The sequence below is a fragment of the Trachurus japonicus genome, chromosome 12 (assembly GCF_045865225.1).
Source record: "Trachurus japonicus isolate A0001 chromosome 12, Traja_1.0".
NCBI lineage: Eukaryota > Metazoa > Chordata > Actinopteri > Carangiformes > Carangidae > Trachurus > Trachurus japonicus.
Window position 1 is genome coordinate 8,962,683 of NC_140918.1, and position 117,815 is coordinate 9,080,497.

The 117,815-nt window shown below is 41.1% G+C and overlaps 8 protein-coding genes and 1 long non-coding RNA gene across 21 annotated transcripts; 3 read left to right on the forward strand and 6 right to left on the reverse strand.

The window, feature by feature from the left end:
• Nucleotides 1–3,899: 3,899 nt before the first annotated feature.
• Nucleotides 3,900–10,552, reverse strand: dolpp1 (dolichyldiphosphatase 1). The gene is made up of 8 exons (XM_085793009.1): nucleotides 10,371–10,552; nucleotides 8,925–9,025; nucleotides 8,644–8,728; nucleotides 7,692–7,791; nucleotides 7,262–7,360; nucleotides 6,542–6,670; nucleotides 6,323–6,412; nucleotides 3,900–5,411 (listed from the first exon to the last, which is right to left on the reverse strand). Exons 1-8 carry the CDS (start codon nucleotides 10,444–10,446, stop codon nucleotides 5,375–5,377), a joined length of 717 nt encoding a protein of 238 aa, XP_085649135.1. The 5' UTR covers nucleotides 10,447–10,552; the 3' UTR covers nucleotides 3,900–5,374.
• A 1,292-nt stretch (nucleotides 10,553–11,844) lies between these two features.
• Nucleotides 11,845–17,958, reverse strand: mat2al (methionine adenosyltransferase II, alpha-like). Its single transcript, XM_085793010.1, has 9 exons — nucleotides 17,592–17,958; nucleotides 16,793–16,870; nucleotides 16,375–16,497; nucleotides 16,134–16,246; nucleotides 15,717–15,860; nucleotides 13,887–14,105; nucleotides 13,408–13,590; nucleotides 12,036–12,169; nucleotides 11,845–11,955 (listed from the first exon to the last, which is right to left on the reverse strand). Exons 1-9 carry the CDS (start codon nucleotides 17,665–17,667, stop codon nucleotides 11,853–11,855), a joined length of 1,173 nt encoding a protein of 390 aa, XP_085649136.1. The 5' UTR covers nucleotides 17,668–17,958; the 3' UTR covers nucleotides 11,845–11,852.
• Nucleotides 17,959–20,250: 2,292 nt separating this feature from the next.
• On the forward strand, nucleotides 20,251–22,639 carry LOC146977074 (vesicle-associated membrane protein 1). The gene is made up of 3 exons (XM_085793024.1): nucleotides 20,251–20,376; nucleotides 20,825–20,998; nucleotides 22,023–22,639. The coding sequence occupies exons 1-3, from the start codon at nucleotides 20,374–20,376 to the stop codon at nucleotides 22,158–22,160; spliced, it is 315 nt and encodes a 104-aa protein (XP_085649150.1). The 5' UTR covers nucleotides 20,251–20,373; the 3' UTR covers nucleotides 22,161–22,639.
• Nucleotides 22,498–28,069, reverse strand: hnrnpd (heterogeneous nuclear ribonucleoprotein D). 12 transcript variants are annotated; one of them, XR_015037266.1, is made up of 9 exons: nucleotides 27,490–28,069; nucleotides 26,116–26,284; nucleotides 25,324–25,485; nucleotides 25,029–25,160; nucleotides 24,798–24,897; nucleotides 24,502–24,657; nucleotides 24,259–24,352; nucleotides 23,811–23,912; nucleotides 22,498–23,013 (listed from the first exon to the last, which is right to left on the reverse strand). XR_015037266.1 is itself a non-coding variant. In XM_085793020.1 (8 exons), the coding sequence occupies exons 1-7, from the start codon at nucleotides 27,654–27,656 to the stop codon at nucleotides 24,285–24,287; spliced, it is 954 nt and encodes a 317-aa protein (XP_085649146.1). In that variant the 5' UTR covers nucleotides 27,657–28,069; the 3' UTR covers nucleotides 22,498–23,013; nucleotides 24,259–24,284. The 12 variants fall into 12 exon arrangements, 9 of the variants coding, with proteins under 9 accessions (XP_085649146.1, XP_085649145.1, XP_085649147.1 ...); XR_015037264.1 differs by having other exon boundaries at nucleotides 24,259–24,357; nucleotides 24,501–24,657; nucleotides 27,490–28,063; XR_015037265.1 differs by having other exon boundaries at nucleotides 22,839–23,013; nucleotides 24,263–24,357; nucleotides 24,501–24,657; nucleotides 27,490–28,063.
• A 3,380-nt stretch (nucleotides 28,070–31,449) lies between these two features.
• On the forward strand, nucleotides 31,450–38,353 carry enoph1 (enolase-phosphatase 1). Its single transcript, XM_085793023.1, has 6 exons — nucleotides 31,450–31,822; nucleotides 33,019–33,120; nucleotides 33,592–33,794; nucleotides 34,711–34,843; nucleotides 36,512–36,635; nucleotides 37,424–38,353. Exons 1-6 carry the CDS (start codon nucleotides 31,739–31,741, stop codon nucleotides 37,561–37,563), a joined length of 786 nt encoding a protein of 261 aa, XP_085649149.1. The 5' UTR covers nucleotides 31,450–31,738; the 3' UTR covers nucleotides 37,564–38,353.
• Nucleotides 38,354–39,259: 906 nt separating this feature from the next.
• Nucleotides 39,260–43,775, reverse strand: tmem150c (transmembrane protein 150C). Its single transcript, XM_085792393.1, has 7 exons — nucleotides 43,694–43,775; nucleotides 43,208–43,261; nucleotides 43,087–43,122; nucleotides 42,927–42,994; nucleotides 41,632–41,759; nucleotides 40,620–40,797; nucleotides 39,260–39,608 (listed from the first exon to the last, which is right to left on the reverse strand). Exons 1-7 carry the CDS (start codon nucleotides 43,765–43,767, stop codon nucleotides 39,418–39,420), a joined length of 729 nt encoding a protein of 242 aa, XP_085648519.1. The 5' UTR covers nucleotides 43,768–43,775; the 3' UTR covers nucleotides 39,260–39,417.
• A 2,725-nt stretch (nucleotides 43,776–46,500) lies between these two features.
• On the reverse strand, nucleotides 46,501–78,392 carry sec31a (SEC31 homolog A, COPII coat complex component). Of its 2 annotated transcripts, none has more exons than XM_085793013.1 (28): nucleotides 78,348–78,392; nucleotides 77,015–77,094; nucleotides 75,998–76,121; nucleotides 75,581–75,779; nucleotides 74,549–74,644; nucleotides 74,297–74,437; nucleotides 74,018–74,160; nucleotides 73,569–73,668; nucleotides 73,316–73,477; nucleotides 72,384–72,539; nucleotides 70,761–70,982; nucleotides 70,573–70,647; nucleotides 70,012–70,053; nucleotides 67,719–68,117; nucleotides 66,925–67,096; nucleotides 66,596–66,774; nucleotides 66,353–66,479; nucleotides 66,067–66,212; nucleotides 64,680–64,853; nucleotides 63,673–63,963; nucleotides 61,691–61,792; nucleotides 61,069–61,171; nucleotides 59,442–59,858; nucleotides 58,111–58,166; nucleotides 57,751–58,011; nucleotides 49,383–49,502; nucleotides 49,202–49,273; nucleotides 46,501–48,209 (listed from the first exon to the last, which is right to left on the reverse strand). In XM_085793013.1, exons 2-28 carry the CDS (start codon nucleotides 77,091–77,093, stop codon nucleotides 48,030–48,032), a joined length of 4,338 nt encoding a protein of 1,445 aa, XP_085649139.1. In that variant the 5' UTR covers nucleotide 77,094; nucleotides 78,348–78,392; the 3' UTR covers nucleotides 46,501–48,029. The 2 variants fall into 2 exon arrangements, with proteins under 2 accessions (XP_085649139.1, XP_085649138.1); XM_085793012.1 differs by having other exon boundaries at nucleotides 59,388–59,858.
• Nucleotides 78,393–80,511: 2,119 nt separating this feature from the next.
• LOC146977079 (uncharacterized) lies at nucleotides 80,512–81,442 on the reverse strand. The gene is made up of 3 exons (XR_015037196.1): nucleotides 81,302–81,442; nucleotides 80,854–80,895; nucleotides 80,512–80,637 (listed from the first exon to the last, which is right to left on the reverse strand). It is a non-coding gene; the product is annotated as an uncharacterized LOC146977079 (long non-coding RNA).
• A 3,020-nt stretch (nucleotides 81,443–84,462) lies between these two features.
• Nucleotides 84,463–98,596, forward strand: enc1 (ectodermal-neural cortex 1). The gene is made up of 3 exons (XM_085793011.1): nucleotides 84,463–84,784; nucleotides 90,625–92,440; nucleotides 95,736–98,596. Exon 2 carries the CDS (start codon nucleotides 90,631–90,633, stop codon nucleotides 92,404–92,406), a length of 1,776 nt encoding a protein of 591 aa, XP_085649137.1. The 5' UTR covers nucleotides 84,463–84,784; nucleotides 90,625–90,630; the 3' UTR covers nucleotides 92,407–92,440; nucleotides 95,736–98,596.
• The last annotated feature ends 19,219 nt before the right edge of the window (nucleotides 98,597–117,815 follow it).

A 117,815-nucleotide genomic window follows, 5' to 3' on the forward strand; every position in this document is an offset into this window, starting at 1 on the left:
AAAAGCCGGGTCCGTCACCTCTGTTGTGTTGTGAGCTTTTGCAAACACACTTTCTGAATGTGTTGCACGTTCGTGTGTTTGAATGGATTTTCTTAAGTTGCAATGACCTCTCCGGGCCACCGTACACCACTCTACCGAAAGGACAATGCTACCATCACCAGGACTGAAGGCTTTTTGCAGTCCCTGGATTTCAACACAATCATTAAAGCAGCAGATAAGGTAAAATCTTTTGTTCTTCCCTCCAGTAGAGGCCCAGAGGCCTTACACATTTTTAAATTTTAGAAATGATTTTCAAACACATAAGAGGCTCTTTTATTTACAAACCATTCTGATTAAAGCACCAGAAAACCCTTAGAAATTACAATAATTGTGTCTCAAAGATGCTCCAGTTCTGTTTTGAATTGCACTGCTGGGTGCTGCTGTGCTTTCGGTTGCGACTTTAAAGCCCATTTGTAGTATTTTTCTATAACATTAAATATTCATGACCAAACAAAATAACAATCAAAGTTCAAGTTCGGGGGAAAACATCTTTAGGTTTTATTTACTACAAGTTTAACAATCAAAAACTATGTGGGTGTTGTCTGTGGCCCAGTAACACAAGCATAACATGTTCGAATATGGTTGTGCAGCATATGTTGTTTGTTTGGTATTTACACCACAATAGTAAAATATCCATATTCCACAATAACAGCCCATTATTTAACTTATTCGACTTTGCTCTCTTTCTATTAATTCAGTGATGCAATATACTCATCACTGCGGATTACTGAGGACAGGATGTGCTTTATTTTCTCCATAACTGGCTGGGTTACAAGTTACGATTGCATAAAACCATGTTGTTATGAAAATTGCAAAAGATAACTGGGAATTCTCCATGTCATCACTCACTATAGAAAATATAGTGTATCTGTGTGGGGCCACTGCTGCTGCTGCTCCACGTCTCCTCGTCCGTACGGCACATCTGTAATATTTATTGCCAGTAGTTACATATTTATTATCTCTTACTTGTTACAGATTTCACTCCACTGAGTCTGCGGGCTGATATTATTATGTATTAAAACCATGTTCTCTGCTTACTGTATGATGAATAAGATTATTAAGGATTTATAAATGGTCTTCAATTTGGTTGCTTACACTTATAAATCATAAATAAACAGGAAAAACTACTTATTATACAATTTTCACACATTGATGCTGGCTCAGTATTTGGCAAAAGTCAGATTAATGCTTACTAATGAGTTTCTACCCTTTATAATAGGGAGCATTATTGATAAACCCATTAGCATTCATACATGATTTACCAGTATTTATGACTGGTGATAGAGAGTGTTATAGTAACTCATTAATAAAGGATGATGATGGGATTTTACACTTAACAATAATGCCCCCTTTTATCTATTATGAATAACAGTAACTGATGCAGACAGAGGTTAATTACTATGACTTAACAAATTTGTCAGGAAGCAGACGGAAACTAATGCATTATGATGGAGAAAAGGAAATGTAATGAGACATGAGGCTAACCAGCACACACATGAGGGCTCACTATTTGGCAAGCAATAGCCCGTTGTTTCCCATTGACCTAATGTGTTAAACTGCTGATGAATGACTTAAAAGGATAATAACCTAGTGGTAAACCAACGGTACACATCCATTATAAGGGAAGTCCAATTAGATAGTGCTATCCAATAAGTTTTTATCCATTAGATGCAAGTCCTTCTATTTAAAAAAACTTTTTTTTTTTCCTCTGAGCTCTGGACAGCTTGCAGCACCTCTGTTTGAACCGAGGTGTGTAATATATCTACATGTATAATATCCATGAGAGACCAGAATTAAACATCTGCTCAGTGCAGCACTGTCAGCCTGGGTTTAGTCGAGACATATCTGGAAAGGGGGGAGGACGGGGGAAAAGAGGGGGAAGAGGAGGGAGGGAGGGAGGGAGGTGACCACCAGCTCTACTAAACCATCCCGCTCTGACTCACATCCAAAAAAGGTTTCCACTGAAGTGCTCACTGCTCATCCAAACAGTGCAGGTCAGAGAAAAGAGCTTAGAGAAAGAGAAATAGGTCGAGGTCTTCATCATGTTTTATCTAGGCTATACGCCCGTTCCCGACGGGTGTTTGGGGATAGCCTGAGGTTAGACCTGAGAAGCGAATCAAAAATGGAATGGGTCGATTAAATAGGGCAGATGTTTCTTTTTGCTCTGTGCGAGTCAGGAGGATACAGGCCTGAAGTATTTTCTCAAGCTGTGTTCAGCAGCAGCCACATTGGGGAATAAAAGAGTGCAGGGAGAGAAATGCATGACAAGACAAGGAGCCTGTTCATTATTTGAACTGAAGACAGCTAGGGCTATTTTTCATTTGTCACCGACACAGACACATATAGTCTCTGAATATATAACTTAAACATTTCTCTGTCTCAGGCAAATGAAGCAACTGTATTTGATTTTTCTTTGTTACACATTTTGCATGATCTCTTTGGGGGGAAAAGGGTTGTGCTGTTTAACAAACTATTATTGCCAACTATATTATCATTGTCCACCAATTATCATATTGAATCAGTGCAAAAAATGCAGTTTGTTTGTAGTTTCGACATGTAGCCAATTATTAAATGCTGTACTGTCCACCTTACATGGACTTGGACATGGACAACTTCACTACAAATGCCACTACATATGAGCAACTGACATTTGTTGTTTTGGATATTCATGGAGTTTCCTGTCACATAGTATCAGCTTTTTGTGATCTCCAAACTTTTCACTGCAAACACAGGGCGAGGGTGGGGTACAACACCTATTCACACCTAGAGCCGCCAATCAACCTTGTGTCTTGGACATGCAAACGCTACAACAGAGTTTGAACCCATAACGCTCTTGCTGTAATGTCAGTGCGCTATCCTCTAAACCAGTGGTTCTCAAGCTTTTTTACATCAAGGACCCCTAAAGTGACACAAATTAGACCACGGACCCTCATTGGACAACATTTTGAATCAAACACTAGAAATACACAAATATTTGTTCTGAGACTGAAGAACATTACTTTTTTTTAGTGAATGTACATTCAAATTAGGGCCAATGGTGTGAATTTTTGGAAATATTGTAGAGAAATTTCTGGGGAAACGTGTTACAATTTCTCCAAAAACATTTAAACATTTCTAGAAAACCCCCACTTTGAGAACCATTGCTCTAAACCACCGTGTCTAAACATCAATTTGTCTTGTATCTTGTATTGTCTTGCAGGTACCTGCAGAACTCAAGACATTAGGGGGTTAAACCATAAACCTGACCAGCATAGAAATACCCCAGAAATAACAGTCAATGGCAAGGACTTGGTATAGAAAAATTCTGGACTTTCCCTCCCAAAAATTCAAAGCATGTGTGTAGCCTTTTGCCTTTATGAAAAACACCACATTACTAAGACATTGGCCATTATTTCCATGCTATTTCTTGACATTACTACGCAGTTACTTGTTATTTCCTGACATTATCATGTAATTAGCAGCCTATGAATTAAAGGGTTACCGAAAATGCTTGCATGTCAATTTCTGAACAAAGTCCTAGTGGACATGGTTGACATTTTAATCCCCCGAGAATCAGCAAGTTAATGTGATGATGTCGGTGTTCAGCTCAAACCGCCACTGAACCACATTTGTAAAAAATAAAGTGCTTTTCAATTTCAAAGTGGCTTACATGAGGCTTTACGATATCATCAGTGCTTTTTTTCTCTTTTCCTCATCACATTTTCTCTCGCTCCTCTTTTTTTTTGAAGTCAGTGATTCACCGGGACAAACGGACAAACAGACTGAGGCAGTTTGTGTGTCCGACTGCACAGACAACTTCACTGATGGATGCACATCAGTGAGCCGAGTAGACGATCAGTAAATCACACTGGAAGCATCTGTTTGTACATAAACACATTTTTATTCAGCCTGATATAGGTTACACATGGAAAAAAAATTAAATTCTAAGAGAACTACTTCCCTTTGTGGAGCTAATGATATGACAGTTTTAAATCAGCTTCAGATCCCCACTTGACAGCTTTCAACATGAGCTGCCGTGGGCTGTGAGGAATTAAGCATAATCACATGCTACGACTGACCTGAGGCTTTTTTTTTTTTCCTTTCTTGAAAAAAAAAAATTACAAAAAGAAAACATATCCCCTCAGCAAACATTATATATGTTTTCTCACTAAATGATATGGAATGTTATCTTGGAAATGCAGGTAAGAAGAAAACTGTTCTCTGCAGCTCCAGAAAACAAGATAAGAAACTGAATTAAAACAAACAAACAAAAAAAAAACTTGATTCCCAGAATCTGTTCCCAGGCTGCTACTGTGTGTGAGGCATTAAGAAAAACACCACCTCAGTCCAAAGTGTGTTCAACAACAAAAAAAAACAACTGAAACCTGCCGCTGCTGCTGCGATTCAGTCTCATTATCCTCAACCGTGGATATGAACAGGAACCACAAGCTCGATGCTCAATAGTACAGAAGGTACATTAAGTTTACACTGCTCGCAGATCAGCTTTGGAGTCTAATATGTTAGGACTGACAGTCAAAGACACAAAGCAAAGACTGATGAGGGAAAAGAGGGAGAGGGTCTTAACATTTAACTAGTGTTAGTCGTTTTTTTTATGTGTGTGTGTTCGTTTTTTTTTTTTTTTTTGACTTGTAAATTTCACAAAGTGCAAATTTTCATTTATATTACATCATAACCAATTTTTTTTTCTTTTTTTTTTTAAGAAATTGTTCATTTTCTATTATATAACAATGAAAAATGGTTAATTCCACATACCCGCCCAAAACCTAGCCATAACCAACCCCCACCCACCCACCCGCCCGCCGTGTCCCACCAGCTATTCATCAGAATATAAAAAAAAAAAGAAAAAGAAAAGAAAAAAGGAATCACTAAATACATGCTGCAATGACGCCCACCAATTTGTTTGAAACTTAACCAAAGCCTCCTTTTTTGGCTCCTTGAATCTCTTACAGTACACTGTTACTGTCAGCGTGCGTTTATAGTTAAAATCTATATATTAATCTATCATTAAATAGTATGCCTCTTGCACAGTCTTGCATGCACAGAAGAGCATTTTGGGCAAGCTGTACAAGAAGGAGAGGCGTGTGGACGGACTTGCTCAGGCTGTAGGCTCCGGGCCAGGTCCAGGCACTCTTTCGCCACCTGTAAACGGTTTTTGCCCTTTACTCCTTGCAACCATGTCAGTCCAAAAAAAGATGGTTCTCCAGTGTGTTTTTGTCGAGTGAGCATTTGTCTGTCTGTGTGTGTGTGTGAATGTGAATGTGAATGTGTGTGTGTATGTGTGTGTCTGTATGTGTGTGTGGTCCTAAACTCAGCAAAAACAAAAGAGCTGTGTAGATCACTGAAGTTTTGTTCCGAGCTTTCGTTGTCTGTTCCTAAAAAATAAAAAAAATAAAAAACAGAGAAAACCTGAGTCACGCAAACAGTTTCCTGGTCAGTCACACCTGCTTTTAAAAACATAATCAAGTCATTTCAGTGGAAACAAGAGGATTCACCAAAGTATCAGGAAAGGCGCTGGTGTTTTGAGTTAATTAACTGATTAAAGTGTGACACCATTAGGTTACAATAGTGAAATCTTATCACTATATTTGAATTATTTGGTTTACTGAATTGTGGGTTTTCATGAAATAAAGTAAAATACAGTAAAGTAATGAGATATTTCAGTATAATATGAGTTTCACTATTTGAATTGAACTACTGAAATAAATTGACTTTTCCATGATATTCTAATTTATTCAGATGCGCCTATATGTATATCTGAAAGGGGGAGGTCGTCCTATATTTGGGATCTAAACTTTTAAAAGATGCTATACATCCACAACAGCAAGTCAGGCCCAATGCCAGTGACCTGAATGTGCTCTTCATGACTGGAGCCATCAAAGGCCGTCTTAAACCCTGCTGTTTCCAATGTGTTTTATTATGTTTAATAAAATCATTTCCATTTTTTAAAACAAGATTCAAGCCAAGGAAAATCTTTTTCCCAAACGATGGGTCTTGAAAGGCTCGGTCGTCCTATACTCAGGGCCCTCTTATATTCAGGTCAAGACAGTATTTAACCTCCTCTGTCGGAGTGTAAACTTCTCTATAACAGAGGTATAACTCGTGAAGAGAAAATGGGAAAAATGAAGCAGTGTTGTGAATATCTCATTAGAAAACAACCTAACGTGCACTTGGCAGCCATAACAGCTCTGATAATAGTTAATTTCACCACCTGCTGGTGTAACTGGACTTTAATGGTAACAGATGTGGTTTAGTGGGTGATTGTATCTCTGAATCATTTCCTTACCTTGCCTCTGATCTGGTCACTGTATACTCAAACCATAGGATGTTGGGGATCAGGCTTGTGTCTCGCACGAGGAAGTACTCTGATATTGGCCTACGAGACGGAGCGAGGAGGACATTAGAGACAGAAAATTAGGGAAAATTAGAGACAACCATAACAGTCCAGTTTGATTCATTTCAGACTGAGGATGAAGTCATCAAAGAAGGAAACAGAGAAACTTACCACGCTGCTATTTTGGGGAATAACGGTGTCAGCACCTCTTGTGTGATAAAGAACCAGAATATGCCGATGGAACTACCTGCCACTCCACCATAGAAAACCTGGCTCCAGGTGTGATACAACAGGTAGACTCTGAGAAAGAGAAGAGAGAAAGAAGACAATGTTAGAAGAAAAAAAAAAACAGCAACCTCTGAGGGCTCTCGGCTAAATTAGGTCCTTCTTTGAGCACTTAAAAATAGAACCAAACTTGACGTGCTCGCAAAGGAAACTGTACAATGTGGTTTCCTGTGAACAGACTCGTCAGTCAAACATTATTAAAATATTTTCTCGTTCACCTGCAGCTCTCAGTTGGGCTTCACAGTGAAAAGTGAACACAACTGCATCAGGAGTATTAATATTGTTAGAACCGACATTTCAAGTGTGTCAGTGTTCGTCTGCTGGCTGATTGTCAACTGACTGCAGTGCTGCTTTTCGGTGAGATGATCGGAAAATACTGACATGATGATGGATCCAAAAATACTGACAGAAGAAAACACAACACTTGAACGACAGGAGGTGCAACTAAAAAAGCATCGTCACGGTATCGCACAGGCCACCGAGGCTGACAGAGGTTATAGACTAGTTCAGCTCTGAATACAGCGGCACTCTGTCCTCTCTTTTTTTACTATTATTAACACTGATGAGGGTACAAAACATCCAGGAAGAAACAGGTGAGTCCATTACCTGCTGTATGAGACTGATAAGGCTATGCCCAACAGGATGATGGACAGTATGTGTCTCCACAGCAGGTCCACACATCGAGCATTGTTCGTTTGATGCATTCTGAAAAGAGAAGATGAGCTAATGAGCGATTATCAAAAACATCTGTATAATTAATGCATGAACTGTAATAAACCTGGTAGATAGTAGATAACACTCTATGCTTATTAAACATGAATATAAACACAGATACAAAGTATGTATGCAATTAATTATTCAACACTATTGGAAGTTGTATAGTAAAATGAAAAAGCTATTTACAATCACCACCTTAAAAATGAACAAAAACTGTATCTGATTAGTTTGTGCACATTTAATTTTAGCTCTTTAAAGAACTTCACAACCGTGTGTTTCCACTGCTACAACTCCTGAAGGCAAGAAGACAGAAGCTCACCTTAAATAAAGGAAAAGAAAGAAGTAAACAACAAAGAACCAGATAAGCTGGGAATGACTGGAGGGCATCCCATACTCTGTGTGCAGGGTTGTGTGAGCCCCTGCAGAGAGAAAACAGAAGCCAGAGTTAAATATTTATTCACAATATGGAGTTCATCTTGCTTATTAGTATTAACTCAAGTGTTTTGGTCAGGATTATCAACCAAACCAAAGTTTATAACCGAGTGATGGGCTGTAAATACTTAGACTCTATATAAACATCTGGCTAGGGTTGGGTGCTACGACAGTGTAGTCTATTTGAACAACATATTTTTAAAATCTTAGGGCAATTAAAATTTTGATATAAGTTTTAAATCAGTGTGATAAAGCCGCCTGATTTGTCAGGTACTGAATGCAGACAAGTCAAGAGATATTTAAGAGCTGCAAACTGTAGTCAAGCACAACCAAAATAACCAGTCGCTGTGTAAATATTAGGTCAATATTTAAACAAAACGCCTCTACACAGTAAAGACGAAACACTTTCCTCTCATTTAATGTTAACTGAACGTATCAAGGGAAGGGAACATTTTTGACTATATCATGTCAACCGACATTGCAATGAATTAGTGCTGCACAATTAATAAAAATGTAATGTAATATGGCTAAAAACAGTATCCAAATTGCAAAAGCACAAATGACCATTCAAAATTTAATTACATATGGCAGTGACAATTTCTGCTCATATAACCGCAATATGATATGTTGTTTTTTTTGTTTTTTTATCTGCAATTAAAATCTCAAGGGCAACAGAAAGATTAATTAAAACATATTAATCATCAGTTGAAGTGCTATTATTTGTGGCACAATTTGTATTTGAGTGTGTAGTGTATAGGAATGCAAGCCACTGATAACACTAAAAAAACAACCACAAATAGCCTTTGGTGATGCTTGTGACATCTTGCTCCTTGACTCACCTGCACATGGGCGCGGCTCTCTGAGAATGTGCTTCAGCACCCAGTTCACCCCTTCATTCAGGATGAGCCCACCGAAGAAGGAAATCTGTAAAAAAAAAAACAGGGTTGACACCATGATGAGCGTTTTGCAAACTTGTTGCGGCCTTCCTGGCAGCTCTGCTACATACTCTTCTGAAACAACTTCACACCTTTTCACCTTAACACAATTGTTTTCAAAGTGTGATGATGCTCTGTGTGTGTGAAAAACAGCTGTACAGTAAGTTGCACGTGCAGGAACTCACCGTGTGCAGCTCCCGTTTAAACACTATGAGTGTGACGAACCCCACGAGGATCGCTATCGGCAGGAGACTGATGTAGGCCAGTGCTTGTCCCGTCAGATCATCTGTAAAACACAATAGTACAGACACAGTGAGTCTTGATGTGAAGACATAAGACAAATAAAGTCTCTAATAGTCAATAATTGACTATGCCGATACGATATACCAAAACACTTCAGAGAAATAACTGCCCTCTCTTGATGTTGCTTTCATTAGTATCTGCAGATTTGTTTTAAGATGCCCATACTGAACCCACCACTGTATTATGCGTCAGACTCTTGATTGGCTGCAGCTATGAAATAATCGTGTATTGAAATCACTCCGCCCAGCAGCAGTCGTGCAGCATTTGCCTCGAAAACAACTCCATCTCGTAATGTTACATTATTATTTCAGAGCATGGTGAATGTGCAGGTCACAACTTGTTTTGGAGTTGTTGGATTGTATATTTGATGAGGGACAGGGCACCTGTACCATTTACCTTCATTGTTTTCACCGAGCAGCTCGCGTCTCTGCCCCGCAGATCTCAAAACAACATGCACGGATTAAAAGTAATGAACCTCCTACTATGACTATAGGGATTATGGCAATAGGCACATTTGCCCAAATGTTGAACCATTCCTTTAAGTGTATGTTTTGTGTTGTGTTTATGTGATTGCATTTGTACCTGCGTGTATGCGTTTGCGTGTCTTGGACCCCCTGGAAGACGAGATGATACATCTCAAGGGGTTATCTATCCTAGTCTAATAAAATTTGTTCAAAAGTCACCTAGTGGGAGTGACACTTTCAGATACTCAGTGAACTCGTCTGACTGAAATGTTTAATCTGTGAACACTTCGGGGGGAAGCAGCCGTATGCCGTGATCTAATTAACACTGCACGTTGTTTATTTTGGTTAATTAGGACAGCTCGGTGCAACGAGGGTTATTATAGTTTTCACTAATCAGCACCAGGCCAAAGAGCTAGCTACTGCGTTAGCATCAGTCCTGGCTACAAAGCTGTTAGGTGGAACAGCTGGATACTTCCGCTACATTTATAAATAATATTAATCAGTTTCTAACGTCTGACATTTGTCGAGTAGTTCAAACAGGACACGGTGTATTCACTAACTCCTGAGATATTATACCAAAGTCGATATTAAGACAACTTAGCATGCTAGCTAGCCCTTCATTGTGGACACTGGCCCCGACTGCGCATGCGCCGTTGGTCTCACAATTTGGCAGCACGGTCCGCGTTCCCCGCTGCGCTCGGGGTTTTTTAAACAGCGTCTCACTATTTGGCAGCGTCACCGACGGCCGTGCTCCATTCAGTAGCAGAGAAAACAGGACGCGCCGCTCGAAAAAAGAAAAATGCACCGCGGCTAAAATGTTTCACGGAGCCTCGGCGGTTAGAGGAAGAGGTTTAGTGTACGTACCCTCCGGGAACTCTACGTGTGTCAGAGATATGGACCGCCATCGAGGTGGTGCCGAGCACTGCTCTTCCAACGCCATCTTACCCGGACACAACCGGGCAAGTCCCAGTGAAACGCCCCCAGACACGTGTCCGACCAATGGTGAACGGAGCTCCGTGTTCAAACGGGCCCCGGCAGCGGAGCAGCCGTCCAATCCCGGCCGCTCACCGCAGATGAGATATTCTGCCCATAGAGAAGAATTATTGAATGAACAAAAAAACACAAAAGTCCAGCACTCCACATTAAAGCAGCGAAGTGTAGGCCTACTCATTCAAAAAAAATAATAAAAAGAAAAGAAACAAACAAGAGATTTAAATGGTGAATGAAGGCTGCAGATCAATTAGGACATAATATCATGATTACACTTATGTAAAATAGTATATATTTATTTATGTAGCTATGTTTATGTTTGTCCCCATTAGCATCTGCTATTCTTCCATGGAGTGATGGAGACAATAAAAGAATACACATTCACACTGGACAATATAGACATAGACATGAGACAATACATACACTAACAAATAAATATTAGATTAGATTAGATTATTTTAGATAAACTTTATGGGGAAATTTGCATAGCCATATAGCAACAATACAATAAGTACAGTGACAGACATACAATAGACATACGTACAGTGACAGATATACAGGCATAGATATAGACAGACATGAAACAATACAGACACTAACATTATACATTTTAAACAATATATCCCTATATCAAGGACAACATCTTAATTACCATAGTGAACGTTCTTCTTTACATAGCCTAATGTTATTATGAATGTTGTTATTCATATGCTAATTGTTGATGTGCATATTACATGTCTATATTTGTAGAGCAGACGTAGTGTGAGTGGTGATAATTATTTAATTTCACTGACATTAGACCTGCAATTAGTTATATGAAATTTTTCATGTTTTTACCTTAAAATCAAAATCGTGCATTAATTGAAGACAGAAACACATTTCAGATAGTTGTTTCAATTATTTATTTAGACTTTTATATCAAAGACTGTATCAAAGTGTGAATTGTATGCACCTTTTAATCCCCAAATATCGATTACAAGTGTCTAAAAGGTATTCTAAGAAAAATACATATTTATTGTGTGATTATCATCCAGCATTAACTACTACAATACTGTGATCCTTGTCTAAAAATAAAAAAAAATTCAGTTAATCAGATTCGAAAATACATGGCAGTGTGCACACACATACAAGCTGCAACAGTTCAGCAAGTTATCCATTAAGTAGTTGTGCTGGTTAAAGGTCAGAGGTCATAAAGACCCTCAGGCCACTAGGAAATCCCTCAAAAGTTCCTTTGCCACTGATCAAGGGTCAGAAATTTCATACGGAAAAAAACACTGATGTTTCCAGCAACACGGTCGAATTTGATTGAGTATTAAGATATCACTTTATCACTTTCGAGTGTGTTCAATGCCAGACTCAAAACACCAGAGGCTTTGGCTTTTCCCACGGAAACTCCTCTCTGCCAAAGTGACCGTAGCAGGCAGTGGCTTGGTATATTGGCCGCTTCAAACCCAGCTCTCTGTGAAAAGAAACACGATCAATAAGAAAAAAAATAAGAGGACAAGATCAAAGGTTTCAGCAGTTAAGAGCTACACATACTTCACAATGACTCCAGGCCTCAGGTCGAAGTTCTTCTGTACAATCTGCAGCAGCTCGTCTTCGTCCCTGCTCGACGTGCCGTAGTGAAACACGGAGATGGAGAGCGGATGGCTCACAGCGATGGCGTAGGAGATCTGAAACCAAGAGGCATGACATCACTGCTGTCAGTCAGTCAGTCAGGACAGCAACAGGTTTGAATTCAATCTGTCGGCATCCAGCAACATTGTCCGGCTGTCTTGTGTTAAAGGGACAACGAGGAGTTTCTATTCGGTTATAAAAAAGTCTCACGTTAATGTGGATGAATCTCCGCTACCCACACTGGGCCCATTTTCGATATATCGTTCTGTCTCTATTGTTATTTTGTTATTATTAGTGGTGGCGGAAATGCTGGTCGAGCCGACCAGTGTTTCCTTCGTGGCGAGTAATGAGAATAACGCAGCCAAATCGCCGTTTATGGTCGGAACTACGACGGTATGTGATCGTCTTTGAACCTCTGACTTTAATTATTGATGAATGAAAACATGAGTCCGTCTTGCGCCGGTCAAAGAATTTTACGGTGTGCGCGCGGAGGCTCATAAATGTAGTGTGAAAACGCTTCGCTTTTCCAAAACTCCTCGTTGTCCCTTTAAAGGGATAGTTCACCCAAAATTCAAATTTCACTCATTATCCACTCACCCTCATGTCGACTTAGGGCTGGGAGAAGTTTCAGAGTCCTCCGTGGCTTCTCGGAGTTACAGCGGGGCTCGGTGCAGCACTGCATGTCCATATGACGGTTGCGAACGGAGCTCACTTTTCTTCATCCAAAAAGACACACCAAAAAACATCCAAATACCTCCATAGTGCTCGTCTGTAATGTCCCTCTTGTATTGAAGCCCCAACATGAGAAATTGTTCCAAAAAAAATTAAATAAGTCTATGTTTTAAGCTTAAGCTTGATTTGCATTGACACCCAGTTCACGGCTCCGCAAATCGCGCGAGATTCCGGCAGAGCAACACTGGGAGCTTCCACTACAAACAAGCTTAAAACATACAGTATACTGTACTTATTTAATTTTTTTCAGAACAATTTCTCATGTTGGGGCTTCAATACAAGAGGGACATTACAGACGAGCACTATGGAGGTATTTGGATGTTTTTTGGTGTCTTTTTGGATGAAGAAAAGCGAGGCCCATTCGCAACCGTCGTATGGACATGCAGTGCTGCACGGAGCCCCGCTGTAACTCAGAGAAGGCACGGAGGACTCTGAAACTTCTCCCAGCCCTTAGTCGACATGAGGGTGAGTAAATAATGAGTGAAATTTGAATTTTGGGTGAACTATCCCTTTAACACCGACCAGAGGAGAGTCTTTGAGCTCCTTTAGTAAAGTTCCTCACCTGGACAAGAGCTCTCCTGCACAGTCCGGCTTTGACCAGAGACTTGGCGACCCAGCGTGCTGCATAAGCCCCAGACCGGTCCACTTTGGAGTAATCCTTCCCAGAGAAGGCCCCACCTCCATGGCCGCCCCATCCTCCGTAGGTGTCCACTATGATTTTACGTCCTGTGAGTCCTGCATCCCCCTGGTGACATAATAAAAACATCATCTACTGTCCGTCCTGGGTGAGGGATCCCTCCTCTGTTGCTCACCCTGAGGTTTCTCCGATTTTTCCCTGTCAAAAGGGTTTTCCATGGAGTTTTTCCTCAGTCGATGTGATGGTCTAAGGACAGAGGATGTTGTTACGATGCCATGTAAAGCCCTTTGAGACAAACTGTTTGTAAAAACGGGCTATACAAATAAAATTGCCTTGCCTTGCCTTGCCTTGCCTACTGCATTCCTGCATACAACAAATACAACACAGTAGCTTTAGTTTCCAACCTGTGGGCCTCCAATGAGGAATTTCCCACTCGGCAGCAGGTGGTAGATGGTGTTGTCGTCCAGGTACTTCGCAGGAATGACGACCTTCAGCACCTTTTCCAACAGATTGCGTCTGATCTCCTCCAGGGTGATGTTAGGACTGTGCTGGACTGAGATGACCACAGTGTGAACACGCAGTGGCTCCATGGCTCCCATGTTGTCTTTATACTCCACCGTGACCTGCAGAAGAAACACCACCAAGTTATAAGCAAAACTTAAAGAGGAACTATGTAGGATTTGTATCTTAACTATGCTACATTTTTACCTGAATTAAACAGCTTTGGCGTAATTGTGATGGTTTTCCCTTGGGATTAATAATAGTATCAATAGTTCAACATTTTGGCAAATTGGCCCATTGCCATAATCCCTATAGTTTTAGCAGTAGGTTCGTTACCTTTAATTGTCAGTGCAAGCTATTTTTAGAACAGCGGAGCAGAGCCGCTCAGAGCTACACTACGGAGACTGATAGGATTTCTTGGTTTTCCGCATCAAACTCATCAAATACACAATCTAACAACTCCAAAACGCTCTCATGGACAAGCTCTGATGGACAAGCAAATGCAGAGACTGCTCGCCGAAAAACTGCCCCTGACAGGAACGTGCACCAGCGGTTTCGCATGAATTTACCTCGAAACCAACTGTGTCTCATAACGTTCTGTGATGATCTCATAGCGTGGTGAATGTGCAGGTCACAACTTGTCCACAAGAGCGTTTTGGAGTTGTTGGATTGTGTATTTGATGAGTTTGATGAGGGAAACCAAGAAATCCCATTATACAGCTCTGAGCAGCTCGCAGCTCTGCTCCGCCGTTTAAAAATAGCTTGCATCGACAATTAAAGGTACAAACCTACTCCTAAAACTATAGGGATTATGGCAATGGGCCAATTTGCCAAAATGTTGAACTATCCCTTTAATTTATTACAGGGATAATGGAGGCTCTCTGCCTTTCACATGTGTCTCTTTGCTGAAAAACAACTTTGTCCCAGCTCTCATCTCTGTGCATTGCAACACAAACGTGCCCCCTAACCCGTAATCTCCCGTAATGTTTATGTTTTTTTTTTTTTTTAATTGTATCTTTATTTGGAATGGACAGAAAAATACATTCACATGGCATCAACAGTAAAGCAGATATAAATACCATTCCAGTTTTTGTTTTATATACAGAAATTGTGCAACATCAGTCAAACAGGGCTTACAAGTCCAAAATTTTTCAGAAACAAGTCAGAAACTAAATGAGCAAATTACAAAGCAACAAGCCCAGTGAGATCAGAGAAAGTCTGCTCTTGTGGGGGCAATGAATGAAATCCAGTTGTTCCAGATTTGGTAAAATTTATCCTTTTGAAGTCTTATTTGGTAGGTCAATTTTTTTATGTTTTAGAGATTAATCATTAAACTACACAAATATAGGCTACATGTCGTAACATCGGAAGTGATATATAACGTTATCTACCGCTCTATTGATTGCTTCCTTGCCAGCTTCATTGTAAACAAATGCACGGACGAGGGTTCACAAAACAGCGGAAAAGCGACCAGACTTACATCGTTCCCCTTTAAGATGAACATTACAACTGATAATACAGGGCTGAGAGGAAATGAGGTAAGAGATATACAAGGGATAAAACACAACAAAAGCCTGACTCGAGACATTTTTATAAAGCATGTTTTGGATATGACTTTATTAGACAGGAAATTATGATGTGCATGAATGCTACAATTCATAGTTGGCGCTTTTGATCTCTAGCAGCTTGCTCTTCAATAGACGCTGATATTTAATAACTCTGCAGTGACTCACCTGTGACTTGGAGTCTGGTCCAATCCACGGACATTCTCCGCTGAGTGACAGCTGCTTCATCCTGTAGTTGAGTTTGTGGGCCAGAAGGATGGTTAGGGGCATACACTCCTCTGTCTCGTCGGTGGCGTAGCCAAACATCAAACCCTGAAGAGACAAGCAGTCCAAGTAAAGACAGAAACCCAGTCCGATGCTCGGCTCTGATACTGAATGAATGATTTGCACACATTTGTGGTTTCCAGAGGATTAACTTTTGGCACTTTCTCTCATCTGTTAATGTTTATGTCTCTTCCAAATTTTTTAAGTTCCAGGTAACAATAACATTTGAAAAGATGTTCATTTTAATGTTTGTTTGCTGCATGGGTTGCATAAAATTTCTTCTTTTACATCTGCAGCTTAGATAAAGGTGGAATACTGAACCTGGTCTCCTGCACCGATATCCTCCTGGTCCTTGCCTTCAAACACACAGTCCGATATCTCAGCACACTGCGGCTCCAGAGCCAGCAGCACGTTGCAGGTCTTGTAGTCGAAACCTGCAGATCACAGGCAGCAGCAGCAACAGTTTTTTTTAACCCATCTGCTTCATTTCCCACACAAATTCTTCTCAAACTCAACTAAAAACTAACTGCAGTGCCAGTAACTAAATCCCAGCATGCTGAACCTTTTGAAGAGTCATCGTAGCCGATCCTCTTCACAGTATTTCTGACCACTTCCTGGAGATCCACGACGGCCTTAGACGTCACCTCTCCCACCAGTAGGATCATTCCCGTCTTGGCCACACACTCTGCAAAAAGAAAAATTAGTTTGGAAACGGTTTTGCATATAAAAAGTTGTCACAAAAACATGTTTGACCCTCGGCTACCCAACTGTAATTTGTTCATCTTCGTCTCAATTCGGTTCATGAGATATCAGGCAGCTTGAAGACATAAGAACACCCTCTAATAGTTGCATACTATAGCAGTGCATGCAAATATTAATCAATTTGCATTTTTCTCATGCATACTTTCTGGAATTTGTGCCACAAGCCTGACAAATGGGAATAAAAAGACAACATACATATCATGAGATACAAAACTCACCACAGGCCACTTTGGAGTCGGGGTCTTGACTCAGGTACGCATCGAGGACAGCATCGCTGATCTGATCACACATTTTATCTGTGAATACACAGTCAGAGTGAGATCTCAATGAAAAACAGAAGCAGGGGGGTTAAACACAGGAAGAGGAAACCACAGCCCTATGTTCCCTCAGCCCTATGTTCCCTCAGCCCTATGTTCCCACTGGACTCTCTCTACCTATCTGGACTCTATCTGTCTGGCCTGTCTAGCCTCTACCTGGTCTTTTTACTAAACTTAACCAACTCTTTTCTTCATTGCCTAAACCCAACCAATGGTGGGACCAAAGGGCTGAGGGAACATAGGGCCTAATTTTCAGTGACAACAAAAGTTAGAAATGTGGGAACATAGGGCTGAGGGAACATGCTGTGGGAACATAGGAATGACCCCCATCATATCATCATCACCATGTGGTTGAACTACTTTTATTGAAGGAGCATGTCCAGGTCTTAAACTGTTCAGTTTATTTTGATTATTGGTTAACCTTTGGATCATTTTATCAATAAATCCATTTAGTGTTTAGGCTAATCTAAAAAAAAAATAACAATCACAATGTCACCTTTATCTGCAGGAACCCAAAATTATGATTCAAAACAGCTGCTGCAGCTAATCGATTCATTATCTAAATCATTTGCAGCTGTGATTCAGATCAACTTCTTTGCACCATGTTATGATTATGAGCATGTATGTAGTTTGTGCATGTCCAGACATGTCCACACTGTGGACCGAGACAGAGTAGGCTAAGACACGAGTAGTACAGTACCGGAGTGTCCTTCTCCGACAGACTCGGATGTGAAGAGGAAAGTCTTCCCGCTGCGGGCTCCACTGCTCGGGTTCATCTTCAGCTCGGAGGTCGGTGCAGCAGAAAAACACGTTGAACTGAACTGATTTGCGATCAGACGGAAGCTGAACTGATCAGACAGGGTCGCACTACTTCAGAGATATTATCCTCTCTGATGTGACCGACACCAATTAGGTTAGCCTATATGAAGCAAATAATTAACTCGGCAGGAAAATGTGAGTCAGGAATGGATAATCATGGCGGACATAGAGAGTGAAAAACAACTTTTCATTGGCAGCCGAGGGAAGAGGACTAAGCTGTAAATCAATATAAAGTGGTCGTTTCCTTTTTTTTTTCTTTTCTTTCTGGGCTCTCTGTGGGCTAAAGGGAGGATGCACTAAATGAAGCAGCCACAAGATGTTGCTATTGCAGCACTTCTTCATAATAGTCTGCAATATTTCCATTGTAAATGGGTAAAATATAATCCCTGTGGGAAAGCCACAAAATAAACAAAAAATATAAATAAACTGACTTTAAATGATAACATTAACAATTATTCATTATAGTCAGGGTATATTTTATATTTTGAATATGGGGCTTTATATGATTACATTAATGTGGAATGAATCACTGTTACTGTTTGCTGGGAAATAATGAATTATCCTGATTATGATTTTGATAAAAGGAAAAAAAAGCGAAGCGTATCACTGTAAATCTAAATTTGTACAGAACTTTGTCTACATGCTGTCACCCCCCCCCCCCCCCTGGCTCCACTGGCCCCTGTAAGGATCACACATCAAACCTCAACACTGAAGAAGTAGAAATCAGTAGGTTTTCCTAACCTCTGGTTCAGATAAATACCCAGGAAGTCTGAAATAACAAGTGGTAAGACAACTCTGGGTCGCTGCTATCGCTGATTTTTTGAAATTCTACAATAATTTATTTATTTTTATCAAATTTTTCTGTAATGACTTGAAATGTAAACTCCCACCATTATTTATAGCTTAGTCCTTTGCACTTATGAGCAAACCATTTAGGTATTGTCCATTATCTTTAACAATGTGCCATTTTACCATTACACATTTAAGGTGCATTACAACACAGATTTTAATTTAGCGTTTGCTTATGTCTTACGTAATCTCCTTAGGTGAGGAGTGACTTGACATGAGTTAGTGTCTTGACTGTACAAAGTCCATAATCACTGAGTTTACTTACATAAAGGCCCATATGAGCAGCAGGGTGATGCCAGGCTCCCATACTGCACTCTCACACAGTCTGTCTTTACTATGTAACATACATCATGTGTGTATTTTATGTAGAAGGCTGGTTTTGTAAATGTTTATTTGACTTGAATCAATCATACGCCTCCGCTGTTTCCTCAGTGTCTGCCAAGCATTTACTGTACCAACGTGCACCACCCAGTGTTCAGTCTGAGTGACTCATGCCCAGATCCTCTTCATCAGGGAGGCTCATCTTGAGCTCAGGGAAGCTGAACAGACATTTCTTAACACCTATACGAGTCTATTAATGAAATAATTAATTATTTCGTCACTTATTCTGTGTGGGACTGGTGATAGAAACACATATTTTGGTGTATGTGGAGAGCTGAGTGAGCTGCACAAAAAAAAAGGCAGGTTCAACATTACATTATGATCTTATTTTGAACTTAGGGTTATGAATGAAGCTTTATGTGTTGCACTGCAGATGGAAAACCAGGTGGAACATACACAACTGTCAAAAGCACTTAAAATATCAGGTGTAATAAGTGTCCACAGCCATGCCAGTAGCTCTATGAGAACAGTATCCCAGTGTAAACACACTCACATGCTCATTTGAACAATGCTAACATGCTGCTGTATATCAATGGTTTTATTTTTGGATCCACCACTGTCAGTTTTATTAACCTAGATTACAAACTAATGGGTGGGGGTGATGCATCTCTTTATCTATGTATGAGATAAGGTTCTCCTAAATCTTACATGTGATCTAGTCAGTCAAAAACAAACAAAACAAAACAAAACAAAAAACACAACACACAGCTCAGTGACATAAAAAAAACTCAAGTTGAACTCTTGCCTTGACTTGCTTGAATGAGGCACGTTCACAAGCACAAACTGTTACACTGTGGCTCAGGACTGAACAACGCAGAACGAGGAAATGACATGATGAAGCAACTTCACCCCTTTATTGCCTTGCAAATATCTCTGTGTTGAAAACACAGAGCCCTTTGCTCAGTCATATCTGTTCCCGGCAGGCCTGCACCCGTCACTCTCCGACAGCTCAGCTCAGCTCAGCTCAGCTCATGGTATGTAAATGGCACAACTACAAGGGTTTTTTCTTTTTAGAGGTTTAGTCGGTTAAAGTTCCTAAATGAGTCGAGATGACTAAACCTATAGTCGTAGAGTGTGGGTGATATTTCTGCTCTTCTTTCTTTTGTGTGGTTGAATGTCACACACGGTGGGGTTGGTGGAGAGAGGGGAGGAAGTGAAAGTAGTGCATGTTCATGATTTGACTACATTTATTCCTCCGTGGTGATGACGGCCGGCTCTGGTTGAACCAATGAGGCTTTGATTGAGGCACCAGGTAGTTAATGTGTAACAGGGCAGAGGTGCAACCTTCAGCAGACATTTGTTCAGCTCTCACTGTGTGACTCATGTAGTCACAAGAAGCACGGGCCTCTGTTTGTTTATTACACTGGATAACAGGACCTTGTGGAGGATTTAGTTGTAGTGTATGAGGCTGAGTCGTTCTGTCGGTTGCTGCTATGGTAAGTTGTTTGTTTTGTGTTTTTCATATTTAAATTTCCGCCTAGTTACCTTTTTAAATTATCGCTTTGTTCGATCTGACTGAGGCAGATTTTTTTTTTTTATGTTGATATCATATGAAAATATACTCTCTACCGGTTTGTTTGACAAGCTTTGTGAAGCTGGTTTACTTAGTAACTATACATGCTTGAGCTTTTCATGTGACAATCACACAGGCCTTAGCCAACTGACTCACAACTGATAGCACGGTTTCCTGTTAACTCCATTGCAGGAAGTGAGGTTTGGCCTTTACAAAATAGTGATTACAGTATGTATGTGTGTGTGTTGGGGAAAGGGGGGTTGTTGCTCCTACATTTAGCTGATAGACTCTCAGTGGAGTTTTTATGGTATTGTAACTTTTGGCAATTGTTGCTGACAGTGATAAAAATAAAATAAAAAATGTTTTGACAGGCTGACCCAAGCTCTCAGGCGCCGGCCTCTGGCACGTCGTCGGCCAAGCTTGACCAAGTGCAAGGTCAGGTCAACGAGGTGAAAGTTATACTGAAAGACAACATCAACAAAGTGCTGGAGAGAGGCGACAGACTAGACGACCTGATCGGGAAGACGGACGACCTGCAGGCCTCTGTGAGTATTATCAGGTCATCATCATCATCATCGTGACGGTTTTTATGGGTTTACTGTGTCACAACAACACGTCTTCATATCCACATGCACTTCACACCACAAAGCTGTTCAGTTAGAAAGACGTGTTTTACAGTGGTGGAGTTAAAAGTACTTTACACTTTTATGTGTCATTAGAGTAGAGTTTCAGCTGTACTAGTGAGTATTTAGAATACACAACGTTTGTTAAAGATTAAATCAGTGGTGCTCAAACTTTCTTTGCCAGACACACAAACAACATTTTGAAATCTCTTATCAGGTTTTAAATGAGCTAATCAAACAGAGGAATGTCCCCTCCAAACTGCTTCAACTCATTTAAAGTCTAAACAGGTGAAAGATTAAAGATGTTTCATGAAAAAGAAGCAAATTTTATAGGAGAAGCCATTTGTTCACCCATTAGGCCACTGGACCAAACTAACTGGATCTATATTTATTCCATTGGATACTGTCACATTTAGAAACATTTATCCCCCAAATTTAATTTTTTTTTTTTACTTGACTGATTTTTAAATATATTGCAAAACAACTTATTAGAAAAAGTAACAAAAAGGTGTAATGTGTGTGTTTCCTCTTATTTATTCTCCCATTCATCATCACAAATTTCTTAAGCGACCTGTAGGAAAGGTCGTTTAATCCAGTAGATTAAAGGCACCACTGGAATAAACCAGCTAACTCTGTGAACCAGTTAAAACCAGCGCCATATTAAGATTTTGAATACAAGGGTTAAATTGTACTTTGACTTACAGGAACTAAAAAAATCTAGCTTTGGTTTGTGTTAAATGCAACATGAACTCAGGGATTCCTCTTGTTATGACATTGTTGTATCGCTACACTTCACTTATTCAGTCCTGCAGTTCTGTAACAGCCAGCTTCCTCTACTTCAATACATGGTTTAAATAATACTGAAACAAGACTGATGTGTTAAATCTGAGCTCTACTTCCTCTGTCACCAGTGTTTTATTAGAGTTTCTGTTATATTTTTTTTCAGGCTGACTCGTTCCAAAGAACATCCACGCGGGTCGCCAGGAAATACTGGTGGAAAAACATTAAAATGATGATTTTAATCGGCGTAGTCGTGCTGATCATCGTCATCCTCATCATCCTCGCTGCCACAAATGTTATATAAATCCTATATTTTTCAACCAGCTCGGGACTGAAAGCAATGAAAATCGTGGATAAACTCACGTAGAGACAACTTCTTTTTGAATAGTTAAGCCTTTAATTTCTTCAGAGCGATCATTTCATCTCTTCATTTGAGTTGGAATAATCACTATTTCAAGATTAAAATGTAAAATATGTAAATTATTTCTTTACATTTGAAAGGTTTTTGATTAATTTCATTGACATCTTGATGTGATGTGAAGATAAATTTAAATTTGGCTGAAATCCTCCTTGAACACTCCAAGTCATGAACATGTGACGTTATACCACTATTAACATTTCAAACAGGCTCACAAAGCCAATTAAGTGTTTATTATTTTTTATTTTATCGCTTTTCTTTATGTCCAATACACTGTGTATATATACTGTATGTTTATGACTGCCAATCTCTGTAATAACATATGTATTATATGACCGATGACCATGATAAAGAGGATAAAATGTAACCACACACTTTGTTATCTTTGCTGCCACAGTACTTAGTAAATATATGCGTGATCTGTTCCAACCAAGCTAACGTTTAAGAATAACGCAAACGATTCACAAAAAGCATATGAGAACATTTAACACATAAAAAAAACAAGAAGGGATGAGGAAGTGCTAAAGCTTTGCAGCAATCTAAATAAATGCAAAACATCAAAACCCAAAACTTTTAAGATACAACAAATACTATGGTAAATATATCGAGGAAATGTACTGTAGGTCATAGTGTTCTTCGTTTACTTTCTTACAATCAGCTAAGTGTTCTTTGCTGGATACCATCATCTCTTTGGCCAATGCTCCACCAGCGCACTGCAGTCTTTCCATCACTCTGTCACCTATGGGAAACAAACAAGAAAAAATCAGCTATAAACGAACACAAATCAATCAAATCCCAATAAAATAGGAATCCCCCGTGTTTATAATGTCCAATGTAAAAGAAAAAACAAACTGAGAACAATTATTTTAAGAAATTACAGTTAAAAAAAGTTAGTCCATAAGCTAGAAATCCTGAAGTGCAATAAATTGAAGAGGTCAATAACCAAAATACTAAATGGAAGAAACCTTCGACTGGTCAAAAAAATACACATTAAAGAAAGCATTACATGCAAATTTCTGGAAATGTAGTGACACTTTGATTCTCCTTGTTTTAAAAAAGGTTATAAGAGGAAAATTTGTTACAGGAAAATTAACAAAAGAGGAGTCTTTTCCATCGCTGTCAGTAACACAAAACAGAACAATACATGTACACAAAGTAAAGCACTTTATCCCCCAACACAGTAGAGTCCAAATACGAACCAGGTTTTAGCTCATGGACTACTGGTTACAAGAGCTAAATAAAGAAACAAGCATTTTAGATAAAGATTAGAAATGCATATATTAACAATAGGAACTGGAAAGTCCAGAGAATGCTGTACATATCCTTTGAAAAGCAAATAGTTAATTTTTCATAATTATAATCATTACTTGTGGGGGAGTAAGGGCCTGTAAAAAATGACAATTACATGTGTATATTTTAAGTTTTACATTACAAACAGTTGCAAAGAAATTAAAATGGAAAGAAAGATGACAAAGCTGGACGTGTCCCATATTGTTTAGTTTAGAAATGCTGATACAGGATGTTGTAAGACCATACCAAATGGCAGCATTCGAGAGCGTATGCTTCTCGTACCCGGTCCGCATTGAGCGGGCCCTGAGAGTATCTGGGAGTCAGCTCATGGCCTGCAAGGAAGCTCCGCTGGCAGGTACAAACAAGGTATGTCAGAGTTAGGAGACAACATACTTCCTTTTCTGTTTTTCCTTGCACATCCTTAACTTTGGCATCCATTTACTGTAGTAGCAGTACTTTACCTGTTAACTTTACAGTTAAAAAAAAAAGAAGGTGCAAAAGAGGCAGCAGAAGGCCGGCTGTTAAAATAATCGCCACAAGACTGTAGCCTCTATGTTACCACTACTGTAAAGCACTTGAGGGTGCTGAGAAAAAGAAATTTATAAGAGGAAATTATTCATAATGTTACCAAACAACAAAGTAAATATAACTACTTTAAGTTTAAAGTAAGAAGTGTATTTTTGTTGCTACATACCTACTTGAAGAGGAAGGTTGCCCTCATTAATACGGCTTGTAGCTGTTGGTGTGACCACCACGCCGTGGCGACTTGCCATATCCGCCCGATTGATCTGCGCATATTGTACAAAATCAGATAACACACGTTAAAATCTTCTTTTTTTTTCTTTTTTTTTTTTTAAAAAGCAAATGGACAATGAATGGAAAAAGCTTGACAAGAAAGCAAAGCTCATCAGGAAGCTTCACAGATGGGCGTACTTACTGTCATAGTCACCATATCCATAATAGTTGTTGTAACCAGAGTAATCATAGCCACCGTATCCTCCATATCCTTGATTACCGTAACCATAATTGCCATAATTGCCATAGCCTTGATTCCAATAGTTGCCATAACCTTGGTTCCAGTTTTGGTTGGGACCTGCCATTCAATGAAATTATATGAAAAAGTAACAATTAAGACACAAGACAAACATGAAAAGCATGAAAAGATCTGTGTTTTCTTATTCCAGAGATAATTTAGTGTTTAGCAGGCTTTAACTCCTTCACTCCTTCACTCACCACCACCTCTTCCTCGAGACCTGGATAAGTATCCACCTCTGCCTCCCCAGTACTGCTGCTGCTGGTACTGCTCCTTAGACATTGCCACCTTTATTTCACACTAAAACAAAAGACCAATAAAGTGAATTCATTCTATCTCCTGTAAAAGAAAACCATAATAGTATGTCAGAGTGAATTACATGATGGGAATAAAGTTTTCTCAGAGAGGAAGAAAAACAAAGAAGCCTGTACCTTACTCAGTCCGATGTTGTGGTACTTTTTCTCCATGATCTTCTTCACTGGTTCCTCCTCTTTGAATGTGATGAAGCAGAAGCCTCTCCTTTTGTTTGTTTTGTTTTCCATTGGGAGTTCAATTGACTCCACCTGTTCACAATTTAAATTATTTATGAAATACTGCTTACCAGTGTCCATGAAAGCTGTTTAAATTGATATAAATGAATGAAATGAAACTGAAATGAGAGGACTTGATCCCCATGAGCCACTGAACAACGAAAAACGATGTCAGTGAATGCAGAGAGACACAAACCTCTCCAAAGGCACCAAAGTATTCTCTGACTTTCTCCTCAGGAGTGTCTGGAGAGAGACCGCCCACAAAGATCTTCTTCACAGGCTCCTTGCTCTTCATGGCCTTGGCTTTTTTGGGGTCGATGACCTTTCCATTGAGTTTGTGTTCCTTTTGTGAGGCAACCTTGATAACAAAAATGACATTCAACAAAAAAGAGCACAGATAAAAACAAATTTTAATTTATATCTGCTCATGTGTGTTTCTATTAAGAACACTGAGCCAATGCATAGGATGTTGATTTTTGTTATTAACTATTTGAATTATCACTGAATCTTGCGTTTTCCTTCTCAATTAAATGACCAGAGAAATTACAAAGAGAACCATGTGACATATTCAAATTCCTACTTACTAATGTGCTTGTTTCTATCTTGGTTCATTGTTTACTCTATTAAATTGTGAAAGTTTTTGGGAGATGGTATTCCACCTGTTGGTGTAATGACTCAGATGATTCACTCCCAGCTACATTAAAATAGTTAAAGAAGTGTTCACATATATGTACTTATTATGGTGCTGCAAACTCTTTCAGTCCTAAATTATTTATCTATCTGATCAGAGAAGCATGTGGTGGTGCCACATTTCCTTTGCAGCACAGACAATCACCCAGAGTCATTAAGAGCAATGATCTCCGTAGAGCCCTGAACTCAGCACTTTGAAAGGAAGCATCGTCAATTTACTCTCAATGCCAACAACCTTAGGACAAGACAATAAAATTCAAATACCACGTTTGTCAGCAGGACTACTACTATACTATACCTTATCTACACTTTCAGGCTCTTTGAAGAGGACAAAGCCAAAACCTCTTGAACGTCCAGTCATGGGGTCCAGTTTTAATGTGCAGTCCACAACCTCCCCAAACTTGGAGAAGTAATCTTTCAGATCCTTCTTAGTCGTGTCCCAGCTGAGCCCCCCAACAAACATCTTCCTGTGGACACAAAACACATATAACTCATGATCAATAACAAACCGTGTGTGGACGAGACAAGAGAACAAGAGGGGACATTTTGCCCCTAAAATTTGAGACAGTGCAAGTAAATTTGTCATCTACTTGCACATGCGGACGCAGATTTTGTATGCCCAGATGTAGGACAAGCAGATTCAAAAAGTATACATTTTAAGGTGGATTGCACACTGTGGTCACTTTACCTCCTTCTGTAAAATTACTATTTATTGTTATTCTCTATTGTACTTTTTTGATTGCCAATTTTCAACTGCTGTCCCATGTCATTGCTGTGTATTTCGATTGTTTGTTTTTGTATTTGCTGCTGGCTGCACCACAAATTGCCAGTACAGTAGAGATATCTTTAAACTTCTTTTCTTTTCTTTTTCTTTTTTTTTTTACACTGGTGAAATGTGGAAGGGGTGACTCAAAGACTCTGGTATCTGTCATTACAGGTGGCAGGCCAATGTGTGTGAGGATTTTTAAAGGAAATGTGAATATTTGCTTCGCAAGTCGATAGATACCAATATTAAAAAGACAAATAAATCTGATTGACAAGAGCTGTGACACTGTTTACGCAGAGAAGGTGGTAAACTTTTCAAGAATTTATATGTCTTGTGTTCTTAACTGAATTTATTGTATGTAAAGTGTCTTTGAGCTTTTGGAAAAGCGCTTATAAATAAAATCTATTATTATTATTATTGTTATTATTATTAAGTAAAGGCATGGACTGTTCTTCCACCTCAAGGTGCAACTAACTGTCCGTCTTTACAGCTTGAGCACTTGGTGTGGAAGTTTTAGTAGCCTATGCACAGACTATTCTCAGTGGATTTAACTCTTTCAGTGCAGTACAGTGCATGTGTCGACCTGTCTCTTTTTCTTTAAGACAAAATATACCCAAAAAAGATAAAGGAAAAGGAGGGAATGACCTCATCATTACACAAAATACTTTGAATAAGTACGTTAGGGCCAGGGGAAGATGGCTAATATAAGTGCTGAGGTGTGCGCCCCTAAATGTTTTGCTTGTGCTCCTAAAATGTTATGCAAGGGGCCACTGTAACTGTAACTAACCTAGTCTGGAGGCAGCCCTGCAGAGTAGTGACCTTATCTATGCGTGCATACATTGCTGTTGCTATCCTCACAGTGTCTAATTTTGCAGTAAGGTGGGTTTAAGTTAAGTGTAAACAAACCCTTCGTCCTCCTCGTTTTTACTGGCGTCGATCCGGGATCCCTCGGCCTCGCCCCCCATCAGGCCACAGTCCCCGGCCGTGGACATCGGGTCGTCGCTGTTCGCCTCCCCGTCCTCCTCCATCCTCATCATGGTCGTGTCGTCGCTGAATTCATAATCATCCGACATGTTTGTTTCGTTTGTTTGTTTCGTTTCGGGTTTTTTTTGGAGGGGGGCGGCTGTTTTGAAAGTGACAGCTGCTGCCGTCGAAACTGTCGTCGTCTTCGTCTTCGTCGGAGTTGAAGTTTTGCTGCTGCGAGCTAGTGACAGCTAAAGGCTAAAGGCTAAAGGCTAACGCAGCTAATATTTTGATATCATATATCGTAAAGCTAAAAATACTACGCGCTGATAACAGCAAGCAAAAACAGGTTTATCTGAATTTATCTAATGATACTAGGTTGTGATTTTAAAAAAAATGAGGCCAATTAGGTTTTCGATAAGGCAAAAAATAGTTTCCTTCGCTACAATTTGAAGGTTTGTTATTTATTTATTTTTTCTAGAGCCGTTTTATTTTCATCGTAGCCTGGGTCTTCTTCTCCGGCTGTTTAAAGGCAGCAGCAGCTGGTCTGGTCTGGAAACAGCGACGGCGCTCTGCTGCCCCCAACAGGCCGTGTGGTGGAACTGCACCCACTGACCCAAATACAGTACAACACAGACCATCAGTTTCTCTGGTTTTACCGTTTATGTGTTTGAGTAAAATAAACACAGTAGATTGTGATATCTATTGTATATTTTCTTTCTTTTATGTGATATACTCTTTGTTTGTAATGTTTTATTAAAGTGCAAACAATAAACAAACAAATGATTAACACCACATAGAGTCTTATTAAAATGATGTGATGAAAAATTAGGGGCATTTGAGAGAAAAACAGAAAAGAAAAAAGATAATAATAATATGATAAAGATACAAATTTTTATCATTATTATTATCTTTTTTCTTTTCTGTTTTTCTCTCAAATACCCCTAATTTTTCATCATATAGCCTAGTAATTTAATAAGACTCCACTATGTGGTGTTAATCATTTGTTTGTTTATTGTTTGCACTTTAATAAAACATTACAAACAAAGAGTATATCACATAAAAGAAAGAAAATATACAATAGATGATATATGATGAACTACAATGAATCAGTGCTGGAGAGGTTAGAAACCCTGCAAGGGCTTATCGAGAACCTAACCAATGAATCAAGAGATATTAGGACAATCCCATATGATCTTTTAATTTCCTTTTATAGACAGGTCATCTGTACTGGTTGGTGTTCTCTGTGTGATTATTTTGTTTTATGTCATGTTTTCTTCAGGCAGCTAACTTAACCTGACATGTTGCAGAAATGTCAAAGACTGTATTTCTTTTCGCTGCTTAAAATTCACATAAAGATATTGTGGGGAACACAATTAATTCTATAAACTATTGGCAACATTTCTCCCAAATTTGAGATAAAAAATGTTGTGATTTAGAGCAGTTATTTGCAGAAAATGGCAACTGGTCAATATAACAAGTTCAAGTGTTTTCAGACCTCGAGTAATGCAAAAGATTCTGTCTGTGTCCAGAGAGAGAGATACACAAAAATTAGAGCAAATGGTGACCACAAAGATCCAGAGACTCTTAAAAGAGATGCAAATGAATGCAAAACAAATGCGGAGTCACAAACCAGATGCAAAAGACTACACATGTATTCAAACCAACCTGAGAGAGGTAAGAGAGATAAGAAATGAACAAAAAATACAAGATTATGGAGACCAACAAAACTAAGAAAAGATTAAGTAAAACAAACGTAGCCTACTAATGTTTCAGTATGAGAACAAACTCCATTGTTTTATGTTGACAAGTGTTCCTATTATTCTGTCCATCCCATTCAAATTAATGAGACACACCTTCTTGTAAAATGCATCAATGTTCAGCAGCACCCACTGTAGTTTATTATGTATTACCACTCCTAATTCTGTTGGGCTGTCTATTCTATTCTATTATTATGTCTGAATATAATTTTTTCTGGTCCCTTGGTCAGTTGATTATTGTTATTGATTATTATTTCAACTGGTAACCTTTTGTAAATTTATTTATATTGTACAGCACAGAATAAAAAATATATATATATATATATTATTATTAATACTTCCATGCATTATAAGTAAAGTTGCTTTAACCCTCATGTTGTCCTCCTGGGTCAAGGAAGGAAGGAAGGCAGGAAGGAAGGACGAAGGGAAAGAAGGAAGGAAGGACAAAGTAAAAGATGGGAGGAAAGAAGGAAGGGGAAAAGGAAGGAAAGATAGATGGAGGGAGGGAACAGATTAATTCAAGGAAGGAAGAAGTAGGGAAAGAAAGAAGGAAGGAAGGGAAAAGGGAAGGAAGGAAAGATGGAGGGAGGGAACAGATTCATTCAAGGAAGGAAAAAGAAGGGAAAGAAGGAAGGGGAAAGGAAGGAAAGATAGATGGAGGGAGGGAACAGATTCATTCAAGGAAGGAAGAAGAAGGAAGGGAAAAGGATGGAAAGAAAGATGGAGGGAGGGAACAGATTCATTCAAGGAAGGAAGAAGGAGGAAGGAAGAAGGGAAAGAAGGAAGGGGAACGGAAGGAAAGAAAAATGGATGGAGGGAACAGATTCATTCAAGGAAGGAAGGAGGAAGGAGGAAGGGGAAAGGAAGGAAAGAAAAATGGAGGGAGGGAACAGATTCATTCAAGGAAGGAAGAAGGAGGAAGGAAGAAGGGAAAGAAGGAAGGGAAAAGGAAGGAAAGAAAGATGGAGGGAGGGAACAGATTCATTCAAGGAAGGAAGAAGGAAGGGAAAAGGAAGGAAAGAAAGATGGAGGGAGGGAACAGATTCATTCAAGGAAGGAAGAAGGGAAAAGGAAGGAAAGAAAGATGAAGGGAGGGGACAGATTCATTCAAGGAAGGAAGAAGAAGGAAGGGAAAAGGAAGGAAAGAAAGATGGAGGGAGGGAACAGATTCATTCAAGGAAGGAAGAAGAAGGAAGGGAAAAGGAAGGAAAGAAAGATGGAGGGAGGGAACAGATTCATTCAAGGAAGGAAGAAGGAGGAAGGAAGAAGGGAAAGAAGGAAGGGAAAAGGAAGGAAAGAAAGATTATGGGAGGGAACAGATTTATTCAAGGAAGGAAGAAGGAGGGAAAGAAAGAATTAAGGAAGAGAAAAGGGAAAGAAGGAAAGAATGAGGGAGGGAACAGATTCATTCAAGGAAGGAAAAAGAAGGGAACGAAGGAAGGGGAAAGGAAGGAAAGATAGATGGAGGGAGGGAACAGATTCATTCAAGGAAGGAAGACGAAGGAAGGAAGAAGGGAAAGAAGGAAGGGAAAAGGAAGGAAAGAAAGATGGAGGGAGGGAACAGATTCATTCAAGGAAGGAAGGGAAAAGGGAGGAAAGAAAGATGGAGGGAGGGAACAGATTCATTCAAGGAAGGAAGAAGGGAAAGAAGGAAGGGGAAAGGAAGGAAAGAAAATGCAGGGAGGGAACAGATTCATTCAAGGAAGGAAGAAGGAGGAAGGAGGAAGGGAAAAGGAAGGAAAGAAAGGTGGAGGGAGGGAACAGATTAGGACAACTGGATCAAAAGATGAAGGAAGAAGAAGTAGGACGAAGGGAAGGAAGGAAGGAAGGAAGGAAGGAAGGAAGGAAGGAAGGAAGGAAGGAAGGAAGGAAGGAAGGAAGGAAGGAAGGAAGGAAGGAAGGAAGGAAGGAAGGGAACAGATTGGGTCAATTTGACCCAGAAGGACAACAGGAGAGTTAAATAAAGCTACAATAAAGCTGACAGCTGACTGTTGACAGCTGACTGTCCTGTCCTGTCCTCCTGCTCCTCATCACTCCGGGCCAGACGGGGGCGGTACCGCGCCGACGTCGCTGCGTTGTTCGCCTTCGCCGCCGCCGCCGCCGCCGCTGCGCCGTAGCGGTCAGTGCCGCCTCCCTGCGAGCCGGAGGCTGAACAACCGACACCTGAACATGTGGGGCTGCCCACCACTACTGCGCTTTCAGCCGAGTCAGAGCTCCAGCTGCGAGGTGATGGGAAAGGACAGGTAGCCAGCCAGTAAGTCAGTCACCAACAACCAACCAGGCTGTCTGTCTGTCTCGCTTGTTTATCTCCGAGGTCGCCACCATCGCTGCTCCAGCTCGTCTTCACCGGTCGAAGCAGCCGCTCACACCGCTGCTAACTCAGCTAACGTCGGCTAACCAACCAGCTGCAGCCCAGGCTCCTCACTAAAAAAATGGCCACTGTTTCAATTCCTGCTGGTACCAGTGCACTGTTACTGGACATTGAAGGCACCACCACACCAATCACGTTTGTTAAGGTAAGTCTTATTAGACAAAAGCGTTGTTTTCCCCCACTATTAAATCCGCGTTAATTTTAAGAAGAAGCTAATTCTGTGTTAGCAGCGCAGTGACGTCTGCTAACAGGCGGCTGTCAACGGCTAAAGCCCGAGCAGCAGCAGCAGCAGCAGCACGACGGTGTTTTATTGTTGTGGACTTCACATTCACTTTAACACGTCTTCTACATGTTTATATGACTGCTGCCCTTTGTCATTAAACGTTTAACGAAACTATCTTGTTTTAAAAATATAATGGTCACCGTGTTTAGTTGTTTTTAGACCGAGTATCTGCAGCTCTGCTCGGGGGAAGGAAGCACTGCTTTTAGTTCCGTAATAGATAAATAGAAAGGGCTGCATGTCAATAAATAAATAAATAAATGCATGCATGACTAAGGAGAAGCTAATTAACGTTTAAAGTCTGTGTCATGAAAGAAAGAAAGAAAGAAAGAAAGAATGAATGAATCAGTAAATAAAACGTGCTTAATTAATGAATTAATGTATGACTTCATGAACAAAGGACAAAGGTTTTATTTAAAAGTCTTATATAAATGAATGAATGACTATCTTAGAAGATTGTAATACATTTTGAATAATTTCTTTCCCCAAAAATACTCTTATCTGTGGGGAAAAAAGCAACATATGAAACGTTTTTACTTAAAAAAGTGACCAAAATGATGATTTGTAACTAATCCTTTCACATTAGAGCAGAAAGCTGCATTCATGTCATATGATAATTATGAGTTTACAAGTCATGATTACAGTTAATTTAACAATTTCCCCTAAGTTAAAATTACCAGTCTCAACTTTGTAGACAAGAACGATGCTTTTCAATGTCTTGTTTTGTCTGAACTAAAGCCCAAAAACCAGAGTTATTCTCTTCATGTTGATATGTGACAAACAGCAAGCAGCAAGCAGCAAACTGTCACATGAGGGAGCTTAGGCTTTGAGGAAATTTCACTATTTTCCCTACAAAATTAGTGAAATGCAGATGGTAGCCTAAAGTGACATGTTCTTGCTCAGTAGGTTGGTGTATGTTGAAATTTTCTCAATATTTTCACACACAATAACACAATTTAACCACGTTTATGAAATTAAGTTGCAACTTCATGTTTGATTTAGATATAGATAAACACAAATTAGCCTACATATTTGTGTCTAACGCACTTTGTGATTTTCAGGATATATTATTTCCGTACATCAGGGAGCATCTTGAGGATCATCTGTCCACTCACTGGGAAGAAGACGAATGCAAACAGGATGTTCATCTGCTAAAGAAACAGGTGGGGGGACTGAGGAGATTTTCTGTGTAAATCATACGGTACTTAAAATATCAGAAAATGGTAAAATGAATAGATACTAATACAGCCCAATTGTACATTGAAATGACCTCAAATGATTCCTGTTTGCTTGCACTTTGCATGAATCATGCTAATGTGGTATTATGAATCTGACATAGCACTGATCGCCAACTAAATTTATTATTATTATAACTAATGTACAAAATGTTTGGGATATGACTTGACACATTTTCCTGCAACTTTTAATTGATTAAAATAGTTGGACGTGTGTGTGTGTGTGTGTGTGTTAAAGTGGGGTGAGTTAGTTCTGCTCAATTTATCGACGCTTCGCTTCAGTACCTTTATTCTCCCCTACTGATCCTTACGATATTTTTTGTCGAAGAAAACACTTAAACAGTCTTTGAAATGCTCCTTTAACCAAAAACGGCTGCCTGCTGTGCTGTGCTGTGACAGATTGAAGAAGACATGAAACAGAACCGGTCGTGTCCCGTCCACGCCGTGGACCAGACCGTCCACACGGACGAGGAGAAGGCCATTAGAGAAGTGGTGGATAATGTGCTGTGGCAGATGGCGGCAGACAGGAAGTCGACGGCACTCAAACAGCTCCAAGGTCACATGTGGAGGGCGGCGTATTCTTCAGGGAGAATCAAAGGCGAGTAAGTACACTGATCGTTTTTTCGTCACTTCCAAATTCATCCATTCACACTCTGACAGAGGCTGGGATTTTTTTTTTAAAAGTGAAGTTAAATGACTGTGAGGCTTCCAGAAACACGAGCAGCGGCGGCCCCACCCACCAGGACCGATCCGCTACATCCATTACCATCGTTATTACATTAGGAGCCAGGAAGTTGGAGGGGGAAAAAAAAACGATGACTCAGATGTTAAGTGTGCTCAGGTCCTGCTTAGAGCGTCTAGGAGAGCAATTACTGTAAATCTGAACAGCTACTTCCACTGCTACAGGCCACAGCGATGTTTGGCCAGTGGAACAGTCTGAAACCTGAAGATGTTCAATTTACTGTCGTGTTTATAGCCGAGAGAACAGTAAATCATGGTAACCCTTTAATCTACAGGCTGTTAATTACAGGATAATGTCAAGAAATAACAATTAGTTGTTTCATAATGTCTGGAAATAGCCTTGAAATAAAGGTCAATTTCATAGTAATGTCGAGAAATGTAGCCAAGAAATAAAGATTGTGTCGACTCGAAATAGCCCAGAAATAACCTTCAATTGCAAGGACTTGGTGGAGAAAAAAAATCTCTCTTTCCCACAAAATTCACAGCATGAAAAGCATGTGTAATCTTCATGAAAAACATGACATTACTGTGAAATTGATGGTTATTTCTGACATTTCAATGCAATTAATTGTTTTTCCTTTGCTATTTCTTGACATTATCACGTAATTAACGGCCTGTAAATTAATAGGTTACCTAAATCTCTCCTAAATTGCTCTACAATTAGTTGTAAATTCATTACGGATACTCGGGGGTTATGAGAATTTTAGGACCTATGACAAACTGTATAAAAGATAAAAAATGATGTACATCCTCTGATGTTGTGCTTGTTGCTAACAGGATCTATCAGGACGTAATCCCATCCATCAAACGATGGAGAGGACAGGGACTGAAAGTCTACATTTACTCATCTGGAAGCGTGGAGGCTCAGAAACTTCTGTTTGGATACTCAGTTGAAGGAGACGTTTTAGATGTGAGTACATTGACCTGTAACTTCATCATTTCAATACAAACACACAGGAAACTGATGTTAATAATTACCCTTTTGTTACCATCTCTGTATTTTTCTATGTTGCTGTTGATGTCACATGTAATGAGATGTTTTCAGGGGTGCAAACTTGTCACCTTTCGGCGAAATTCGCCGTTTTGGATCCCAAATTGGTCATTTGTGTGATTCGTGTAAATCCGCAATAAAAAAAAATTTGAGGGGGGGGGGGGTCCGGCGAGGCGAGGCGAGGCGAGCCGAGCCGAGCCAATGCACCTGTCTCTTTAAGGCGCATGCACCTTATCTGGATGACAACAAGTGGTGGCAGCGCTCCTCTTCTGTCCAGCAATACACACCTGAAGCTTCACTTTTAATACAGACTAACTAACGCGACTTTTTGAGCATGGCGAGTGAAAGAGTCGGAGCTAGAAGATGCGCCAGCAGCGTTGTATAGGTCTGCTCTGCTGTATGGGACCGCGTGTGTGTGATGATCGCGATCGCGGCCAATTAGCGATTAGCGCGTTTAGCTTTATTAGCTCCAGTGTCTCCCTCTTCTCTGGAGGAGGGTCTGGCGAGCGAGACTAGCTCCAGTGCGACCTGTTCAGCAGCAGGAGGAGGAAGAGGAGGAGGAGGTGGACTGACTGTGGCAGGACACCTCTGCCTCTGTTTCACTTTATGTTGCTGGTAAATAATGTGGTTGTAAAAGTAGTAGGCTAAAGTTAAATTATTTAGTATGCACTAATTAAAGGGGCAGAGCTTTAAGAGACATTTTAGCTTTTATATTTTATAAGATACATTTTTGTAAGAACCACAATTATATATTTCAGTGAATATCTAATTGTTCTTAGCATTTTAGAACTTTATTTGCCCAATAAATTAAAACATGTTGGAACTATCGATGTCTCCTCCCTTGAGGCCAGAATCTCACCGACTTTTAACCTCAGACTGTCACAATAATGTATCAGATGTCAGACCGCCTCATTCTTTCAGTTTTAACCTGAATATACAAGACCTGATTGATTTTCCCAACGATCAAAGTATACCAAACCGAACCGAACCGAAAACCATGACCACAAAACCGTGAACCGAACCGTTTACTTGAACATCTTTTAAATACATATTGCCGCTTAATATGTTTTATGTAGCCTATGGCATTTTTAAGCTTCATGTGTGTTATTGGACAGAAAGAGCAGCGCTGCCTCGGAGCATAGCCTACGTAGCCTACAGAAAACACATTTACATCAATAAATAAATGTTTTACAATGAACCAATCAGTCTGTATTAAATTTTATTTAGTTTGAAGGCAAGGTTTGCAAGGTTCATCTGATGGACATCAAGGGACAAATTCTCTAAGTTTTGCACAGCTTTTGCTCATGCTAAACCTGCATAGGCTGAAGACCCCCTTCACATATTTCAAAACCAAACACAGAGAGACAGATTGTGCAGGTTTAACAGGAGCAAAAGCTGTGCAAACCTGAGTAAATCTGGACCCTCGTCTCATGCTAAAATTGACTGTAAATTCACCTTTAAAGTTGGTTTTAAAAAAAATTTCCCCGGGGGAGCATGCCCCCGGACCCCCCTAGGGGGTCGGTATCTTGTCACCTTTTTTACCCCTGATGAGTTTGCACCCCTGTGTTTTGTTTCTGGTCTTTTCAGTTATTTGACGGTCACTTTGACACCAGTATAGGAGTGAAAGTAGATGGAAAAAGCTACACGAGAATTGCGGAGAGGATTGGCTGTCCACCGGAGGAAATCACGTTCTTGACAGACGTCACAAGAGGTAAGTATGTTAGAAATAATACTGTATGTGTACTTTGAAGTTATATCAGGATTTGTCCAGTCTTATGTAATAATCAAGTCCTCTCTGATGCTGCACTGTAATTTCTATTTTATTCAATCGCCCCTAAACTTTATTCAAAACATACTTTAGTGCTACATATCCACATCTTTCCCAGGTGATTTGTCTCTTTATACCTCAGCAACCATTGGATGATTTACATGAAGTTTAGTTCAGACAAACCTCAGTTCTACTTTGTGTTTAGTATAAACAAATGTTCGCATCCTAAATAGATAAACTGAGATGATAAACTTTAATTCCGCCGTAGATCAACATGTCAGTGTTGTCATTGTAAACATCTCAGTATTAACATTTTAGCTCAGGGCTTCAGTGTCCCTCAATACAAACCTCACAGGGCTGCTACAGTAACATGGCTGTTAGTCCTGTTGTATGTTCACTGTGGAGTTAACAAACAAACAAACATTATCATTGTATGCATCCTTGAGCCCTGAAATGCATTAGTTACTATTTACATCCTGCATTGTTTGCATCTAGCTCTGCCTTTGTTGGTGCATTGCAGCGTAGAATAATGCGTAGAAACTACTGGCAGGACTATTGACACGTCGGCAGGCAAACAAAACATGGATCCACTCACGGAAAAAACTGATCCATTTCTCCAGAGAGTATTTTAAAGTTGTCACGTTGCAGCTCTGCTCTGATATAATGTTGAATTTAAGTGTGTATATCTATATTTTTTATATATATATTCGCTCATGTATTTAACATTGCAGAGGCTAAAGCAGCCGAGGAGGCCGGGGTGAACGTGTTGGTGGTGGTGCGGCCTGGAAACATGGAGCTGACGGACGAGGAGCGGGCTCACTATAACCTCATCACATCCTTTAACCAGCTCGAACTGACGGGACGAGTTTAACACAGAGCGCAGAGGAAGACGAGGAGAACTTCTCTGACTTCATGTCATCACGACCTTTTTACTCTTTCTTCTTCACCCCTCCTCCCTTCCCTAAACCCACTCCTCCTACCCAGTTTTTTTTTTTTTTTTTCTTTGGTTTGGTCCATGTTGGCAGTACAAGAGTCAGAACCACCTCTCAAGAAGTCCATATTTCCAGTTTTTTCACATTTCCTTTCACACGTGTGGAAGCACATCCACGGAGCCTAACGGGAGCAGAAAAGGAAAACCACTCACTGGACCTTTTGATCGACTGGGAAGACGACAGACAAGCTGTAGATACAAGTGGCTGCACACAATCTGTGAGGTTACTTTACCTTTTTACCTTTTAGATGAGCTGTATTTGATTGATTGCCAGTCCTAATATGAGTTGTTTGCCACGGTTTTGTACACGTCTTCCACCTGTTCCCTCCCTCTCTTCATGTATACACGACGTGTTGCAGGTGTATGACATTTTATCCAGTAAGTGACCTGTGATGTTTTAGAAAGTAGAATAACAGTATAGTTGCACTCGGCGGCGGTGGTGCCGTCAACAGAAAAGCTCTCATTTCAAACTTTTGTTTGAATGTCTTTGATTAATCTCCTCACAGGTGAACGGTGTCTATTTAAATGTGCCATCCTCGTTGTTCATATGTAACGTGGGTTCTTGGGAAGTTACCTTGAAAAAATTGCAAATTGGTGATTTGTGTGTGAAGCATAATTGGTATTATTCAGGAAAATGACTTCCAATAAAAATGCCTTGTCTCACACAGAAGTTGGTCTCCTCTGAAAATACTGGATACACCTGTAATTCAAACACCTAACGCTAAATGGTTTAATTCACACATTTCTCACTTATGGTACTGTAGTTTTTATAAAGATAGTTTTTGACATTATGGGAAGCACATTAGTTTGGTTTCTTGTTAAGATGAGAAGATTAATACCACATGTCTGTACAGTGTAGTTTTCTAGCTTTAGAGAAGGCTGTGTGCTAAGCTAACTGTAGCGTCATATTTAACAGCAGAGGCTTGACAGTAGCATCGACCCTCTAACGCTCTCCAAGAAAGCAAATATTGTGTATTTTAGAAAATGCTGAACTATTTCTCCTCTAAAGAAATGACTCTGGAAATGAGGCTTTGCTGTTTCAGCTCCCAACTAAAGAAGTCCAGCTATTAGCTCAAGAAAATGACAATGTAATTCTCTCATGAGCAACTGTAGGTAGCCGTTTAAGTCTTTATGTCAAGCTGAGAGATTCCTGGCTCAAGCTCCATATTAAACAAACCAATATGAGAGTAGCTGTCAAAGCAAACCGCTTAGAAATGTCAACTATTCCTTTAAAACGTGACGGTTTAAAGTCATTTTTAACAAAAAATCAATCTTCATTAGAGTAACAATTGACTCTGAAAGATCAAAGACAGTCTGTTTTGACACTATACTACTTTTAACACACAATTTGTATTTTTATTGATACTGATTATTGGTTGTGCAAATGTGTTTCATAGCATGAAAAAGAGTCATACAGCTCCCCAAAACGAAAGCATTTTAAAAAGTGAAAAATATCTCAAGTATAATAATGATATGAAGAAGTGCACAACTAATGTCTCATTTAAAACTTTTCAGGTAAAAAGAAAAACTATCAACTGAGAAAATATTTGATCTTTCTAGCTTTTAAACAAAACACTTTAACAAGCTTGTAGATAAGAAAATACGTAACAGTCAAACATGCATAGATGAGGTAATACCAGAGTAAGCAACAGGCGCAGGAACCAGATGGATGGAGTTCATGATCTCACAGCTGTGACCTGGTGCCGGAGCAGCAGCTGTACAGATGTTTTACAGTCAGTCCTGCTGGTACCTGCACTCTTGTGTGTTTGTTACTGACGGGCCAGAGTTGTCCGTGCACACCACGTGGAAGCAGCTGTGACGAAACTCAACGCCAAAAGTGCCGAGGAAGGCGAGGAAGAACATGACCAGCGCCCACTGGCTTCGAGCTGCGTGCATGTGGAGGCGCTGAGCGATCAGGGAGAAATCTGCACCGGGTGAGTTAAAGGATAAAACCAGAGGTGTGGTCTGTGTGATACTCAGGTACACTCGGTGTACCCACTGAAAATGCATTAATATTTCAGTATACTCACTACAAATTTGGTCTACCAGCAGAACTGAAATCAAACCCAACTCTAAGCATTTTTAAACCCAGGTTAAAAACATTTATGTTTTCATGTGAGCTCTTTTAACAAACTTTAAAGGGATAGTAGCATTTTTTTTAAAGTGGGGTTGTATGATCTACAAATAGCCCCTAATTACATTAATGGACCTAACCAACTCACGTATCCCTCCGCCCAGGGTTAGCGCCCGCCGATCAGCAGTTGGTTAGGTCCAAATAAAAACTGTGTTTTTCCTGCACTTTGAAAGGCTGGAAAAAATGATATTATAGCGAACAATGGAACTGTGTATTTTTTTTTTTCAGGTAAAACCTCTTTTAGGCTGCGAAAATAGGCCGTTTCTTTGGGTCTGTTCACAACAATGTATGTTGTAAATCTCTGGGCAGGGCTATGGGCTGGCGTTGCTAACAGGAGGAGTGCAGAGAGTCTTCTACTGCAATTAAAGTACTTAGGGGCTATTTGTAGATCATACAACCCCACTTTAAAAAAATGCTACTATCCCTTTAAATCCTAAACTTGGATTGGCACTGTATCCTCTTAATTGTTTTTAATACAAATCAATATTCCATGCGGCAAACTCATATTTTATGTTCTATTTTAGTCTAGTTTTTATTATATATATGTTTTGTTTTTTTGTAAAGCACATTGCCACTTGATATGAAATGCGCTGAATAAATAAAGCTGCCTTGCCTTGCCTACAACAAAACTATCTATAGTCCATGTGTTACAGGTATGAACAGTGTACCTACCCACCATAAAAGCAGTATACCCACTGCAACAAATTAGACTACACCACTGGATAAAACGGTACACAAAGAGAGAACAGAGCAAAACAAAAACAATGATTGTGAAAATTTGAAAAATTGTGTAAAAGGATACAGAGAATCATGCTGATAGTGACGGCCCCGGACAACAGGAAGCGAACGATGCTGACGATCTTTCCCTCGTTCTTCAGGTTGACTCTCAGGGTGATGTAGGACTGCAACCAGCAGAAGAGCAGCCCCAGTCCGAACGTCATGAAGGTGCCCAAGTTGTGAATATCCTCCTCAGCGAACAACTAAAAAACCAGAAACAACAAAAGCTTATAGGCGTGTTGGCATTTAAACTGCTGATTGATGTGATGATATAAGACTGTCTATCTATTCCACACATGGGACATTTGGTTGTTGTAGTAGCATACAAGGTATAAAAGTAGAAAAATATGCAGTAACCCTTTAATTTACAGGCCGCTAATTATGTGATAATGTCAAGAAATAGCCAAGAAATAACAATTAATTGCGTAGTAATGTCAAGAAATAACCATGGATTAACAATTATTGTGTAGTAATGTCAGAAATAGCCTAGAAATAACAGTCAATTTCATAGAAATGTCATGTTTTTCATGATTACACATGCTTTTCATGCTTTGAATTCTTTGAGAAAGGCCAGATTTTTTCTCTTTGCAATTGACAAATATTTATGGGCCATTTCTACACAATCAATTGTTATTTCTTGGCTATATATCTCGAAATTACTATGAAATTGATCCTTATTTCTAGACATTATGACACCAGTCTTGTTATTTGAGAGAGATATTCTGTATAGTTATGTGCCAAATAGTTTCAAGAGTACAGTTATTTACAATATATAAAATAAAAATTACATATACAGCGTTGGTAGTTGTAAGGTAGAAGAAACTATTGCACAGATGAATGGGAGTTTGCAGCAGTAAGGTGTGCAGTTTGTACATAAAATGCAACTGTTGGACATAAACAAATATTTAAATAACAACAACTGTAGACTGTGTAAATACAGCTAGGGCGCCTTAATTGGTGCATGACACTTACCGGCAAATGAATATATAAATTCATTCATTCAAATTCATACAGCCACTCCCTTTCTGACGTGTTACCTGGAAGTTTCCTACGAGCGTCATTCCAAAGCAGCCGAGGGAGAAAGCCACCAGACTGACGAAGTTCAGCCACGGTTGGACTGAGGTGTTTCTCAGCTGCAGGTATCTCAGGACGACAACAACGACCCCTAGAAGACAGAGGGAATACCAGAGGAGGAGAGTTTCAGCACCCCTGCTCAAAATGTTCTGTTAATTTCATCTTTCACTTGCTCAACTGTTCACATTATCTCCAAAAGTCATAAAGTTACAGATGACACATTCCCTTTACATTTTAAACAATATCTATATATACATTTAAAGGGACTACGAGGAGTTTCCAGAAAGCGAAGTGATTTCACACTACATTTCCCATGAGCCTCCGCGTGCATGGTGAAATTCTTGGACCGGTGCAAGACGAAAACGAAAGACGAAAGCGAGAGCATTTGCCAAGAATGTTTTCATTGATCAAGAACGAAAGTCGGAGGTTCGAAGACGATCAGATAGTTCCGACCATAAACGATGCCAACTAGCGATCCGGCGGCATTATTCCCATGACCCGCCGGGCAGCATCCAGGAAACCGAAACCAGGAAATGCTGGCCGAGTCGACCACTAAATAATAATATCAGACAAAATGATATATTTATCGAATATGGTCCCATTAACAAGTGTGGGCAACGTAGATTCATCCACATTAATATGAGACTCTTTTATAACCAAAAGCAAACTCCTTGGGGGTCTCTTTAAATCTTTTATATTTTCAAAATGACAGAAAAGGAAAAGGAGCCACAGCAAAGGTTTGGGCCCCCTGCATACTGTAGTTAGTACCTAGTACCTAGTAGCCCCCCCTTTGGAAACTATCTCAGCGTGTAAATAGTAAATATCTTGTCTGATAACTTGGTCAAAGTTATCTGAGGGCTCAAGGCTCCTGGGTTTCCCATTCTTCTGCAGGCTGCTGCTTTGTTTCCCCTTTTCACTCTAAAATTGTAGAAAACAACAACAAAAAAATCCACTCATATTGCTTAAAATATTGCAAAAGAGTGTTTCATGTTTGTTCACATTACAATGTTGTGCATCAAAGGTCTTCTTCGCTCCTGTCTTTGGTCCTGCTGCTGAGAAAAAGAAACATCAAGACTCTCAAAGACGTTGATAAAATCAGAGCTGGCTCGTGGTCGTCTGTCTCGACCTCTCAGACTGATCTCTGGTTTCATCCCTGTCTGAGTTATTACAGTACAGGGTCGTATTTGCCTTATTGTTCTTTCCTGTAACCACATTAACATGATGATCGACACAGGTTGCAATCAATCACGACTCTTACCCACAAACGCTGCCAGGTTCATGACCTCGCTGAAGAGGCAGCTGGCCGGCGGGAAGTTGCCTGCAATACTGACAGACAGGAGAAAAATGGACGATTATTCAATTTGCACCACTAGAATAAACATAAAATCTACACTTTTAATAATGACAAGTGTGTATACCTAATGTATGGAGGATAATGTGTTCCATTTCCTCTCCTGTAAAAAAACAAAACAGAAAGATTATTCAAAAGGTATATATATACATTTTATTTGTTGTAGATAATAATGAATCAGTTCTCACCTGTGATCTGAGGTCAGTGGAGCAATTTTCTCACCATGGATAGCTATAAAGTATCTATTAAAAGACATTAATAGATTTAGTATGTACTGTAATATCACCTGTTTAAATGTCTCTTCATATTTTTCTCGACACACCGTGGAATATAAATGATATTATTATGACGTACTACAGCACACTATATAATAAATATAGGCTACACAGTAGTATTTAGTGACAGAAAGCCTGAGATGCAGGTGCAGGATTTCTTATAGGCTACATTATTATAAGTGATTCAATTTGCTTTACTAACTGTACACTACAGTATCTTCTCCCAGTGTTACAGTAGCGGTGCAGCTGTTACACGAGGGACAATTAATCAAAAAACAAATATTGGATTGTGTTTGTTTGTTTGTGTGGTGGAGCCCCTGGGCCTGTTCAGTGACATCCATCCATGGAAACAGACCCGGTGGTTGAATCAAATTCAGACCTATAATTAGCAGAACTTACACCGCCCACAGTCCGACAGCTGTGCATGCAGAGTAGACGGGAGGCAGAAAAACCCACGGACTGTAATTCCTCATCTTGTCTCCTCTCTTGACACCACAGAAGACCAAGAAAGAAGTTGTGTTAGTTTGCATGGGAGAAACATTTCAACACAGACACAAACACACAAGCTTTATAAACCTTTATACAGCCAGATAATGTTAATAATTCGTTTATACAAATGATTTTTAAATGTTTTCTTTAAAATGTTGTTCTTAAAACTGTGATAATAAAGCATTAATAAATTATAAACCATGATAAATTGTGACACAATGGCGACTGAAAGACACACAAAACAGACACACACACATAATGCAGCTATACTGTATTGTTTGTGGATGCTGTGCCACAGCTGTGTGGTCATTATGAGTCTGTTAAAGGACATTTTGTGTCTTGCAGCGTTTTGTGTGGATGTTTTGTACCTGCAACACCAACTGCATCTCTCTACCATCATTTTTATAAGTCTAAATTAGTCTCTCTCTGTCTTTATCTGTCTTTTTTTTTTACACTCACTTCCTCTTGAACCGGTCGAGGCAGATGGCTCCCCCTTCCTAAGTCTGTTTCTGCCTCTTAACAGGAAGTCTTTTTTCCCTTGTCACTGTTGCGATGTGTTCAATTGCTCTGCTGAGTCGCTGTAAATACTATTATAAAGAGAAAGTCTGGACCGTCTCTGTTTGTAAAGTGCCTTTTAATGTTACTTATGTTGTGAACTGACTTGTTTTGTACCAAATTGCAGTTGTGTTGCACCTGGTTGTGATTATTTTTAACTGCTTGGACTTGTTGTTTGATGTCTCTTTATGGTCATTTTTTAATTAACCTGTTAACTTATCAATTATAAAGTAGACTTATTAACAAATGACACAGCCTATAATAGATATCATAGAGTCTTTATCCATAAACATATAGCCTATGTATATGTCTGTGGATAAAGACTCATACTCTATAAGCTTATTAACTCTTTATGGCGCCTACCAGAGCCCATAATAAACTCATCACACCTAGCGTCTTCCTATTGATAAGTGAGTGAACATCAAAACCAGGCAGGAAATAAGACAATGAGAGAACAACAGCAAAACACAACAGCACTTCATATGTAGTTGGTACACAAAGACTAAAGTCTGTTTGTGTTTCAATGTAAACAGGTGGTATTTAAAGCGACTGTACCTGTCCGGGCCGTCAGATACTATCAAAGCTCCCACCGCAGCAGCTTTTCTCCTGGACCCTTTTACTCTTTTAAAATCCCCTCCAGCGTTTTTCCGTCTATTACTTCCGCTGTGTTTGACATCGGTGACAAACGTCGACTCGACCGTGCTCGTTGTAAATAGTCGCTCGCGGCGCTTTCACTTTCATGTGCGTCTAATAAAAGGTGTAAAATCTATGTCGTCATTCTTGTCATCACGATACACCACAGGTGAGAGCCGGGAAACATCTCGGGAAAGGTAACACTTCCGGAATGGGCGTCTTTCAAACCTTTCAAAATAAAAGCGCGGGTGCAAATGATCACAGTTTACGGGAAGACAGTTTTGTTTTTTGAACTTCCCTTTAAATTAAAGTCATTATAAGACACACACACACTGCATATCCCATTCTGTTTTTTGTCATTTTTGTGCATGGGTGTCTCTTGTTTGTATTTTTGTTTAAATCTCTAGCCTACCTAATTTCAAAATAAATTGAATTACAGTATCAATGTGAAGTCAGACAGTGTGAAAGCTGAAAATAATAGTATAGCCAGTCATAGCAGCATCATAATTACACACTCTCTTTGGTTATTATTATACTAAATCCTGCACTTGAGCATCACACTCAGGGGACATATTATGGAAATATTACTTTTTGAAGGCTCTTTGACATATATTTGGGTGTTCGTCTTGCCTTCCGGCCCCTAAAATGTGAGAATTGACCAAAAAAAATCTGTAATTTTCAGGCTCCCTAGGTTTAAATCCCTGTGGTTTTACGAGCTGTTCCCTCAGTTTTCTTCCAATGATGTAACTAGTTTTCGAATTAGCATAATACCAACTCTATCTGGTACCAGCAGAAGGGGTGGGGCACTGAAACCAGCTGTCCTGAACAGGGCTGTTTATTGAACGGATGAAAAAAGTGCTGTGATGTTTGATCCTTGGGGTATTTTGACCAAAGCATGTCACAGACGTGTCTTTAAGACACCTGGGAACTATTTTAATTTGTGGAAAAGGGGCATAATATGTCTCCTTTAAGTCATCAATACAACTGAGATGTAAACAGAAACTGTATATGGTGGCACAGCAAGATGTTTCAACAAGCCATTCCTTTTTTCTATAATGCAGAAGAGGAATGCTGGTTTGTCCTGTTCTGGCATTTGTATGAAGTTGCACTTTAGCTGGAGGCAACAACGGCTTCAACAGTAAATGCCCCAGGGCCTTTAAACGGGCTAATCTGGCCACAATCAACACAGATAACCACAGTGCATACAACCGTGAAATTACACATCAGTTTGCCCTTTGTTAGTTACAAAACAACCCTATTTATCTTCCCTTACCACATATTTGTAGTGTGTACTACTACTAATGGCCTGAAGACAATGATTGGTATTGACTTGTGGGATTTTTTTTTTTTTATAGCTGCCTTTTTCCAGTTACATACATACATATACTATACATACGTGTCATGACGTTCGTAAATGACTTTCATGTGATGATCCGTTGACCTTTCCTCTGGCTTCATCATCATCAGGTCAAAATTCAAGGTTTGTCCCGCGGTTGTTAAGTAAGATACAGTACATTAGCAACTCAACATCATATTGTAAATAAATACTATTTATTGAAAATATTGCATGTAGTCAATCTAAAACAAAGACTTGTTTTCTTTTATTTAACAACATAAACTGAGGTTGACCACTCAAGACGGCAGCCCTCATCCTAGCTGGAATGAAAATCAAGTACAGGTCTAGTAGTTCCAGTCTCCTTCTGAGGTCTGATCAATTAGCTGATAATTAATTACCTTGAATGCCATAAAAGACGACTGCTCGCGTTGTGTTGAAGCATGCATACTTTAAAATTCCATAAAAGCACTGTCTCTTTTTAAAAAGTCCATTGCACTCTGCTGAGCTTTGTGATTACACAGAGAAAAAGACGAAACAAAAAAACAGAAGAATTAAAAACAAAAATAAAAAACATCATTAAAACATCCTCAACAAAATGGGATTGCATTGCTTTGCATTGACATATCCCACACACTAACAACATCTTGGTCCAATGTGTTGTATGTAGCGACACCAGTGGTGAAAGTAAGTTAATAAAAGCAGATTTAGAGAACTAGTAAATGTCATATTAAGTAAATTACAAAATAACTAACACTCAATTTTGTTTTAAAAACATTGTGAGAGGGGCGACTAGTTTTTAAGTCTAACAGCCAATACGATGCCCTGGTTTTTAAAATGAATCCATATTCTGTCTCCTGCGCTTCCCTCGTTATCTGTAGCCTCTTCTGCAGGTCTACTGCAAAAAGCACGCAGGCAACGCCGCATTTATATGTTTAAAAGAATAATAAAGCATGTTTTTACACAACCTACATATTCATGGATTATAATACATCTGAGCGTCGTTGTAGTGCACAAAGATTCAAAGACTATAAAGATCAAACAAGCTATTATTTCCTTACATGATTGTTGTTTTAGCGATTGTGAGCCAAAAGCATGCTAACAGCAATCTGCTAGTAATACTGAATTCATTAAAAAGGCTTTATTTTCATTTTTATAATTGACTACATTTATTTTGACGATCTTAAAACAAGTTGATAGAAATGCCCTTAAAATTCCTGAATATCCTCGTGCTTTCCTTTTCTCTTGTTTCATTCCTTTGCATCTTTTTCTCTGCATATTAATTTTTGCATCCAAAACACTGAAACACTGAGGTCAGTTTAGAGATTTTTTTTTAGCATATTTCAATTCAAAGATTAGTCTTAGAGTTAAAGAAAAAAGTGATTAGTGTGACTCTCGCCGACGTCTGTAGCCCTTCAACGGTTGTGTTTGCACTGGGCTCAGAATTTTACTTTCACCACTGAGTGCGACTGATATCATGGCTTGTGTTTGCGTTGCTGTGTCTGAAAAACGTGAATGGCACAAAAGAAGAACTTAACGGTATTTTCATACATCTCTGAATTCTTCATCATTTGCACTGCCAGTCAAATGGAGCTCCCTGTGAAACAAGCGACCAACAATATATATTTTTTTTAACGCTGATACTCCGCTCGACCCCTGACAGGTCACCATCTCCGACTCAGAGGAGTTTTTTTTTTTGTGTGTGTGTGTGTTTATTTTGGCTGATCAGACCCCGAGTTTGTTGGCCTGCGTCAGCACCACCTTCAACACGGGCATGAACGCAGACGTCTCGCTGAAGTTGCTGCTGCTGACTATGTGGGTGTGGATGTTGAGGCCCTCCGCGTAGGATCGAGACTCGATGGTCCTGGCGATGTTGTGTAGTCCTCCCACGATGGCGGGAGAGAGCTGGAGAGAAGAAGAGCAGAGGATGTAAGTAAGAGGGAAGTCCGAGGTCAAACTCTCTCAACTACAGTATATAAGCGTTTTGCAGGAAGCAAAGAGATTTTCACTTCACAGTCCAGTGGGGATTGAAAACTGTCTTTGAGCACATGGCTGCAGATTAGCAACCTGCTAAATCTAGTAAAAGCTTCTTTGTTGCTGCTTTTTCACTTATTTTTATTTATTTTAGGGCTGACCCAAAAAATTTGAAGCTTTGAAGCTTCGTTCGTTTCAATGGTAATCGATCATGAAGTCCGTGATCGATTGTTTTTTGGTTTTTTTTCCCTTTTTGACACGGTTCTCATCGGCAATTGCTACATTAAAATGAGTAGGATACTTGGCACCTGCCTGATTTTGGAGATATGCAGTGTTTGTTTGCCATTACTTTCATTATTTTATTAGGATCGCGCACCCCCCCGGCCATTGAAGCTTCGATTTTGATCGATTTTATGTCCGCGAAGCTTCGATTATCAAAATATGATAATCTGGTCAGCCCTAATTTTCATTGACTTATGTATTCTGGGTTTTTTGTTTGTTTGTGTTCTTTTTCTTTTCTCCCCCATTTTTTTTTTTTTTCCCCCCTTTGGGAAATACGGGGAGGGTTGGGATCTGGGTTAAAAAAAAACTGTACAAGTCACTCCATCACTCTTTTTGTGCTAATTAATTGGAAATAATACACACACAAAGTATATATATAAAAAGCATCTTTTCTCTTTGTGTGAGATTTAAATGTCATAAATGAAACCATAACTAATCTTGTGGATGTCCCGTGCTGCTGACTCTGAACTCCGACAACATCACTCAGGTGCAACAACGGCATCAAGACATCTGCATATTTCAGATTCCTAAACATCTACAGGTAGCCTACTTGTTTTTCCCGTTACTTTAGACGACTTCCTTGTGGGGAAAACCAACCGTGTTCTGCTTGTTTACTGTGTGTGACGTGGATGGACACTCACCGTCTGCTCTCGGAGTTTGTCATAAAGTGCTTCCAACCGTTTGTTGGCGTCATCAAGCTTCCTCTTAGTTTGCTGTTAAAAACGATAAAAACATTCGATAGTGAACAACTTGTGATTTGCTTTGTAGGAGCAGAGTTGAACTGTGTTGTTTTTTTTCGTTCTGTTTTTCAGACAGACTCACAGGGTCGGTAGCCACAGCCAAGCACTTCTGGATCAGGCCCTCGAACGTGGTCTTCAGGATCATGTGCTCCTCTGGGATCGGCTTCTTCATGACTTTCTCAGCGGGGATGGAGTGAAGAGGCTGCGAGGGTCAAACAGGGTCAGAACATTTCAATCAACTCTCAAATGTAAACACCATATAATCAATGTAAAGTCAAAAATATCAAAAATGACAGCAATAATGTGTAAAATGAAAGCTATCTTAGATGCTCCCACACATACAGTAAGTTATTGTCTGGAAGTGTAGTGGAAATGTACACCCAATATTTCTACTCCAGAAGAAAGTCATAAGAGTTGTTACTAAAGCAGGACACCTCGTCTCAACAAACCCGAGACTATGAATTAAAAAACTGTAGCTGAATCTTCAAATTAAAAAAAAGTATAAATCCAACATTATTGACAACTATAGAGGGTATGCATGTGATGTCACGGTACTCTGAAGTCGCTGTGGGTCGTCCACTGAGTGGCAAAAAGACGAGTGGCAGAGCCGCCAAAGTTTAAAAACGACGCAAGTAACGAAGCGATTTTCTCCGAGCCCACACAAGTCTGACATGTCTAGCTTTACCAGCATGTAAAGCAGCATGACCTAACAGAGCTGCTAAAAATCTTGAGGATACGTCTCACTTTGACCGAGTTACATTCAAGAACCTGTTCTCAATGACGGAAAGTAAATTCACTGCAGCGGTCATTTTTTTCGATCGATCAGCTGTGTTTCCAGTTTCAGGTGTCGTAGTTATGATGTTTAGACAGATAAATTAGTCCTCTAACACATCCTACAGTTTGACTGGTCAGAGTTTTTCAGAATATAAGCTACTCAGGTCGGGAGTCACTGTCAGGACGACAGTAACAGCTGTAATCTCGTCCCTCTGCACAGTAACAGTCACTTTGCAGGTACCGTGGTCACACTGTGTGTTACAGGAAGTGTCAGTGGAGCAGACGGTTTTGTGGAGCTGGTTGTCGATTCCTTTTGACATCAATTTGTTTTGATATAAGATATTTTATCCAGTTTATGAGTCCACTGCTACCCGCCAGCACGTTGAGGGAGGTTTGTTCAGTCCAAACAAACGGGGCGTTGCCGAGGGCAACGTGATGTAAACGCATACCCTCTATAGGGTAATATCATGACACATTGGAGAACTGGGAAGTCAAGCTTATTCGTTCTTAGTCTTCTCTTTTGTTTTGCAAATATAAGCCATAATATTAATTCTGTCCAGTTTTGTTTTTGTTTTTTTTTGCTCTTCATCTTCAGCTTGTAAATGCATATCGTCGCTGTCCGGTGAAAACCACGTATCTCCACTTTTGACGTTTTTGACATTTTACAGTGTACGGCACTTCCGCACTCCTCCCAACCCAACTAACGTGTCGGGCACCCAAATAGCCAATGGAAAGATGTTTTACTACGCCATCTATGTAAAACGTATCTCCATTGGATGCGTAATGTGTCAATCAAAAAAAGACGTATCTCCCGCCTCTGGTCCTTTCGTCCCGCCCACTGCTTCGGAATAACGTCTGAGGACTAAGGAGAAGTGAAATATCATCTGTATCGTTCATTGTAAAGGTAAAGTATGACCATAAGCTTAATGTTCGACAACTATATTCATGTTTGCACAAGTCGACAGTCATTCACGCTGTCATTTGGATGGTTTAGCTCAAGTAGGTTAACTTATATCGTTCTTTACTACTAGATCCTGATGGCTAACGTTAACCACTAGATAAAGTTTACTTAGCCGACTAGCGGCAGTTGACACGACACACAGACACATTTCTTTCGGGCCAGCAACAAATTCTTGCTGCCGCCACCCCCCCCTAACATTGCCTGTATAATATCAGACGATTTGTCATGTTTGTAAACACAGACTTTATACTGTTAATGTAACGCTATGCCATCGTTATCCTAGCATCGAGGGGGGGCCCTGTATGTTTTTATCACGACAGTGTTTACTTTTCGAGTAAAGCCGATTTCTGACTGAGATGTAACTTATGCATCGACGTCTGATGTGTATGATTTGACTGATGTATGCACTGTTTTCTCCTTTTTCAGGTTAAATATGTCTCTCTCTTTTGAGGAGCTATGTAAACTTGCTAAAGTTAAATGTGATAGGGCTATTGAGGCAGAGGCAGAGGCAGAGACAGAGAGAAGGGACAGCACAAGTGATGATGAAGGTTTGTGGAGGAAAAAAATAGGGTTAAGTCAGCCATTACAAAGGATGCCAACTTTTTTTTTTGCAACATTGAGTTATGTCAATATTGCATTCAGTATAGTAATCTGTTTCTCTTTTTTTTCAGATTCACTTGAAAGTGACAAGGATGTCCCTTATGTCCCCAATGAAACTGAAAATGAAGGTATTATTATGTTTTAAATGTATGGAAACCCACCTACAGAAAACTGTACTTAAAATGATTTTATACATCTAGATTTAAAGCTATGGTGAGTTTTTGCTGCTGTATTGCAAAAGTATCATCCCATCAGTGGGTGTGTTTAAAAACTTTTAAGAGATTTTAGGGAACACTTGCACTTTTTACAACATGGTATTGTGCACATTTGTCATTCAATGTACTATTCCTCTTTGTCTTTTTAAGATTCACTTGAAAGTGAACTGGACGATAATCCCCTTGTTGGCACCAGTAGATCTGAAAATGAAGGTGAGTATTATTAATACTATAATTATTATTGTTGTTGTTGTTATTATTGCTTTTTTTCTTCACAGATCATAGAATAAAACGTGAGAATGATGACAGTACTGAATAGCATAGAGACACGACACACATGAAAGTGTGTATAATAAACTGTAAACTGTTTTCTTGTCTGTAACAACATCTATTGCACGTCTGTCGGTCCTGGGTGAGGGATCCCTCCTCTGTTGCTCACCCTGAGGTTTCTCCGGTTTTTCCCTGTTAAATGGGTTTCCATGGAGTTTTTCCTCAGTGGATGTGAGGGTCTAAGGACAGAGGATGTTGTTACGATGCCATGTAAAGCCCTTTGAGACAAACTGTTTGTAAAAACGGGCTATACAAATAAAATTGCCTTGCCTTGCCTTGCCTATAATATCTCACATGTGTGCACAAGGACACTTTCACATTTCACACATTAATTTTATTTGTTTTTCTTTGAATCAGAGGGAGAAGCAGCTGAAGAGGACTCCTCAGGTGGTGAGGCCCGTGTGGGAAGGCAGAGGAAGAGGCTCAACCCTGACACCTGGAAGAGCAATATTCAAAAAAGAAGGCGAATGAGGGGCCAGTCCTATCTTGGCAGGAAAAAGAAAGAGAATGTTCTGAAGGAGGCGAGACAAATGGGCATACCATGTCATTCCACGGCCTGCCAAAAGTCTTCAAAACTGAACTGCAGACAATTGGATATATCAAAAAGAGAAGAAATATTTAGTTACTTCTGGGACAAATTAGATTGGAGAGAGAGGAAAATTTATGTCAAATCACTAGTGGAGTTGAGTGATGTGAAGCGGCGGCGGACAGGTGCAGAAGAGTCCAGGCGTTCAGTGTCAATTTTGTATCACCTTGTCGTCGATGGCAAGAGGCTTAGGGTGTGTCAGCGCATGTTTATGTCCACGTTAGGGATTAAGCAGTGGTTATGTTTGAGGTGGGTGGGGAGAAGAGGAAAAAGTCCTCAGACTGAGAGAGAGAGAAAGAGAGTGAGAGTGAGGGTGGCCACTGAAGAAAAGGAGTTCCTGAAAAAATTCCTTCTGGACTTACCAAAAGTGCCATCGCACTACTGCAGGTCATCTTCCTCCAAAATGTATCTGGAGCCCGTGTTTACATCAATGAGTCACCTCCACACACAGTATCAGCACTCCTGCACAGAACACGGTGTTCAGGCTCTATCAAGGCAAGTTTTTTCCAACCTCTTCCAAGAGTTAAATCTTTCTCTTTTCCATCCAAAAAAAGACCAGTGCGATACCTGTTGTGCATTTAAGGCCGGTAACATTGATGCTACCACTTGGGAAGAGCACTGCCTAAGAAAAGACAGTGCACGAGCAATGAAACAGAAAGACAAGGAAGAGGCAGGTGAGAACATTTTAGTCGTGTGTATGGATCTGCAGGGACTCCTGCTCTGCCCTAAGCTGGAAGCCTCTGCCCTCTATTATAAAACCAAACTAGGTGTCCACAACTTCACAATGTATGACATGACATCACATGACGCGACTAATTATGTTTGGCACGAGGGCGAAGCGGGTCTTTCTGCCACTGAATTCACATCATGTATAATCGACTACCTTGAAGAACACCAATCATGTAGTGAATACATCATGTGGAGTGACGGCTGTGGATACCAGAATCGAAACATTGTCTTGAGCAACGCTCTGATCAAGTTTGCCACAGAAAAGAAAAAGACTGTGACACAGAAATTCCTTGAGCGAGGTCACACACAAATGGAGTGCGATTCTGTGCATAGCGTGGTTGAAAGAAGACTGAGGCACAGAGACATCCATGTCCCAGCTGATTATGCTGCAGTGATCCGGGGTGCACGTTCAAACCCCAGGCCATACCACGTTAAGTATCTCGACCACACCTTTTTCATGGACTTCAGCCATATCAACCTCTGCAGATCCATCCGACCGGGAAAAACTGCTGGCGATCCGACAGTGCATGATCTGAGAGCCATCAGGTATTTTATCATACACATACATGTTGCTCTCTTTTCCTTATATTTTCAGACATCACATACAAAGTAATGTACCCCTAATACATTAAAGGGATAGTTGTTTTTTTTGTGATCAACATTAAAGGGATAGTTAATTTTTTTGAAGTGAGATTGTATGAGGTACAATGTACAAGTATAATATCTGCAGTAGACAGCTCTCTGCTCTCCCCCAGTTGCCCATACCGGTGCTTAGTGCTTTCCAGATGTGAAACAGTTACATTATGTCCACTGTCTGTCTTGTCCAATTTCTTATACTTATCTGCTAGGTACAACATTGACGGCACAATGGCATACAGGCTGTGCCATTCGGACGACTGGCAACCTTATCCAGCTGCAGCGCTGAGGACGAAGAGGGTGACAACAGTGAGGCCACTGTACAGATCCAGGCCAAAGATAAAGGCATCGAAGTACAGGCACCTGCAGGAGCTTAAGAAAGTTCTACCCACAGACTTTCACTGCTTCTATGACATGCTGGACCATGAGTGATGGCCAGCAGTCGCCATTGTGCATCTCATACACATCACTTGAAGAAGAACTATGTATATGCCTCCCACCTTGACCCCCCTCCTCACTGTGTGAGAATTAGAGGCACCTGGGGAGGATGGTGGGGATTGTTCTGTGTGGGGTGTGTGATCTTTCTTTCTTCTGTCCTCTTTCTTTTTGCCAGACAGCAGCAGTGGACGACAGAAAGAGCAGCAGGAGTGCAGGGGCGCTAACTGACGAGGTGCAGATACCAGAACAAGCAACGTGCCGCAGAACAACGGCGGTGACTGTCATGGAGGATTGCAGTAAGCTGAGGTATGGAAGAGACCAAGCTGAGGGGATCGGTGACAGAGTGTGGCAACGGGGTGCAGCAGCAGAGACGCTAAAGAGACGTAGTGACGGACTGCTGACAGAGAGACCTTGCAGTGAGGGATACGAGAAAGGATGACTTGCTGGACACGGGGAACGGTGAAGCACAAGAGAGGACGCCTTGTCCCCATGTCCTCTCTCGTGAGGGGGAGACGAAAGAGGACGCCTGGTCCCCTTCCTGTGTTGGGCCAGGTGTACTCTCTCGTCTTCCTCTCACAAGAGAGGACGCTTTGTCCCCATGTCCTCTCTCGTAAGATGGAGACGAAAGAGGACGCCTTGTTAGACACAGAGAGGGTTAAAGCTTTACCCCTCTCTGTGTCTAACAAGGCGTCCTCTCTCGTCTCGCCCTCACGAGAGAGGAGATTTGTCCCCATGTCCTCTCTTGTGAGAGGAAGACAAGAGAGCACGCCTGGTCCCCTTCCTGTGTTGGGCCAGGTGTACTCTCTTGTCTTCCTCTCACAAGAGAGGACATGGGGACAAGGTGTCCTCTCTTGTGAGATGGAGACGAGAGAGGACGCCTTGTTAGACACAGAGAGGGGTAAAGCTTTACCCCTCCCTGTGTCTAACAAGGCGTCCTCTTTCGTCTCCCCCTCACGAGAGAGGACATGGGGACAAAGCGTCCTCTCTTGTGAGAGGAAGACGAGAGAGTACACCTGGCCCAACACAGGAAGGGGACCAGGCGTGCTCTCTTGTCTTCCTCTCACAAGAGAGGACATGGGGACAAGGCGTCCTCTCTTGTGCTTCACCGTTCCCCGTGTCCAGCAAGTCATCCTTTCTCGTATCCCTCACTGCAAGGTCTCTCTGTCAGCAGTCCGTCACTACGTCTCTTTAGCGTCTCTGCTGCTGCACCCCGTTGCCACACTCTGTCACCGATCCCCTCAGCTTGGTCTCTTCCATACCTCAGCTTACTGCAATCCTCCATGACAGTCACCGCCGTTGTTCTGCGGCACGTTGCTTGTTCTGGTGTCTGCACCTCGTCAGTTAGCGCCCCTGCACTCCTGCTGCTCTTTATGTCGTCCACTGCTGCTGTCTGGCAAAAAGGAAGAGGACAGAAGAAAGAAAGACCACACACCCCACACAGAACAATCCCCACCATCCTCCCCAGGGACACAGGTGGAGGGGAAGGTGGGAGGCATAGACACACACATACACATACACGCCCTTCTTTAAATGAATAATTCATCCATACATCTGTCTTAATTTTTAATTGTTTAAAATTCTTTAAATGACTAATTCATCCATACATCTCATTTAATTCTTAATTGTTTAAAATCCTTTAAATGAATAATTCATCCATATATCTGTATTTATTCATAGTTGTTTAAAATGTCTTAAATGAATGAATTAATCCATACATCTGTATTTATTTGTAATTGTTTAAAATCCTTTAAATGAATAATTAATCCATACATCTGTATTTATTTGTAATTGTTTAAAATTCCTTAAATGAATAATTAATCCATACATCTTTGTAATTGTTTAAAATTCTTTAAATTAATAATTCATCCATACATCTGTATGTATTCTTAATTAATTGTAATTGTACCAACTTGTGATAGTTGTTGATTCCCTTACTTGTCTTTTTATACTAATTATTTGTGATGTGACTAATTACCTTAATTAATCTAAATTGTGTAAATATGTATTAGTCTGATAAAATGAGTGCCCGATTTACCTGAGTATATAAGTCTGATGTATAGTATTTGTGATATTTATGAGTGTTGATTAAATTAGTTTGACTTTTTTTTGGTTATCATTGTCTACTAACATCATTCACATAGTAAAAGTATAGAATGGCAATTTATCGACATGTTCAATGGCTTATTTATTTGTTTATTTTTAGCTTAGATAGCATCAGAAGGTATGTTGTTGAATAGAGGCAGGTGTAAATAAAAAAAAGCAAAAATGCACCTCGTTAGGGTGCTTTTTCATTCTGCTGGCCAGGTTGTCAGGAAAAGCATCTCCTGCTATCTTCCACTTGTACCTCAGGTCACAAGGTAAGTGCATAGTTATAGGTCGAGTGCAGTGTTAACAGAAATAGAGGAATTATGGCAACAGTCTACAAGGACAACTATGGATAGGCTTATTATGTTGATTGTTAATGGCCGTGATTTCCCTGAATGAACCAAAACAAACTGATGTGCGCACGTAGATATCGGATGATTATTCGCCCCTGAATTATCCTGATTTTAATATAAAATGTCAAAAAAAAAAAACTTTGATGAACGTTATGTGCTAAATGGAAATTAAGAATGAAACTACCAACTGTGGGACACAAAAAGGAGGCTGGAGGCTCGTAGATAACCGGACGTGGAGCGTTGTATTAAAACGAAACAAAACACGTATGTCCGCTACGGCTCACAACAATGCACGTATGTCCATTTAAAATAATTTAAACACGGCACTGATGATTGTGTAAACAAGGTTTCATTTCGGGTCCTTAATATGTCTTATTTATACAGTTTTTGGTTTACTTTATAAGTTACCTCCTGACAAAAACAGTTTTTTCATGCTCCTGGAAAAAACGAATTTTGGAGATACGTTTTTTTCATCAGACAGCGACGATATCTTGATTTACAAAGGGTAGGCACAATAAGCCATCGCTTCAGCCTACACCTTTTGGTCCATGACCAATCAGTGCATTATGTCAGTTGTTTTTAATCGACCAAATAAACTCAACTCAACTCATTACAGCTGATAATCAAAGAGCTTTTTTTTAAATAACAGACAGAAATATACACCAAATTTAAAGTTGTACATCTAAAACAATACATTTACATTAACCTCCATCATGTCTCACACTGTGGATGTGTGTGTGTACCTGTATGAGCTCTCCAGTCGGGGCCCCCGGTGCCCCCTCCATACTGGTCTTGGGCATTGCAGGGTTCATGGGCTGAGGGTTCAGCTGCTGCTGCTGCTGCTGCTGCTGCTGCTGTGGGTGGTGCATGCCTGAGTAGGGGGCCTGGGCGCCGTGCGGACCCTGACCTCCAGAGGGCATCGTCTGGGCCTGAGGGTCAGCGCCCAGTGGAGCCATGATGGGAGCAGTGATGGGGGCAGGGGGGGTGTAGTGCTGTGGCATTTGCTAGAAGATGATAAATACACACACACATTTTGTTTAGGAACCTGTAACATCCTCATCTTGTCTCTGTCTGTGTAGAAGAACAGCTCTGATGGGTCTCACCTTCTTCTTTGGTGCTCTGCTCAGAGCTGGGGGGTCGTTCCAGCCGTTCTGAGGCCCTACGGGAAAAAAAAACCTTCATGATTCTCATTCTCTTGTGAAATGTGTGAAATGTGAGAGTTTGAATTGATTGAGTTGATTTGTTTGAGCCACGTCTTTGATCAAAAGTGTGATCATGTAAAAGTGTATCATTAAATGCAAAATCAAAATCTACTGATTGTTTGCAAGTGTGGCTAACAAAAAAGCTGATAATGATGTAATTCATAATTATTGTTATGATAAAAGCAGTTTTTAGTCAGGCCTTTAAAAATAAATGATTCAAGAAAGTCTGATATATAAAATCATCACTCAGGTTGTTGTTGTTTAACATCTGTCTACATCATCCACACAGTTTCTGGGTTTCTCTATTTTCTGTCATCAGGTCATGATCTGCCCTTTTCACCATCTGCTGCCAGAATAATAATAAACTGTTAGTGTTTGACACTTGGTGTTGAGACAAAGTTGAATTATTAAACAGAATTAATGCCTAAAAAACCATGATGGACTGATCATTGCGTATTAGTGTATTTTCTAACCTGATGAATTTTTACTTTTACACAAGATGCAACACACTTAAAGCAGAAGTAAGCGGAATATTTGTGTTAATATAAGTCTTAAATAGTTATATCTTCCGACAGCAATCACTTATATACAGTGTTTGGTCCGAAACACGGGTCTGTCAGTCACTCTGCTCTGCTGTAAGCCGAGGAGAAAACTTTCCTTGTATCCTACAACCTTTATCCAATGAGGAGAGAGAACGGCATAAAGGGGCGGTCCTCTCTGTGTGTGCAGCCAAGGGATGCGCGTGAATGTGGTGACGTAGGGACGAGGGCGGGGACTGCTGACTCCATCGGCTGACAAGAAGTTAGCCAAAACGACCGGATCGCTTACTTCTGCTTTAAAAAATAATTAATTTAATTTGTTTATGATAAGATTATCTAACATTTCAGTGATATAGCGCAGAGGTTTACTCTGCCAGACTGCAGATTGCATGTTAGTGTTGCAGGTTAAATGAAGGACTGGTCTAGTTTGAGCAGCTTGTTACAAATGATCCAGTACTGATGTAACAGCTGCAGCTTTTTTTTTTAGTAATGAAAGGAATAAAATGAGTGACTGAATAAAAACTATTATTACAGGAGATGATCTGGTCAATGAACAGACTTTAGACACACACACACACAGGCTGAGACGGTTTGTGAGCAGCAGTCAGAGTCAGTGAGGGTGATTGGAGCCATGCAGACCTGTTCTCTGAGAGGCGGGGGTCAGACCGGGGTCAGCGCCAACTGGCTGTGTACCTGAGAATCCGCCGAGTGGAGGAGGAAGAGGCATGTACGACACAGGAGATCCTGGCCCGCCATGCTGGAAAGACCCTCCGGAGGACGGAGGAGCGGAAAAGGCGGAGGCAGAGGAGGAGGAGGAGGAAGTGGGGAAGAAGGGGATGGAGGGGTTAGGGTGAGAGGGGGGAGAGTTGGGCAGGCAGTGGCTGATGGGAGTGGGCTGCCCGGGATAGACCGGAGGCGCCGGCTGAGAGGGGACGGGCTGAGTGTACTGTGAGAGGAAGCCAGGCGGCTCTGCAGGAGGAGGAAGATGATGAGGAGGAGCAGCAGAGGAGGAGGAGGAGGAGGAGGAAGAGGAGGAGAACTGGAGAGGCTGATAGATAGGCGCCCCCCCAGATCCAGGTCCAGGTGGGTACTGGTTGACCTGGGGGTAGGCTGGGGGTCACACAGGAAACAACAGACGCTGTTAGAGGAAGAACTGCTGCTGCATGTTATTCATCTACAACAGGAAACAGTACAACGAAGTACAAACCGATGAAGACTAGTTACAGTAGAGAGCTTCATGCTGACGTGCTTCATGCTTATCTTTGTAGGTTACATAAGAGATTAGCTGGAAAGTTACTCAACTCACTCTGGTTATCTGTTATAGAGACTAAAACTAAAAACAACAGCACGGCACAGAGAAGATCAGATGCTGCAGAGTCAAACATTTTCCAAAACAAAATGTTTGCCAGTGTTTCAAAGACAAGAGAGTAAAAGTGTTGAGTTGTGAAACCCTGCCTCCGATGAACTACAGTAAGGCCACATGGTCAGACTGCTTCAAGATGTCTCGACACGACGGTGGCCAACGTTAAGATATACTGAGTTTAAAGGGATAGTTCAACATTTTGGCCAATTGGCCCATTGCCATAATCCCTATAGTCATAGCAGTAGGTTCGTTACCTTTAATTGTCGGTGCAAGGCCGCAAGCTGCTCAGAGCTACGCTACGGAGGCTAATGGGATTTCTTGGTTTCTCATCAAACTCATCAAATACACAATCCAACAACTCCAAAACACTCTGGTGGACAAGTTGTGACCTGCACATTCACCACGCTGTGAGATAATAACAGAACGTTACGAGACAGAGTTGTTTTAGAGGTAGATGCAGAGACTGCTTGCCGAAAAACTGCCCGACAGGAACGCGCATCAACGGTTTTGCACGAATTTACTTTCGAAAACAACTCTGTCATGTAACGTTCTGTTATTATCTCATAGCGTGGTGAATGTGCAGGTCACAACTTGTCCACCAGAGCGTTTTGGAGTTGTTGAATTGTGTATTTGATGAGTTTGATGAGGGAAACCAACAAATCCCATGAGCCTCCGTAGCGTAGCTCTGAGCAGCTCGCGGCTCTGCTCCGCCATTCTAAAAATAGCTTGCACCGACAATTAAAGGTAACGAACCTACTGCTATGACTATAGGGATTATGGCAATGGGTCTATTTGGCAAAATGTTGAACTATCCCTTTAAATTAACTATATATACTAGATATCACTTTTAGGAGACAGGGTCTTTTGGTGATACTGTGTCTTAGGTCTCAGATCCTGCTCTTCTCATATCAAATTTCATTTTCCTACAGAGATAACAGGTCGGTGTGTCTCACTTACGCTGGTACTGATGGGAGTACATGTACGCAGGAGTGGAGGAAGGTGGAGGAGCAGCAGCGGTGCCGGAGGCTGGGATCCCGTACATGGGGTTTGAAGGCTCCACCTGCCAAAAAAATCAAACAAACAAACAAATCTGAAGCAGTATTTTTTTTAAAAACAACAACAAAAAGACAGAAGTGATCACTGAGCTCTGCATGAGCCGATGAAGCCAGGCTTTTTTTTTTTCACCACTGTGAGGACAAAGTTTAGCGCTGCAAACAAACAGAGGGCAGATTAGTTAAATTTGCCTCTTGTGCTCTGTTGTGAGCGAGAAAATAAATAAAATGTTATGTGTCACGGCTGCAAATCAGTGGGGTTTTTGTTGCGTAGCATGGAACCGCATGCACGTTGGGACCGTGTGAAGAGCCGTGCATTAAATGTGTGCAGGTGAAACAAATGAGAGCGAATGGGGATGCATGCATCATGTGAGACAAAGGGGAAAGAGTATAACCACAGATAACATGACAAGACAGGAGTCAAAAGACAAAGTCTGAGACGTCAAGCACTGGTTCGATTAATGAAAAAACTGTTTGATCCGTGTGCAAGAGCTTCGGCAGAGGTGTGTGTGGGTCAGTATTTGTACCTGCTGGTCTGAGGCGCTGCCTACTTGAAGAGGAGGAGGGACATTGGGGAGGGCTGTGGGAGTTTGGTTACTCCAGGAGGTGACAGTGGAGGCAGCCCTCACCTGAAGCACACAGAGGCAACATACCGAATGATGGCCGACAGCATGGGGGGGGGGGACACCACACGACACCACGACGCCACAATGCGCGAGCATTGGACCAGTGGAGGCGAGAGTAAGAGCCAGGGTTCAAATAACAGCAGGAACTAGGGATGTCACGATTACTTGCTTTCACAATTAATCGCGGTATTAAACGGCCACAATTAATTTATCGCAAAGATTCCTAAATACCGTCACTTACCAAAAAAGATTATGTCAGAACCATCTTGACAAATGTGCGCCAAAGTAAAGGTAAATGCACAGATACTGGTTCAGTTACCTAATGTAACATTGAATCAGTAGGAATTTAAAAGTTTGCATGTCATTTGTAATTAAAAAAAAAAACAAAGATTAAAATAAACTTAAACACTTGGTCAAAATGACAGTTAATTCCCCTGGGGAATATAATTGGTCCTTTATTAATAGATACTTAAAATATTTTATGTAAATAATTAGCTTATGTTTGATTTTACACATACATAGTGTTGGGAAATTAATTAATGCATAATAATCGTGATAATCATAATAACATGATTATTTCTCTGACAATAATTGTACCAAGAAAATCTATAATCGTGACATCCCTAGCAGGAACACAACAGATTTAATTTCTCCCGATCACTGGAGGCATTAACACCCTCCCCTGAAATAAACACATTCATCAGTCAGCGTGTGATTTAAACCCTGGCTGGGATGGAAGTCCAGCAGATGAAATGACTCCAACACGACAGCAGCAAACTGCAATGAGCGCTTCACCAGTGGGTTAGTTATTGTGGAGGTGAGGTCACTTTCAGAGGAGGAACAGAGGAAAGAAAAAGGTTTGAGCTCAAACTTAAGTCTGAACATAAAAAACACAAGTGGAGAGAGGCATAAACAATACATACACAAAATATCATCCAGGCATAGGCGACTTCGGTTGATTTATAAAACAATGTGTGTATGTCACGCACACACAGTTAAAGCCCCTACAAATAACTTGGTTTTGGCGACCCCTTGTGGACAAAAGCGGTAATGTTTTAGCAGAATGAAGACTGCATCTCCCATGAGCTCTAGCGCGTATTGCCGTAAAGAAAATACTCCCGAAGGTAAAGAGTTACTGTTACACTGTTTAGAAATAACTTATCTTCCCAGCGATAGTCTAATTTCACCAGAAACAAGAGACTTTTGCATATCCAGTTAAAAGTTACTGTATTTGTAGGGGCTTTAAAGGGATAGTTCAACATTTTGGCAAATTCCTATACTCATAGGAGTAGGTTCGGTAGGATATGCAAGGCAAGGCAAGGCAATTTTATTTGTATAGCCCGTTTTTACACAGTTTGTCTCAAAGGGCTTTACATGGCATCATAACAACATCCTCTGCCCTTAGTTAGGTATCGGTGCATGTTGTTTTGAGATCCGCGGGGCAGAGACGCGAGCTGCTCAGCGACGACAACAAAGGCAAACGGTACTTTCGCCTTTCCCTCATCAAATTCATCAAATGCACAATCCAACAACTCCAAAACACTCTGGTGGAGAAGTTGTGACCTGCACATTCACCACGCTATGAAATAATCATGTATAATTATGTAACACTAAGACACATGAAGCAAATACTCAGAATTACTTCCGCCCAGCAGCCGTGTCTGTAATGTAGTTCCAGCTGCATTTGCCACCGTTCACCTCCATTGTGTTCACTGAGCAGCTCACATCTCTGCAAAACAAACATGCACCGATAATTTGCGGTAATGAACCGACTGCTATGACTATAGGGATTATGGCAATAGGTGAATTTGCCAAAATGTTGAACTACCCCTTTAAATGTGAACTTCTATGTGTCACAGTAGAAAATAGAGAGCTGAACGTACCGGCTGGTAATACTGTGGATGTGCGGGGGCCGGGGCAGAGGCCGGTGTGAGCATGGCCACAGGAGGAGCTGCAGTGGGCTGCGGCCCCCTGGCGGGCTGCGCCGGGGTGAACGGGTGCCGGGGCAAAGCTTGTGGAGCCCGAGGGGCAGATGGCTGAGGAGGCTGAGCTCTCTGGGGTTGCACCGGAGCCGCCGCCGCCGCCGCCGGCTGCTGCTGCTGCTGCTGCTGCTGCTGCTGCTGCTGCTGCCCCAGAGCCCGACTGAGGCGGTCACGGAGCTGTTGTACAGCAATCTGCATGGGACAAACAAAACAACATGAGTGAAATGAGTGTGAAAATTAGGGCTGCAGCTAACGACTATTTTAATAGTCAACTAGTCACCGACTATTGGATAATTATTAAATTTTTCTTAAATTTAGCATGAGGTTGCTTTAATTATGTGGCAAATGATAATAAACACAAGAAAGATGGGTACTTCAATGCATCTTCAACTTTGCTGCTGATAGGCCGGTTCATACAAAAAGTAAATAAAAATGTCTAATGTCTAAAACCAATTAGGCACAGTGCTCGGTCAGTATAGACATACTGTAAATCCATAAATAAATAAACCTCTGTCCGTTTTTTAAGAACAGGCAAATGTGTTTTATAAAAAATAAATAATAAAATAAAATCAAGTAAACATGTTTTCCTGTAAACCAAGGGCAGGCACATTAGCAGCAGTAAAACAGTAAACAAAACAAATATTAAGTTCATTTTGTGAAGTATTCAGTGGTCAACTGCAGTCTGTTGCAGGAGAACTTTACAATAGAGGGTATGCGTTTACGTCACGTTGCGTGGTGAAGGATAGCGGTGGACACAGAGAAACCGGGTAATACATGTAGTATCAAAACAAACTGAGGTCAGAAGGACTCGAATCGTTGCAGCCCTAGTGAAAATTAGGAGCTTTGTGGGGGAAAAAAAACTGCCACATATTGTTTTTCCACCTGGTGCTGTTGGTGTGGTTTCATACCTGGTTGGTGTTGTCAGGCAGGTAGGTGATGGCGGTGGACAGGCTGCCCTGCGAGGCCAGCAGGTTGGCGTACTGACTCATCTTCTCAGCCAGCAGGATGCCGAGAGCAGCGGGGCCGGAGCGCTGGGTCTGCTCGACCGCACGACGCAGCACCACCACCTTCTCCACCAGGTCCTGAGCAGAGCACAGACAGGCAGGTTAAAATAAAGATTCAAGCTGTTTTCACACGTTTGTTTCAGTGAGAAAGACGGTATTACCATATTTTAGTTACAATCTTATCAGACTGCGGCCTCTTTCCTCTCCTTTCAGCTTTACTTTGGACTCAAACACTGAGAAAAACATCTGGCTCCCGTAGCTGCTAAATGGGAATCTGCAGAGTCAGGCGGTGATTCTCTGTGGGTTCGTGCATGTTTCAGCTCATTGTTTATCAAACCACAGCTTCACTTTGAGTACAGCTGGTGAACAGAGTCGAGCATTTAGCCGCTACGGAGCCAGAGATATTCCCCTCAGGCGTTGGTAGAGATACAAGAGAAACAGAGGGAATATTGGACTTGAATAAATCAAGACTTCAGAAACTCCACATGAGCAAATAAACTTGTTCCTTAGCTACTGGATTTGTAAATAAATTACAAATTTATCAAATCAGCTTCAAAAGCGGTGATGTGTCATGTGATTCCTCTGCCCCCTAGTGGCCAAGATGAATCAGTCACTGTAGGACAATTAAAGGGCGTTTCCAGTCGTAATCAATGTTTACCTCGGATATCTGGTCACCTATGATCAATTCATTTCATACATCATTTCATCCATACTCCCAACTGCAGCATCTATGTTTGTTTTTGTTCAAGAATCTATTGTTTTTTTAATGTTCATTAATGGGCTCTGGACTAATTTTTTTAATTGTTCTGTGGTTGCAAGGAACGTCCTTTTGACCATCATTTAAATTTTAAAATTCACTTTTACAATTAAATTACCGTAAATCAAAATTCGGCTTCCGCATTGTTCCTTTCCCGGTCAGAGAACAAACGCCTCAGAGTCCCTCATAGATACGTATATCTGTGAGAGTCCCTCTACTGTTGTGTTCTCTGAGCCAGAAAGGAACAATGCGGAAGCCGCGGTAGGTCCGAATTTTTCTTTAATTTAATTGTAAAGCAAATTTTAAAATTTAAATGATGGTCAAAAGGACGTTAATTTTAAAATAAGTCCTGAGCCCATTAATGAACATTGAAACAATGATAGATTCTTGAACAAAAACGAACATAGACGTCCACATGCTGCAGTTGGGAGTATGGATGGTATGAAATGACCTGATCCTAGGTGACCTGATATCTGAGGTAAACACTGATTACGACTGGAAACGCCCTTTAAGATACAGATGCTGTCAACACACCTGCAGGGAGAGAGGACAGTGTCCGTCCTGCGCTCTGGTCCAACAGGACACCAGTTTCTCCACGTTGCCGGCACAGATGAAGCACAGACAGGCCTGAGCCTGCAGGTCGGCGTCCTGCGCTGCTTCCAGTCGGTCCCCGAGAAGATCTGGGAAAGAAAAGAAAAGAAAAAGTTTAGTTTGTAGTAACGGGTGAATGTCTGAGAGACGGTGAAGTTGACAGGAAGTACAGTGAAACTGGAGATAAAATAATCTCCGAAATCAAACAACAGGATGGATGAAGACCGACCGCAGAGGGAGGAGAACTCCTCCGGCTGAGCGTAGGTCATGACGGCCGCCAGCGCTTCCTTCCAGTTCTGCAGGTCGCACGTCTTCAGGATGTCGTGCCAGTCTTTCATCACCACTGCGCTGATCAGCTGCAGGACACAAACACAGTTACATCACTGAGGATAAACTCTATAAATTCATAAAATCTCAGCTTTAAAAAAATAAAAAGAAACAAATAAAAACCCTTCTTCTGTTTGTGACAGACCTTGGTTATCTTGCTGTGTGTTTTAGTGAAGTACTTCTTCTGGGTTTTCTCTAACAGCTCGGACCCTCCGGCGATGGCCAGGATGATGCTGTCCGCCATCCGGTTGTCATGGAGACAGAGCTCCACAGCTCCCGCGAAGTCTCCGGTCAGCAGAGCCTGTGTGATCAGCCCGTCCACGTCTTGAGGGAAAAACAAAAACGTGTGAAGATTTTTTACAATAACCATAAAACTTCAGTCTCCATATAAAAACAAAAACACTTTGTGACTTTTTGAGCTGAATAATTACGACCATTTAAATGTCAGACACACAGACTGGAAACACTTGTTACCCTGACTGATGGCTAGATTGACGCCGTCTGCAGGGGTCGGAGCTGGAGCCAGTGTGGGCTTGTGATGAAATGGTGCTGAGGGAACAGCTGGACTGGGAACAGCTGGACTGGGAACAGCTGGACTGGGAACAGCTGGACCACTGGGCTCCTCCTCCACTGGTGCCGTCGTCTCCTGAAACGGCAGAGAAAAAAACACCACATTTAGTGTTTTGATGCCGCTGTATTTAACGGTGCATATGCAACCGTTATTTAATGTCAAGTAGAGTGAGCATCCAGGAGGATCCAGGAGATGTAAAAAGCAAAAGAAAAACTTCAAGGCACTCTCTTGAGTAAATGAAATGCTTTCAATTGATCTGGCATTGTCACAGTGACATGCTTAAAATAACTAGCGACACGTTTCGGCATCAAGCCTCCATCAGGGAGGAAAACAGATGAAGGCTTGATGCCGACACGCATCGTAGTCATTTTATCTTTCAAAATTATTTTTATGCATTTCAACAGCGAATGTCGGGGCACAAGGGATTCAATCCAACACTTCAAAAAATATAAATAAAATAAATAAATCTGTAAATATCAAAGTAAAAACAATGCCAAGACCATACAGAATCAAATCATACCAAAACAATGCAAGTTAAAATAACCATATGAGAGACAATGAAAGCGTCGTTGTTATTTTAAACATGTCATTGTGACAATGCCAGATTAATTAAAGGCATTTTATTTGCCTTGAAGTTTTTCTTTTGCTTTTTACATCAAGTGAGCATCTATTGAAATACAGGATGATGAAGTTGTACCTCATCTAAGGGGATCTCCTCCCCCTCCTCCTGCTCTTCTTCCTCTTCCTCCTTCTTCTCCTCCTCCTCTTCCTCTTCTTTCTCCTCCTCCTCCTCCTCTTCCTCAGCCTCCCCCTCTGGAAGAACCTGCTCCACGCTTTCTTCCGGTTCACCGGTGAGAAGATCGTCCTCTAGATCTAGATCTTCTTCTTCTTCTCCTCCTCCTGCTGCTGCTTCTGCTGCTGTCGGTTCTTCTTCTTCAGCCTCGGGTTCAGGAGCCGAGTCCAGGTCGAGCGTGGCGGCGGGTTGGAGGTTTGCAGCGGCGATCAGGTCGAACGCCGCCTCTGGAGTGTCGACAGGCGGCACCACGCTGAGGTCCGGTACAGGCTGCACGACGGGCGGTGGGGCGAGCAACTCCACCTGGAGCATGAAGGTGAATATTAGGGGTGGGAGAAAAAATCGATTCACATAAATATCGCGATTGACGATTTTTATTTTCAAAAATCGATTTTTTTTTTTGTTGAATTTTTCTTTATATTGTGCAATGTGCATTTGTTCGCCTTTTTTACATACAGAGAGTACAGGTTTTGAAAAGGGTTTAAGTTCACTTTATAATGGAGTATGTTAACTTATAGGCTTCTACAGTATTTGTGTGCAGATAAATGTTAAAAATGCAGACTAAAAATCGAGAGAATCGGCAATATCGTAGAATCGCAATTGAAATCGAATCGCCATCCAAAAAATCGTAGAAGAATCGAATCGGGAGAAAAGCGTATCGTCCCAGCCCTAGTGAATATGGGTTCATGGTGAGTGAGTGAGTGAGGGGGAATAACTCGGTTTCAAACATAGACTGAACACAGAGTCATCCCATTTGCTTTGATTAGATTGTCTGATGTGTCGCAGTTTCTCCAGATGAATAACTGAGACAAGTTCATGCAGCCAGTTATTGATGATGAAATATCTTCGTTGTAAAAGTCAATGAATTAGTTTGGTCTTTTGGTGAATGTAGAAACTTTTTTTTTTCTTTCTCTAGTTTATGTAAGCTTCTCTCCATAGATGTTTTTTTTTTTGGTTTGTTTCTTGTCTTTTTTCCATTTTCTCCTGTCTGTCCTTGTCACATGTTTTTGTTGGTGTTAATCTTTGAATGAAAATGAATTCATAAAAAGAATATTAAAGGGACAACGAGGAGTTTCTCCGTCGGCAGAACGAAAAATTCCGCGACAATAAAAAAGTCTCATATTATAATGTGGATGAATCTACGTTACCCACACTTGGTTATGGGCCCATTTTCGATGAATCGTTTTGTCTCTATCATTATTTTGTTATCTTAATTAATGGTGGAAATGCTGGGTGAGCCGACCAGTGTTTCCTTACTTTCGGTTTCACCATGCGCGCTCATGGTAAATGTAGTATGAAAACACTTCGCTATGCTACGCTTACCAAAACTCCTCGTTGTCCCTTTAAATAAAAAAAAAAAAATATATATATAAAAACATAGACTGAACACAGAACTCAGAGAACTAAAGAAAATGTGGATGGCAAATCGGTCGTCAAACTTTTTTTTTTTTTTAAGGATATGTTTGATCTACGATACTGACATTATTATGAGTTAAAATGATGTGAAAGATAAAATTAAAAAGAGGTTTATGTGGAGCCTCAGGAAACATCTTCCTGGGGAGAAACTAAACCTCTGGATGCAACACTAAAGTCGTGTCTGATCCTTTTATATTCAGTCTGTGGTTTGAACTCCGTGGCCCACGTTCACGCCTCTGACTGGGAGCAGTTCACACACAGAAGAAAAGAGAGCACAAGTGTCTCTAAGCAAATGATCCCAGCTTCCTCTGTGCAGTTTCACAAAGTGAAATCAGTCTTGCAACACTTCCTTATTATGAAATGTAAGATAGAGATGTAGAGTTTTTGCAGCGACTGAGCCGACGACAGCAGACGGTCACTTCTGTCGTACCGTCAGCGGATGAATGTGGACGGCACAGTGAACAAGAACAAATGAGGGTTAGTGTGGTAACGGGCAATTAGGAAGCAGCAATTAACCTAGAAGGGAAAATATTTAGCTGCTCCACTGTGATTTCTCAAACTATTTTATATTTGGTCACTTTTTAGATCAGTGTATATGTGTCACACACCTCATGTAAACTGAGATAAGACAGACATGTGTCTCTTACTCTGTTCCACTTCCTCTTCATACCAGGTGGACTCACTTATATATTTTATTTACAGATGTTAGAGTCTCTAAATTGACATGAAAACAAAATGACAAATCATCCCTTTTAAATGCCACATAGATAGTTTAACTTACCTTCGGAGGTTCAACAGGTTTTTCCTCTAGCGCTGCTGAAATCTAAAGATAAAAATGAAAACACTGGTTACAAGGTGCACAGAAAGACACTGGCTCAAAGTATATTTAAAAAAAACAAAAAACATTTTGTGTAAATCAGGGTTCCTACACATTTGAAATTTCCAAACTCATACTTTTCCAGACCCTAATTTCCAGACTTCTCAGTAAAAAATTACAATTTGTGATATTTACCGTAAGTAAATAGATGTGCATAATATAAAATGAATCATCAATTAATCATTTGTTTTCATTATTCTGAATGTGTCATTACTGTATGTGACCGAATCATTTCCAGGAGATCGTAGCGAGGTACAATAGCGCATACAAAATAATTAACCCAAATAACTTAACAGATAAGACCAAACCAAGATAAGTATTCCATTTTCCATACATTTCCAGACCTGGAAATGTATAAAATCTAATTCCATACTTTTCCATACTTGCGTAGGAAGTGAACCCTGGTAAATATATAAATAGCATCATATGGTGGCATGTGGTAGTAGCCTAGAAAAAACATTTCACCTTTAAGGCCAACTCCTCTTTGTTGTATCCCAGTAGTTCCAGGTATTTGCTGCGGATGTCACTTTCAAAATTAGCCTGAAAACAAAACAAAAGAGTCACAGAGAAAAATTAAGTGACAGCACAATTTACTGAAAGCTGTTTTTTTCTTTTCTTTTTTTAAGGTTTATTCTGATTTATGAGTTGTGTACCTTGAGGAAAGACCAAACTGTCTTTTCAAACTCGTTTTCAGCCGCGTCCATCTTTCCCTGGCAGAAGTCCACGAAGCCGCCGGAGCTCAGCGTGGCCTGCAGCTGATCGGAGCGCTTCAAGAAGGTCGTCTCGGTAACAACCTGACTGATGTGGACGACGTGCAAGTTGGGCTGCTGAGGGTTCGCCTTCTCGTTCTCCAAAGACACCAGCTTCCCACCGAACTACACAGAGAACGAGAGCCAGAGGAGGGTGAGTGAGTGGAAAATACAAACACGGATAGGAACTAAAACAGTGAAGAAGAGTCAAACCAGAAATGCTGCAAAAAAGAGTGGATCATGTAAACCACTCATATATATTGTATTTTATATAATGACAAAAAAATAACTGTGTTTTGGGAAAACTATATGCAAACTGTTAGAACAATTACTAGGATATAAGATGCATGGACTAATGCACTTTACTCCCTCATCCCCAGCCACCCTACATACCTGTATAAACATCTCTGTTGCATTTCTATTGTTTATTTATTAAATTGTATTTCTATTCTATTTATTACTGTACTGTATGTTTTTAAGCCATGGGCCCAACGAAAATGTCACTATCTAGTATAATGACAATAAAGACTCTGTCTCTCTCCCGACCAATATATTATCTGACAATCATTGAAGAAATTTGCAAAATGGAAAAACTAACATGTAAATTGAGATTACAAGACAAAAAACTGGACAAAAACAGTAGAAAAAGTGGAGAAGTTGTAAAACTCAAAGCTATCGACAAATAAATGGACTAAATCTAAAAAGGAGAAACAGTGGACTGAATATATTTCTACAGCATTGCATGTTTCTTCTTTTAGGTCTGTATTATTAATCTTATGTGAATAAAGGGTTAAAGGGATAGTTCAACATTTTGGCAAATTGGCCCATTGCCATAATCGCTATAGTCATAGCAGTAGGTTCATTACCTTTAATTGTAGGTGTAAGCTATTTTCAGTACGGCGGAGCGCAGCAGCTGGCTGCTCAGAGCTACACTATGGAGGCTAAGGGAATTTCTTGGTTTCCCTCATTAAACTCATCAAATTCAACATCCCAAAACTCCACAGCGCTTTTGTAGACAAGTTGTGACCTGCACAACCACCACGCTATGAGATAATGACGGAACGATACGAAACGGAGCCGTTTTCGAGGTAAATACAGGGTAAATACGGAGACTGCTTGCTGAAAAACTGTCCCTGAACGCAACGCGCATCAGCGGTTTTGTATGAATTTACCTCGAAAACGGCTCCGTTTCGTATCGTTCCGTCATTATCTCATAGCGTGGTGGTTGTGCAGGTCACAACTTGTCTACAAAAGCGCTGTGGAGTTTGGGGATTTTGTATTTGATGAGTTTAATGAGGGAAACCAAGAAATTCCCTTAGCCTCCATAGCGTAGCTCTGAGCAGCCTGCTGCTGCGCTCCGCTGTACTAAAAATAGCTTACACCTACAATTAAAGGTAACGAACCTACTGCTATGACTATAGCAATTATGGCAATGGGCCAATTTGCCAAAATGTTGAACTATCCCTTTAAGTGAATAAAAAAAGAAGAACACTGATATCTATGAAGGCTGAAGAAAAGGTTACTCACTCCGAACGAGGCTCCGACAGGTCTGCGGATCCACTTCGGCGGCTTCTTCAGGGGGTTTACGGTGGCAGGAGGAGGGGCAGCAGTCTGGGGCAGCTGCAGCGGGGGCAACGTCTGCCCCGTCCCGAAAGGATCCATGTTCCCAAACGAGGTGCTGATCTGTGGGTTAGAGTGAGAAAATATGTGTTTTTGTGTTGTTTTTTTTTTACTTGAACATGCTGTCAATCAACAGGTAAACCCTGGGGCTGCAGTGTACTCTCTTCTTCTTCTCAGCACAGATTTTACAGTCAGACTAATGTTTCTAGTCTGTAATTTCCTTCAGAGCTCCTTATAATTACACTGGTCAATAGGGATGTCACGATTACTTGTTTTCACAATTAATCGCGATATTAAACGCCACAATTAATTGATTGTAAAGATTCTTAAATACCATCACTTTCCAAAAAAGATTATGTTGGAAACACAGAGGCAGATGTGCACAAAAGTTAAGGTAAATGTAAGAAATACTGGTCCATTTACCTAACGTTACATACAATTGGTATAGGAATTTAAATGTTAGCGTGTCATTTGTGATAAAAAACAAAAAAACAAACAATTAAAATAAACTTAAACATTTGGTATAGATGACAATTAATGATTTGAATATTTAAAACACTTCCCCTGGAGGATTAATAATTGGTTACATATGAATAGTAGGTACTTAAAATATTTAGAGTAAAAATTTGTAATGTAATTATATTTTGACTGTATTTGATTTCATTTTACACATTCATATGTTGTGAAATTAATTAATGCATAATAATTGTGATAATCATAATACCGTGATTATTTCTCTGACAATAATCGTACAAAGAAAATCTATAATCGTGACATCCCTACTCGGCAATAAACAAAGCAGGAGATGCCTGTTTCTGTCTGAGGAGATTGAACCTCACCTGGTCTGCTTGTCTCTGGGTCTGCGCCTGGCTGCTGCCTCCCATGATGGAGTAGACGTCGATGTGTCCGTCGAAGCCGGCGGCCGACAGCAACATGGGGTTCCTGGGGCACCACTGGATGTCGAAGCACCACTGGCTGCTGATGGGCAACTCATACAACACCTGAGGAAGGAATTCAAAAACGGACTTTTGCTTAATGGAGGTTCAACGGGAACGAGAGACTTCGGTGCAGAAATCTGAGGAGGAAACTCACCTCGGCTGTGTTTGGATTCCAGCACAGGATCCTGCTGTCCTTCCCACAGCTCAGCAGCAGCTCAGGATCAGCCATGCTCCAGGCGATGGAGAGGACGCCACTGCACATAAAGAAGGTCACAAATTAAAGAAAAAAAGAAAGAAAAATGGTTTGGGCATTTGCAAAAACAGCTGTGCACCTCTGTTTTTAGCAAACATTTGGTGCATTTATTGCTTTGATGAATTTATGAGTCAGCAGAACAGTGGAGGGTTCAGAGGAATAAGATTCAAGGTTTTACACACACACACACCCACCCACACATAATACAGTTGTTGGGAGAGACACATCCATTGTGGTTTGTTGACAATAAGAAGCATAAAAAATATCACCGGCTTTTATCCTTCAAGGCTGCAAAGGAAAGTCTAAAATATTTGAGCTGCTTCGGTGCGACAGGCAACAGATCTATTTACCGTGTGTGATTCTCTAAAATCTTGAGAGGAGAGGTAGCAAAACGCAAGTCCCACATCTGGATGACTGGCATCCGGTCGTCCTCCGAGGCCAAGACCAGCTGAGTGGCCACCTCCGGGTTCCAAGCGAGTCCAGAGCAATGCATCTAAAAAAAAAAAATGAACACGAGCACATGAATGTTTAGGTTTTGTTGCACAGTGTCAAAGGATTGTGAGAGAATAAAACATGTTTTACGCCCGTTAGACTTCATTTGACTGCAGATTAGAAAGAAAACGACGTACCCTGTTGCTGTGGTCGCTGACTTTAATGATGAGGTCGTTCTTGCGGAGATCCCACACTGAGGCTCGGCCACTCGGGCTGGCGGAGGCCAGGATGTGTTGCACCTGTCTGTTCCACGACACGCAGCTGATGTCCTCCTGAGGCTGCAAGACAAAACCAGGAGCTTTAACTTCAACACAAACTGCTAAAGGAAATATTGTTTGATACGCATTGTGTCAAAAAAAAAAAAACATCACTGCAGATCACAAACCCACCTGAGTTTTCGGTCCTGGCGTCATCGGAGAACCAAAGTTATTCATGTCCCAGATGTAGATTTCAGACTCATTCCCACCTGACGCGAACAGGTTTGTCTGCGATGAAAAGAAAACCAAAGATGAGTAAGAGCAGTGAGTGCACAGACATCAACTTAAATTCAACGACAGCAGATTAAAAGGGATAATTCAAGGGTTTGGAGAACTTTCGGAGTTATCCAAACGCTTTAGGAGTTCCAGGGGGGGTCCGGCTGGTAACGGATTTTCATATAATGGCGGCGCATAGAGTTCACTTTTGAATCGTCCAAAACACACACTATGAAACATCCAGATACCTCCATACTGCTCGTCCGTACTGACCCAAGTGTCCTGAAGCCGCCACATGAAAAAGTTGCTTGGAAAAAATTTGATTCTCTGTTTTTATCCTTGTTGTAGCAGTAGCTTCCAGTGGCTCTGTTGATGTTTGTCGTATGAGCGAGATTTGCTGCGAGATGTTCGTTTGTCGTTGTAAACCATTGGATGCATGATGTAAACATGGAAGAACATCTCGCAGCAAATCACAACAGAGCCACTGGGAGCTACTGCTATAACAAGGATAAAAACAGAGATCAAATGAATTTTTTCCAAGCAACTTTTTCATGTTGCGGCTTCAGGACACTTGGGTCAGTACAGACGAGCAGTATGGAGGTATCTGGATGTTTCATAGTGTGTGTTTTGGACGATTCAAAAGTGAACTCTATCCGCCGCTATTATATGAAAATCCGTTGCCAGCCGGACCCCCCCCTGGAACTCCTAAAGCGTTTTGATGACTATGAAAGTTCTCAGAACCCTTCCTTGGCATGACGGTGAGTAGAAAATTGGTGAATTATTGATTTTGAGTGAGGTTAAATGGCAATTTCGTTGTATTTTCTTTTACAATGACAATAAAGCTTCTATCTATCTATCTATCTATCTATCTATCTATCTATCTATCTATCTATCTATCTATCTATCTATCTATCTATCTATCTATCTATCTATCTATATGGATCGTACCTGGAAGGGGTTGACGTCGAGAGCCCTCACTGGGCCCGTGTGCCTGTCGCTCTCGGTGACGATCACGTCGCTCTCTCCAGCCATGATCTTCGCTGGGTCGTAGAGGATGATGTTGCCGTTCTCACCGCCTGCGATAAGGATACCGGACGGGTGTCCCGTGTCTTCCATCCCATAAGGAGCCCACACCAGTTTGTGGTATCTGAGAGGAAATAAGACGATAAAACACACGTGATGAACAGTCAATCAATCAGTTGGTGGGTTTAGACCTTTCATCTGTGACAATGTCCTGCTTTTCTTTATCATATATAAAACACAATTCAACATTTCTTTGCTTTTTGGACTCAATGGATTCAAAGACACTGAGAATAATTGTCAGTTCCAGGTCTGAAACCAGCAGTTTTTCCTCTTCTCTCGTACCTGTGAGTGGAGGAGAAGCTGCCACATGACTTCATGTCCAGAGACGGCTCGGCCAAGTCCAGCTCGAAAAACTCCAAGGAGGCATTGGTGCTGAAGGAGGCGTCCAGCTGCTGGGCTGATGTTCCTGCAGGAGGAGAGGACAGCAGTGCAGCTGATATATTATCGACTGAAGTAAACTGAATATTTGAGGGTTTTAAAGTGGTGGTGATATAAAAACAAGACACCTCCGAGTCTGTGACATTGTTATGTACATTTTTCAGTGTCTTGTAAACCAAACCAATAGTCAACTAACTTAAATAATAACTGTAAGAATGACTGATCATGATATGATCCATTAGATATCGGTCTACTCTGGTAGAAACTCACTTCAGCTGTAAATACTGTGGTATGTGGCAGTGATTTTCTCCTATATACTTCACATACACTGCAAAAACTCAAAATCTTACCAAGAATATTTGTCTTATTTCTAGTTGAAATGTAATTTCTAGTCAATACAAATCTAATACTACTTAAAATAAGACTCATCACATTTAAAAAGTAGCTTGTTTTAAGACACTTTTTACTTCTTTCAAGCATATTTTCACTTGGAATAAGTAGAAAAATCTGATAGTGGGGCAAGTTTTTCTTTCTTATTACAAGCACAAAAATCTTGCTTTCACTGGTAGATTTTTCTACTTATTTCAAGTGAAAAAACGTTTGAAACAAATTAAAATTATCTAAAAACAAGTTCATTTTTAGGTGATGAGTCTTATTCTAAATGAAAAGAGTTTAGTTTTGACTAGAAATGAGACATTTTGACAATAAATAAGACAAATATTCTTGGAAAGATTTTGAGTTTTTGCAGTGTAAACACCAACACTGAATAAATTAACTCATGTAGTGTCACATGATACATGATGCCACAGGTGTTTAGTCTCTAACTTTGATTAATTCAAGTGATCTTATGATTGACAGGAGCAATAATGATATAAATGTCATGTCAGCAGAAAGCAGCAGCAGGTTGTTACATGCTCATACCTGTAGCCAGGTAGATGGGGTGGTGCTGAGCAGGACTCCAGCTCTGGATGGCTGTGCGTTTGATTTCTTTGAGTTTCATCCTGTGGGAAAAAAAGGTGCAGATTTTGCAGTTATTATTACTGGTGTAATGATGACACAACTGTATTTTGTGTAAATTCATGCCTACTCGATTCCAATTTCAGGTTTCAGGTTTATGCATGACATTATGTTCACATTTTCCAAGTCTGCCTTAAAATAACACTTGAAGTGATGGCAGACAAAGTTGGCAGTCCTGATTCTAGGAGGTTTTCAGCTTTAAAAAAAAAAAAAAAAAGGTTTAATCAAAAAAGATGCCTGTCAAGGTCACTGTTTTTGTATTAAATTTCTTCCTCAGCTCATAGAAAGATTGCAGCTATGGAGGATGCCAAATTATATACTGTCTATCACACAGCAAAGATTGAATTTTGTCACCAGTCACTGTCCTATCCTTCAGAGTGTAGGCACAAGGTGTGAGGTAATGGCTTTATCAACATGGGACAGCTTTATAAACAATAAATTATGCCTTCAATGCCACTTTTTAATCCTGCGTTCTCACCATTCGGCTCAGCTGGTGCAATAAATGCAATAGTTACAGATTTACAGACAGGGGCCTCCTCTGACTGAGGCTAATTATCACATGGCTACTATTGTGTTGTAAAGCAGGAAAGAAAGACACTCCGGGTTTCTTTTTCAATGCATTTTAAAAACCTACTTCACAGTCACTGCACCCAAAAGGGGCAAAAATGTGAATTAAAGGTCAATCTATTTATGTTTATTTCACATGTAATGAATCCTTGAAATGATCTGTAAGCAGCAGATAACAGATGAACAGATGGATGAATGGGATTGACCAGTTAAAACATAACAACTTAAAGTCAAAGGTCAGGAATAATAGCACTGGGAATTTCCTATACATCTATTAACTAACACTACTGCCACTGTAAATGAAATGCATGTCTTTATTTTACTGTCTTTGTCAATAATAATCTGTATCTAAAGACTGCAAGGCGTGCACATTGTCAAGATATTACAAATGCATTGTGTGGCTCTTAAGAAACTGAGTGTACTTTTTGTACTCGTTGCTTAAAATCAGCAAATTCACTGAGCTAGCATCAAGCTCACAGCGTCAAGGAGCCGGAAAAACGTATTGTCACTTTTATATTACAAGGTTTTACAGCAGGTACTAGTGGTCCATTTTATATCTAGCCTGTTAGCAGCCTGTGCAAAAATAATACAACAGTGAGGAGGACAGTTAACACACAACAACAAAAAACACACATAGAAATCGTATTACTTCACTATTAAAGCGACTCACCTTCTTGTATTTTTTGCTCCTTGTTACGTGAACGAAAACATAAAAATAAAAAAAAATACACAAGTTCCCGTTTCGGTTCTGCTCGAGGATTAAATACACGACCTGTGAAAACAACAGCGGAGGAACGGGAGGCTACCGGGTCCCGGCTGCGGACTGCAGGCGGATTTCCACGTCCTCACTGGTCTCCATCAACGTGGCACTGAGCGACTGCCTCCTCCTACCACGAAGAAGAGCAACAACTTCCGGGGGAACCCTCCGCTCCCCTCCCTCCAGCTAGCCAACATGCTAACAATGCTAATGCTAACCATAGATGCTAACAATGCTAATGCTAACCATAGATGCTAACAGCAGATTTTTTTTTTTTTACTTTATTGCAAACAAATCAATGTAAGGCAAATATTAGGCTACACTTGCGCAAAAAAAAAAAAAATCAACAAGAACAAACATCATATTGAAGAGATGAAACCTTGATTTAAAATACAAAACATAAGATATAAGGGCATACAACTAACTCTTGCATATTCCTTCTGTGCAATAATACATATTTAATGCCATAGCCTAACTTACTTATGTGCAATAACCCACATTCAATCCCATATTTAGTATAGTGCAATAACTCCTGTCCATGTTTGTACTTTTGTACTTGTTTTTTTTTTTTTTTTTAATTTAAGGAGGACAATGCACATTAATGAACATAATAAAATGTAAAGGTGCCAGTGTTAGCCAACGGCTAGTTTCCGACTGTAGTCCTCCTGGCAAGGTGTTAAAAGTCATTAAAATATACTACACAAGGACATAACATAATTCATAACAGGAAAAAAAAAAGGTACAACAAACACATGTATCCAACAGAAACCAACAGACATAAAAACTACAAAGAAAGACAATTAACATAACACTATTATAAAACAAAAACAGAAACAATAGTGTTAGTGCAATTTAATAGATTTAGGTCAGATGGACTATGATGGATAAAATGGATGAAGATGCAACAATGCGAGACCAAAACAGGGTTTCTTAATGGAGTTGTGCTAAGATGGGTTGAGAACACAACAAAACCAATATATACTGTATACATATATATTTCTTTCTTTTATATTTCTTGACTACTTTGCTCTTTTAACTTGTAGGCTACACTTGAGTTGGAGATGTTGTAACAAAGAAATTTGCCCTTGGGGATCAATAAAGTATTCGGATTCTGAGATCAAATAAACAAACATCAAATAATCAGACAACAAAAATAAAGTAAAAGGTTGACTTAATAGCTATTACGCTTCATTAGTCAGATCATTTTTGAAGCATGTGAAGACAGGTGGGGTCTTTAGAGATTTGGCTTTATGAATTAAGAATTTGGCTAAAATTAGTAAAACATTTATTGTTTGTCTGTTTTTTTTTTAACCAATCTTTAAATAATTTCCAGAAGAGCTGGGTTTGAGCTTGGTTGGGCTGTGCAATTTATGTACTGTTATTGATTATGTTTTTGTTTATTTATTGTTCGTGAGTGTATGAGATTAAATGTTGATGATGATAGTAGGGCTCTTATTAGCGTCTGTCTATGTTTGGAGGCTGCTCTTTTTTCATAGAGGTTGCACAAGTAAATTTTGTTGTGCTGTTTTTGTTTTCCAAACTGCATAATGACAATAGCCTAAGTGATTTGATTAGATTTGAATATGTGCCATATACTGCCCAGGGATTTTACATATTGTTTCAGCCAACTCTGTTAACAGCAGGCTGTTCTTACATGTTTCATAACACATTTCTTCATTTCATAACAGCCCTCAATCTTATGAAAAAGAGACACTTACACAACACAGTCCTGATGTACTTTGAGCATATCGATATTTTATTTTCTGTTACTTTGTTGCTGCTCTTTCATTTGAGGTCCTTGAGAATATAATGACATTTTTGTTGGTTACGATACAGTTAGATTTGCTATTTGTTGCAGATTTGTCTATAATACGGCACTGCATCATTTAAAGATTAGATATATTTTTGCATTAATCAAAAAAAAAAAAAAAGTAGTCAAAGCTGTGTCAAAAAGTGAATTAGAAAATGTCACCATATGTATTTATCAAATCCCCCCCACAGACACCACACCATTGAAAAACCAAAACACACTGAAACTTTTCTTCACAATTTAATGATTTATTTGGAAAACAAACCAGTGAAACACTTGATATACTGATGAGCCCCAACACTATGATCACCTGCCTAATATTGTGTTGTAGGGCCTCCAGGCCACGGATGACATGCAAGACCGAAGCTCTGCATTTACTCCAGCAGGTCAAGCCTGAAAAAACAAGCAGATACCACAGATTAAAATTCACATTCACATCTGTTCTGCACTTTAACACCATTAGGAAGAAGAAAAGCCAAAACCCTCATTCAGAAATTCATGTATAATCTCCCCCAGACACATGTATGTATGGGTCAGATGGGTAGTGATTGGTATAATCATTGGGATGGCCATTAACCTATATCATATACAGAGAACTGCAATACACACCTGCAAGAACTAGTCCACAGGAACAACTTTTCTTCAGCTGACCTGCAAAAACAAAACGCATACATATTTATTATACATGTTTATATCAATGGTTTTAAGTTCATTACATGCAAGTTGTGCATTTGTGAAATTAAACACAAAATCATGACAGATTGGTGGTATTTAACTGTCAGAATAAACATTGAATCTTTATCTATTGATTATTAAAACTGGTCAATATGCGAGGGGTTTTCATGTTCACAGTTTTAACAGGAGTTTTTTTTTTCCTTTTTTCCTTTCCATGTCTTGACCAGTTCACTTGAGCACGCTGTCTTTTCTCCACCACGTGGTCTTCAGGTGGAGGTTAGTTAGTTAGCTCACATTAAGCGACTTAACTCTTCTATCTTCTAACACAGCGAGTCACGGCCAGTAAAAACAGTAATAAAAGGTTAATTTACTGCACACTTACCTAATTAATGTACAAATCTGCACACGTGTTGATGGCATAATTTCACACGACGTTATTGCAAGAACTACCCTGCGCCCTAATCCTGCTGCCTCCACCTAGAAACAACTTCTTCGTCTTCTTCCTCCTCCTCCTCTTATTCTCCTTCTTCTTATTCTATGACACGACTGACTTCCAGTACTGGTGTGTATTGCTGCCACCTAGAGGGCTGGAGTGTGAAATAAGTTTGACATATTACTGTAGTAGACAAATAATGTTTTGATTTCAAGTCAAGTGAAATTCATTGTTAGTTTTAAGTTTGAAATGAGCATAGGTCCAATATTATATTCGCAAAGGTGGGACTTGAGTTTTCAATATTTTGTTGTTGCCACTGTTCATGTGGCAGATTTATTATTGGTCAGTCATTGGTCTGTTAATCTTCAGACAAATTGTTTACTGTACTTTATAAAACGCATCTAATTAGGTATAGATAGATAGATAGATAGATAGATAGATAGATAGATAGATAGATAGATAGATAGATAGATAGATAGATAGATAGATAGATAGATAGATAGATAGATAGATAGATAGATAGATAGGTAGATAGATAGATAGATAGATAGATAGATAGATAGATAGATAGATAGATAGATAGATAGATAGATAGATAGATAGATAGATAGACTTTATTGATCCCAAGCTGGGAAATTACAGTGCAGCAGCAGCATTACACAGACACACAGTGACGATACAGTGACGATAACAACATATAGTATAAGAATATAAAGAACAAACTATACATAATAAAATAGCAAAATAGCAATAGTTGGTTGGGCTTCAGTAAAAAAAAAAATAAAACAAACAAAAAAACTTGTGAAGCCTTCATTTTTTTTCTTTTAACATCTTTGTTTTCTTTATGGCTCTCCTTTGTCCATACTAACACTCTTAACAAGTGAACAGCATTATTTTGTCCACTAGGTGTCTCTCGTGTCACATACAAAGCATTTACATTACATTTGGGAACCAATCAGTTCAATGACTGGACTCCTCAAAAGACATTTAATCCAAGTACAACTTTAATACCATAATCCTAATAAGGCTACAGTCATCAAGTGTTCAAGTAAAAACATATGGGGCCTGTGTGAAGATTGAGGGATAAATTATTGCACAAGACAAAGGGTAAAAGAAAGTAGAAGTACTAAAAGCATGACAGAATGACACCTGTTTAGTCTTACATGTTTATACGCTGACTAACTGTTAAATTATCATGTTATTATTATCATCACTGACGCCACCACATTTGCGTTATCCTCATTCCCTGGAAAGGTTGTGCTGCATAAACTAATCCAACAAGTTTTGTGTCACTCTTAGTCCCTTAGTCATCACCAGAGACTAAACAAGAGGATTTTCCTTTTAACTTGTTAACTTTGTGCAACCGAAACAAACTCAAACACAACCATTAGAGGAGGAAATGCGAGTTTAAAGGCCACTGGAGGGAACTGAACATACTGAACATGCTGTTTGTTGCTGAAGGGGTAAAACATCAGAAACAATGAGGTAAGTAAAACCTCCAGCAACAAGGAAGTAAATGCCAGTGTGTATTTTTCCCACCAGGTGTCTCTAGTGTCACATAAATGAAGCATTTGCAGCCATAATGAGAGTTTCCTCATAATTAAATTCCCCCTCTCTGAGAAATAGTGCGCTGTATTGTTGTTAATGTGCAGCTACAGTAATTGTGTGACTGCATCTTCATAAGAAGAGTTGATGGGAAAACAAACCGGACGCGAGGACGTAATCACCACAACACAAGTTCACCGCACATAAAAACAAACAAAGTAATGACATTATAGCCTCGAGGGTCCACTGAAGGCTTTACTCACAGCCAAAAGTACTCTTGGCAAAGGACCACAGATGTGACTCACAAAAGATGTCCAGGGATAAAATTGGACTTCCCATTCCCAGCTCCCCCGGCCCAAAACCATAATGTCTTTATAATCCTACAGGACTTATAATGCGGCTGGAGCCTTTAGTGGTGGGTTTGCGGTGACTCAGTCAGACATTATGGCATTTCCTTTACCTTCCTACCTTGTTTTGAAATATATGCACCATAGTTTTTATCTTTTTTTTTCTTTCTTTACCACAAAAGTATAGGAAACAACAACAACATCAGCAGCTCCTGAGCAGCAGCAATGGCTCTGTTACTGTATGTGTTGCTTTAAAGTCTGTATAGAAAGTTTTATATCTGGTAGTGGTTTGTCTTATATGTGTGTCATCATCATATACTATCACAATAACAATCGAGGTGTGGCCAACCCATAAAGGCACCCATACATTTACCACAGAGCTATTCACATGGGGAAATCTAGACATAACACCTATACACGTGATTCTATACAATGAAGTTCAGCTTTTTATCTTCCTTTTTTTCTCCAGAGTCACATGCAGGTCCTATAGAGAACAATGGTGGAGGGAGAAGTCAGATCATTTACTGAAGTAAAATATTAATACACACACAGTGACAGTGACATAGGCTATAAAACACTTCTTTACTTTTTATAGCAGTGAAATGTATCAGAGGTTCATTACTCGCTGGATATAAAGTGAATAAAAGCCATGTGCAATCTAAATCTTAGGTATATGGAGTATCATTTTGATGTGTTTGTACTTCACTTGAGTATTTCTAATACGTTTATAAAATACATTGTTGGATTATTTGAGATAAAACCAGTGTTTCTTAATCACAATAACAGACCTGATCCAAAAGCCTCTTAAACAATCAGCCTCATATACAGTAGTAGGTCACATATATTTAACAGGGACAGTTGTAACTATTGGCCACTTTTACTTTTGGCACTTTTGTTGCACTTAATTCTATACTTTTATTAATTCAAGCTGAATTTCACATCGGTATTAAACTTTTTCATACCACCCTAAGTGCACTATAGTCATAAATTGTTTTTCATCTTAACTCAAGTCTTTAAAGTACTTCAACCTGAAAGGAATCCACATCAAATTGTGTGTTAGGGGGGTTGCTCCCCTCCATCACCACCACCACCAACCACACACTTCATTTCCTGCACGAGGTGACGGTCCTCCCCCTTCCCACAGTAAACACACCCATTGATTTGAACGAGAGAAAGAAAAGAAAGAGGACTGGGAGCGCAGGAGGAGGACCGTCAGTCACACCGGAGCGAAGCCGCGGCGCTGGAGGAGGAGGAGAAAAAAACCTCCAAACACCTTGAGCTCATCCCCGATACCAAAGCCACAGTGTTTTGTTTTTTTTTAATATATACAGAGCTCTTTACACAGAAGAAAAAAACACTACAACATCTGGAATCTGCGGAAGATAGATAGTGGAGAGCAGCAGACGGCAACATTTCGGAGATAACCACCACGGAGTTACCACACTCCCCCGAGCGCAAGGCGTGCATCGTGGCTCTGTCAGAAGTGGCATGTTCCAGGGAGACTGCGGACACAGTTGAACTCCTGCTTTCACCCAAAGAGGTACATTTAAAAAATAATAAATCACTCACTGCTCCATCTTATTCACATGTTGTTGTTGTTATTGTAGTATAATGTAAAGAGCTGCTGCTTCTCCTCCTCTTCACCTGATGATGGAGAAGAGAGAAGAGAGCGCGCAACAGAAAGAAATCCGGCTAATGGACAAAAGATTGTTGCTGACAGTGGCTGATAGCGATGGTGGTGTCATTTTAAACAGCACGTTGATTACTATAACGTGTCTTTATTATCTCATTAAAACCACCACCACCCTCAGATCTCTTATCTCTCTCCTCCTTTGTGCTGCTGCTGCTTCTTCCTGCATACTAACTCGTGCATGCTCGGGATGTTTCACACGCTTTTTAAAAAGGCGACATCAGGTGTGACAGGCATGCTTCTTCCTTATGTGGCTATAATTGGATAAGCTTTATCTGTTGTTGTTCAGTGGGAGAGGCTTTTTGGATTAAATGCAGTTAACCTCGCGGTGGATGTGTGTGGACAGATGGTGTGTGAGACCATAAATCTGATTCTGTTTGATTCCGATGGAGATTGATGCAGACGTGCAGATCAATAGCTGCTGCTCTGCCTTCTCCTTGTTGATGTTGTGTGTTTTTTGTTTTGTTTCTTTCTTTCTTCTTTTTTTTGCATCTTGTTTCTTTCTCTTTTTTTTCCTCCAAGTGGCAGATGTGTATACTTGGCTCATATAAGCCTGGTGTTTACTTTTGAAGTCTCTCCCTCCCATCCCTCCTTCCTGAGTCCATGGTTGACTGTGAACACCTGGCAATGATTTTAAACAGACTGCAGCCAGCCAGGCCTCAGATAGAGTCCAGAGGCTGCGTGCATGTGCTTTTAACCATGTTCTCTCTCCCTCTCTCTCTGTGTGTGTGTGGATGTGTGCTTTCCGGTTGTGTACCCTCGGATCTGCTCTTTGTGAGGGGGGGATGAGGATGACAAACTCTCACACAGCCATCCACATCCAGATCCTGATCCTCATCCAGCCACACACACTATGCACTACACAAACACTCACACTGCTGGCATCTTTCCCCTCCTCTCGGGGGCACGTTGGTGTGAATGTACCGACTGTTACTGTTACAGAAAATAAGGCTGTGGTGAGATCAATCACAGACCAAGGACAAATTACAATTGCATGAGCTCCGCTGGTTGATTATTATCGAGACCAGTGGTTTGCTTTGGGGCTGGAACTAATCTGATAGTTATTTTTTGATCAATAGAGTAATCAGTTACAGTCAAAAACAATGATATGTCCTTGTTTTTTTTCCAACAAAGAGTCCAAAAAATCTTCAGATGCAGCATCTTTTCCTTGGAAAAATCACTGAAACACTAACAAACATGTTTGGTGATTACTTTTCTGTGCTGTAATTAAAGACTTGGCCTAATTTTATTTGACATTTTCATGCACATGAATATGCAAACAGCCGTCATTAGTCTTAAACAACACGTACCAGCACTCTTGATTATAACTGTCGAACAGTGGAGGTTAATGTGGAACGCATACACCCGTGAGAAAGAATGAGGAAATGTGATTACGCCAGAAAGAAAAACAAGTCACACTATCACAACTGGTAATCAGCTGAATTCTGGTTTGCAAAAACTTTTCACTCAGCTGCTCATGAAAGAGGGCGGCAAATAAAACAAACAAATTATGTAAATTAACATGCAAATTCACTTTAATGATGTTTTTTTTTTTCTTCTTGGAAATTGTTCATCCCTGACTATAAATCAAGGTGAAGAAGCCAACATTTAAGTTTTTACTTTCCTCTTGAAGACGTGGCTTTTCGGTTAGAGCAGAAGTTATTAGTCCAATTATAAAGTAATTATTTATAATCTTCACAAATTTTGAAATATGAGATGTTTATGTCTGTCGAACTGTTGCCAGGAGCTTCACGGCAACTTGTTGCACTGAGGATGTTTTTTTTTTTTTCACTGTAATCTGTTGACTCTGAATAACCAGATTAAAGTAACACAATGGGTTTAGTGGTTCAAGTGACCTGATTTATGTAGAAGCAACATTACAGGTAGTTTATTGTCTAAAACGCTGCTTAAACATAAAATCTCCCACCAGAATCAATTTACTCTGAAGTCACTTTTTTTTTTCTTAGATTATATGAGTTTTGACACTCAACATCCTCGCTGGACAAATGTTGGGGACAAGCAAATTTATAACAAAGGAAAAATCCCATTTAAATTACAAATGTATGAACAAAGGGTTTTCAGGAGCTGCAGGCTACTGCTGCTTGGTAATCCAGGCTTTATCCTTTAAGATGCAAATAGGGGAAATATCTGTTTTAGTGCTCCTCTCTCTCTCTGCAGCTCTCCTGCACTCACTGCATGTCGGAGAGTTTGTTAAACTGTGGAAAACTTCGGCTTATTGTTTGGTAAAAATGCAGAACTTAAGGTTGTGCTGCTGGGCAGCAGAATAAAACAGGAATGCAATCATCATTTAGGCTACGACGAGGCAATCAAAGTAAAAAATTAAAAGTTATTATAAAATCAAATGATTGAATAGATGAATAGAAACGGTTGATGGTTGAGGAAAGATTTGGATCAAACTCTTATTTGGACAGCAGATCAAAATATTGGTGTTTCTGAGAGCAGGGCCGTGTTGTGCCATTATCAAGATGAGATAATACCGTGGCTCCTTGATTCATTTCTGAGAGGAAACTGATTACACTTTGGGAGTTAGATCACCTGCACTGAAACAACAGCGATCGATCGGAGGTTGTTGTTGTCTTTTAGTGCCGTTACTGAGAAGAAAATCATGATTTGAAATGCCAGTGTTAAGTGTTTATCTGAATGTCAGCCCGTGTATCTCAGACATGAAGGTCACATTTAGGTTTTCCTCATGTTAATCATTAGCATATGGAAAACCTCTCAGGTTAGGAGTCTGATTTATTAAGGCCACTTATTCAAATCAGTTCACTTACAACTTTTAATTAGATAACACACGAGCTGCAGTATCATTATTCTGCGTGTGTCTGTGTGTGTGTTTGTGGGGGAGGTGGCGTGCAGGTGAGAGTGAGCAGGCAGGGAGAGTCTACATATAGCTGACTGAGCCAGAGGCCTGAAGATGACGGGTTGCCAGTTCTGTCAGTGCTGGAATGCAATAAATCCTGCTGAACCAAAGTCGCGGTTGGGGTTTGCATTTCATCAAGTTGTGATAAATAAGATTCCTCCTCTTGTTATTATTGTGAAATACGACTTCATATATGTGACCTGGAATGCCGCTACTGTATACGAAGCCATAAGTTAAGTGAAGCAGCTGCTGTGTAGTATAAGTATGTTATCAATCTTCTCATCTAATACAGGGGCGAGGAGGTGAATAAACACAGACTGTTCCTTTAAGACATATCAGCTCACATGCACATATAACGTGAAAACAAATGGACACTGTTTTTTTTATGAAGCAGCCACACCAGTACGTTTCTTATCTCTGTAGTTCACATAAAATTACACCATGTTATCTCGCATTCCTGCTGTATTTCACACCTCGCTCCACTCTGCCGCACAGCCTTTGCTCCAGTTTTAAAATGCTATGCAAGTGGCTTGAATGCATTGTGTGTTAACAACACACACGCTGCAGGTTTTTGTGTGTGTGTCTCTCTCTCCCCCACTGGCAGCAGCACCACAGCCGCCAAACCAGGGTGCCTGGGGTTTAGTTTAACTGGAATTTAACCATGTTCCTGGTATTTATGACAAGTAACAATACAGTTCTGCTGAAGCCAGCGGTGTGAGTGACACCGCTCACCATGAAGCCCCATTGGACTTTCATTTGAGCCTGCAGGGTTCGAGCTAGATTGTGTATTCATGAGGCGGCATTGTGAGGATTTTTGGGGCAGATGATGCAACCTGAAGAAAATGGAAAGTGTCCTTTCCTCTGTGCAGCTGCCTGCGTTGCACAGGAATCATTTATGACACCTGGGAACTTCTGAACTCGCACAGCCTTGAAGTGAAAATCAATCTTTTCAAGTATCAAAACCTCACCACCTGGAGGTTTGTAAAACATTTTCTCGCCAACTGAGAAACAATGTCGGTGACGGAGGCGAGTCAGGTCAGCTTGACCTCAGTCTATCACACAGTGGATTACAATGGAGGCAAGCAAGCATGGGGGGGGGAAACACAACAATAATTATTCCAAAATAAAACTCTACAAACATAAACACAATGTTTTGCCCTCAAAGCCATAAACGTGTTTATTTTCCACTGTGTTTGTGATGTACTGAGCAGATAGATGGGCAGTGGAGGGAGTATATTTTTCTGCAGGAGTGTTTTGAAAAATTTTTTATGAATGTTTTTCTACTTCGAAAACACCTTTGCCTTGAAAAGTCATCATCAGAATCTATAGCACCCGGCAGAATTAAAAGGAAACTACAAACATGCCACAACAACCTCAAGCCTGTTTTCGATCCAAAACACAGATTCTGTGGTAGTACAGTCAAGTGCGAAAGTTTTTACTGTAAAGATCAATCCATCTTCTCTCACACCTCAAATTATTGCCCCTCAAAATAGACCCCGAGGCAGGCGGAGAACTTGAAATGTCTGGTTGAAGAATCTGTCAGCTGTGCATTTACTGGGTCAGACGGGGACTCAGTTCCTCTGGAAATAGAGTGCTGGAGGCACTTGACATGTCTTGAAATTGGGTGGAATGAAAGTGAGCTGCGGGCAAGGACAGGGGAAGGACAGTGAGGATGGGAGCAGTGACTTTCTTTTGAGTAGTACTGTAAATTCTGTTCATTTCTGAGCCTTAAAATAGTTCGTCTGTTTTTTTTTACTTATAAACCATGGCATCTCTACTAGAGAGGAGTTAATACTACACAGATTTGAAAGTAGAAAAGCCACCTGCTGTTTAAAGAGAAAACAACTGATCGCCATTTCTTTACATATGCCACTAGTACATCTTTCTATCTTTAGGAAGGACTGTCTGCAATACTCTCTGTAAAGATGCACCCATTAATCATATTTTGGATATGAGGGCTGAACAATGTAATGTTTCTGCAGTGACATCACTACAGAACAAATGTGCAATAGTTGCAGCTGAGGATGCAATTCAATAAGGCGAGTTAGTCCCACAGCAAACACTGCTTTTTTATGATTCATCCTAAAGACAAACAATCCAGTCTGTCTGATAAACAACATAATTTAGTCTGATTCGCGGTAATTACACACCACTTTTGCATGAATGCTAACATCTCATGTGTCTCGTGCGCTTTGCATCTGACTTTCAAATTAGTGGACATTGGATGAAAAAGGATGGAAAATTCCTACATCTGCTACATCACTGAATGTGTTAGAAGATAAATAAAAGATATTATATGCAAAATAGGAAAAGAAAAAAACACCTACACGTTCTTTCTTTAACAGATATCAAAAGCTGCATACATTGCACTTTATTATCTGAAATATAATGGATAAAACACATTCTTCCCTCAGGTCTCAGGGGGCTTTAATATTGTAGAAAAACATACTAGAATGGATGTTGTTTTCTTAATATTGTTTGTGCGAAGCCACATACACTTGAAATGGATAATAGAAAGAACACTGTTTATCTGTGGCAGAAAAAATACTTGGACAGATCAATGGTGGAGGAGGAGACTGGAGGTGTGAATTCAGATGGAGATCGAATAATAAAGTCTTAAACACTATAATGACCTAATTTCTCTCCTTCAGCTGTCTCTCGACAACAACAAACTCCTACAGTTTGTTATGACTGAAAGCTTTTTTTCTCATCCTATCGTACCGCTTAACTCTTACAAGCAGATATAATAACTGACTTAAATCAATCATTGCATTAAAGAGATATATTTCTTTTGTCTTTTGTCTTTCAGGATTCAATGAAAATGTCCGTGTGCGTCCATGAGAACCGGAAATCTAGAGCCAGCACTGGCTCTATGAACATCTACCTGTTCCACAAGTCCTCCTACGCCGACAGTGTCCTCATGCACCTCAACTCACTGCGGCAGCAAAGGCTCTTCACGGATGTCCTGCTTCACGCCGGGAGCCGCTCCTTCCCCTGCCACCGCGCCGTGCTGGCCGCCTGCAGCCGCTACTTCGAGGCCATGTTCAGCGGAGGGCTGAGGGAGAGCCAGGCCAGCGAGGTCGACTTCCACGACTCCATCCACCCCGAGGTTTTAGAGCTCCTGCTGGATTACGCGTATTCGTCACGCGTGGTCATCAACGAGGAGAACGCAGAGTCGCTGCTGGAGGCGGGGGACATGTTGGAGTTTCAGGACATCCGCGACGCCTGCGCTGAATTCCTAGAGAGAAACCTTCACCCCTCTAACTGTCTTGGCATGTTGTTGCTGTCTGACGCCCACCAGTGCACCAAACTGTCAGAGCTCTCCTGGGGCATGTGCCTCAGCAACTTCCCTGCCATTTGCAAGACAGAGGACTTCCTCCAACTGCCCAAAGACATGGTGGTCCAGCTTTTATCACACGAGGAGCTAGAGACAGAGGATGAGAGACTGGTGTACGAAGCTGCCCTGAACTGGATCAACTACGACCTGGAGAGGAGGCACTGCCATCTTCCAGAGCTCCTGAGAACGGTCCGCCTCGCCCTGCTGCCCGCCATCTTTCTGATGGAGAACGTCTCAACAGAGGAGCTGATCAACGACCAGGCCAAGAGCAAGGAACTGGTGGACGAAGCCATCCGCTGTAAGCTGAAAATCCTCCAAAATGATGGCGTTGTCAACAGCCCGTGCGCTCGACCTAGAAAAACCAGCCACGCCCTGTTTCTTCTGGGAGGGCAGACTTTCATGTGCGACAAGTTGTATCTGGTGGACCAGAAGGCCAAAGAAATCATCCCCAAGGCAGACATCCCAAGCCCCAGGAAGGAGTTCAGCGCCTGCGCCATCGGCTGCAAAGTGTACATCACCGGAGGGAGAGGCTCCGAGAACGGCGTGTCCAAAGATGTGTGGGTGTACGACACCGTCCACGAGGAATGGTCCAAAGCGGCTCCCATGCTCATCGCCAGGTTTGGCCACGGCTCCGCGGAGCTGAAACACTGCCTGTACGTGGTGGGAGGTCACACCGCAGCGACCGGCTGTCTCCCGGCCTCTCCGTCGGTGTCGCTCAAACAGGTGGAGCAGTTTGACCCGGTGGCGAACAAGTGGACCATGGTGGCTCCTTTGAGAGAAGGTGTCAGCAATGCCGCGGTGGTCAGCGTCAAGCTCAAGCTTTTCGCCTTCGGAGGAACCAGCGTCACCCACGACAAGCTGCCCAAGGTGCAGTGCTACGATCCGCAGGAGAATCGATGGACGGTGCCCGCGTCTTGCCCGCAACCGTGGCGCTACACAGCTGCTGCCGTGCTCGGGAACCAGATCTTTGTCATGGGCGGGGATACGGAGTTCTCAGCGTGCTCGGCGTATAAGTTTAGCAGCGAGACCTACCAGTGGACTAAAGTGGGCGATGTGACAGCCAAGCGGATGAGCTGCCAGGCTGTAGCATCGGGGAACAAACTGTACGTGGTGGGCGGGTACTTTGGCACACAGAGGTGTAAAACTCTGGACTGCTACGACCCCACGTTGGACGCCTGGAACAGCATCACTACTGTGCCGTACTCGCTCATTCCCACTGCTTTCGTCAGCACCTGGAAACATCTGCCTGCTTGAGCCCGAGACCCTCTGCTTACACCGTTTTCATCAGGTGAGTTTAATGCCTACTACTGAAAATTTTAGTTGAAATCCTTAGGTAGGAGCTGAAGATTGCAAGTTTTAAAATAAAATGTGGGTATGTGGAGACAGAAAGACCTGCTCCTCATCCCTGTTCGAGGCCGCTTGAGGCTACACCTGAGTAGACACCAGGTTTTGAAAAGGGAGGAATATGTGTCTGTGGAATATAAAAGACAACATTTTTCCCTCTACTGTGTTGATTTTAGTCCTCAGGCTTTCGGATTTTCGAAGCAATAGTGATAGGAGAAGAGGGGGAGGAAGAATCTAGGAAGGGGAGGGAGGCTGGACCGTTTGGGGGATTGATAGGGGCTTGTGTGCGTTGGTTAAGTGAGTTATGTGGCTGTGGGGATGGGCCGAAGGACAGAGAGGGTAATTGAAAGAGAATAGGATACTTTTATTGCTCCTGTGGGGGAAATCTCTCTAAGAGGGAAAAGGGGGTCTGCCAATTAGACAAGCCACTCACCAGCAGGCTACAACACCCTGGCGAGGCTAATCCACTCTCAGTCGCCTTCCTTTTGTTGAGGATATGGTCTTTACGTCGAAAGCGAGAGGGAGGGAGGCAGCCAGTGACTCACGCGGTGTCGGAAACCATTCATTATCAATTACAAGTCGAGGTGACTGAAGGAAGTGGCAGAAGGGGGGGCGGGAGAGGGGAAGTGAGGATCTCCCTCCACTATCTCCTCTGGCTCCATCTACGACGTCTTCTTGGCCTCGTTCTAACCCTGCTCTCCTGCTCTGACGATAAACAGGCCGGACGTTTGTGGAGCATGTGTAGTCAGCTGGCAAACCTGATCTTTCTGCGTGCTGCAGGCTGCGGGGTCCCGGTCACATCACATCACACAAACCCCTGCACCCTACACCGATCCCCCCACCGCCCCCCTCTCCCCTTGCCACATACCCATGCATGATGTGATGCTTCTCTATCTTTGCTGTAGGCCCATTTGTTGAAATGGTTGGCAGCTCCCGGGAAAGCAAAGTAGGGGAAAAAGTAGTGAGACTCCCCAGCTGTCCGGCAGAACACAGTCTCTCCTGTTTAATAATACTAGGAAGCAGCTCAGAGCAGCTTCACCGCTCCGCTCCGACACAGTGATGTTCCTCCTCTCTACAGGGTGAAATATTTTTGAAGACTTATTATTCCCTTTCTTTTCACTGACTCATCTCTGAAAGGGAGAGAGATGTGACTGAAGGTTTGAACCACCTCTAAGCCAGTCCACACAGTGTTCAGTGAAGGATATAATCCTGCCACTAATTTAATACAGAATTTGTTTTTTCTTGTATGTGTATGTGTGTGTGAGCGTGCCTGCCTGTCATGGCAACTGACAGTCTCCTCATTGCACGCTGTGGAGACAAAATGTGGAGGAATGGAAAAGAGGGCTGACTGTTAAGGAATGAAAGGGAAAGGAAGTATGGTAGACCTCACAGAAGGAGACTGTGGCTGTGAAGGAAAAAAAAAAAAAAGATAGGTCTCAGTATTTCCCAGAGGAACAATTCTCACTTCCTCCTTTTTAAATTTTTTGTGTTGGAAAGCTTTTAGTCAGGCAAATGGTCCTACTGACTTACGAAACACACTGATTTTATTGTTGTTGATGATAATGTAGGAAACCGGTTGGTGATCTTAAACTATCATAAGAGAGGTGAATCACATATAGCCTATTAACATACATTGTTCACTTCATTTTAACATATTTTGGCTAATAGGCTACACTCCAGGAAATAGTCGGGCACATAACAGTCTCAGCCTCAGTAAGCACTTTTTTTTTACACAAACAAACAGGATATAATGTGTTAAAAAGTGAGCTTTGGAAGTGGTGGTTGGTGGATTTTGGTTAGGGATTAGCGTTAGCTGTCCCCCCGTTTCCCCATTACTAAGCGCTAAGCAAACTAAGCAGATTCTGTCTCCCGACTATGGCTTCATAATTAGCATATAGACATGACAGTTGTATAATCTACTCAAAGCAAACATACTTCCCAAATCTTTAAAACACTTCATGTTATTTAATTTGAGAGGATGTAGTATAAATGCACCAGTGTCAGTGAAGAAACAACAGCTTAGGTTAGCCTCCAGGAAGTAGCTGCTCCTGGCCGTGAAATAGTCTGGCACTTGACACCCTGTGAAAGCACAGTGTGTCATTTTTACACTTTTTTATGGTTCAAACAAACTAACAAATACAATATAATGTGATAAAATGTAGAGGTAGCTTACTGGTGGGTGGATTTGGGTTAGGGGTTAGCCTTAGTTGTTTTCCTAGTATTTAGTGCTAAGCAGGCTAAGCTAAATTAAGCTAATTTGAGTTAACTGTTTCCTCGCTCTGGCTTCTTATTTAGCAAACAGATATGATGAGCGTGGTATCAGGATGTAGGCTAGTTTAAATGCACAAGCGACAGTGTTTTTTAAAAAATATATGTATCTCTCAAAGTAAATTTACAAGAAATGATGATTGCAACCTTTAAAGTTAGGATCAAAGCCTCAGCATCAACGTGACATTTCTCTTCCATACAATTTGCTGCTGGGTAGAAAGTTCTCCTCAGGGTTTATTTTTTCTGTCATCATCACATGTATGTCCTCCAGCACCAGCAGCAAGTGAGAGACCCAGCTCCAGACAGAGATAGCTGATGATATTACATTCATATTATACACACAGAGAGCTGCCAAGCCTGTAACCATCTGTGGTGTACAGATAAGTACATATTAAATAAACACTTTTAAAAATGGAAAGGTCAGAGTGAAATTCTGTGAGTAAAATGCACTTAAATGTGAAAAGTGTAGTAGGCTGAGGGGGAGATAAGACGCTGGACGAATGCCAGACTGTACTGAGGATGGAAACAGAGTAGGTGGATTTACCGAATCTATTAGTCTAGCCGGATATACAGCAATACCTGTAAAATCTAATGTAATGTAACGTTGTAACTCTGAAATAAAACACAATATCGCAACGCTTCTGGTCTTAAATTCTTGCTGAGACCGTGTCGAGAAGTACTTGTCTCATTTCTATGGTGATTTTGGAGCCTGCGGTTTGTGTTGATGTTGTATTATATCACATAAGAAGTGAATAAAAAGCTTTCCAATACAAATAAGAGGTTCTGAAAGGCGTTGAATCGACAGCTATTATGTTGGATTGCATTGAGTTTTACTGGTGTTACTTGTATTTCATCCACCCTTGGTACATCCCTGACTTTTCTGTACTGGGAATAATCGAAAAAGTTACCTTTCAGGCATTTTCACACGTCATATTATCCTGTCTAACAAATCATTCTTCTCTCTTCCTCAGATTTCCCTATTTTGCATCATCCACTGGACCCTAACTGTGAAGAGGCTCTAAAAAAAAAAAGAAAAGAAAAGAAAAAAAGAGAGAGACATTGAGCAGTGATGTACAGACACCCACATTCATCTTGATGTTGCGAGGATGCAGAAGAACCAGAGACGTGACTGGCCGGACGCTCTTACCGGAATGATGTCATCTCTCGTTTCTGAGAAGGAAGCTGAGACATAGAGCCTACTACAGTGCAGTAACTCACGCAAGCAAACCAAACAAACTGCTGCTGTTGCTGCTGCTGCTCGTCGACATCTAGCATATCAGGCTTTCCTGCTGCCATATGAGGACTGCAGAAATGTTACACAACCTGCATTTTTCCCCATTTAGTCATGGCAGGCTTGTGAGGATCTGTATTGATGTTTTTTTTTCTCTAAGATACAAAAAAAAAAAAGAAGAAGAAGCAAACGAATTCACTCTTTTCACAGAGACTGCAATGTACAGTATAGCATGATGAATGTCCTATTGAGATGGAGGGAGGGAGAATGCAATGATTGGTGTGCTGCAGAAGACAAAGCAACTCAGCTTGACTGAATACAGCCGATTTATAAAAGGCACAATGAAGGAGCAAATCTCCCCCTTCCATCCTCTAATAAGCTCTTTTGTTTGACCCCTTATATCTTCTTTTTTTCTCTTTCTTTTCCTCTTTCAAAAGACGTGCTTCTAACAGCTCAGACGCAGAGACAAGCCTTTGAGTGTTCCTCTCATGAAGGCTTTGGCAGTTTGCTGTCAATGCTGAGCCACGAGGTGTTGATGACTAACACCAGCTGAGGTTGAGGAGGATGGAGGGGGATCTGTGCGTGTGTGCGTGGTGTGGCCCTTAAGTCGGGGAGGGGGGAAGCGGGGGATGTGGAGGTGCCTCGGGACGGAGGGAAGGGGTCACGACCTTACATGTTTGCTGTTTTGCAGCTACGCATTAACGCCCCGCTGGGTGTCGGTTAACGAAACCCGCACCGTACACAGGGACGGCATTCAGCGTTTAGATTCAGCAGCGCTTCAGAAAAGATACTGTCATATTCAGCTGTTCACTTAATGCTGTAAAAGAACCGGCTGTGCTTCTGTTATTCTGATTAAAGCGGCGGCTTGCTTGCTGAGTCATAGATAAAGCCTTTGTAGAGCATGTCCACTCATAGTGATTCAGTAAAACTGGCATGAACTCTTCTCTGTGGTCACAGAAATCTTGTCACCTTAACCTAAACTGAGAATTAATCAGTTTTCTTTTTAAAAACTTGCTGCAATGTAGTCTTAATTTATATGACAATGATTACTCTGTTATGTTAATATGTTTAATCCTATTTATTTCCTCTCTGCCTGCATTCGTATGTGAATGTATGTTTGGGTTATGTCATGCATGGCCAGGTGTTGTGTTTTTATTTGATCTCAGTTGGGCTGCATTTTGCACAGTTCACTCTTTTCCCAGGAGGAACTTGTTCTTTTTTTTCAAAGAGACAGAGGTGCAACTCTCCCAGGGTTTTCGGTTATGTCAGAGTGCGGGTGGAAGAGGAAGCATGGCTCCGATTACTGATGACGTAAAAGCAAGTTTAGGCCACAGGGTCGCTGCCCAAAATGAGACTGAATGGGGTTGTAAGACATAAATAATCATTTTACTTCTGGTGTATTCACTTTAAGCTCTAACCTGAGTCCAAACCTGCCTTAAATTGGCCCGTTGTGGCTCAAACTTAACCGACAAAAACAAGAAGATAAGACCCATAAAACAGATTGAGGCTGCTGGAAGCGACCCAGTACCCAACTAGCAGGGACGTCACACAGTAACCCTGACATGGTTAAGAATGTGATGGTCTTGTGCAGCTGTCCTTGTCCTTGGGACAGCTGGACGACTGTCGCATGTGCTCACTTGGCTCATTTTGGGGGGTGGTGTTAATTCACAGTCCTCTTCACCATTAAGAAAGAGTTGAATCCAGTAAGCTGTGCATTGATAAGGGCAGACACCGCAGTGCTTTTTTCATCATAGTGTTAATGATGCACATAAAAAAACAAAAAACAAAAACAAAAAAAACACTGCAAGTTCTCAAAGAACAAAAAGTGAGAATGTCCTAAACACGTGCATATGAAATCCTTGGTAACTCTAATCAGTGTTTTTTTGTCTGTGTGTCTGTCGACGTGACCTGAACATTGACGTATTACAATTGAATATTAATGGCTTCATTGAATTTCAATGTAAGAGCTAATGTTTTGGTGCAATGTGTGTATGTATATATATATAGATATTTTTATTTTCAAATGTCCGTCCTCGTGGATCCATGCGTCAAACCAAATCTGTTGGAAATCGATTGGTAAACAACTCTGTGCTCAGCTCCTTAAGCCGCCCAAAGGTTCATCCTCTTATTGGCGATCTGTGGAGACCCTCGTGGCTCCATAAGGTCGACCTCCTCCAGCCGCTGAACACAGAGCCTCCCCTGGCCCCACCAATCAGATAAGAGCATTTCTTCCCCCCCATTGAAAACAAGTTTCCCTGACAACAGCGAGCAATGAATGCCCCTTCAATTTGCTCCTAATTGCTGAGTGGCATTTCCCATTTCTTCTCTGGCGCTCTCCGGCTATTCTCTGTTTTATCTGGAAATCCAGCTGGCTCACATTGGAGCACAGTATCCCACTTCACATAATGATGTAAATTAGACAGAAAACACTGTCAGTGTGCATCGGTTTCTTTATTTTGTTTTATTTTATTTTATTTTATTTCATTTTTTGTCATGTAAGAGTTTCATTTCTATTTTTATGGCATTATTTTGTACATGTGATTTTTTTCACAATGTGAAATTCATGGCTAATAAACATAAGAGTTTTTTCCTCTTGACTGTGTAGCACTGCCTCATGTTTTGTCCGTCTCACGTCGGCGGTGTAATGGTGCAGATTTTTGAGGAGGGAAGAGCAGCGTTAGGGTGCTTTCTCATTACTGCATGTTTCACATATTTAGGCAGCTTTGGAGTGAATACAGCAGCCAAAGTGTCCTGAGGTATTTAAGGCAGTATATCATGCGTACAGCTTTTGTTCTGTGGAGGAGGGACTGAAATCATCTTATCTATGCCTCTGGCTTCTAAGCTTCCTGCACAAGGAACAGGCAAAACACAGCCAGATACTTTCCCTTTCTCTGTCAAGTCACCTTGGCAACGGCAACCTTTATCTGCAAACTGTGGGGGCTGGAGGAGAACATGAAATCTTAAAAAGCACCTCACTCTATTCTCCTCCTTCCCTCCCTCCTTCCCTCCCTCCCTCCCTCCATGGCCTGCCTCCCCTCTCACTTTCTACACCCCCACTCACACTTTTTTTTTTCTTTTATCAGTGAAATACATTGCGAAGCAGCAGCAGCTCCGCCAGCGGTGTGTTAGTGTTAGCAGCGCTCCTGCATCTTGACGTGTCCTGGTTTGTAACAATTCGAACATCCCATTAGTGAGCCACTTGCATTCCTGCAGCTCCCGAGCAGTCGGACTCTGTTCACTGTTTACATTCTTCGCCCTGACACGACTCCTGACCGGTGACACGACGATGGTTGAGAAACACCAGTTTTACTGGATTCTGACCCTCATGCATTCACAAACAAAATACTCTGTGTGGGGTGTGTGTGTGTGTGTGTGTGTGGGGGGGGGTTACTGGGAGCTTGGGTAAGTAAACAAGCAATCGTCAGGCTGTCGCAATATGTGCTGAGATGTAAGAAAAATAATCTCATCAAGATAAGTTTAGTCAGAAGATTGTTTTTTTTCTCAGGCGCTCTCTGACTGAGAACCAGGAAAGGGAAAAAAAAGCATCTAAGGTGAAGTATGGGAGCTCTGTGTGTGGGAGGCCCCTCAGTGCCCCCTTTGTGATCCAACAGTCCCCCCCATTAATCAAGACAGGAAGTTGAATTTCCTGTGCGCCAGGAAGTGGGTCTTATCCCCCCCCGCCCCCCTCCTCCTCCCACGGCTCCACGCCCCCGCACCCCGGTCCCTGAACATACCACGGACGGCTCAACCCTTCAACACTGTGAATCCTCTGGGTGCTGTTAGCTTATGCAGAGCTTGGCTGAGCGGACTCACGTCGACGGTTCTGTGTGGGCAGTCTGTGCATGTGTGGCCGAGCGTGATAAAAACAATGTACCTACATGTCATTGTCGCCTGGCAACGCTCGCTTCTGCAGCGACTCTGTCATGCACACACACACACACACACACACACACACACACACACACACACTCATACAGAGACGGTTTCAAATAAAATTATCTGCAAATTAGTTGCACATATCCTCACATCACTCCAACATGTCAGAGTCGGCAGACGTCTAGTCACAGTTAGACATCGTACCTAGATTTTGGAAAAGGAACATAAAAAAAAAAAGATGCAAGGATGAATATTTTCCCGCAGAAAGGTAGGTGTGGTGTTATTCATACTGTCAACAATTCCCATGGACAAAACCAAAGACAACAATGTGTCAGTCTGTCTCTCAATACTTTATGACTTCCTCTCTCTGTCTGTGGCTCTCAGCCCACTGGTTCCCACCGGTTCCTCCTGAGGTTGTGGATCTTTCATGAACAAATGATTAGGAACCTTTCTCAGACACATCATCAGTATCGACGTATTCCTTGTTGGCTGATAAGAACCGATGTGAACGCTTTGTTTTCTCCTTTCAAACTTTGCAGACAAACTTGCAAACTGTCTGGGTTTAATTTAGAAAAGATGTCCTGGACCTGGAAGAGTTTAACTGCGGTACGGCACTGAGGCCTTTTTGAATCATAGAAGTTAATTATTGTTAAACGGTAAAATGTTTGTTAAGCCTCCAATATATATTTATCTATAAGTGCTTGAACCATATTTGAGGGATCATTATCAGAACTATTCACTCCATAATATCGGTATCAGCCAAAAATCCTCTATTTGTCCCAATGATTTCAAATGTGCAGACACACACACAGAGTATATGTGAGATTGAGTCAAAATAAACCAATGTGTGTGTTCACAGTAATGAAGGTCGCCAAGTGCAACAGTTTGTCCCACAGATTTATAGTCTTTTCTACAACAATGGAGCTCAACGGCACCGAAGAATACGACACAAAAAGAAAATAATCAGAGACCTTGATGTTAAAGTTGTAAAAGCACAGGAACAAAGTTGGAACAAAGCAGACAGAGAGAGTTTGGCCATCAAATGCGATCACATTCACATGTATTCTGATCATATTCAGAATATATTTTAGCCCTGAGGCAAACTAATTAATTTATTTTTTCCTTTAAGAGTCGATTTTACTTTGAGCTTTACAACTTTAATGGATCTTATCAACTTCATTTTTTTTTTTAAACTTAGGTTTCTCTCTTCATCAGTGATGCAGCTCGCACTTGCATGATACACAGGTGATTCTTGTTCCTAGGATCAATTCTTCTTTGGTTTTGATTTATTCATAGGATTCGGTGACAAGTTGTGTCTTTGATAAATAAAATACATTCATGTTCATAAAAAAAAAAAAAAACTGCAAATCTATGAAAAAGGTGCATAATGCAACATTATCTGAACTCGGAAAATATGACTTCAAACAATGTGCCCTCGAGATACTTAGCAACTTGTGTTCGATATGACGTATTTATTAAATATTTTGTCACTGGATTGCGTTCAGATCAAAGCCGACCCTTTCCCCGAGGATTTGGGGAGGGGGGGGTTGGGGTTTCATCAGCTGGGTGGAGGGGCAGGTAGGTGGATACAGAGATGAATAAGTCTCTCAAACCTCCCACAGAAAAATATTCATACCATGTAGGGTGGAGCTGCTTTAAACCATTCCAGACACACACACAGTCACACACAAACAGACTCTGTGATCATGTTAGGGATGTTTTCAAAATGAGAGAGCCGTCCGCTGGGTTGTGCTCGCTCTGACCTCTGAGTTACATCAGCATTCAGGCAGGCAGCTGAAGACCGAGCCGCCTCGGGCAGAGGGACTGAGTCAGGGGCCAGTGTGTCGCTGCCAGACGTCCAGAAATGGAAATTCAAGTGAAGATCCTCTCATGGCTCAAAGTTAACTTTTTTTTTTTTATAACTTAACCCTCCTGTTGTCCTCCTGGGTCAAGGAAGGAAGGAAGGAAGGAAAGGAAAGGAAAGGAAGGAAGGAAGGAAGGAAGGAAGGAAGGACGAAAGGAACGATGGGAGAAGGAAGAAGGAAGGGAAAAAGGAAGGAAAGATGGAGGGAGGGAGGGAGGGAGGGAGGGAAGGAACAGATTGGGTCAATTAGGTCAAAAAGGAATGAAGAAGTAAGGATGAAGGAAGGAAGGAAGGACAAAAGGAAGGAAGGAAGGAAGGAAGGAAGGAAGGAAGGACGAAGGGAAAGAAAGAAGGAAGGAAGGACAAAGGGAACAATGGGAGGAAAGAAGGAAGGGAAAAAGGAAGGAAAGATAGATGGAAGGAGGGAGGGAACAGATTGGGTCCATTAGGTCAAAAAGGAATGAAGAAGTAAGGATGAAGGGCAGGAAGGAAGGAAGGAAGGAAGGAAGGAAGGAAGGAAGGAAGGAAGGAAGGAAGGAAGGAAGGAAGGAAGGAAGGAAGGACAAAGGGAACAATGGGAGGAAAGAAGGAAGGGAAAAAGGAAGGAAAGATAGATGGAAGGAGGGGAACAATGGGAAAAAGGAATGAAGAAGTAAGGATGAAGGGCAGGAAGGAAGGAAGGAAGGAAGGAAGGAAGGAAGGAAGGAAGGAAGGAAGGAAGGAAGGAAGGAAGGAAGGACGAAGGGAAAGAAAGAAGGAAGGAAGGACAAAGGGAACAATGGGAGGAAGAAAGGAAGGGAAAAGGGAAGGAAGGAAAGATGGAGGGAGGGAGGGAGGGAACAGACCAGGTCAACTGGATCAAAAGAGGAATGAAGAAGAAGTAAGGACGAAGGGAAGGAAGGAAGGTTGTGGAAAGAAGGAAGGGGAAAGGAAGGAAAGAAGGAAGGATGGAGGAAGTGAACCGACTGGGCCAATTTGACCCAGGAGGAAAACAGGAACAGGAGGGTTAAAAAGGAAAAAATAAATTTTCTCTAAACATCACACAGTCGTTCCTTGTTGTGTTTTATTTATTTGTTTACGGATGCGATATATGGAAATATTGAAGTGTTGTTGCTATGAGCGGCGTACTGCGTAAGGAAAAGTTTACTCTCATTTCCAAAAAGCCCCGCGGCTGACCCTGCTTATCAGGGCCGCGAGGCAGACTCTGGAGATAACATAGCCTACTGATGACAAAATAGCATCTGCTAGACTGCTACAGAGAGGGCCATGCCAGGCTCACAGATCACACAAGATTTTCCACCGCTTATCGGAGCGTCTTTTAACCTGCAGCGGGACGTCTGGCTGCAGCAGGGATGTTTACCGGGTCTGGAAGGTGGAATTCTTTCACTTCTTTGTCTCCCCTTTTGCTCAAATAGTCTAGTAGCCAGGGGGGGTTCCCATGCACCCGAAAGATATATTTTTCTAACTTACCTTTTTGTAATCCTTAGGGTGTCTAGTAAATGATTTTTGATGATCCCCGCGCCAATTATTGTCCCATGCATGTTTTTTTTTACCATCTTTTGTGGCCATCCTGGATTTCCGACTGTGAAAAATGAAAAATTTAAATCTATATAGCTCCTGAACTATACGTCCTACAGAGACAGCTGACCCCATTTCATCTTTGTCTTGGTATGAGGGATTGGTAGAGATGAAGGTTGCCATGATTAAATCATGTGTGGTACATAAAAAATCAGAAAAACACAAAAAAAAGTTAAAACAACGGCGGAATTCTATCACAGGAACTCCTCCCCAATGCGTCCCATTGACATTTTTTTCCGAACTTTTATAATTTTACAATCTTCAAGATGTCTTGTAAACAAATGTTGATGATCCCAACCTGAATTATATTCCCATGTATGTTTATTTTGGCTATTTTGGCTGTCACCACCTGGATTTCCTAACATGATTTTTGAACATTCCGAAGTGTTTAATTTGGCCTTAAGTAGCTTGTGAGGGGTCAAGGGGTTTTTCACTATTCTGAGTTGATTGCAAGCATTAGTTTTTCAACCAAAACACTCCTTGGTGGTAAAACAACAGCCACGCCCACATTTCCCACTCAGTGGAACCCCCGCACAAACAAAAGTTATATCCTATCTTTCAATGTTTTTGAATTAGTTTTTCTTTTCCTCCTCCAGTTAATTTTTTTTTTTACCCCTCCTCTCCATGACTAACACATCTTCATTAGTCCTCTGTTTATCCTCCACAGCATGCCCCCTTCCCCTTGCGTTATCGTGAGAGGGGCTGAATGAAAATGAATGAGAGGTAATTAAGTCTGAGGAGGTCTGCTCAGATGCACAATGGCTCCTCTTTTCTTTCTCCTTTCATTTTCTTTCCTCCTTTCCCCCCCCCCCCACCCGTGCCTTTGTCTCTCACTTGTGTCATTACTCCAGCCTCTTCCCCGGATAATCCCGCTGACCCCATCTTTAAAATTGGAAGCTATCTGAGAGAAGATACCCCTGCTGATTGGGTTGCTTTGTGGCCCAAAAGCTAATTTACTGCCTCAACATCACCTGAAGAGATTTTCCATCAGATGAGGACATTTAGGAAAGTGCTATAATTAATGGTACACGAGGGAGCAAGCCATACGTGACTGACCTTGACTACTTACTACTGATCCACAGACTTTTAACACCAACAAACTTAAAGGGATAGTTTCACATTTCACATTTCTGGACATTTTTATCTTCTTAAAAGTAGGGTTGGAGATCCTATTTCGGAGCATTTTTTTTTTACTAAATTGTTTGAAATCCTCTTCACAAAAAAAGGAAAAAAGTGAATCACCTGTGGGACGGACAATCCTTTAAAAATACCATCCAATCATTGAACGCCACGTTCAAGTCAATTGGATCGTGATAAACGCGTGTGCAATCAGAGTCTTCAACAAGTTATGACCGCGGAAAGACAATAACAGTAATCCAATGTACCACACTGAAGTATGGTAGGTGATGATGTAGCTCTTTTATTATTATGTTTATTATGATGTCAGGTGTTTTCTTTCCTGTGAATGTAATTTGTCTTGGTTTAAAAAGAAAATTGTCTTAGTTGCTTTTGTTTTGTTTCTTTGTTTTTATTTTATCACCATGGTTTCACTTTTTAGTTGTTTTTGATGGACCATTGAATGTTTTCCTGCATCCGTCAATCTCTCTGGTGGACATTCCCATTTTTGATCAGTGTGCGAGCTTTTTCCTCCTGTTGTCCTAAATGTTTGTTGGCCTACGCACCTGGAAAGAGAGTTTTTTGGACAGTGAGCAAGAGCGCAAACACCTTTTCTCCTTTTTTTTTCTTTAATGTGAATGAGCCATGAGAAAAAGCTGGTGGAAAGTTAGCGATGCTGCGCTGTGACACGCGACAGTATCGTGGGAAGCTGCGTTGCTTACATCGGGATTACATTTGGTCGTGCTGCGAGGCCGACACCTTTGCGGCTTCACCTTGATGTGATCCCAATGCTGAACAAGTGTTGCATGTTCCTGGAGGCGTGGCTTCAGAGAGAAGTCTGAGGAAAGGGGATTGGACTTTGGACTTGTGTATGTTCAAAATGTGGCCCACTAGAACCGTTTTTCCAGGATCTCCAACCCTACCTTCTATCTAAAGTTTCCAAAGATGTCCACTTATTACAATTACAGCATTACAAACTGTTTTAAGGCCTCATTGAAACATTCACAGAACTTGTCTAAGGTCCAGGAAAGTTGCCCTGGTAGCTGCTTTTTGAAGTCACACTTTTTATGGACAGAAGTGCTCTAAACTTCTGTAAAAGCGTCAGGGGCCTCCATGTGAGCTGCTTCAGTTGGTGACTGTGTGTTTTTAAAACTTATTTCAGGGCTGCACACACTCTTCTAGCAAAGGGGAAGAGGGGAAGGTTTAAAAATGAGCAGGTTCACTCAGCAGGGTGCTGTGTTTAGGCTGCCAGTCGAAGCTAGAGCTGATAAACCTGTGACTAATGCAAAGTAATCTGACCCTAAATTTGAATGCTAATTGTTCCTTTTTCCATTGCTAATGAATGACAAATGTTGGCGGTCATTAGCAGTTTTTTTGACCACTGAAAAAGTGGCTTTCAAGCAACAGCAGAGCTTTTAGCTAAATGTCATTGTTGGCGTGCGACTGCAAAATAGCGACAATGCTAATATGCTGATGTTTAGCCATGTAATGTTTGTTATGTTCACAGTTAGCCTGCTAACAGTTGCTAAAAAGCACTTACGACTAAGAGGTACAGCTAATGGGGACATCATTAGTTCTGCAGGTAACTGGGCCAAAACCAAAATACTGGACAATTTTAAGTGCAGATGATGGTGGACAACAGACTCCAGTGTCAAACTCTGCATCAAACACATCCCTGAAATCTTTTGCATAGAAGTTTGCTTCACAAACATTAGTGACTGAACAAGAGACAGGGTCAGCAAGAGAGTAGCCTATAGGTACAGTGTCGTGAAAAAGTATTTAAAGATTTCAGATTTCTTACTTTTTTGCATATTTGTCGCAGTTACATGTTTAAGATCATCAAACAAATTTTAATATTAGACAAAGACAACTCAAGTAAATATAAAATGCAGTTTTTAAATTATTATTTCATTCACTGGTGTTTGCTGTAGTCCTAGAAATGGTTTTGTAACACCTTCCAGACTGATAGTTGTCAATGATTTAGTTTTATTTATTTTTTTATTTCTTTAGATCGTGGCATGATGTTTTGGTTTTTGAGATCTTTTAGCCTCCTTCACGTCACTCAAACAGGTTCTATTGAAATGATTTCTTGATTCAACAGGTCTGGCAGTGATCAGGCCTGGGTGTGGACAATGAAATTGAACTCAGCTTTCCAAAAAATTTGGTTTATCACAGTTCATGATTCAACAAGGGGGGCAATTACTTTTTCACATGGGGCCAGGTAGGTTTGGATTGGCTTTTTCCCCCTTAATAAATGAAATCATCATTTAAAAACTGCATTTATCTACTTGGGCTATCTTCGTCTTTGTCTACTATTAAAATTTGTTTGACATTGTGTGACAAATATGCAAGAAAGTAAAAAATCAGGAAGGGGGCAAATACTTTTTCATGGCACTGTATATGAGCATAACCCAGAGTAAACAAGACTGAGCTGGTGCCTCCGTTCCTCTTATCTCTGGTGAGAAGCACCTGGAAGTTTTCTAATCCTCCTCTGCTGGATCTCAGACATGTCACGCTGCTTCATATCTAAAGACCTGTACCTGAGACAAAAGCAATTCAAAAGCTGCTTTAGAGAAAACAGAAGCCCCTGAAAATAGAGATGAATGATTTTAAAAAGGGGTGGTGGTGTCTGATGAGGGGATGAAGATGAAGAGTGGAGATAAGGGGACTGTTGTTGTTGTTGTTGTTGCTTTGGCAAAACAGCTGGTTCAATACCTGCATGCTGCAACTGTCCTGAAAACCTACTCTCATTTTTTTTTTTTTGTCTGACAGCTGCAGATTTATGAGCCTGCGAATCAAAACACCACTTCACCCTTTGGATGTGCTGCAGCTTTATCAGGCTTTTTCATGTTGATAAGATGTGTTTGGGGGTCATTAGTACATACTTATTAACCGCTTAGGGATGCTTTTAAGGCCACTTAGCTTACCTCAGCGATCTCGAGGCTTATCTCATTGCTGAAAACCGCAGAGAGATGAAACGCCGCGCGGCTTCACGAGGTAGATGTAATAACAGTTTGGGGTGAGTCACTGCAGGCAATGTGCTCATAACATTGTTTACGTTCACTTTGAAACGGGGCTGTTGGGTCTTTTAATCAGTGTGGCTCAAAGGCTTTTTGCCCTGCAATTTCTGCTGTTATATGGATTTTCACTCGGGTGTGGTTTGAGGTTGGGCAAAGAGAGAGGGGAGGGGAGGCGGTTGAGGTGGGTTGATAGGGTAAACTCGCTCCCCTTTAAAGTCGCATAGCTCGGGTGAAGTCTGTTGAACGGTAAACATTATTCTCTCTTGACGTGAATGGGAAGCCAAAACAATCAATTAACTTCAGCCTTCTAATTAAGGAAGGGAAATCACAAGAGAGGTGGCGGGTGTGTGTGTGTGTGTGTGTGTGTGTGTGTGTGTGTTTGTGTGTGTGTGTGTGTGTGTTATCTTCCTCCATTCCTCGTTTCAAACAGACAACAGAGGGAACGAGTATGATGGTATGCGAGAGGATGTACGCTTTCAGGTTAAAAGTTTGGGTTAGAGTCAGGCTAATCATTCAGGAATAATCAGTGATAAAATAAGTAAAAGTACTAATCAATAATCTAAAATCCTCCATTACAGGTAAAAGAGATGCATTCATAATAGGAAAAGGCAGAGAATCAGCAAAATATAAAGTGAGGTGTCAGAAATCCCTGAGAAAATGTACCCTGTATTACTACGTATCATATTACATTATAAATGAATTGCATTGATATAACTATTATGTGCGGGAGTTGTTTTCGAGGCGTTCCCGTCAGGGGGCAGTTTTTCAGCAAGCAGTCTGTTTACGGCTTTGTATTTACCTCGAAAACAACTCTGTCTCGTAACATTACGTTATTATCTCATAGCATGGTGAATGTGCAGGTCACAACTTGTCCACCAGAGCGTTTTGAAGTTGTTGGATTGTGTATTTGATAAGTTTGATGAGGGAAACCAAGAAATCCCATTAGCCTCCGTAGCGTAGCTCTGAGCAGCTCGTGGCTCTGCTCCGCCGTTCTAAAAATAGCTTGCACCGACAATTAAAGGTAACGAACCTACTACTAAAATTATACAATTATTTAAGGTAATTTAAAAGTTTCAGAAGGTAAATCTCTCTTTAGTGGAACTGTTAAACTCTCATACACAACTGAAAGTGTTGCAGCAAGCTTTGAAATCCACTTGGTTAATCTTCACATAAACTTAAATTCTTAACTGGAGCTGAAAAATAAACAATCCACTTAAATTATAAAGTGGCATGAAATGGTAATATACAATCTGTCAAAATAAGATCAAAATAACGCATGTGAGCTTCTAAATTTCAAAACAAACAAATAAAATGACTGGATGGCTGTTGTCTTTCAGCAGTCAGACGTGATCCTCCACACTCTTTATTACCCATGATGCTCAGCGCCTGGCTTGACCCCCTCACTGCTCCGCTGGAACTACCTGTCAGACAAAGGTCAGCTCTGCTTTCACTCTGACAGGCACGTTTGAACAAACAACTCCAGGCGAGGACCTTCATCTGCAAAGCAAAACAACCTCACTGAGAGAAGAAATGGTAAAAAAAAAAAAAAACTGAAGGCAGAGGCAACGAGCCGGCGTTTTACCGAGACGCTGATAAATGAACGCGTGCTGCTGATGTAAGGTAAGGTAGCCCCGGCCGCGGCTAATGAAGGAGACCGAGTAGAGGGCCCTGCCTGCGACGCTCGCTCACAGTTTTCCCCGGCATTTTTATGAGCACTTTGAGTCAGGCTGCGGTTTTGAAGTTGCATTTCTCACTCTCTTTCATCAATTAGAAGAGCCTCCTTAATTAAACGGCGGGGCTTACAGATGGAGCAGAGGTGAGGCTGGGACAGCGGTGGGTGGGTGGGGGGATGAGGGAGCCCACAGAGTTTGTAATTAGCAGAGTAATGCAGGACGTCTGACAGCTGGTTAGGATTTTAACTGTTTTATTCTTTTGCCTTGCCCCCCCCCTCCTCCTGTGGCAGCTAGGTTGTTATCTGTGCCTTAGAGAGATTTCATTGGCTTCCTCCGACCCCCTGATGGGGGCTTTGAAGCTATATCTCAGTCCCCGACAGCGGGAGACCCCTAAACTTTTAGTATTAATCACACAAAAGGATTCCTTGGCTGACTCGGGCATGTGGTCCCCATTGGGGTCTCAGCAAGCATGAGCGACGATGAAAGCCTGCCTGTGCTGCCTGTGCCCAGGGAAGCATTGCTTCTTCGCTCTGCACTGGACCACACACACTCACACACACACACACACACACACACACACACACATAGGCGTACATAAACACTGCAAACCGCACATGCATTCGAACACATTTCCAAACACCCACAGCCACACTCAGTTAGCCGCAGTCACTCAGACACTCCGTCCCCCCAATGTGCTGTGAAAACTTCTCAAAACACAACACCAAAGCCCTGCTGCTGCTGCTGCTGCTGCTGCTGCTGCTGCTGCTGCTGCTGCTGCTGCTGCTGCTGCTGCTGCTGCTGCTGCTGCTGCTGCGTCAGAAACGATGAAACGTGGCCCGGCGTCTCAGAGCAGCTTTATCACGCGGATTTGCTGATGGCTTCGGTGACCACATCAAACTTTGGTTCATGAGGGTGTTGCTCGCTCCTTACAGATGTTTTCCCTCTGCAACATTTTTTTTTTCTTGCTTCATATGGACTAAGTAAAGGAGATGGAGCCGGGGCTTATATACTTGTGCTCCCATCACTGGTGAAAAAAGTCTTATTTTCAGAGCCGAGCAGCAGCAGCAGCAGCAGCAGCAGCAGCCAAGTCCGTCTTAGATGTACGGCGCGCAGCAGAAATTTAAGCCATTCGAAGTGATCCTGAGAGGATTGAATTTTCCATTTTCATTAGAATTTCCTAATCTCACTTTTCAACATGAATACCGGGAATATCCTAAAAATGCATTCATGAATTATTTAATGAATCACGCTGGTGGTGCAGCAGCAGCAGCAGCAGCAGATGTGTATTTCAACAGAGCAGATCCACATATGGAAAATGTTATGTGTGTGTGGGGAAAAGTAGCGGTTAAGCTACTCTTTGCGAGCAACCTGCGTACAGAGGGACCACAACAATGCAGGGAGGAGAGGAGGGGGAAAAAAAGAACCATAACAAACAAAGTGAAATGTGCAGCTTCATCAGTTCAACTTTAATGTAATCAAAACAGAAATCTCTTAATTGCTGCTGTTCGGTGTATAATGTGCTTTTGTGGTTTGGCTATAGGAAGCTTTGACCAGTCAGCAGCACAGCGCTGCGTCATGTTCAGCCATTAGAGTACAGTCAGTGGTAATGGCTTCGGCTAAATAACAGTGTGAGAGCCAAGCAGAGACACAAGTCCTCCAGTGACTTGATTTGCCACAGTCCACTTTTTTTTTTTGTTAGGGCAGTAATTATAATTGGCCTATGCCAGCTACTTCTCAATCCTCAGACCTTGTCATCTTAATCTTTGCTAATCCTCCTTTGTGTTTGCAGAAATTAGTTTGTGAAGTGGGCTCAATCTAGGTCAATCCTTCGGGCACTTTGGAAAGAGTCTGACTGAGGGGTTTGTGTGTGTATATGTGTGTATGCATATGTGTGTGTGTGTGTGTTTGAGTCCCCCCGTGGCAGATTAGATGTGGAGGTTGGGGAGTGGGGAGGACGAAGCTGGGGTGCAGCGGTGGGCACCGAGTTGGGCAAACACCTATTATCGCCATTTTAATTGGAGATTAGTGGGAGGATTTAGCTGCAGAGTCTGCAGGGAGGCAGACAGCGATGGGTGCTGGCAGCGCTCTCTGTGGGCACGACTTTGTGTACTGTGTATAAGCCTGCCAATCTGTTTATGCCCAATGTGGAGAAGAAAAAAAAAATAAGAGGGGAGTCTATTTGGGGGAATGCTGGGACTTTTTCTGCCCTCCCTCACTCCTTCTCTCCCTCCCTCGCAAAAATACAAAACAAAAAAACTGACAATACACGGAGAAATGACAGATGATTTCTATTACTGTGCACAATGAGTTGGCATTTGAGTCCCAGGCGGGCAGTCGCCACCGCCCCTCTCCAGTAAAACCACAAAGTGTCATTTTTACACCGTCTCTCTGTGGATTAAACTAATGAAATATAGCATTTTAATTAGCGAGCTGACGAGATGCCAGTGGGCAAATGATTCTGTCGCTGGCTGGCTGGACGATGGAGCCCCTGCTGCTGCTGTTGTAGCCGCTCTCTACACAGCCTTCACGCTTGATGCTAAGCTATATGCTAATCAGCCACTGCCTGTAGCTTCACATTTTAGCACACACAGGCCTGCAGAGTCGTATTGATCATCTCATCAAACTCTGTTCCCCCCTAAAAGAATCTCTCTCATGAATAAAGTCAAAGACTGAGATTAAAGCGAATCTGAACAGCCAAAAAAAAAAAAAAAAACGCAGGCTGATTCAGCAGCCGGAGCTCAAGCTGCTAATTGATAAGAGTCGTTTTTTTTAATTTCTGTTATCTCACAACCGCAGCACCTTTAGGCCGTTACCTCCTGTCATATAGCTCCAAGGTGAAAAGTGGACCGTGTTTAATCTCGCGTGTTTAAATTGCAGGAAAAGTGCGCGGCCATAAACATGCAGGGAGAGGCCTATAACCTTGGCCAGAGTGTGTTGGAGTGTGATAACACAACCACACACACACACACACACACAGCTCTCAGTGCTAATGGGTAATAGGCAGGAGAGCTGAGGGGTGGGATTTAGCATGATATACTGTAGCTTAGCAGGGTTAATGTGCTTGAAAGAATGTCGTCGGCTTTATCTCGCTCGTTTCTTGCTCTTTTTCCCACAACTGTCTCCTCTCCTCTCCGGAGCGCTCTCCACCTCCCTGCTTCTCGTTTCTCATTGTCCTCCCAAACAGCCATTTCTCAGCTCTGATACTCTCCTGATCCTCTGATATGTTTAAGTCTTTAGAGACCAGACGCTGCAGGAAGGTCATAGAGTGAGAGCTCTGCAGATTTTAAAGGGCAAAACGTTTGTTTTGTTTTTTAAAGGAAAAGTCAACCATCAACTCTTGTATGTGTTTGTTTAATATGAAACGAAAGATGATGCCCTCGTCTTAGCTTAGCATGCGCAACGGTAATATAATCTCCCGACAAGCACCTCTAAAGTTTAATAATTAACATGTGGTATCTCATGCAAAAGAAAAATATGCAAAAACTGACTTGCAGTGTGATTTCACAGTGCGTTGGCCAGCAGCAGTCTTTATGCTAAGCTAAGCTAATGAGCCGTTCAGAGAAAAATGCAATTAAGCACATTTCCCAGAACTATAGTTTTAAATACTCCCTGATGATCTTTACAAGATGAAGCTGAGCTGAAGGAATGAATTCCCCCTGGTGAGGACGGACATCGTCTTCACGGCCTCAGGTGTCGGTTGGAACGTGGCGTCGAGAGACCTGAGGGAAAATCTCAAGTCATTTAGATGTGCGGCTGCAGCCTATACAGAAAATCCCCTGTATATATATATATATATAACACCTCACCCTGCAGCTCTCATCCTACATAAAAGCTCCGCAGCCTTTAATCCTCGGCAGTTAGAGACAGACAGACCACCTTATATCATCAAACGGCGAAGCGTGTTTGAGTTTCGAGAAGCTCGGGTGAAAATCTCCTTAGTGGCACGTTCGCAAATCATCTCGTCGACAGTTTGTTTTACATTTTATTTGCCGCACACCTCGTTCCCCCGTTCAGCGCCTCACATTTCTCAGTTTCCCTTCAAACAAAATGGATCAAAAATGACAAACATTGTTTTTCTTTCGCTGTCCATCGATCCTAAAACGCTGACGTCCTCCCTCGGTCTCTCTCCTCATTTCTGCATGTGCCTCCCAACGGACACTGACCTACTTCTCAACTCTCAACTCCTCTTGACTTTTGTGTGAGAGCAGCAGCAGCAGCAGCAGCAGCAGAGACTCTCCATCTATTAGATCACATGCACGGAGCACATGCAACAAACTCATGACCAATCAGCTGCAACAAAATGCTGCAAAACCAAACTAATTAACAACCAGTTTTGGATCATTTGATTATTGTCTAACGTTTCACCCAAAACCATTAAATGACAGAAAATATGTATCAAAAACAAACAAACAAATAAAAAGAAACTTGACTTTCTTCCTCACCATAGCGTCTTCAGCTGTGGAGGAATTGAGCTCACTTGACTCATCACGGAGACGCTGTTTCCATGACAACAAAGCCTAGGAGTTACACCTGCAGTGTACAAATTAGTAACCACATAAACAACCCCCCCCAAAAAAAATTCAGACAAACAACCAATTAGATATGAATATATTTCATGGTCCTATAATAAACTTAATATATTTTCCCTCATTTTGCCTGATATATATCTGGGCGGTATATCATCCTATATGATCACTCTTCATATGCTGCTACTGTACAATGAATGAATGAATGAATGTTTTATTTTCGTGTCATGCCACCACTGTGGCCCATCCCATATGGGATTACAAAACACATTTAATGACAAATACAAGAACAAAAAAAAAGACTAGACAGTCCTTCCTGTTGGTGTTACCTGCCACACAGGTGTGACATAAATAAACAATTTAAGATTATTTTCAGTATTCAACTATACATCGCTCTTCGTCTCATTGTCCAAGCCTTTTCAAGAAATAAAGCAAAAAAAAAATATAGATGCAAATATATTCAACTGAAAAAGATGTTTTAGCTTCTCAGCATCGTCTGACCACACAAATTCATTATTTGGATCTAACTTACTAAACAATTTTTGTCTTACAGAGTCATAAAAAGGACAGTAGAACACAAAATGAATTTCATTCTCCACCTCTTGGATGTCACATAAATTACAAAATCTATCTATCGTCTTCTGCTGTGCCAACATATCTGCCTGTCTCATTATGAAGACCAAGAATATCAGCTCTCAACTGAGCACACAGGGATCTTTTCTTTTTAGACAAATTATACAAAACATAGTTTTCTGGGCCAAATACCTGTTTTATACAAGTAAATCAGAGGCAACAAAGCACATTCTATCTATCAGATGTGGTTGAAAGCCCTAGGAAAAGCTGGGACGAAACTGAATTTTTTTTAAACCTATATATGTTCTCTCTCTTTCTCCTCTTCTCCTCCTCCATTAGCCGTCTCTCCTCTGTCCTGATAACGCTGACTGAGTCACCACTTGGGCACCCGTCCAGTGCAAATGAGTCCACTTTGGCCCCTTGCTTCAGCACAATGGCTCTCTCCGGCCTGGCGTCGGTCCATTTGTGATGGAGCAGGTTACGTTACCTTGGAAATCACTCAAGGTCACTGTTCAATACTCAGACTTCTGTTTCCTGAGGCGGGTCATGTAGTACCGTGATTTCTTTTCTTTTCTTTTCTTTTCTTTTCTTTCTCTTAGCTGCATCTGACCGTCAAGAAAACTCAACTTATTTCAGTGTCATTGAACGTCCTGCAGCCGAAGCCTAAAGAATGACATTCTTGTGGGTTTTATCTTCAGGTTGTGAAGCCAGTTTGATGACGGTACGCCTGTGTGTGTATATATATATGTGTGTGTGTGTGTTGGGAGCATCTGTTATCCCAGAATGCCCCTGGGGCGCTGAGTCGCTCTCTGTGCAATGACACTGGAATTTTAATTGACCTAGAAATCACTAGGTGTTTTTCTGTTCAGCTCCAAAGGGACACACACACATAAATACATTATATATATATATATATATATATATATATATATATATATATATATATATATATATATATAGTAGCTATGGATAAGACGCCTTCTTGCAGCTTTTTTATGAACAATGTACATTAAACATTAAAGTTTGTTGTATGAAATGTGGCTCCACTAGTCCAATACAAGGTACGTAACAGTGTTTTGAGAGAAAATATCAATAACATCTCATATACTACAGAAACATATTCAGTTGAAATGAATTCAATTCATGCATGCTTTTACTTAATGCTCTCAGATACATATATATTTTACCTTTTTATATGCGTTGTATTGATTTAACATGTATTCTCCCTGTCTGATATGAAGTTGTTAGCACCATGAGTGGACGCAGTGGAAAACTCATTGTGCACAATGACAATAAAGATCGATCTATCAAAATAATACATGTGGTTTTCTTTTATCAGTGCTGTCAACAACAACAAAAAACATCAAAAGATCAACACCAACACTGTGCTGGTCTATTTCTCAGCCCAAAGCCTGTTTGGTCCAATTCAAGGTGCAGAACTGAAATGCATCTCAAACAAGCAGCTGAAAATTGCAGGTGTTGGACGTTTTTTTTTACACAGCACTTGTTTCAATCAGCTCTCTGTTGGTTTTGGTCTTCACATGGGATTTGTAGACGATGAGAAAAATGCAGAATATCAACAGATGTGTCTTTCCACAGCTGTCACGAGGCACCTAAGAGGGCGTCAAGTCATTTGTGCATAAACTGCGAATGGATTTCGTCTCCACCCTGCACTTTGGGTTTTTATTTGACATTCCTGCCTCTTGATGACGTCTCACCAAAACTGTTTTTCTGTGTTCGTGAAACTGTTGTTGTTGTGTTTTATGCCTCGAAGAGTTGTTAACTCAGTCCTAGGGCGAGTTTTGCTGACTCACAAATATAGGACAGAATGTGTTTACGTGTTGTTGCGTTGACAGAAACAAAAAAAAAAAGGTGTCGCCAGTCCTGACTTGAATCCAAATGTAGGTCAAATTCTTATCAGGAAAAAATCTACACGATGAGATGCAAATGAAGGCGTTTCCATCCCATCCACTACTGTTATGCAAATATTAGGAGTTGGTTGCATCAGGGTAAACAGTTCTCCAGTTGAGTGCCATTAAGCCTCCGCAGAAGAGGAGAGGAGCGCGCAGCGAGAGAAGCGTTAGTTAAACCTGCAAAAACATGTTGATTTAAATATGACACACATATGTTTGCTCTGTGTTTTCATTTGAGGGACGTCTCACACGGATCTGATGTGTTTTTTTTTTGCCTGATGCAACTTTTGACTCTGGTTTAAATGATGTTCAACTCACAGGCTTCATCTATGTGATGATTTATTCACTCTGTACATTTCTGCCAATATCAAACCCCCCTCACGACTTTTCTGCCTCAGCTTGAGCCGAGCACATAAACATTTTTTTTTGTTTGTTTCAGACTTCCATTATGTCCAGGCTGGTTGACTCAGACACTAAATGAAAAATGCGCATTAATAATCAGGTGGATATAAAACGCTCTCACAGCTCCGAGGCATTTTTTTTAATACAGTCACTTTACTGCTAGTTGTTAGCACCCAATAACATCTGGTACATTTGGTGAAACATCTGCGCCATGTTCACCTCGTTTGTCGGAATACGGACGAATCACAGGAATGTCGGGACGTGACACTGGAATGCGAATTGACCCAAATATCAATGGAGTTTTTTACACACACACACACAGACACACACACACGACGAGTGCGCTTCGGGCTACAGCCTCGTCCAAAGATGGAAATTCCAGCACTCACATCTCACATGCAAATCAGCTGCTATAGCTGCTGCTGAGAGGGTCACAGCAGTCCACAGGTTACAGTTTAACCCCGCTTGTTAAAGCAGTCAGGTAGTGGCAGAGCTGTTAGCCAGCCTGCCCCCTCAACCCCCACCCCCCTCCCACCTACGCCCCCTCCACCCTCTCCACCCATGCTACATTTCCACACTAAAATCCTAACAAGCCTATTGCGATTCAGGAGAGGGCGTTTAATTTGCCCCGGAGCCAACATTTTTTCCAGCATGTGTACACTGTAATGAGATTTCCACTGCATTTCCCCGAGCTTTGAAACCATTCTCTCCACATTTGAATAGCGAGAGAGAAAAACTACTGCAATTCCCCAGAAATAAAACTTTATGGTGAATGACAATAAGTACTGTTGGTTGTCTGTTGGTTGTGCATCACTCTGCTGCTGCTGCTTCTGCTGCTGCTGTCTGGACTCAAGCCTTTGAGAGAAAGACTCAGTAACATAATGCCTTGTTTACTCATTACTGGCCGTCTTCTGCTGAGGAGAAATAATGGGATAAAATGACTCATCCTGCAGCATCGTGGGCAGGGCAGCGTATTGTCATATGTTGTTTATTGGCCTCGTTTGTTCTAGAAACTCTTACTAATTCCTGCGCGCATGCAGTTCGAAGAGGACGTTAAGTAAATGGAACAAATCAATCATGAGTCGTGAAAGACACAGTGGACGGACTGCGACGTCTCGGCGGCTTAAGAGCAAGAAAACACAACAAATTAAACGGCATTAATATGAGAAGTTGCAAATATACCTGCAGATAGTATCGCCCTCACACTGTAGCGGAGCAGCCGCCCATTCATCAAAGTGACGGCAGAAGGAAGGATGCTGCTGGAGGCTTGAAGCTCAGT

What these genes read in the sequence shown, in the direction of transcription:
- dolpp1 (XM_085793009.1), bottom strand. Translation starts at nt 10,446, where the DNA reads ATGGCGTTGGAAGAGCAGTGCTCGGCACCACCTCGATGGCGGTCCATA. An exon ending in TTAAACGGGAGCTGCACACG is followed by an intron (nt 8,729 to 8,924) that starts GTGAGTTCCTGC and finishes TTTTTTTTACAG; the next exon opens with ATTTCCTTCTTCGGTGGGCT. An exon ending in TTTCTTTTCCTTTATTTAAG is followed by an intron (nt 7,361 to 7,691) that starts GTGAGCTTCTGT and finishes TTCTCTTTTCAG; the next exon opens with AATGCATCAAACGAACAATG.
- mat2al (XM_085793010.1), bottom strand. Translation starts at nt 17,667, where the DNA reads ATGAACCCGAGCAGTGGAGCCCGCAGCGGGAAGACTTTCCTCTTCACA. An exon ending in CTACGATGACTCTTCAAAAG is followed by an intron (nt 16,247 to 16,374) that starts GTTCAGCATGCT and finishes TGTGATCTGCAG; the next exon opens with GTTTCGACTACAAGACCTGC. An exon ending in TCCTCATTGGAGGCCCACAG is followed by an intron (nt 13,591 to 13,886) that starts GTTGGAAACTAA and finishes TTATGTCACCAG; the next exon opens with GGGGATGCAGGACTCACAGG.
- LOC146977074 (XM_085793024.1), top strand. An exon ending in CGGACGACCTGCAGGCCTCT is followed by an intron (nt 20,999 to 22,022) that starts GTGAGTATTATC and finishes ATTTTTTTTCAG; the next exon opens with GCTGACTCGTTCCAAAGAAC.
- hnrnpd (XM_085793014.1), bottom strand. Translation starts at nt 27,656, where the DNA reads ATGTCGGATGATTATGAATTCAGCGACGACACGACCATGATGAGGATG. An exon ending in ACTTTGGTGCCTTTGGAGAG is followed by an intron (nt 25,161 to 25,323) that starts GTTTGTGTCTCT and finishes AATTGTGAACAG; the next exon opens with GTGGAGTCAATTGAACTCCC. An exon ending in GTCTCGAGGAAGAGGTGGTG is followed by an intron (nt 24,658 to 24,797) that starts GTGAGTGAAGGA and finishes ATTGAATGGCAG; the next exon opens with GTCCCAACCAAAACTGGAAC.
- enoph1 (XM_085793023.1), top strand. Translation starts at nt 31,739, where the DNA reads ATGGCCACTGTTTCAATTCCTGCTGGTACCAGTGCACTGTTACTGGAC. An exon ending in CACCAATCACGTTTGTTAAG is followed by an intron (nt 31,823 to 33,018) that starts GTAAGTCTTATT and finishes TGTGATTTTCAG; the next exon opens with GATATATTATTTCCGTACAT. An exon ending in TTGAAGGAGACGTTTTAGAT is followed by an intron (nt 34,844 to 36,511) that starts GTGAGTACATTG and finishes TGGTCTTTTCAG; the next exon opens with TTATTTGACGGTCACTTTGA.
- tmem150c (XM_085792393.1), bottom strand. Translation starts at nt 43,767, where the DNA reads ATGAGGAATTACAGTCCGTGGGTTTTTCTGCCTCCCGTCTACTCTGCA. An exon ending in CCACTGACCTCAGATCACAG is followed by an intron (nt 43,123 to 43,207) that starts GTGAGAACTGAT and finishes GTTTTTTTACAG; the next exon opens with GAGAGGAAATGGAACACATT. An exon ending in CACTATCAGCATGATTCTCT is followed by an intron (nt 39,609 to 40,619) that starts GTATCCTTTTAC and finishes CACCCGGTGCAG; the next exon opens with ATTTCTCCCTGATCGCTCAG.
- sec31a (XM_085793012.1), bottom strand. Translation starts at nt 77,093, where the DNA reads ATGAAACTCAAAGAAATCAAACGCACAGCCATCCAGAGCTGGAGTCCT. An exon ending in CAGTTTGGTCTTTCCTCAAG is followed by an intron (nt 70,648 to 70,760) that starts GTACACAACTCA and finishes TTTTGTTTTCAG; the next exon opens with GCTAATTTTGAAAGTGACAT. An exon ending in ACAAACTCCGAGAGCAGACG is followed by an intron (nt 48,210 to 49,201) that starts GTGAGTGTCCAT and finishes TCTTCTCTCCAG; the next exon opens with CTCTCTCCCGCCATCGTGGG.
- enc1 (XM_085793011.1), top strand. Translation starts at nt 90,631, where the DNA reads ATGAAAATGTCCGTGTGCGTCCATGAGAACCGGAAATCTAGAGCCAGC.